This window comes from Ammospiza nelsoni, chromosome 5, assembly GCF_027579445.1.
Source record: "Ammospiza nelsoni isolate bAmmNel1 chromosome 5, bAmmNel1.pri, whole genome shotgun sequence".
NCBI classification, from domain to species: domain Eukaryota; kingdom Metazoa; phylum Chordata; class Aves; order Passeriformes; family Passerellidae; genus Ammospiza; species Ammospiza nelsoni.
Window position 1 is genome coordinate 63625816 of NC_080637.1, and position 128465 is coordinate 63754280.

The following is a 128465-nucleotide window of genomic DNA, read 5'->3' on the forward strand; positions in this document are numbered from 1 at the left end:
AACCCTTGGGGTTGGTTCACGCTTCTACTGGTATTGGCAGACATGGGATTACCTGATTTTTGGTAACTGAGGTAAAGGCAGTCAATATTTGTGACTAGGCTTTGAACACAATGGTGTTACTCAGGTAGATGTGACAGCCTGGATGTATCTTCTCTGGAAGCTTTCCCAGTGCCAGAGATGATCTAACTGGGAGCACAGACCACTGGCACAGCTGTGCCTGAACCCCTGCCACTGCAGACAATATTGCTGTGGGCATGTGGTCCAAGCAGCTTGCCAGGATTCCCTCATGCCTTTCTCCTTGCCACAATATGTGCCTTTGAGGCTCTAGTGCTTTAGAAAGAAGCACACAGCCTTTTCCTCATGCTTTATGTGGGGAGTTGTATTATGTTGCAAGACTCTTCCACCTTCTCAGGTCTTGTAACAGACAGTTTGGGTCCTGGAGAACTGAAAACAGAGCAATTGGAGTTTAGAGGCAGGGAAACAAACACCTTCAGCAGAGAGCAGAAATTAGTTTGAAATGCAGAACAGAGGTTTGCTGTCCTCACTGAATGCCTGCCTCATGCCAGGCCTGGTGTGAAAGGCATCTGCCAGCAGATGATGGTGTTGGGAAGCGTGGCTGGAGGGATTTGGGGCTGCTGCCCTGCAGAGGTGCATCTGCCTCGGGTGCAACGCCATTGGGCCAGCCTGGGGAACAATGGAGCTTTGTGCCTGGCAGATGTTCAGGCAGTGTTTGCTTTCTTTTCCTGAGGGCAGTTGAAACACAGTGACCTGATTTGCACAAGGCCTTCTGCAAGTCAGGTTACAAGCAATTTGGCCAAGGTCATGCAGCGAGTGAGGGATGCTGTCAGAGACAGATGGAAATCTCTGTGTTCCTGCTTTAGCTTGATGGTCCCAGCACAACACCTCCATCAGGGCATGACATGCTGGTGATTTATCCAAGCAGTACTTTGCTCAGTAGGTTTTATCTCAGTAGCAGTGGGAACAGTCTGTGTCTTGTACATCCAAAGAGCAGGAAGTGTACCTTTCTCAGAGCAAAATAAGGTCTTTGATCCAAGGATCTTGGCAGTGAACCATACAAAAGGTAATGGTTACATATGATCTTTCTCCTGACTTCATGGAGTGAGGAGGGACTGGAGCAAGCCCTCACCTGCTTGGCAGGAGAAGGTGCATCTCACAAGCTCAGTATAGAATTACAGGCAGAAGTGGAGGAAAATGGCAGGAATCACCAAAGATTTTTGCCATACTGTGCCACTGAACATGGGGAAAGAGCTCCAAAACCTCCAGAAACCAGGCCTGGCAAACCCCAGGACTTACCTAGGAGTGGTTTCTGTGTGAAGTCTGACCTCTGTGTGCCCTATCTGCCTGGGGGCTGCTGTCGCTTCTCCCCTCCAAGACTAAACCCTTGAGGAGGCTGATTCAGGATGGGGGGAGGTTTGAAAGGCCAGAGAGACCAGCCCTGAAGCAGAGCTGCCCACTCAGCAGAGGGATGAGCTGCATGCTGAGAAGCCTGGCTTGCAGCATGATGATGATGTGAATGAAAACAGACAACACAGTTCCATCCCTGCCTGTATTTTGGGATCTGTTTGCTGATGGTAAGCTGGATGCACTCAGGAGAGGCAGACAAGGCTGCAGATTTGTTTGTGAAGGAAGCAGTGGGAGCACAGAGCCAGCCCCAGGAAGGAGGGGGAAAGAAGGTGCAATAAACTATTGCATAATTTCAGTTGCCTCATGAAACCTCTCCCTCAAGGATCCTCTCAGAAAGCAGATAACAGTGGAATGCATCTATATGTGTTTGGAATGCAAGGCCATGTGTGTGACGAATGTACATAAAATTAATAAAATGCAATGGGCTACAATAGGGAATTAGAGATTTAAAACCTTCAAATTTTAAATCACTGGAGCTTCAGCGGTCCTGTGGCAGAGATTCTGGAAAATAATCATGTTTTACTTTATCTGTAAGTCTGCTGGATGAATAATAATTACACAATGTGGCAGACGAAAACCATGTGCTTTTATTTAAGCTTAATCTTCATAGATATGAGGCAGTTATAGAAGGTGAGCTGCTTGCTTTAATGGTATTACAATTTGATAAGATATTAGAATATGCCCCTGCAGTATCTGCTTTCTAAGCAACGATGGATTGGGCTGGAGGAAGTGTTCTTTGCTTTATGCCTTATGGTTTATTTGGGTTTAGACCCTAAGGCAGCCAACACTTCTCCCATGCTCTAAGCAGTCTTCCTGCATAAGCTCAGAGAATGAAAATTGCATTCTTTATGAACCTCTTTATAAAATCTTCTGCTGTTGTTTTTTTTTCCAACTTCTGCTATAGACTCTTCTGCACTTTGTGCCAGAATGACTTGGATTTCAGTCTTACAGTCCATCCTTAACCCATCCTTATCCCGTGACTATTCATATCCAGATCCTCATGAAGGAGTTGACAACACTGTTCCACTGAAAGTCAGCCAAGGGTTGGAATGTCCTGAGCCTTACCAACATTCATGTTGCATCTTAGTGGTTTTCCTTCCTTCCATCCTACAGGATCTCCTGACCCCTTAGATACTAGAGCAAAACAGGAGAGGCTTTCAATGGAAAATCAATGTGGCTTGGCAGCTTGTGAAAGATCTTAGAGAGGGAACTGTGGAGCTGTGTGGAGGAGTGAGCAATCCATCACAGCAGCATGATTTCCAATTCATGGAGGAATGATGAAGAAAATAGAAAGTGAAGCAAGAGTGTCACAGCAAGGGGAAGGGACGTAACCTTTAAATTGCAGGTTTTTCCACCTCTGTGAAGCATTGGGCATTGGCTTCTTGCAGAAGTAGGACAAAGAGCTTGATGGTCTGATCTTTTATGGCAGATCCTAGAGGCAGGGGGAGCTGACACGCTTGTTAGCATTTGACCCAGTTTAAACTAACGGGTTCTGAGGAACAAAGACTGACTGAGAGGTTACTGAGAGGGAAACTTGAACCAAATTGACATTGAGAGAAATATTCATGGCTAGAGATACAAGTACCTAAGGAAGAACAAATCTGCCGAGCCAAAAACCTTCCCTTGCTCTGTTGTACCAGTGACAATCCAGCTGGTGAAGGAACAAAGCTGCTGCCACAGGAGAACAGACCAAAATGAAAGGTCACAGGCAGACCTGGTCTATGCCAGTAAGTTTTTTGTGCCTGTCCTAGTCTGAAATCCTCAGTCCTACCTTATCCCTGTTCCTTGGAGCAACTCATAAGAAGTTCTGACACTGCTTTGTGCTCTGCTGTGCCAGGGACAAACCTCATCTCCCCGGGGTTATTGTTAATATGATTTGATTAGAGGACACCCATTCAAACCCCTTGTGGAACTTTAACACTTTTTGTTGGTGAAAGTAAAAAAAAATACTCATAATCCCAGCCAGTTATCTCAGATCATCCTAGATGTGTCTCATGGCACAATCCTATCAGGCACTGCTGCCTCCCAGGCTGTACAAATGTTTTCTCATGGCATTTGCCTGATTAGTTAGTATGTGCAGCACTTTGTGGTGCTTTTAGTCCTCATCTCTGTTTTTCTCTCACTCTTGCAAGAAGCTCCACAGCACCTTGGTGGACCTGCAGTGACTTCTGTAAAATTTAAGCACTCGGTGTTGCAAGTAGAGCAGAAGTATTGAAAGCAGGGCAGCCTTTTTAAGGAGGCACTGGTGATCACCACAGGGTGGTTTTGGATGGTGAAAGGACAACCAAAATGCCTAGGTTCTGCTAAAATATAATAAATTACAGATTCCTTGGGATGAGAGCCAGGATGGAGGTGGGAAAAAACCCATGAGAGTGCAGAAGAGATAACCAAAGGCAGCATGCAGTATCTAAGCTAGATCAGCTTGGGGGGAAATATTAGAACAACTTAGATGGAGGGGTTTAGGTGAGAAAATCCAGGCCTGGGGACATAACATGGCTTACCAGAGCCCAGGCAAGCTGGATCTGCTGGCACTGGTTGGCAAAAGATCTGAGTGGCCTCATTAGGATGACTTTTGTGCCCAGATCAGTTGTCTTAGGAGAACAAATCAGTGCCCCCACAAAATTCCCGCACAAAAAAGTGTCTGTGGCAGCTGCACGTATAGAAGTGGGGGGTCAGCCTCACAGCTAACCCAGGAAGGATGAGTTTATTAATTTTACACCTCCAATCCCATGTGTTGTGCTTTTCCTCTTGTTTAATGCTATATGCACTACTGATTTTATTGAGATTGAGGTGTCTGTGAACTGAACTTTATTAAAGAAAAAAATGCCCTGTACAGAAGACAGCTAAAGCAAAACAATTTAGAACCAGCTAGCAGCTGGTTTTTACTTAAGGTAAAAAGGTCAGAACTATTGTGTTAATTTTTGGGTTATTTTTAGAAGCATCCTTTAGAGGGGCTGATGAAGCCTCTGTCCTGGACTTCCTGGAGACATCCATGCCATTGGGCCTCAAAAAACAAACATACCTACAATATAAGCACTTGGTTTTGAATGAGAGTCAGAGACTGACTTGTCAAGCTCTTACCATCTGATCCAAAGCTGAATAAGCAAATACAAGTTAATAAACAAACCAAACTAAATAAAACAACCTAGCTCTGGTGCAAAGTCGAGAAATTTACCAGTCTCACAGAAAATTTCTCTGCAGCTCCAGAAAGGTTCAGGTTGCTACTGAGTGCTAAAACAACAAGAACTGGGGATTGTGAGAATTTGTCTTCTTTTTAATTTTTTAAATTTTTTTTTAAATTGGAGATTGAAGTTATTGGGAAGGGAAAAAATTAGTTTAGCTCCTGTCTGCTTTCATTAGAACACTAGAGGAAGCTGAGAAATAAAAGAGCATAAAATTTGTTAATTTGATGAGATAGAGAGAGAGAGATGCTGACCTAGGTGGCTTCGAGGTCAGACAGTTACCCCATGTACCTCCATAAAATGACACAAGGTGGATGAATTATCAGTTTCCTTGTAGGCATTTTCTTATCAAAGGCACTTGTTAAACAAGGACAAATATAAACCATAAAAAGAAAATACGTGATTCACACTGCTAAGAGGTAAAATAAAGGGGTCATAGGAGTCCACAGTAAGAAAATGAGAAGACTGTAATTATTACAGGTGGCATGGACCAAGACTAACAAACAGATGAAACACAAAAGAATAAAAGTGAGAATACTGACTAATATGATATCCAGAATGCTGGATAATACCGGAATACTAGAAAATACTGAATTATCTTTATGATATTCCGATGTCAGAATTATTGACATATGGGGGGGGGGGGAATCTTATCACTTTGGAGAAGAAAAAGTTAGAGCTTCAAAAGAATCATCTCTGCCACTTTAAAAGTAGGTGCCGCTCGCGGACAGAGTTGTCACTATTTTGGCATCGGGCGATCCTAACGAGAAGAATTCTAGCAGCGGGGGTAAAATAATGCTGATTTATTTCTGGACGCGGCACAATGGCTAGTAAATCTTAAATAAACTAGGAACGAAGCAACATTTTAGATTTTTGCTTTGAAACGGAGTGCGAGTAGCCCAGGAATAGCTCTCCCGTAACGTGGCACGGGTGCCATCCATCACGGCGCGGGGATGGAGAGCGCACAAAAGCCATCCCCGTGGGTGGTGGCTGCTGCTTGCACATTGGGCTGGGGAGGAGAAGCAGCCGCTTCCCCCGGCAGGATTCCCGCAGGAAGCGCTCAGCGCCGGGCGGGGCTCGGCGCGTTCCGGCAGCGGGGCTGCGGAGCTCCCTCCTGGGCCGGGGGGAAGAGACATTCCCGATAGGAAGCGGCACCGTCTCCTGCTTTATTTAAATAAAGCCAACCACTGCGGTTCACACGCGGGGGAGCTTTAGGCTTCCATCGCGGATACAGCGGGTGACAAAGGCGCCCGCGGCTCTCCCCACACGCCGGGAACGCGGGCCCGCGGCGCGGGGCGGGGGCGGCCGCGCAGGGTTTAAATGCCCCGCGGGGGCGGTCCGGCAGCGCGGCGTGTCCCGCCCGTCCCCGCCCCGCTCAGCTGACAGCAGCGGGGCCGCCCGCCCGTTCTGTGTTCGGTGCCGCCGCTCGGTGCCCGCCTGCGCGGCCCCGCCGGGGATGGGGGGCGGCGCGCCGTGACCGGCCCGAGCCGCGCTGCTGCCGCCGCCTCACGGAGCCGCCGCCGGCGGGATGAGCGGGAGCGGCAACCCCGGGCCCGGCGCGGCGCCCTGCCGCTTCGCCCACTACTTCGTGCTGTGCGGCATCGACGCGGAGAGCGGGCTGGAGCCCGACGAGCTGGCAGGTGAGCCTGGAGGCCTCGCCCGCGCCGCTGCGGCTCTCGGCGGGCGTGCGGGATGCGCTGCCTCAAAATGTCTGCTCCCCCCGAGGAGGGCAGGAGGAGGAGGGGTCGCCGCGCCGGCGGGAGCCGCTGGGAGGGAGCGACTCTGGAGGATAAAGCATCCCCCTCCGGAGGGGCTGGTGGAGCATCCCCTGAGGATGTGGGGAGCGTTCGGCCGCGGGATGCGCCGATCCCCGCAGGCCGGGCTGCGCTGACCCCGCTGGCCCCGGTCCCCGACGGTGGCGGGGACAGGCAGCCCCCGGCGGGTGCCACCGGCAGAGAAGGGAACCCAGGGTTACGGAATTGGAGGGAGCCGAATGACCGAGCTTTCTGCCGGGGCAGATGGGTTTTCTTCAGTCTCTGCGCTGGAAAGGAGGGGGAGGGATCTGGGGAGAACTGAATATATTAATGGAATCGCATCTTTCTTATGTTTATTCGCACCTTATGTCTACTCAGAAATAGTCTTCCCGCATTCTTCTTTCCTTCTCTACCCCAAAAACGTTACAGAAAAAAGGAACAAAACTATTGCTGCAGGCTCAAATACATTTTCTAAAATGTTTATTTTTGATGGGTTCATGACTGGATATGAGCTGATTATGTTGGCATAAGGCAGCAGTTCTTCCTCAATGTCACTTTTGTTTATGCAAGAGAAACTAAGTCAGGTTTTGACATATAAAATTTGATCAACTTCAGGCTTAATAACAGGGCTTAATTGCCTGGAAGCTGTTTCCTCATGGAGTTCCGAGTTTGGAAGTGTTTAAGTGCCTATGTTTGCCCATTCCCGTGCGTTCTCACTGCAGGCAAAGGAGCTGTGTGTGGCTGGAGTTGAAAGCAGCTGTGAGCCCCTCTGCCTGGCAGTGAGATCCTGAAGATGGGATCCTAATGAGGTCTCTGCAGCTATTGCATCAGGAAGTACCTTGCCTTCTGGTTGTGTAAGAGAAAGACACGATGATCTGTATCACTGGTCAATGTACACTGGTTGAAGTTCATGTTTTTGTCACCAGTGAAAGGGGTGGATGCACTTATGTTTCCAAGGAACAACTTTCCAGGGAGCCTTATCTTGAGGCAGGGTAACTAAGTCTCTACCCTTGGCAGGGAGCACACACTACTGTATGGAGGTGGCCCTGGGGACTCCAAGTTGAAGCGTTAGCTAAATGTACTTTCATCTCTTTGTTTTTTTGCGTGTACTTGTGACCACAGCTGTGTGTTTTCAGTTTTGCTGCTTTTAGTAGAAAACTCCTGACTCCCAGGAGCCTCCTCCCAGCTGATGGTGTGCAGGGTTTGATTTGCATGGTGTGACCTATTGGGGTTTCAGCTACCTAAACTTGGAGTCATCTATCTGAAAAGAAACTATTTTTAAAGCTGTGTTGGCTGGTAGGCTGTGCCTTCCCTGATGTACCCGGACTTTCCAAGTTGTCTTTTGCTGATTTTTGCACCATTTCCCAGGGAAGTGCACAGCTGTGTTCTTGGGGAGCACTGCTCAAGGACAGCCTGAGTGTGGTGGGTTTGTGCAAATGTAGTGCCTCGACTACAGGGCTCCTCTTCTGTGGTCATCCAGTAGGTTTGGATGGACTGCTCCAGCAACACTAAGCTGATTTCAAAGCTAAAGTAATCCCCCTCTTCATTTTTCAGTGAAAGAAAGTGATTTTGGCACATACAGGATAGACCCATTTAGAAAATACAGTGCAGCTGTGAATAATTTCAAAGAGAAATTAACAAAAGTAGTAATTTTTGAAGCAATGTCTTTGTAGCTGGTTTCAACTAGGCAAGGTCCAGCAATATGGTTTGGACATACAAACACTTTTGGTAATGCCAGTTCTGGAGGCATTCTTAATACCTTAGGAGGGTTGGGATGTGATAGAGGAAGAAGTGGAGTAACAGAAATATGATGGGACTTAACATTGCCACTGAGCAATGTTATATTTTTAGGGACTCGTGACATGAGCTTTCTGCTATCAGCTGGAAGCTCAGCAGTGGGAAATGCTGGGGAGGAACAGGGAGTGCTGTGAGCCACAAATACAATGCAGCCGTGGAAGAATTAACTCTGGTTTGAGATGTAGCTGAGAAAACATTTCTGTTAAAGCTTGGGGAGTACTGATGCTGCTGTAGGCAGGTGGTAGTGAGAGCCCATCTAGAAATCTGTGCTACAGATTTCAAAAACTAAGGTACTGCAATAGAATTCTCTGATGTAATAGGCGGGGAGAAAGATGCTAGAGGGAGCAGAAAGTCTGTTCTATCACAGGAAACCCACAAATGGCTATTCTTTCTCAAAGTGTTCTTAAAATTCTTTGTGGAAGTAAATGACCCTGTTCATTCAGTGTTATGTAGCTGTGGTCGCTACATCTTGCTGTCCTTGTGCTTGAAGAGCTTGTCGAGGTAAGTCACAAGGCATCAATGAAAAGTTGCTGTGACTTAAGCTGCTGCACAGATCATCCCCAGTTCAGCAAAAAAAAAAAAAGTAATCAATAACCTGCTTATCCCCAAACCCATGAATGCCTTGGCAGCCAGTGCTCACAAGGCCCCTGCTCACCCCAGCTCTGACTGATGGAGCTGCCTTGAGAGAAGGGACAAGAGGAGCTCTGCTGCTGCCTTGGAGGCCCCAGGGCCTCTCCTGTGAAGAGAGGAGCAGAAGTTAGAAAATCTCAGAGGATTTGAGGTGAACCCTGTGGTGATATTCAGGCAGCTCCCCGTGGTACATGGTGTGCTGAGGAGCTGCCTGTGAGTCAGCTCTGGCGTCACCTGGAGCTCCCTGACCTGTGCCCTGCCTTGCCTGGGGACAGCCTGGGACTCTCCCCACTGTGGAGGCTTTCCTTGCCTGAAGCCCAGAATATCTTTTGACAAAAACTCTCTTCAATTAAAACCAGCAAAAAGCACCAAAAAATCCTCATCTGCTGCATCAGGCAAGAAGTGAAATGTTTCAGTGTTACTTGTGAAAACAAAGAACTGCTTTTCTGATTCTTGTGGTGTTGATAGGTTTGTTCAGAAAATGAAATAAAATCAACATTTATGGTTGTATAGCATTTTTACATGCTTTTAGGGGAGAATATTTTGGTTTATAGTTCTTGTTCCACTGAATGGATGCTCATGCTTAAAATAAGCTTGGTAGATGAGAATTTTCCACCAAGCAAACAGTTCATTTTGCTTAGATTATTTTTTGTCTTTTGCATGTATGATGTTTTCTGGTACAGATTTTTTTTTTGTGAGTTGCTTTGCAGCTGGCTCTTCAGATGGCTGATTTGGGGTTTTTAAGTGAGCTAATTCTGAACAGCTAAAAGCTGTTTACCTATTACTCAACTTGGTAGTGTATCCAGGCACACAGCAAAATTGTGTGTAGATTATGATGTTGTCAAAACACTTGTGGCCCTTATCACAAAGCTCTCACTCAAGGATGGAGGGAAAAAAACCCTTTTTTTTTTTTCCCTGGGGATTCTTTTCCAGGCTCTTTCCAGGGACTGAAGGAGGAAAGGAAACTATCTAAGGATTTCTTGGTGTTTAATAGTTGGAGGGGTTATAAAAGAAAAGCAGGGTATTTGATGTGAAATATCTTGAAAAGCATGAAAATATCAGTATTGGTTTCAGTGCCCTGTAGAACTCCCCTAAAATAGGGTAAAGGGAGCTTTTCTGTCATATGCAGGGCTGATGGAAAATAAATTTCAGTTCCCTTTCCTCTTCATGCCTGCTTCTTTCAGGTGAAGCCATTTTGAGACTATCAGCCTTGGAATTGCATGTGCTCATATGAATTTGTTACAGTAAATATTTAACGTTGCATTTAACAAAAACACCTAATTGTACATTAAATTGTTTCTATCATATGTTTTTTCATACTATGTGAATTTCATGTTCATATATAGTGAGCTATATGTGCAGGGCACAAGGTTTTCTGGCTGTAGCAGCTTTTACCATTTGCTTGGGGAACATGTTAAATTTTGTAATATCTTGTTAGAGTGTCACAAACCACAATTTAGAAAAATCCATAGTGCACATGACTCAATTAAAAAGAACATGAAATATACTTAATTGGGGAAGTAATTTAATTTCCTCTGAAGGAAAGCAGGGAGAGAATTAGGGATGGGTGTTTTGTTCTGAAGTGGAAGGACTCAATTGAGGGTGCAGTTTGGAGGAAGAGAAGGTGCAGTAAGCCAGTGTGGGAATTGGGACTTGAAGGACCATGTTGGATGGTGCCTTCTCTGTCTTAGAATGTGAATATTGGTGGAGTTATGGCTGCCTGCCTGCTGCTTATAAGATTTTTATAGGGTTTTTCTCCACACATGAGCTGTAAATGTTACATTACACTGTCTAGTTTTGGCCATTTTGTAAAGATTCAATGTCTTACCATCCTATTCAGTGTATGCTTGAAAACTCTAGGGAGCTTCATTACCCTACTGTTAAGATCAAATTCTTTATTTTAATGGCCAGCAAAGCAGAGAGTGGATACTGGTCATGCTGACTGTAAATGCTGAATGTCTTGGGGAAAATGCACATTTCTTCTACCTTATGCTGTTTCCCTACAAAATATCCACATATTGGTAATTAATTTCCCTTCAATGAAATGGTAAAATCCAAACAGGGCATGCTGCAGTCTGGCTAACTGTGCTTCTTATCTAGTAGGCTCTTATTTTTAGAAAGCTAAAAGACTTTTTTGTCCTCGTGTGTGCTTGGCACCTGCGTGCTGACGCCCCGCGGAGCCTCCCCGCCGCCTGCGCCGTTCTCCTTCGCACTTCCTCCGTGCCAGGGCTGTGCGCTGCCAGAAAACTCGGTGGCATTACTACAGGCATACAACTTCTTGTGTGCGTGGCTTTTCTGAAAATAGGCAGTTGGATTTTTTCCTAGTTTGCTGGAAATAGACTAAGTTTCCCTCTGCCGAGGAATATCTGATCAGTTGCGATTCCTGTTCGTGACTTGCGCAACTGACGCAAATGGAAAGCAGGCCACAGAAGTTCTGCTTTTCACTTTTAAGTGTGGTCCAGATTTGCACAAAGCATTTTTGGAGGGATTGTCCAGAGTAAGTAACCTGGATGTGGATGAGAATGGTGCAAGTAGAGGCAGAGATGGTTTATGCTGTTCGAGTTAATAAAGCTTAACTTGCTCCTCAGAAGCAGTTGAGGTCGATTGCTTAGGATTTCTCATCTTTGCAGGGCTTGTGGGAGGAATGGAATTCAAGAGTTTCTCCAGCCCCCCTTAAGAAGTGATGCTCAAATGCAGCACTAAATCTTCTGACATTATAGCTAGGAAAAAACCAAGTCTCATGGATTAGGGATTGGATGGACTAGCCAGCTTATTGAAGTAAATGTCATTTTTTGTGAACTGTCGTAATAATAGGGAGATACTGTGTATTCATTTAGGAAACCTGTTTGATAAAAATCTAAGCTGGGTTAGTATTTTGTTCATGTGAAACCAAATCTTATTCTGCATACATAAAGTGTTGCTTTTCTAGTTAAAGGAGAATGGAGATAATCCCTGCTTTTGGAAAACCCAGATTGGATGCTGAAACAGAAATAATGTTTCTGCTCTCTTCTACATCTTCAAAGGTGGTGACATGGATAATTGCTGTAATGGTTCATTCTTCTTTTTTTGCTATTGGAGGAAACCCGAATTCCACTGTAATACCACAAAGGTTTTAATTTTATTTAAAAAAAAATTTGAATTATGCATTAAAGACTTAGTTCCTATAGGAGGATTTCTGCAGCCAAAGGAGTCAGTGCTTTTTATAAAGAACTGTCAATATTATTGATAAGTATGATCTCTATTTAATAAGGAGTAACTCTGTCTTGCTGGCTTGGATAACACACCAGTTTGTGGAATTGCTGATGGCTGTGATGTATTGCTGTGTTTCAGCAATAGCACTTTCATTCTCTATCTGCATATATGCCAGAGAAATGCAGGATTTAAATGCTCACCCAGCCCTGATGTGACTATTCTGTTATACATTTGCCTTCATCTAAGTTTTTTTTACTGTATTCCTTTGAAAATAAGGTACTGATGGGGTTGGAAAAACACCATTATTCCTATCAATAGCACTGACTCACTAATGCTAAACCAAAGAGAATTTCTTGTACTTTGCTTGCCAGATAAGCTGCTGTTTTGATTTCCACTTAGACAGACTAAAGCCTCTTGCACGCTCGGAGGCTGCTTGGCTGCCCGTGGCTGCTGCAGTGGCAGAGAAGCAGAAGGTGTGATAGTGTACGTGAGGGGCTTTTTCAGTGAGGATCCCAGAACTGCCCTGTGAATAGTGCAGGAGGCAGCCCTTTTCCTTCACACACTGTAATTGCAGCAGTGATCAAAGCAGTGCCAGGCAGAATGGCTGAGCTGCTGTCCTTTAGAAGAACGACCTAAATCCAGCCCTAATCTTGTTCCTGCGCAGCAGCCTGAAGTCACTGCTGGCCCCATCCTGGCGGCTTAGTGCTGCAGTGGCTGTGGAGAGACGGGGTCCCAGGCCCACAGCCTGTGCCACAGAGCCCTGGCAGACAGAGGTGGCACGCAGCCTGTGCCTGGGGCACAGAGCCCTGGGAGACAAAGGTGGCACAAACGTGGCACGTCCCGGGGAGCGCAGTGACAGTGCCGGATCGGGATCGGCACGGTCGTGTGTCGGTGGGGAGGGTATGGATGTGGTGGTGGTGTGAGCCTGACCTGCTGCCAGGAGAGAGACCCCTGTGTTGGTGTCCACCTCTGTCCTGTCCTCAGGGTGCTGGAGGATGGAGGCATCAGGGGTAAGGTGATGCTCACCGCCCTGCAAACGGAAGAGCGGTAACCACAAGTATGTCAGAATTGCTCAGGGCGGTGCGTGACTGTAATATTGATTTCTCTGCTCAGCTGTTTTCCTGTGTCCTCGCCAGAGCCTTTTCCCAGTGCTGCAGGAGCTGTGCCAGTGCCCTGACACCCTTCCCACAGCTTGCCCGTGCCAATGCAGAGCTCCATGCAGGAATAACTCCAAAATCAGCTGCTTCAGGAAAGCTGCACGTAAGCCAGCAGGGCAGGGGTGTCAGGGCTCTCTTGCCTGCCTTCTTTCACCTGCTTGTCATGGGCTAATCAATTTGTCCTTAATGCCAGCTCGTCCCTAAAACGTGCTGGCAAGTGTACAGCCCACAGAGGCTCTGCGTGGGCTGGCACTGGGTATGTGGCTGGCACACTGCTCCTGCTGCAGTTCTCGTCTGTTGCAGTGAGGGCTGGACTCAAGGAGAAATGTGAATGAAGGGGAAAAAACAAACAGTACAAGAACTTTGATGCAGTTAAAGCTGTGATCTTTGGCTGGTGCTGTTTGAGATCATGTAGGACCACTTACATATGTGGAAAGAGTTTCTTTTTGAGCCGTTTCTGGTGTGCATGGAGAGGAACTGTGTGGAATATGTGAATCTCTGTATAGCTCATGACTGAGCCTACAATTTTTGTCCTTCTCTTGTTTTTTTTTTTTTTTTCCATTATTTACCTCTTAACCAGTGAATAGCAAAAATATATACAGTAGGAAAAATTGCATTGAGGAAAACTAAATTTGGTCACGAAACAGCCTTCACTGTGGTTTTTTGATCACATTAGCCATATAGATAATCCCAGAAGTAATTAGGGAAGAAATGGTGATGGGTCATCATAGTAAAAGAAACATTCTGGGGGAATGACTAATGTGTGATAGACTGCTGAGGTGTCAGATATAGGCACGGCTGGAAGAAATTTCTGTTACATTACCAGTATGAAAATATAAACAATGCCATTTGTGCTTGTTGCTTGGAGTCAAAGATAATTTTTAATCATCTGCCTGATCAGCTGAAGATTCTCTCATTAGGGTGTCCTAGGCTTGGTGGAGGTGCCTGGCTGAAAACATGAAGCCATTCTCCTTTGAGGTCTGAAGTTTTGCTTCTACCTCCATGCCTACCCAAGCCATGAAAAATAACATCACAACATCCAAGCAGATGCTTGAACAGTGAAATGTGAAGAATATTCCATGGGAAAGAGGAATAGGAAGAGTACTTCTGTGGTTTGAAGTACTTTGCCCGATCTCAGTGACCTGCTTCAAGTGATAGTACAAAAATTAACTCTTACTAGAATATGATATTGGACAGAGGGGTCTGTTTTTGGTGGATCTGTAAAGAAATCTTGTTCTCTTCTCAGTTTCTTATAAACACGTCAGCTGTTCTTGGTTTGTGTTCAGAGGCAATGTTTAAATATGTCAGTCTTGTAGAGTAAGCACCCCCTCACCCTGGAGCATGAATTTGAGTTTGCTTTACAGTCATTTTAACCATCAAATTGCAATAATAATTCTGGGATCTAGTAGCACTTAAAAGAAAACCTAGTAAGCTTTATATCAAGCTTGATATGGAGTCAAATCATGCTTTGAAGCTGTGTGAGTGGCAAGTTGCACAGCATGAAAGCCAGAAGTATCCTCTGTCCGCCCCCTTCTCGGTATTCTCTTGTCATGTTAAAGACTAACATGTGGAAGGGTAAGGGGGCTTAATCTGAAATACCATTCTGTGTAAACAATGACAGGATTAAACAAAAAAAAAAAAAAAGAGCCAAGCTCAACCGCCATGGGTGTGTAGTGGCTGCTGCTTTTCACGGATGACTGCAATTATTTGTGTAAATTTGCATTTTCCCCTCAGCATCTCTATAAAGCCCTGCTCATTGCCATGCAGAGCTGTTGGCACTTAGAGGCGGGTTGGCATGCCGTGGCACGCGATGCCATGTCACCTGTGGGAGCAGGAGCTGCACTTACAAGGGAAAATCAAATATCACCATTTTTGTTTTGTTCCTTACATGTTTGCTCCTTACACGAGGCTGCCCAGGTGTCAGAGGTGCTTTGAGTCCCTTGTGACTGAAACACAAGAGGGCTGAGCTCTAAGTAATGAAATGATGAAACCCAGAACTCACTTATCTGGTAATTCCTCAATGAAATATTGATTAGATGGGCCAAGCAGCCTGCTTTGGACTGACCAGCATCTGGAATCAGCTGGAGCCTTCTGGAAGAGGATGCTGCTGTCATGGTCCAAATAGGTATTGCTTACACTGATTTCAGGTGTCTGAAAGGTTCTGGAGTCTGTGTTCTCGCTGGCCTGGTGCCTGCCTGGAGGGTCTAAATCATCTAAGAGCCCCCCTCTCCTGCTTTTTCTCCAGATTGCTGCTGAGATTAATCCAGTCAGATGATGTAAATACCTTCTGCTGAGCCCTCTGGTCTCCCCTGAGATGCCCAGGGAAGAAAATTGAGATTTGTTGTTTTAAATTCAAATTATGAAGTATTTGAGCAAAGAATGCAATATGCAATTGAATAAATATTTGGCTTTTCATTGTTGAGGGAGGGGATGATTTGCTGATGAGTTAGTTATTCACACAATACTATTTTTCTACCAGCATTCCCACTTGGTATTCTTGTTTGTTTTATGCTGTGCAATACTCTGACATGAATTTAAAATCAAGAACAATTTTATGCTTAAAAACAAAACACCAGTTCTGTTAACACAGACTTTCTCTAAGCTGTGATGCTGGCTGGTGTGGAAGAGATAAAGGGCTGCTGCACTGTTTCTAGAATGGGAGTTTTTTGTAATGTAGATTTTGTCCTTTCTCACTTTTATTCTTCCAGTATGGCTGTATGAAAATACACAGTACCAAGTATTTTGTTTGAAAAAAAAAAAAATACACAGTACCACTTTTTGTTTGAAAAAAAATCCCAAAACCAAGGAATCCAAACGAAACTAACAGAAACACTAAAAATACCCAACCCCCTAAAATTTTGTCAGGATCTGAAGATTAAATGTTGGTCATGACTCACATTGCTTGAAAACTGCCAGGTGCTTTATAAAAATGACTGATGGTAGATGTGTGTAAAATTGTGTGTGAAGGGTGTATTTTACTGTAGTGATGCCTTGTAAGCACTGCAGAAATATCAAGGCCAGGAAGAATGATATTAGTGTCTTTAATGCACCCCTTCTGGGGTTGTCAGCCTTTGTCTGTAACTACTATTGCTATGAATCTATTAAGAGAGAACATTTATCTCTGGAAATCAGGATAGCAGCTATTCAGCATGGATAGATTGGGTGTTTAGCCTTTTCCCAATATGATGCTGTTCAAGATGGGTTTTTCTTACGAAATATTTGCAAATATATTGACTCTTTCTGGCTTTAGTGAGTGTGACAGCAGATGTTGTTTGACTCTCTTAATTCAAGCAGGGATGTGTTGTCTAGTGTTTGTGTCTGAAATTTGGGGATGACTAAGAATTACAGAATCCTGGTGTAGGGAATGCTATTAAGTAATCATTTTTTTCCTGTATAAATATGAACATCTGCATGGGGTGAGGCAGCTGTAACCATGGTCTGCTATTGCACTCAGCCAAAGGGGAATGGTGGTGGGAGATGTTAACTTTCACAATAGCAGTTCTGGGTAATAACTTACTGTCATTTCCATGCCCATGTCTTTGTTTCTCTCTACTTGGAGCTGCCTACAGGGTGGTGAGTTGAGTGGGGAAAGAAAGAACCCTGTTGAAATTTGCTCAGTGTAACATACTGCTAAGAAAAAACAACCACCAAAACAAAAACAAAAACAAAAACAAAAAAAAAAAAAAAAAATCCCTTCAGCCTCATGTGTGCTGAATTTCCCATGAAAGCTGTGCCTTAATGAGCTCAGGCCCCTCAGCCCTGCTTTGTCCCTGTCAGCAGGTGAGAAAGGGCCGAGGTCCCTGGCGTGGGTGCCCTGGCTGTGACCCAGGAGCTCAGGGCCCCGATTAGTTCAGCTCTTGTGCTTTCAGTGGGAATAAGAATGACAAAACATTCGTCTGGGGGCCTGGTTGTATTCATACTCCTCCCTTCAGGTCCGTGCTAGCGCTGGCAGAACCATTTGTCCAGGAACCAGGGAGAAAAGGCACAGATTTAGGTCTGCCCCAGAGCTGAGAGTGCATCACTCAGAGCAGTCATTGCTGTGGTGTGTCCAAGATACAGATCATATATGATGGTGATAATGATCTGAAAGCTATCTGCAATTCAAAGTGGGTATTGGGTTTCAGTTATTGGTTCATATTTTGTCAGCACTTTGTGACAATGACTTGTGACCGTGTCCCAGTATTGCTTGTGATGCACTGAATAACTCAAAAGGGAAGCTGATGCTAACTAAGCAGGAGACCATCTGTGTTGTTAATAGTGCAGTGTTATCACACTCAAAACTCAGCTTGAGTGATTGATAACATGATCACACCAGGCTTGTTTCCTTTTTATTAAAAAAAAGTCAAAATACCAACCCTTCCCCCAACCAATCTTATCCTCCCCCCAGTCTTATCTACCAACTTCTGAGCACACATCAATTTAATTTTGTCAGAGATGGAATGGAAAACAAAGGATTTTTTCTTTGTTTTGTGAAGTCCCTGCAGCTAGAGCAGAGATCCTCATTAACCTTCCAATAGTGTAGGTACATGGTTTGTGGTAATTGGGAGTGGGGCTGTGGCTGAGCCTCATCCCCAATGGGCTACAGCTGTGCAGGACAGGTGAGCAGCATTGAGGGCAATGGGTGCCCAGGGGCACTGACCAATCACCAAGGGGAACAGAGGGCACACAGGTGTAAAGCATGTAGGATGATGGCTATAAAAGGTTGGAGAGCAAGAAGGGCAGATACTTTCAGCCTTGACAAGTGACGTGGTGGTGCTGTGTATGGGCAAGTGCTTAAAATCTGATGTGGTGCAGTGTTAACTCTGTACGTGATGTGGTATGGTGTTACTCTGTATGGGCAGGTACCTGATGTGCCCTGGTGTTACTCAGTTTGGGTAAGTGCTTAAAACCTTCTGAAATCGTCTGGTGATACTCTGTGTGTCTTGGCTGTCTCAGCTGTGACATATGCTGCAGCACAATAGCACAAAGGCTGCAGGAAAAGTAGCAGCAGTTCCTAAAGCAAGGGAGGCCCCTGCATGAGGGTGTCCTGGCAGTAATTGGCAGCCCCAGAGTGGGATCCGAGCAGAGCATGCACTGCCTCCTGCCCAAAGGTAGCCCCTGGTACTGAGGGGGAAGGAAGGAAGGAAGGAAGGAAGGAAGGAAGGACGGACTGTTGGAGCTAGCAGGCCTGTGTGAGCAAAAGGAGCTGCAGATGAGAGCACAGTGACTTCTGTCCTGCCATGCTGTTGCATAATTCCTGGTGCTATTCACCCCTACCTGTGAAAACCTACAGCTGTGCTAAAGCCATTGTCCTCAGTCTTTCTTGCTCAGTCTCAGCTCCTACAGTGTGATAACATGCAGTGGGAACAAAGCTGTGTTTGGTAATAAATAGCAGTTCTCAGATGGTTGTTTGCAGGGTCCAAGTCCTTCCTCAGCCTCAATGAAAGGATGTAGGAGCTTGAGTGTGTTGGTACTATTACATTCAGAGATGTGTCTATGGAAAAACACTTCTGTATTTCTTCAAAATACACTGAATGGGAGATTCTTCCCCAGCATATTCTGCTTATGTGAGTTCTTTAATATCTTTTTCTTTTCTTATCTTCCCTCTTTCTACATTCAAGAAAAAACAAGCTCATCCTCATGCTTTATTGTTCTAAAATGCTATTCTGACCTTTCTGATGATATTGTTCAGAATGACAATCTCTAGTCTGATATATTAAAGTGCTAATGATGCATTAGGAGTCATAAAACTGTATTTAGTGCATTAAATTTTGAGTAACTCCAGTAAAAGGCGCTGCAAGGGATGGCTAATCACTTGGCATTTATGAGTTGTCTTGGAAGTAAATGACAATATCCAGCTGAATCTGCCTGCTGGAATAGCCCAGAAGGAGATGGCATTGCCTTGCAGTGGAAGGTTGGCAATCTGAGCTTGATTAATCTGCTCACCCCAAAGTGGCATTGCTCCATGCTTCCAGCAAGCTTGTACCAGATGAATGCATTAATGAGCCCTTGGGTAAGTGAGATGACCCCCGGGGGCCGAGGGATGTGGGGAATGATAAACATTGCTGACTCAGTTTCTTGCTCTTATATTACATTTTTTTCCCCAAACTGTGCTTAAGTGATTCCATGTTAAAGTGCCTTTCTGCATAACTAACAGTAGCAGAGCTGTTTGTGTGGGTTTGACTGGCTGGGTTACTTAGGCCTTTTTATTTCCCTGATTTTTCTTTACTTGAAAAAACGTTGCTGTCTTCAGACGTGAAACGCTGACTCTTGTTTAGTTGCTGCTAGACCATGCTGAGTCTTTCTATGTTAGAGAGGCTGAGATCAAACCTCCCTTGGGGCCAGCCCAGTGATCCACTGAGCCATCATCATCATCTGTGTGTAGTCAATTAACTGGCTGGTAAAAGTGTGCAGAGGCCTCTGAGGGCTGATGGCAATATGTGGTCCAGAAAGTTTAGGAATTATTCTGGCTATAAGAGAAAACAGTTTCAGGAGGCTACTTAGCTTTTGCAGACTAGATTGTCTTTAATTGTCACCATCTGAACAGGTTTAATAAGAAAGGAATTGCAGTTAAATTTAAGCAGGCTTTTGCATTCGGGAATTAAATTTCTGTTGTTCTTTCTTGTAGTGGCTTACTAACAATTGTCTTGCTAATGCATTTAAATTCTGCTCCTTAAAAATGTATTAAGTGGTTTATTTGTAGGAGGTCATCAGTTTCACAATATTGTATAAAACTGAAACCAAATCCTCCTGTCTGCAGCTGCAGTGTTAAATAGAGCATCATTGTCATGTGGTGAGCATGGCTGTCAAAACACTTCGGTCAGAGTGGGTAACATGAACAGTTCTTCTACATTAAATATTTATAGAAGAAAATGCAAACTCAGAGGGCTGCCAGCAGACAGACATACTGCTTAAATACATTGTTGTGGTGGTGAGGGCACGGATCTTTGTGCTGCAGCTTTAGGAAAAAGACAGCAACCTGTTTCTCCTTGCTCGTGGGCTTTTCTGCGTATGTGTATGAAAAGGAACTGGAAATTTAAAACTTCCAAAGGAAAACAGTAGTTCAGCACAAGCGATTTGGCTGCCAGCATCCCCCAAAATGTCTGTTCTGCTACAGCAGCCACAGAAGAGTGCAGCACAAGCTTCTCTTGCCTGGCCCCAGGGGCAGCACGTCTTTATTTCAGGTCCTCTGGTGCAAACAGGTGGTGAACTACAAGTGGCGAGATGCTGAGGAGAAAACCATGTAATTAAATCTGGCGCTGTAGCATAATAAATCTCCCTTGTATTCTTTAGCTTCCTAGAGCCTTTCGAGCAGTACACAATGGCTGTGATTAATGACTGTTGTATTGTCTTAAATAATAAGCTTGAGCCTTTGGATAGGTGACATAATTTACCCTTAATGAGCGTCAGCTTCATGTGTTTGATCTCAATGCTTTGAATTTCAGTGTCGTTGTTGCCATGTCCTTGAGAGATTGTTTTATGCTGAAGCAAACCAGTAATGGAAGGGGGATGGGGAGCAATTTTTATCAGGGTGTGAAGAATCCAACCAAACTGTTGCTCTGATGATGCTTTCTTGTTGTTTCGTGTTTTTGATATGTGAGATGAAAGTGATTTGAATTGTTCATAAACTGGACCCACTGCTATTGAGAGAGATCTTTTCTTTGATAAAAGTGTTCCTTGTGGGAGGCGTCTGCTGAGAGCACCATTGATGGGTGTTTCCTTTTGTGTGTCAGGATGCACCAAATAGCCAGAGCAGGGAAAAGCCTTTTCGGTCCTTTCCACATCATTGCCTCGTCCATCACCACCTCAGTAGGCTTCTCTGTTGTTTTCTCCCTTGACTGAAGATAAGCAGCTCTTTGATATGAGCTCCTGTGTCTTCACATTGCCTGGATTCAGCTGGCAGACAAGAAAAAACATTATATTCTCTTCCCTGCAGTACCTGTGAAGAGCTTTCCCCATCTCCGTCTACTCAGCACTTCAGCAGAGCTGGAAAGGGAGGGCTGAGAAACTACAAAGCACATCAGACCTAATTATTCAGCCAGCATAAGGGCCTTTCTTTCCTGCTTGGGATATTCACTTTTGCTTGTGTGGGTAGTTTGACTGACAGAGCGTGCTGATCCCAAAGCCATTGCACTGTGCCCTATAAATGCTCCAGCCCCAAATCCATCCTCCTTGGGGCAGCCTGGCCCAAGGGGGCAGCTCTCATGGCAGGGCTCATCAGTGGAGGGTCAATGCAGGCTCTCCCCTTTGTCTTTATTTTTGCAGGGACGGTGGGGAAAGGGATTTAAAATCCCTCACCCTTTCTCAGTAAGTCTGACTCATTTTGTTTGGTTTAGCGTTGTGGTAGAAAGAAACATAATGGATTTGTTAGGGTCAGTGCTTCACAATGTGACGGTTGACTTTGATGGGCCATAGGGCCTAGTTTGCCACTCCAGACAAAGGATTTGTAGGTCCTGCAGGCTGCCATCTGTTCCTAAAAGCGAGTTTTGGTGGAGAAGTGATGCAGCGTGCATGCTGAAAACGTTGGGGTCTTTTTATTCAAAACTGCTGTGCCCTTATGTTTGAGCTTTAAATTTCAAAACTAAACACAGTTTATTAATAGCAGGACTCCCTTTTGCCCTCCCTCAGGCAAGCTGAACATCCAAATAACATTAGTGATGTGTTGGCGTCTTCTAAAATATTTGTGTTTTAGAATGTGTACGCTGATCCCCAGAGTGGGTTCTATTCTTTTCTTCAGCCCCCACCCAAACTCTGAAATGCAACATCTGGCTGCATTCAGGTTGTTTGCCTTTATTCTGCTACATCAGCACATAAGGCAAAGATTGGAGAAGAAATCATGTTCCGCTTTCATTTGATTTTTCTCTTGTGCTGAAGTTTTGTCTTATGCTCCCTTAAAAACAGCAGAAAAACAGTTGAACATTTCTGCCTCTATAATCCGGAGTGGAAATTCCTGCTTTCCTGCAGTGAGTCTGCTGCAGTCTCTTAAATAAAGTGACCAGCCGACCTGTAGGGCTCAGACATGCTGACAAATACAGTCTATTTATGTGCTGTGCCTTAACCTGTTAATGGATTGTTTCTATGTATAACTACTGGAGGAAGCACAGAGCTGCACAATCCAGGTCTGGAGGGCAGGAAGGCATCCTGCTGCAGGATTTAGCAAATGTAACTAGTAAAGTAAAGCTTTTGCAGTTTTCTTATTTACAGCTGGAGTTGAACAGGACCTCTGGCACTATGAAGAGATCCTGGATTCTGGTCCTGCCCATTGCTCTCCTGGTGTAGTCCTTCCTAACACTCTTACAGTGCATTTTTCTTTTTTATTAAGGGGAGTGGTTGGTGTGGCTGCTGTAGCTGTGCAGGTACACAGGAGCATCACTAGAAATGGGGCTTGAAGTGCTGTGTTGTGACAAGTGAGTTAATATGCTGCTGCTGAATGTCACAGTAAGATTGTGATGGCAGCCAAAGGAAACTGGCACCTTCCCTTTGCCCCCAAACACAGCACCCAAGGTGTGCCTCTGCAGACATCCTGGACATCTTGTCACCCTCCTGCACGCCAGTGTGTGCCAGCCACTGGCAGAGAGCTGGCAGGCTGCACTGGGACTCATGCTCCTGCTGCTCAAGTGCTGTGTTTCTGGCTGTTCCTGGATTAACCTGCTCTCCAGACTTGCTCCCAGCCCTGGCAAGTGGCTCAGTGCTGGGGGCTGGTGTGGGAGAAGGGGCTTGCTGGCTTCCCTGCCCTGCTGGCAGAAGGAAACACAGTCATCAGCTGGCAAACAGCACAAGCAGCTCTGCTTCCCTGCCCTGGCTCTCCTCACAGCGCTGTGCCTGAGCCAGTGCTGTGCAGGCAGCACTGAAAAGAGGATTTTTTTTTCTTTTTTTTTTTTTTTTGAGGGAATTAAAGGAGTAAATTACTGTCTTTGATGTGGTGGCCTGGTTCTGTACTGAGCTTTCTGCTGCAGGAGCTGATAGGCTGTCCCTCTGCCAAATTTTCCTCTGAAGGGTGGAAAACACTACTGACAAAGACCTGAGGCCCAGAAAAATGACATTCCTGGTCAATAGGATTAATTTAAGTGAGGGGGTACCCATTTCTTACATGAAGATGAGAGCTGATCCATAGTAGGCAGTCTGAACGCAGGCTGCTTCTACTGATTCAGGCTCCTATGTCATCTACCTGGCTGTTCTGTGGAATTTAAATAGCTTGCCAAGGAGGGGCTTGTTGTGCCTGGATATGTAATCTAGACAGCTTTGGATAGCTGATGCTCATGATTTTCTTTGGAGATGTGGTGATGGTTCAATGATGAAATGTATGTCCCAGGAATGAGCCCATCCAGCTACCTCTAAACTCCTCTCAAGCAGCAGAAAAACTTCTGTCTCCTTTTAGGTGCAGTAGTGCCATGGTGTCAAGTCCCAACACCTATATGGGACCCTTGGAAATATGCTTGAGGAAGCCTGTGATTTTCATGCAGTTAATTTTATATTTCCAAAGCTGACACTTTATTGACTTTCACTAAAATACAGGGTGACACAGAAGCTTCACAGAAGTGCAGTCATTAGCTTAAGAGGATCAGATAAAAATTGAAAGGGTTTTGTTTAAGAAAAATTTGCATCAAGGACTTCTAGGTAGCTGTCTTATGATTATATTTAAAATGAGTATTGAGTTTGAGAAGCCCACAAGTTCTTTATAGTCCATTTGTGGACTCCAGGTTTTTGGCAATGTGTATATACTGCAGCTTTGGAGCTATCAAATTTATTGAAGTGGTAGGTATAGGAGCCTCAGTATCTTTTTTGTGTAGTCTTTGTGTTTTCTACACCTTAAAAAAAATATAAAAAAGAGGGAGTTGCAGGGAATAAACTTCTGAAGAGTAAAGACAAAAATGGTGGGATTGTCATTTTGTAGAGGCAGCAGTTGATTTAGTCAGCTTAGCCAAAGAATCTTTGGCTCTATCAGAGAAGAACTTTTTCTGCTGTACTTAATTGAATTTGCCAAGCTGGAACAAGCCCTGGCATAGCAGTTTCAACCCCTGCCTTTGCTAGTCAGCAGCATGCAGAGCTGCAGAGAAGTGATGAAAAATGCTGAGCAAATGCTGTGTGAACTGGAAAGTCAGCACTGCAATGCCTTCTTGACCTGGTGGTGATGGTCATTTCCTCCTCCTGAGTCAGTTTGGGACATTTGGCAGGTGCCCAACACACAAAAATGAGTTGTGTTCCTCAGGGATTCTCTTCCCTGTAGAGGTCTGTGTGTGCACTCAGTGCCTGTGCAAGACAGGATGTGCTCTGGAGAAAGGATCTTATCTGATCAAGCCTCTGTGGAGGAGGAAAGCTCACATCAGTTGGGAGCTGCAGGAGTAAAGCAGGAGTTTTCACATACCACTGCAAAGGAGCATTACTTTTGTCTGGAAGCATAAGGGTTATAGTGGAGGAGCCTAAATCCTAAATTTCAAGTCCTGATGTGGATTGACTTTATGTTCTGCCATTCCTGCAGCCTACTGGAAAAAATGTGTTATTTGTACAGGCAATGAAAGCATTGGCTGTGGAAGCTGCAGTCATTTGCACACACAACTGGATGGTTCTGAACCAGTTCAGTGATGAGCAGTCCCAGCCTGCCCAGTGAGATAGTGGGGAGCTCACATCCTACCAAATTAGTTGTTACTTGAATTGGGAAGGAGGGGAGTGGTGTGCAAATGAATGCCTTCCATTTGACTTCATTTGGATGTAGGAGCTGCTGTTTTTGTTTGATAAACTTGATAAACCTTATCTGCTGTTACAGTAATTTCAATTGGAGGAAGATAAATTGAGGTGGAGAAGGAAATTGGAGGGCACAGGCTCAAGCCTGAGCAGGAAGATTGTTTTAATAGCCTTGTCAAATGCATGTTGCTCTGGTTCAGGGTAAATACCAATTCTTCAAAGTTCTTAAGGTAAAAAAGGCAGAGACTTCAGCTTTCAGGTATATTTGGATACATTTGAGTTGCCTTTGAAAAGCAAGCCCAGTTTCCACCATCTGAGCAAGACAGAAGATTGTGTCACTTCCTTGAGGAAACAGACAGACTCTCTGCTGGGTTTGTTTTCCCAGTCCTGCAATGAGAGCTTTCTGATTGTGCTGTCTGAAATGCTGATTTGTAAGATGTCCTGACAAAAAGGAGGAATTTAATGCAGCAAGAGGCAGAGTGATGTAGTTTATCTGTGGGTGTGCCCCTGTGGGTGTGTGAGATTCATGCCCTGGATTAAGGGCAATGGTGTGTGCTTCTGTTGGACACAGAGGAAATGACTTTCAAGTTAATTGGATAGTGTTGGGTGTGTGTGAAGAATAGAAGGCAATGAGCAGAAGTAATTTTCTAACTTAAGGTAAATTTCACTTTTATTTGATGCACTGCACAAAAATAGCTCAGATACAAAGCTTGAGGTTAAAATACACACTAAAGCTGGAATACAGACTCTGTTTGGAAAAGCTAAATTGCAGAAATTTATAGAGAATAAAAAGTCTGTAGCTTAAGACATAAGCAAAACCAGTAAGAGACCTGATAGCTTTGTTTAGGTTATAAGGCAAGAAAGATTATCAAACAGAAGTGATGAGTTAGGGCTGCTGGAAGTCGAAGCAAAGCTGCACAGTGCCTGGGAAGCTGAGAGTGATGGTGGCTGTTCTTTCTCCAGATCAGTGGGGAACTCTGTGTGTGTGTACACAGATGCATGTGCAGACCAAGTTACTCCTTCCCATCGCAGAAGAGCCCCACGTAACCTGGTTTGTTAGAAAAGGAAGTTCCTGCAGGCTCACAGCTCTCTGAGACCCTTTTCCACTCACTAATGGCAATTCACTGCTTGTTTCTGACTGTCCTAAATGAGGGACAATGACCTTGATGGCCAATAGGGACAGCTTCAAGAAGAATCCTGGAAGCCAGGTAGCTTATTGTGTGCATTTTTTCTGCACCAGATCAGAGAATTGTAGTAATCTTTTGCATAAAGTGTCCAATCAGTGATTGAGTGAAGGAGCTTGCTTCTTTTGGTGCCAGGGCTCTTGCACATGAAGAATATGCAGTGGTACTTATTTTTTTTTATGACAACCAATTCTAATGCTTGTTGAAGAGCGTCATTATTCCACAGATCCTAATGTTCCACCAGGAGTGATCTTCTAAATCTCTCCAAACTTTTCACTTATGCTAACAGGAGAGATTTTGGCATCTTTTTCCCTCATTCTGTCCCTTGGTCCACTAAGAGAAAGTTGTGGAAATGTGAAACAAGAAATCAGTATTTTTGTGGGTCTGTCTGTTTTTATGTATGTTCATGATAAGTCAAGATCATGTTCTTAACTTTCTTAAGGCTCTGAATATAAAATCCATACCTCAAAAATCTATAAGGTAAGATGTAAAAAGACATACATGGGAAGTGCTTTTGATAAATGTTTCGAAGAGGATTTGTTGAGCTAGATGACACATAGGGATTACCTCATAAATATATATATATGTATATTTGTACTGCAAGATGGACTAATGTTAAACCTTTGACAGACAAAATCACAGTATTTCGTAAATGGGTACAGCATTTACATTTTTCTTGTGATATGGCTCTGATGTGGAGTCATTTCCCCAAGCTTATTCAGAAAGCTGTGGAAGTATGAACTCAGTTACATCCAAGTTCTGTAAAGCATTCAGTGAAATTAGAAGCAACTCATGGCTGAGAGCGTTGCTTTTTCCTTTCTCTTTGAAGCTTCCAAGCAGGTTGAGTCTTTTCAGCTAAGATGGTGGTTTTCATCATCTTTGTCATTGCATTGCAGACACCACAGAGTTCTGCAGGGTGATGGATGGCTCCTGGAACAGGCTGCACAAGCTGCTGCTGGAGCAGTGAGGGGGGACTGAGTTGGCAGTGCTGGTGGTTACTGCAGCACTGTCATGCAGTTCTCTTGTTCCTGCAGCCAGTGCTTGTCAAATTCTAGGGAGATGTATGACTTGATTGTGACTGTCCTATCTGGGGACACTTAACTGCACAAAAAGACTTACTTAAACTAGCCTACTGAAAATCTCATGGGGAGCAGATTTTGACAATTTTCAAAATCTTTGTCCATTCACTGGTGTCTGAAATTCTTTCCTTCAAAAACAATTTTCAAAAGTTGTTTCCCCTTCCTCCAATCTCTTAACAAAAGTGTTAACAAAAAGGAGGTATTTATGTCAGGGTCTCTAAGCCTGTTTTGCAAGGAGAGATGTGATGGAAGAGGCTTCCAAGGGCTTGCTCTGACAGTAGATACCTTTCAGAAGAGAACTTCTGTGTGAAAATCATCTTCACAGTACTTAACCAAGAAGGGTCTTCCACTCTCTTTGCCTTCTCTTTTACCTTCCTACATCTCTGAAGAAAAGTAGTTTCCTTTTTGAAACATGCCAATTTAATGCAAGACAACTAATTGCAGTTGTGGCTATATGTTGTATCACTGGGTTAAATTCTTTTGGAAGGCTGAATTAAAAACTAAGATGTTGCATTCAGGCAGTCCCATGTGTTTATTAAGTAGCTGGAGCTACAGATGCTGTTCTGTGCTGCATCAATGTCTGTGTAGATTCCCAGAGTCAGCCTAATGCCAGAGATGGTTCAGAGTGCTGTCTGTCATCCCCTCATGGTGGTTAGCTCTTATATGGGAATTCCTGTCCTGCTCAGGTGCATTGTCCATCTTGTCTAAGAGCTGGTGTATGCTGTTGCTGTGGAGTGTGAGGGAACTTATCTTCATGGTAACCCTTTGGAGAGGTTGATTTCCATACTGAAATAGTAGGGAGCTTGTGTGTGCATGTGCATCCCTCTGCTGAGCTCAGTGTGCTGTGATGGCAGACATGGGCAATGGCTTCTCATTCTCCACTGTAATCAGTCAGGTTTTGTTTTGCTGTCCTCTGTGCACTTCCTGATCATCCCCAGCATGTGAAATTATTAATGTATAACTTTCTTCAGTTTGTTTGATGGAGGAGGTTTATCCCCATCACTGTATAACCTCTGTATTGCAATTTGTAGCCTTATTTTAGAAAGTGGTTTAGTCACTTTAAAGGTGGAGGAAAACAACAGAGCTGATGATATTTTTGGAAGTGAGAGAGAGGAGACTGTTGTTTGGATTTGCTTCCTTGAGGCTGCCAGATTAATTTTCTGAAGACTTCCATAGCAGGCAGATTTGGCATTTCTGAAGAAGATGCTTACTGCTCTTTTACACAATATTAGGAAAATTTTCCAGCTTGGGAAGATGCTGGACCTCTCCAGTAGTCTAATAAACTGTAGCAGCAGTGTGTGGATTGCCCCAAAAGGGATTGGTGTACCCTACCCTCTTGGAAACCTGTCTCAAGTGGTACAGCACTCCCTCAGTGCATGGTTACTCATGCTTAACAAGCCATGGCCCTTCAAACAGAGGCAAGAATATGAAGAAATAAAATATTAAGCAGGTAGAAGCTGAGTGCAATCATTGCATTAATCAAAGATGCCCTCCTCCACAAAACTGGCTGAAACAAAGTGGTGGAGTCATCAGTATGGATTTAATTGATTTCCAAATGAGTCCATCAATATGTTGATCTTTGATGCATTCATTTTACCCAGTTCATTTGTTATGCAGCTGTTCTCACCAGACAGTCTCAGTCTTACAGGAAGCAGCTTGGTATGGCAAAACTTAGTTTTTATCAGGTTTTTTTGCATGTCTGCCAATGAAATATACATGTGGTTGTTTATAGACCTCTAATTTGGGCTTGCCTATAGAAAATTCTGCATGGGGTCCTCAGAATCCTCTAGGAATAGCTAAAAGAGCCTCTAGGTCCCATTTTAATTGGTGGTTTTGTGTTGTGGTTGGCTGAGGGTTCAGCAGATCTTCACCTCCGAGCACCTGGGAAGAGTGGCACAGGCTGGCAGAGGTTTGGCAGGGCTTCCTCCAGAGCCCTGTTTGTTCCCAGGCTGTGTGCTCTTCCCTGCCCTTCCCTTCTGCTGCTTCTGCTTTCTAGGCAGCATTCCTGAGCTGGCCCTCTAGATAAATGCACTGCTTCCTTATCATAGTTGGTGTGCAGTATCTGTGGGACCAAGGAGGCACCAAGTCCTCTTGCCAAAACTCTGGTCACAAAGGGGATATGAAGTAATTTGGCTATTTTGGTAAAGTTTAAGGTCCCACAGTCTGTGATGGTTGCTTACAGCAAGTCTCTTGTGGAAGAAAAGAGGTGGGTGGGAAATCTCTGTGGAAGCTGTGTGAGCACATGGCATGGCTGGGTCTGGATGCTGTGTCTGATTTCTGAGTGGCAGCTCCTGGCCCAGTCATTGCTGATTAAAAGATTAAATATCCTTATGGTGTAAAACATAAAATGAGGTGTCTTTTCAATGTCATCCTGTAGTTTGTTTTCCAGGGCTTCAGTTTACAAGGACAAACCTTTGGTTGTGATGTAAGGCCACTAGTGCCTCTAAGGGGCTGTGTGAAGGAGTGCACTCTCCTAAGGCAGGAGAAAGGTCACTGCTTTGCTGAGTCTTGGAGAACTGCAGTATCTGGCTGAACAGAAGGCTTTTGCAAGTTGTATAAAGTATTTGGTAGGGCATGGCACAAGGTAATGCAGCATGTTGTGAAATATTAATGTAGAACTTAAAATCTTGCTTTAAGAACTTGTTAAACTTTAATTACAACAAACACGGCTGAGCCACCGCATAAAATGTTAGAATTTGATGTTCAGTGTGTGAGTTCAGGCAGGCAGAGATCATCCTGAAATATACATGTGAACAGGATTTCCCCTGCCCTTCCTCTTCAGAATAGTAGAGAGGAAGCACCAGAAAGTGAAGTGTGACATCAGCAGTGCCAGCTACAGCAACATGCATGGATTTAAGTCACTAGGTTTGTATCCAGAAAAGAGTTTGCCTCTAGGAAGAAAAAAGCAATTGTTCATAGCCTTCTTAGTGGGGCTCATAAATCTGTGTGATCTAAGGAAAGCTGCAGAGCTCGAGAGGAACTTTAATTCTGTTCAACATGAGTTTGAAGTCCTTGTCCACACTCCCGGGATTTGTCCCCATGATTTACCCAGCTGAGGATTGGGCCAGGTATTTCACCTGGCAATGCTGAGCTCAGCCCTGTGAGATGAGTGGTGTCACCAGGGAACTGTGGAGGTACAGCCACCTTACAGGTCTGTGTGACCATTTTACAGGCTTTCTGGCTTAGCCAGGCATGATGTTTTTCCTGTACTAAAGTGTTGTCAGTGGCATGGTACCATTTGAAGCACTCTTCAATCCTTTATGAAGGACTGTGAGTAGTGATTGTCTTGGCAATGCTTTGGAGCACCCTGTTTGCAGCTGGGTGATCCATATGGAGAACTCAAGCACTGCTCATACATCTCCAAGAGGGCCTTTTGTTCTTGGTTGCAGCAGTTATTTGACAATGAATTCATTTTTTAAAAAACAAGGTGATGTCCCTAGCTTGTCACAGGCTGTTCTAAAGCAGTGAAGAGCCTCAGGCTCTTCAGGTGCAGGTTTCTCTCACTGTAGTGGTTGCCTTGGTGTAAATTATAAAAGCAGTTATGTCCAACAACAGCATATGACTGGACTGCCTTTGCAGTGTGTGGGAGGGAGGGGCGAAATGAGCAGTATCCTCTGAAGAGGGAGTTGCTGGCTACACAATTCCTCATTCATAAGCCAGCTTTTGGTAAGGTAGCTATGGGAAGCTTTTTTCAAAAAGAGGTAATTAAGTATTTTTCATCATTCCACATTTCAGGTTGGTTTTCACTTATTTCATTCTTACCTTCCTTTCTTCTGTGTCCTAGCAGTTTTCTTCCACAAGTTTGGGGCCTCAAGTTCTAGAGAGCATAGGTGTCTTTTGTTTTTATATTTTGAACCAGTGCTCATGGAAATCCCTTTTCCTTAAAAAGGAAACCAGAGACTTTCCCTGAACTGTTTAAAGCTGGTGTTGTTTGCTTTATTTTCTTCATATCCTCCCCATCCTCCAGGTGTCTTTTTAACAGAAGAAGCTGAAAACACTTCCAAGGCATCACAGACTCCCATGGAGCTTGTGGAGATTTTTATATCATAATTAACATGCAGATGTTTAACATGAAAATTTTATCTGTGGATCTGAATATAGCATAATTTACCATGTGTAAATAAATCAGGCACAGGGCTTTGCAATAATAATGAGACTTGTTAATGAAAAAAAGAAGTGAAAACCAGGAACAGAGATGTCCAAGTTTCTGTGGCACTCATAACAAAGTGAATTGGCTCAGCTGCACAGGTGTTTAGAACAAGGACACAGGAAATAGAAAACTTTGATTTCTCTCTTAAAATAAAGCCGAAATTAACAAGCACGGTTGGTGGTACCTTTTTATAGCCCATACAAATGTTCTTGGTAGAACACCTGTAATCTCCTGACAGCAGTCCAGCCAGTAAAGGCTGCTAGCTCTGGGTTAGTTGTGAAAAGCTCCCAGTGACATGTGCATGTTTTATTCAGTTTCTCTAATGCTACAAAGGTCATAGTTCTGGAGCTCTGATTAGAGATGGCCAATATTATACAAGAGAACATAAAAGTACTGGAGGTTTTCCATGTTATTTACCATGTCAGCTGTACTTTTGCAGGGATCCATGTGATTCCAGACACTCCTGAAAATCTGATTACTGCAGGCAAAGCAGAGGGTGGCCTGTGGGAACAAAGTCTCAGCATTAGTTAAAAGTGAATGTGTGCAAGACAGACTGAAGAGTGTGTTTGAGCAGCAGCAATAGACAGAAAATTGTAAATAAGCCAGTGAAATGGTAATGAGTGGAGTTGGAAGAAAAAGTATCTGGATGTGTCTGATCCTTGCTAAAGACTTGACAAGAGATGCTAAGACAGCCCTGAGAACAGAATATTAATCTCTTCCTGCCTCTTCCTGAGCCAGAGCCCATGGAGCAGGAGCAGGGATAAGAAATTAAGCAGAAGATTGCAGCCACTTTAATGACAGCACATCCTGTTGCCTCAAATGAAGCTTCAGTACCATCTACATATGTTTTGTAACTGCTTCAAAAATGTCAATACTCTTTCTGAATTGAGGCAGTAAATTACACAGATAAGTACTTAAAGATTAGTTACTCTTTCTTTGAATTATGGGCATAATAATTTAAGGGTTTCAGTATTCACTAATCTATGAGAAATGGACATTGCTTTCCCATAATGTACAGGCCTGTCCCTTATAGTGAATACAGCATGAACACGTTCCCATCTGGTTTTTTGTTCAGTTGTTAATTGTGATACAGTGTTTTAAACAGTTGTTGCTGAATAATTGAAGGTGTCTGCAGCTCTGTTTTCAGCTGAGTCTCACTGCTAGTGTGTGAAAAGTAACAGATGCTTCAGGGTAGTGGCTATCTAAAGTTTGTTAGGAAAAAGGTGTGAGTGCATAGATACCAGGTCCCAAGGTAGACCTTTTTGGTTCCTAATTTATTTATTTTACCTATGTTCTCCTATTTGTGTTTCCTTTAACATCCCTATGTCCTTGGGCTGTGCATTTGGTTGGCTTGGTTCCTGTGGCTTTCTTCTAAGATAGGTGACTTGTGTTTTTTCATATTTCCCAAAGGAAAGATGATGTGCCAGAACTGTGTCATTTTTTACTTTGAACGATTAAGTAAAACTTAGAATATTTAATTTACATGTTGGGGTGAATGTTGCAGTGAAGTTCTCGTGTTGCTGAGAACTGTCATTGTTTATCCAGTTGTTTTGCTATGGTCTGTTACACAAAAAGGCAGCTACAGGAAACATATGGTGTCAGTTTTAGTGTGTTCATTCATGATTTGTATTCCTAACCTGTTTAGTGTGTTAATTCATGATTTGTATTCTTAACCTGTTTCTTGGGCCTGATTTTTAGTAACCTCTATCAGTAGGGTTGGTTTGTTCTATTTATTGGTGGGGCACTGTGTCTGTTTACAACACAGATGTCTCTCTCCTGCAATAGAAATTGAGCTTTTATTACAGGCATTTGAATGTTTTTAATATTCAAGCCCACTGCAGTCTCATAACTTAACCTACCAGCTGAAGTGAAGGCTTTCAAATGAGGCTCTTCACTGCTGTTCCTATGGTTACACTGGAACAGATACCTGCTAAGTAGGAGCCAGAAGGGCAGACAAAATCTAGTAGCAGTTGCTGTCATTATTGCAAGTTTATAATTTCCAATTTATTTAATTTTCTGTGCAGTATTTTATTTTATTTTTAAGTGGAAGTGTATCTTTCTGAGAATTAATGATTGGTGCTGTTGGAAAACAGTAGCCAGAAGATGATGGAGACACACCCCCTGGAAACAGGTTTTTGTTCTGCTTGCAGGGGGGTTTGTATTTTCCCCCTTTACCAGTTAACTTAAATTGCAGAGCACTCTTTGTGTGCAGTTCTAGAGACAGACCCTGTGTTATTGGTAGGTGACTTGCATGGGAACTGTGAGCCAGCATCAGTGTACCCCTTCCTATCAGATGCTGGGAGTAATAAGTGATATGTTAACTGCTATTGTGTGGAAACAATACATATTTAAAGCAAACAGCCACAGCTCCTTGAGTGCTGGGACAAATGGAGCCCAGGTCTCCTGTGGGTTTGCCTTGTGCATGATTGATTTTTGCCATCTGAGAATGAGCACAGGCATTTCCTCACAGCTGGGGCATTTTCTGGGGTTTCCCTTGAGTCCCATCTCCTGGGGGAAGGAACACATGGCACTGCAGGTGGGAACTGTGGTATCCTGCTCCCTGTCTCATTCCCATCCTACACTCACCTTTGGGCTGCAGCAGAGTGGTATCCCCAGTTTCACTTTCTGTTCAAGAGCTTTGCCCTTGTGAAAATAGCCCTAGCCTGTGGCATGAGTGCAGGCCAAGGCAGCTTTTGTATTGCAAAAAACTCAGGGTAAATAGACATTACTATAAATAGCAGTTTTAATAGCACACATTAAAACAGAACAATGTTTATTCCAGCTTATTTCTGGATGACTGAATTTGCCTTCCTTTTTACATCATTGTAAAGGGTGGGTAGAAGATCATTGCAAACAAGGAGCAAAAAAAAATCTGATTATAATGACATAATGCAAGCTTTCATGCTCTCTGTAATTCTGTTTGTGACACAGGCCATGTGTAAGTAAAGAAGTAAGGAGATTTTTTAGGAGGGACTGAAGGGAAAGCAGGAGGGACTACAAATTGGGAACTGGGGGTCTGCTTCCTCCTCTGAATAATTTCAAGTTGTGTCCAATGGTATGGTGCCTGCTGAGGCAATCCGTGCTTTTGTGTTGCTGGTGATGTGTCAGGGGCTGTGGGGTTAGGACAGCTGCTGGGATATGGGGACGGAATGCAGCAAAGCAACAGACTGTAGCAATACACACTTACCTGGAGTCAGGCTTTGTGATGCATTAATTGCTTTAGGTGTGGACTCTGCTCTCTGAGTCAGCTGCTGGCTCCAGCCTGTGCTATTACCTGGTACCAGGTTTGGGGTTCTGTAGCCACATTTCTCTTCACAGAGAAAAGCAAGGAACAACTTCCCAAGAATATTGCTGGGATTCACATTCTCTGAGCCTCAGAGAAAAGCAAGACACAATTCTTCCCATGAATATTTCTGGGATTCACATTCTCTGAACCTCAGAGAAAGAAAAAACAATTCCTATCTCATTTACTGCTCCTGTGTTGTTCACAAGTGGAATGCATTGTGCCAGATTGTTTACCTGAAGGGAACTGATAATTGGATTCTGGTGTGAGTGTTTTGATTCATTGGCCAAATGAATCCAGGTGTGTGTGTGTGTTGGGACTGTTGGCTCACAGTCACAAGTTGTTGTGCAGGGGAGTGCAGTTGAGTGCTTGGCAGATTCAGTTTAGATGTAATGTAGTATAGATGTAATATAATATAGAATAATATGGTATAATAAAGTAATTAATTAGCCTTCTGATAAGATGGAGTCCTCCTCATCATTCCTCCTGGACGTCAGGCAAAAATATCACTGATCGAGTTCTCTCACCCCCTGCCCTCTGTGTGCCCCCTGTGTCCTGCCTTGCAGCCTGGGGACAGCCACCTCAGGGCTGTGCTGGTTACTCCAAATACCCAGGGGACAGAGGGTTTCATACAGTGATGGTGCTCTGATGCTGTCATTTCTGGGATAGCCACACCAAAGAAAGACAATATCTTATGTCCAGTGCTTGACCTGAAACCTTTTCTAATGGGAAGCAGCTTGAGATCAGTATAGAAGATATTTTGTTTTAAATTTATTTTATTAAATAAATCATGAGGTTGAAATGCAGACAATACAGTTGCAAGGCTGAGAAAAACAGGGATGAAAGGAAAACTAGAGCTGAGTTCTGCTGGATGCCTTCTGCTTAGCCAAACAGCTGGCTATACCTGCCTGCTCTGGATATCCCTGTATCCCTCTAACCCATCTCCCCAAGAACCAGCCAGCTGGTTCTTGTACCTGGCTGGTCTGGTACCTGGCTAGCCCTTATGTCCCAAAGGGCTGATGGCAAATCACTGGAGTTTTCCATATCAAATCTTTTAAACCAGAGGTGTAAGCGTGATCAATGCACCTTGCATGCTTTGAGGTTTCACTCAAGACCAGCAGAGGCTCTGATCAGTCACTCCAGGTGATGTTCCATTTAGGGGTAACATCTTGGTCACAGGGAATACCAGCAGAGGCTCTGATCAGTCACTCCAGGTCCATTTAGAGGTAACTGGTACAGTTTGGTCACGGGGAATAGTGGAGCAAAGGGATTATTAGCACAGACTCACTGGGGTGCCTGTCCTCTGAGGGTCAGTGGAGGCACTGCTTGTCCTGTGCTGCATCTGAGACTTCTGCTAAGCTTCATCTGTAATAATGTTTTTAGCAGAAGTGAGTTCCCAGCACGGGTGCAGTAAATAACTCTGCCATGGTAAATTTACTGAACTGTTTATTGACGGTTGCTGACTGCTAAGAGACCTCTCTGCCCTGTCTGCTGCTTTCAGGGAAGTGAAACTACTGTTCCAGAAACTGGGGGTTTATTGGTGCTCATCTTCAGATGCTTAAAATCTTCTTCAGTCTTTGATACAGTTGTATTTATGCAGACACAGCAAGTCTTGGTGGTAAAATGGGGAACTTCAGGAAAACTGTTAACTGCACAAATAAATTCTGAATTTAAAATTAGTAACACTTCTGTCTTGTCAATATATAGATGTATAAAATTTCACTTTGTACCTCCCCTCCCCTTCTCTGTCCATTTCTGTCTTTTAAGAAAGTTTCCTTTTTTTTCTTTTCAAGTCATCAGTAAGACTGGCTTTTGCTTTTCCCTCTGTGTAAAAGCTATTGATCAACTGAGAAGGAAAGAAAGGTGTTTAGATTGTGACCTGAGGCTGCTTTCTGCATGACCAGGTCCTTCTGCACAGTTCCCCAAGTGGCTTTAAATGCAAAGTTCCTTTGGTTTACACCACTTTTGTTATTGTGTTGACATTTTTTTTCCTTTTTTTTAACAAAAGATGGCATATTGCTGTTTTGCAGTGTTGTAGGTGACATATGAAGTAAACCTAAAATGACTAATGTGTTTCTTTAGATGCCTTTAGTTGCTGGGATCTCCTTTGATGGCTAGACACACCACTTGAGAGATACCACACAGAGCCTTCTGTTAAATGAGGAGTGGTTAGGAGGATCCCAGTGCAGTGAAGCTAGGCAGGGAGCAGACTCCAAATATATTCATGGACTGACTGAAAATCCAGCTGGATAATGGCTGGGATTCTTCTTGCCTGTCTTCTTTCAGTGGTGCATTTCTTTTGTTGTGCAGTAAGCCATTTTTTGTTAATATCACCTCTTTTGGGAAGCAGGAGAGGGAAATTTAGATGCAGTCTCCCCTCACTCCAGCAAGCAGAAAATTGAACACATTTTTCATGCCTGAAGGCATGTGTTCTACTTCTTATTTGGTGTTAGAGCAGCCCCTTAGACAGAAGTTTGTCATGGTTTAGCCCCAGCCAGCAACTCAGCCTACACAGCTGCTTGCTCACTCTCCCCTGGTGGGATGGGGGAGAAAATTAGAAGAGTAAAAATGAGAAAATGAGGGTTGAGATAGACAGTTTAATGGGTAAACTAAAAACAGCCTGTGCAAGCAAAGCCAAAAAAAAGGGAATTCATTCACTGCCTCCCATGGGCAGGCAGGTGTTCAGCCATCCCCAGGACAGCAGGGCTCCAGCACGTGTGACGGTGACTTGGGAAGGCAAATCCAAGCCAAAGCTCACTACTGTGAGGAAAATTAACTCTACCCCAGCCAAAACCATCACAAAGCTGTAGCTGCATTTTGTGGGGATGCTTGTAAAACCCTCGAAGCTTATTTGCTTGCTGGATCAGGCTACGCAGGAACTGGAAACCAGGGAGAGTGGTGCCTCAGCTGTAGCTGACATGGGCAGGAGCCTTGTTTCTGGTGGCTGAGGGAGGAAATGTGATGGGAAGGAGTATCCTGCAGAGGTGCCCTGGTAAAAGGAGGAGTTATTTAACAAATCCATAAACCCCCAATCAGCAAGCAGCCAACCCTGCAAGTGACAAAAGGTTTTCTTAAATATAGAAAGAAAATCCTGTGGTGCTGTATCCAGTTTTGGATATGGATTTAAAGACTTTGTAAAGAGCAGAAAGCTCAGCAGTGTTACTTTTCCATTTTGTAAAAGCCTGAGTAATACCAGCCTTGCTGACAATAAGTTTGTGCAAGCAGTTCACATTCAGCTTTTGCTTCTGTGAATGTGCTGCCTCTGGGAAGATGCTGGATTCTGTAATTCATGTCAAGAGATCTGTATGTAGTCTGCAAACAGGTGATACCCCAGATCAAATCAATAGATCATTCCTGAGCAGGAAACCTTCCCAACAGGATACCCCTCTGCATTTTAGAAGCAAGGGCAGTGTGAGAATAGCAGAGCTTGTGAAGGCTGGAGGCTTTTCTCTTAGGGCTGGAGGAAAAAGGGGCGGGGAAAAATATGCTCCGAGAAAGCATGCACTGACTGTCTCTGAAAAAAATCTGGGGGCATTCTGCTTGTAATCTTACCCACAAAATACTTTCTTTTTTAAAGTGTAGCTCTTCCCTGGACTGGGGGTTTGCTGGACACTAAGCATACACTTTCCCTGTGGCTTCCTTGAGCCCAAGTGATGGGACATGACCAAGTTTCATCTCGCACCTTCAGAGCCAGGTTGGCATCACTGGCTTTTAGGATTTGCTCTGTCCTTCTGTCTCATGCTGGGCTAATTTAGCCTCATCTTGGTAAACAAGAAAAGGGTCCTTATTCAACAGATTTGAGCTGGAGTGACTGCAGCTGTCGTCTGGTCTGTGCGCAAACCAATTTTGTTCATTCCCTCGCCTGGCAGGAAGCCTGAACCAGAATTGTGTCGGGACTAATCAGCATTAAAGCAATGTCAGAGGGGCTGCAGCAGGCTGCTCTGTGGCAAGGCACAGCAACAGGGCTGTTTGGGAGGGATTAGCCTAAGTCCTGCTTGGGATGCAGCTGTGCTAGGAAAGGCACTGCAACTGTGCAGCGTGTTTTTTCTTGGGCTTTCACAACAAGCAGGGAACTGCCAAAAAAAGTGGATTCCCACTGAGAAATCAGCATGATTTACTGTATATGACCATAGTTAAAAAAGCCAGGAGAAGGTGCAGTGTCCACAGAGCTGCAATATCCAGGAGATATGAATGATGCCTTTGATGCAGGGCTTTCCTCTCCTGGAGAGGCAAGGCTGCAGACACTGAAATGAATTCAGTGTGTGGTCTCCAGCCAAGAGATGATGTTAGTGATGCTGCTGTTATGTTACCATAATAGATGTGTTAGTACTAAATAACATGAAGACTAGGAGGTGGAATTATGTTGAAGAGACGACCAGAGGCTTGGCAGGGGCTGACTCATAGCTCAAGTGGCTCACAGGCTCTGTTTTGCTGCCTGGCATTTACCTTGCAGGTTCACAAGTGCCTCCTGGTTTGCACTGCAAGCATTAAGTCAGAGAAGCTGCCTTACACTGTTTGCTCCAAAGATGCTGAAATATTGATGTCTTAGTTTGCTTGCCCCTCCTCACAGCTATTGAATTGTCTTTGCAGTTTTTCATCTCAAAAATTTTGTCTTGCTTCTGAGCACCATGATTTGGCGTTGAAATCATCCCTGCTTTAAACAGGGGCATGGACCAGATAACCTCTAGATCTGGTTCTAACCTTTCTGATCTGGTTATTCTGATCCCCCTACTTTTACAGGTACATATTTTGGATGATTCTGCAGCTGAAATTCTTCAGCTTCTTCTGTGACTCTGTCAGGGGTCTGTTTGTGTATGTGCTTAGTGTTAGTCATCCCTTCTCTGACTGCAGCTATGGGAGTTCCTTGGGAACAGCCTGAAATGGGCTCATGTGTTTTCCACAGCAGGCACAGCCATGCTTTGAATGCCTTCTAGGCTTCTGAACCTCTGCTAAATATGAGTCTGCCTAAATTTACCTGTCAGAACTGTTTTCTTGTACAAAGCTAAGCCCAAATGAACTTTTGAACCATATCCCTGCCACATGCTAAGCATGTTTTTGTTGTTTCAAAAGCTGATTTAGGGGGAGCAAGCAGACCTTCTGGTCTGGGGTGCCCCAATTAATTATAAGCTATGCAACATAAGAAGTCCTGCTTCTTAGGGAAAAATCTTCAGAGGCAAACCTGGCTGAGTGAACTGAGACGCAGGAACAGAGCAGCTTTCTGAATGCTTTCATCACTAGAAAACTCCTTCATGTCTTAGTGAAGAAAAAAGGACCAAAGGCCCAGCCTTGCCTTGTACTTACTGATATATGATATGATCTCCTCCAGCAGTGTCTGATGGCCTGGAACATTTATTTAGTGGGTGTGAGATTATTCATTAGACAGAAGAGTATTAGCTACCAGCAGTGCTTTCTGGAACACCAGTTTCCTTGAGGGAGGTGAAATGTTTGGGGCATACTCTTAAGTGGGAGTTTATAAAAAAACCCCAGCTAGACAAAAAGACTATCAATATTCTGAAAAGCTGCTGTCCAGCTGGATACTAACTGAGCTGGATGGGCTTTGGAAGGAGCCTCCAATAGTCATCTCAAATAGTCACTGAAATTGTTGGAAAATATGTATGAATGTCTCCAATTCAGGCAGCATTGTAACTGTTGTTATTATTACAGTTGTTATTATTGTTATGGTTATTGTTACTATTATTTTCTTCTTTTGAGGAACTGAGAACATCTTGGCTTGTATGAGGGCTGGGCTGTTTAAATGAGGTAGGGCCAGTAACAGAAAATAGATTTGCTGTAAGTCAAAGCCCTTTTTTTCTTCTGTCCTTCAAGACTGGTATTTTTGTTCCTAAACAACGTACCACTTTAAGTTTCAGAGTCTTTCTATTAGTGTGTGGATATTCAAAAATTGCTTTCCCCAGTGCAGCTGTTACACTTGGATTCTGCAGGGACCTATTTTTCATTCTCAGTTATGGGCAGTGGGCTCTGCTGATGGCCAACAGTGAAGTTGCCACCTCTTGCCATCTCTTATGCAAGAGGTGATATTTTTTTTAATTCAGGGCATTTGACAAGTTTGGGCCCCCTTGCTGTGGGAGCACAGATGGCAGCTAAAGGGATGCTGGAACGATTTCAGTCCTACCTTGGTGATGACAAACCAGGTTTCAGGAGAGAGTGGCAAGGCTCTGCAGATCTGTTTGAACATATCCTGTGTCTCTGACAAATGTGGAAGGGGTTTGATGCTCCCTGAGATGGCCAGTGCTGAGGTCAGAGGTCCCACTTGCTTACCTACACTCTCCTGATTGATTTTGGTGTCAAAAAACTGTCCAGATTTTGGTGTTGGATGCTCTGCCTCTTCTGCCTGAGGGCACCCTGTAAGAAGTGCAGAGCTGTTCTTCTTGTCAAGGAATTAATTCTTCATCTTCAAGTAGAAGAGCCCTTCAGGAAAACTCATAGAATGATAGAACAGTTTGGAAGGGGCCTTAAAGATTATCTAATTCCAGCCCTCTTGCCATGGGCAGGGACACCTTGCACTAGACCAGGTTGCTCAGAGCTCCTTCCAACCTGGCCTTGAACACTTCCAGGGATGGGGCAGCCACAGCTTCTCTGGGCAACCTGTGCCAGGGTCTCACCACCCTCACAGTGAATTTCAGCTGGTGCAGCTCCTTTCTCCATCTTAAATGCCACCTGTGTTTCAAGTTTTGTGTATGCCCAGCTTGCATACATAGCCCAGGGATTTGAAGAAAGGGACAGTTTGGACTTGAAATGTTTGGAGGTGCAGCAATTTCCAAGTTCATGATCTGACTTTGGGAGTTTTGTTTTCTGTTGAGGATCTTTGCTAAGCTTTGTGTTACTTTTTGTTTGGAATACACAATTTTGTAGTTTCCTTACTGAGCTATGATCTTAAAAGAGCATAATTTAAAAGAAAGGTTAGGGAAAGGAAAAAACTGACCTTGGGTCAGAACAGTAGTCAGTGCTTTTGTTTCTACATGTTAACACATGGTTGCAATTGAATCCCTTTTCAATGCAGAAAATAAAGACTTAGGAAACATGAGTTATTTTAGACAATACTGATTTCATGGCTTCTTTGACATGCCCTGACAGTTCAGGGGAGTGCAGCAGTGTTGATGTTTGTCTAAGAAAGTGCAAACCTCTCAGATTCCACGTGGATGACTATTGCAGGGTCATGTGAGTGTGTGTGTTATCATGTGGGTAAGGCAATTGCCCTTTGATCTAACCTGGAGAGGAGCTGTGCCTGTGTGGGGCTCAGGTTTTGCTGCCATCATCTCACCTGCTCAAGATCTCCTCCTGTGGGCTGCATCAAAACCCATCAGCTCTTGAGGCAGGGAGAAAGCAGTGGAGAGATGGGAAGGTGACATGGATTAATGCCTTTAGTGCAGGATTGGTACATCTTCCCCTTCATTGTAAAATCAAAGTGTTCCTGACCTGAATGAAACCGGGCTCACTGCTTAACCTGCAGCCTAAAGCAGCTTTGTTGGGAAGCTCCAGTGCAAGAAAGGAAGCAGGAAGGGTGAGGAAGATCTCTGGATGAACACACCAAATAGTTGAGATCTCCAGGATGGGTGGCAGAAAGATGTTTCTATAGGGAGGCAATAATTTGGGAAGGGGTTAACCAGGAGCACCACCAGAACGCTCAGTTCCTCAGGCTGTTTATAAATGTATACTCTGATGCTGCAAAATACAGATTCAGGTTGAAGTTTGATATTTCTGCATTAAAATAAGTCACATTCAGGCTGTCATATCAGTACAAACAGAGAATCAACCTTGCTGAATTCAAAGCTTGGGGTGAAGTCCTACTTTAGCAAGCAGCCTTTTCCAGAGGCAAAAGAAGCATGTTTTGGAAGCTTTATTGTTTTGCCCCATAAATAAGTTTAGCCAGAAGTTCAGTGTTTTGAAATTCTTTCATGACCCTTGAATTTGCAGCTGTAGGATGTATGTGAGTGCTCAGATTCCTTTAATCTCATACATACATAGTGGTTTTAATTTCAAAGGGGAATTCTGTTCCCCACATGCACTGCCTGTTCTTGTGACAACTTGGAGACCAGCCCCATTGGACTGATTGCCTGTCTACATGTGAAACCCTTGAAATATTCATTATAAACTGTGATAATCTGATATTAGTGAATCATCTTATAGTCCTTAACAAGAAATTTTTTTTTTTTTTTTCATTCTGATAGTAAAACTACAGAGTTTATTTTAGTAAACATCCAGTAATACTTGTGCTCAGGTATCCCCTTATTAGATGTTAGCTTATTGCTAACATCTGTGTGACTGCTGAAATCTGTATCATTTGTTGTCACAAATATTTTTAGTTTGGGTCTTTGTTCTTGTGTGTGCTTCCCATTTAAATATGAAAAAAAATGCTTCTTTAATGTAAATATTTAATGTAATGCACACAGACCTGTTAACCTTTGCATGGAGAGGCATCCATCAGGGATGCTCCTGGTGTGTATGCTGCAGGTTACAGAATAAATCACCACCAAGCTGTCAAACCCTGAAGAGGTATGCAAATGCCTGCGTCTCTTTAATCTGACATGTGTGGATGCTGCTCGATTTGAGATGGGAATTTTAATCCCACAGGAGCTCCTGATGCTACTGCATTGCTGTGAGGAGGTAGGAGCCAGCTGGTGTCCAGGTTTGGGGACCGTGTCTATTGTTGCTCAGGCCATTTTGTGAAAGACCCCAGGTGCTTTTATCCTGGAGCATTGTTCCTGCTTTTCCCCTTTCTTTGTGGGGAAGGGAGTGTGCACGTGCGTGGTTGTGAATACACTGCATGCTGCTCTTTCTTACACAGAGTAATGATCTTGAGTTGGTGGGCTTATGTTTTATAGGGAATGTTGAGTGGGGACTATTGAAACCCATCCTCAAGCACCCAAAATTATTCTCTTCCCTGATTTGAAGAAATAACTTTTCCAAAGCAAAATGAACCATAAAAACAAAATTCTTGGGTTTTTTTGCAACAGGATGTTCAGATTTAGCTGTCCTACATTGTCACACCAAGACACCACTACTTTCAGTTGTGTTGCTACACCCATACATTGTGTTAATTCTGTCTCCTTTTGTGTGTACTTCCGTGCATTTTTTATTTAGACCTTCCAGACTTTGTACAGTCACAGAAACCATAGGTACTAAAGTGTGTTCAGCTGTGGTCCGTGGCTAATCCAGCCTTGATCTGCTCACTGTGAAATGCTCCGTTTCTAATGTGTAATTTTGTAACAGCTACTGAGGCTCCAAAACAGCATGGCGTGGTTTGCCTCATTAGGTGAAGCATTTTATTTAACTCCATAAAATTCTACTTTATGCCAAAGGAAGGTGTAAAATACTATAACTTATGTTGTGCAGAAATAACAGGAATTGTTTGCAGTGGCCAGGAGGATTCTGGTGTCTGAGGTAGCTCTAAAAGCCTTGGTTTCAAGTAGATCTGGAGTTGGTGACAGTTCATGCTTACGTAAAAAATTAGAGCAGCAGTTACATGCCTTCTATGCCTTCTACCTGTGTATTTTTAGCATGCCAATCAACCTGGATCCAGGCACCAAAAGATTAGTGGATTAGTGGTGAAGAGGAAACATTTGCTTAAATGCCAAGTCGTTTTAGGTTTGTTTAGATCTCTCCTCTCTGCTGCTTTCATCTCTACTAAGAGGGCAGTGAATAATAGGTAAGACATGCACTTTGGTTGAGAGTGCGCTTCAATTTCTTACTCTCCTTTCTGTGTATTCTCTTTGTCCTGCTGCTCTCTTCAACCCAGTTTTAGACCAGGAGTTGCTCCCTGTTCCCTTTTGTGGCTCTCATGAGCCTTTTTAGCTTTAGGGTCTAAAACCATTCCTGAAATGTATGCCATTCTTAAGTGACTATCTATTGATAGAGGGTTTTTCACTGGAGTGGCTGTAGAAATGTGAGGAGAGAAAGGATCAAACACTGGTTTTTATTACTGGGCTTTGGCAACAGTGGTACTTGTAAGACAGAGCCTTTTGCACTTTTCTGTGTTCTTTAAGAGATCTTGTTGATGGCAGTGGAAGGTATATCCTGGGGTTTAAAGCTGGATTGTTGGGAGAGCAAGCAACCCCAAAATACACCTGAGAAAAAAATCTACCAGTAACCTTGAAATCAGTGTTTTTGAGGCACAAGCGTCAGGGCTGCACTTGCAGAATTGCCTTCATTTCCAGATGTCTGTGGGGACAAGTGGGACCAGGGAAGAAAGGATTTGAGGCACATGGGCATTTGTGAGCTGTACCCAGAGACAATTACTTTTCTGGCCTTTTCAAGTGAGATCCTTCTTTCCACACATGCTTTGGCACCTCATACTCCCCAATGCTTTAAGGGAAGCCAAAGGATTTTGGTTCTGGCAGCCTTGGTAGGGATCTGAACTAAATCTAGAGACACGGTAGAAATGATGCTGTGCTTTGAGTTTTCCACCTGGAATCTAGTTTGGATCCAGAAATTAATGTTTGTCCAAGCCTTTGGATTTGAATCCTGAAACTTTACAGTGACCTGGTGATTGGGTCCTGGTGTCAGCTTTCTCTATTTTCAGTAAATTTGGAAACTGGCCACGAGATTGGCAGGAGTGATAAAGCTTCAATCTGGGGGGTTGTGCTTTGTGTGAAATAGAGCTCTGCAGCAATTAATAAAACCTAAAGCTGTATCTAAGTAGTAATAATTTACTTAAGGTTTACACAAGCATAAAGAATATTCTTCACGTGGCCTACATGCACAATTACTGTGCACTGATGCACTTAATGATCCCTTCTGTAAACTCACTGGCATTCTTCAGATTGTAAATTAGGCTGGTGTTGTCTAATACCTGAAGAGATGTTTGTGGAGTAGTTACAACTGATCTTCTTTCAAGATGATGTGTTTTTTTCCTTTTAACAATGTTCTAACACTTCTAGTTAACAAAATTCCATTTTCCCTCCCGAAGTTAATAACTGCATCATCCAGCATGGTGTGTAATGCCTTGGTCCTTTGGTGACAGCTTTGCCCACTTTCAAAGCATTTGCAGCAATATGCTGATCTCCAGTTACTGTGGTCCAGCTGGGTTGAAGCAGCTGAGAGCAGTCTGCAAACTGAGATGGTTTTCAGGTAGCTCTTAAATGTAAGTATCTGCTTTTAGAGATGAATATGGCTGTGTGGGCAGCATATCCTTGTCTCTCTGCAGCTCCATTCCTGCTCGCCACCCTTCTCCATCAGGAAGCTCTGGTAATTTCAAGCCTTGCCTGAGGGTTCTTGTGACTTTTTGGTGTGCAGAAGGTTTTTGTCTTCTGAAAGGCTTCCTTTGTTGAAAACTGGTAGAAGACTGGCTCTTGGAGACTGTCATAAGGCCAATTCCTTATTGGCAGCAACTTTTACAGCCGTTGCTCAAAACTCCCTAAATAAAGTTTGTGCTACACAAAGGAGTGCTTCTACTTTATGCCAATGAAAGACCTTTGTTGGCTGCAAGCAGCAAAGTTCCTTCTTTGCCTGACTCTTTTCTCACCAAGACCACATATTAACTAAGTTTTCATGAAGCTAGCAGCTGCACTTTGGCAGGTGACAGCTGCCTTCTTGTAACCCTGTGCTTGTAAAGGGTGTGCAAAAGAAGTAACTCACTGCAGTGGGGAGCCACTTCTGGGCCCAACCTTTCTAAGTCTTCCTTTTGCCCCACTAAGAAAACCATCTATGTAAACCTCACAGGTGTGTGCCTGCTCTTCAAAGGGCTGCAGTGAGGCTGTCCCTTCTCAGCGTGTTTTAAGTGTCCATCTTGTGTGCCAGTTTTGGGCTGTGGAATGTGCTGTTGGAAGAAGAATCTTACTCAAAAACTGTGGATAGCTTCCTTCTGGTGCATGCCCATGTGAGCAGTGCTGAGTAAAAACCAGCCACGGTCCCTTGCATCCTCAGTGTGGCTCAGCACATCAGGGGATGTTCCACATGGCAACATCATCAAGGAAGGGCTTCCTTTAATCTGGGGAAATCCCAGGGGAAGGTTGCTGAGTCCAGAGAACTGAGGCCTCAAGCTTGTGTAAAGTGGATAAAAACAGGGATTAACCCCTGGGTATTCCAGCTGCAGTGTGGACATCTTCATGCTCTGTTGATGTCAAAGTCATTTAGTGCTGAAAATAGTCCAGGTCACATTAAACTTCTTTCTTTTCTTGTACAGATTTGCAAGCTGAGCTTAATTCGGGTGGCAGGAGATGTTCTACAAATGCATTTTTGGTGAAATTGCTTCTGACTTCAAGTAACAAAACACCTGGAACTTGCCATTCTGATGAGTGGAGACTAATATGGGTGCATGATGTATGTGCATTGCAGAGTGGCTTAAAAAACCCCTAATTTAACAGCGCAGATTAAAATGGACTGGAATTATAAAAATAAAACTGTTTGTCCCTGCCTTAAAAAAGCCCCAAAGCAAAATTTACTGAAAAACTCCTCTTTCTTTCCTGCATTGTTGCACACAAACCTCAACAGTAGTAGTATAGGGATTTTCAGGATGACAGGTTCTACTTGTTTGTGAGGTTTGGTAGGTTTTTTCCTTATCTTTTCTCCAGAAAGGCCAACTGTAACAAAGCAGATATTGAGACAAGGCTCTGGTACTACCTCTGTAGTGTACCTCTACAGTGGAGTAGAGAACAAAACCTATTTTAAGATTTGAGTCAGAAATTATATTGGTGAGACTATTTTCAAAACCAGTCTAACACAGAAATTAGATGGATTTGGACTTGACCCTGTCCCTGTGAGTAGAAAGCACAAGCATGAGGGATGTGCTGTGCCAAAGGCCTGACTGGGCACCTGGTCCTGTGTCCTGTCTGTGAAGGGAGGTGAACACATGGAACAAGGAGAGGGAAACTGGCATTGCAGTGGGTAGGAAGCTGTTCAAGCTTTGCAGGAATGTGATGGCTTCTAAAATACCTTCATTTTCTTCATGGTTCAGCCCAAGACTGCAGTAGTCAGGTGCCTGTTGCTCCAAAGCCAAGGATCCCCTTGCTGGACAGGCTTTGGCATCCTGCTGTGTTTAATAAGACACTGAGCCAGTGTCTTATTCCTGCTTGAACATTTGTCACTCTGCTATCATTAATGTGCTTTTGGAACTGAGAGCTGCATTTCAAACTCTTCAGTTTCATGTAGTTATATACCTTGCTTGTGTCCCGTGTAACTAAACAAAGACTTAGCAAGCAGTTTAAGAATTATGATATATACAACTTCACTTTAAATGAACTTTTAATTGTTGCTTGGATCATTTTTTCTATTAGTAGAAATGCTCATTCATTCTATATCAAGTGTTCAAAAGATACAGCAGGTTTGAATATAAACATGTGGCAGAAAAGAAAATATGCCACTGGTATGTGAACAGGATAGGCCTAGGATCTCTGGCATGTTTTCCCAAGATTGGGAGCCCATACTTGTAAAGGCAACATGAAAAGTATAGTGAATTCCACACCTTGATTTCTAGAGAAAATGAAGTCCCAAAGTACAAATAATTATTACTTATAAGTACAGGTCTGGTTTTATACCTGCTCCACTTGTTGCCTTCAGCCTTTGCAGACAGACTCCAAGGTAATCGTGTAGGAGCACCATGCCTTGGGCACCTCTTTATTAAGCTCCACCTGCTCCACTGCAAAAAATCACCCAAACTGACCTAATTGGATTTTTTTTTTTATTTGACAAGATTATAATGCAATTTTGCTGTAAAAGGGATGGGGTAATTCATACTTACTCACTAATGTAGAGACATGTCTGTGATCTCTTGGCAGCTGGGACTTGGGGCTATTTTAAGACTGACAGTGTTGATGCTGTATGGTGTTATTCAGTAGGCAAATAGTTTAGTATTTTAATGAAGGACAGAAGGAAGAGATTATGGCAAACTAAATTTCTCATTTTAAAAATTTCTCATTTTAAAAGGCTTTTCCTCTTTATATAGACATACAATGACATGTTTATGTGAACAAATCTCCTTTTTAATAGAGTTTTTTAAATACTGCACCTTTTCCAAGTGTAAATAATTTGTGGCCCTAATAGTGTTTCATTACATTGGGTTTGTGTAAAGAATTAGGTGGTACAACGCAGGAGAGTGTCCATAGCTCTGTGTTTTTATCCTTGCTGGCAATTTGACTTCCTGTGCAGGAGTTTTTACATCACTTCTGTGGGTGCTTAGCCATGTGATTGATGATAATAAATGGTCAGAGTACTGAAATGGGCATCAAACCAGAGCCTGTCCTGGAGCATCTGGTTGTACATTGTTTCATGGTTGCTCTTTTTCACTCTTTCTATTGCAGAGGTGCTGGCTGCCTCTGCGGAAGCTCAGTGCCGAATTCCCTTTGAATTAAAATCTTTAGGGGAGAGCTGGTAGGACAACCTGGCAGAAAGACTTGTAAAGGTAGTGTGGATATGGGCCATTTAGCAAGAGTCATCTCTCTAGTTTTGACAATTTCATTTCATTTAATACTTATGCAACTTTTAGTTCAAACAGCTCAAAGTTATAATGAAATTACTTCAGGCATATGGGGTGGAGAAACATCATCCTGAAGATTTGAATGTGGGCTATCTTCAGGTGCCTCCTAAAGAAAGTGGAAAATTATCCTATAATACATATTCACATCTGAAAATCTCTGTTGAAAGAACTGTTGTGCCCTCTGCTGAGTGTTGCCTTCCCAAAAAATCTGGCCTTGGCAGAACTCTGTGTGTCCTCTGCACTGGTGTCTGGATTGACACTCAAGTAGGAGGTTGTAGCAGAACCACTCTGAATTTACAGCTAGAGAGTGAATCACCAGAGAGGCCACTGGTCCTGCCGCTTTAACATAGGTGCCAGCTCTGTAAAAAGATTGAACTTGAGGAGGATTGTGTGACGCCTTTGTGTGGATGTGACCTTTTTTTGACACAGAAGTGCCAAGGCATCTGTGGAGACATTTTTGTTTGTCTGCAGGAGATGAGCAAGCCAGTTAGAAGAAGCCTCAGTTAGACATGCTAGCAGGAAGCTTTTCCTTTAGAGATGGTAGCTGTTGCTGGAACACATTAAAATTGTTCATCCAAGTTCTAAACATAGCTTATTTATTCAAGTCTTAGTCTAAAAACACCCAGTTATGAGACAGAAATGATGAATAGAGCTATTAGGTAACTTCAGTAAGTCCTGAAAATGCAGTGGAGGATTGAAGGTGTAACAACAGAGCTAACAGTATTATACTATATAATACTCCTTGGGTTTAGTTGCACACTAGCTGAAGGACTGATGTGTTTTTTCCCTTGATTTTCTCAGGCTCTAGAAGGGCTCAATATGTGAACAAAGATGTCTTTCACAATAGGGAAGCTGTAAAGCAGTGTGTTGTTTGAAGTACTGAGAATTTAATCTTGTTACTAATTTTGACAAGTATTTCTGCCATGTCTGTCATTGCATTCAACACCTCTACAGTAATCCAGTCCTGGAAGGTTTTATTTGTCTTGTGGATTTACCCTTTGCCAGTAGTGGGGGGAAGTGAGATTGTGAGGGGGAATATTTAATGTCTGATTCATGTTTTTTCCCCTTCCCCAGTACATTGTATATCTGTTCATTTTGTTCATACTTGCTTTTTTTATTTCTGTTTGTTATGTTGTGTAGTCTTGTACCAATATCTACAAGCAGATCTCCATGGCAAGAGCTCAGACACTGCAGACAAAACCTCAGGTAAAGAGGGGTTAAGGATAAAGCAATGATCAGGACCTCTCTATTTCTTTATTTTCAGTCTTCTAACTCCTCTTGAATCAAATTGAAAATCACAGATCCAAATCAAAATCAAACCTCTTGGATTTTTTAATTCTTTTACTTAATTTAAATCAGTATTTGGAAAATTTTGTTCTATTTCTTGAAGCTCTCTTGGCAGATGTGGTTCTCCAGCAAAATCCCACTAGTGATGTCAGTATATTGTCACTATATTAGTGGAGAGGAGACTGTGCTGGGTCTCTGTGCATTATAGACTGAACAATGTCTTGCATGAGGCCATTTTTACAGGGTACTTACCCAGAAATCTAACAAGGCTTAGTTGTGTGGATTTGTGAATATGGGGAACTGGAAGGCTCAGCTCCACCAAATTCTGCTACAGACACACAAAGTTTCCTGACACCTCAGGGAAGCTTCTTTTGCAGTCTAGATTTAAACAGAAATACTGGTGAGGTTCACATAGACACATACCCCCAAAAATTCCAAATAATTTAGATGTATTGATAGGGTACACATCCCCCCCCATAGTTTCCTGCTTAAATATGATCCATTAATTCCTTTACATATTGGCATATAAAAGGAAAGTTAGACCCTGCCCTCCGCTGTGATGGTGTTCACACCGGCCCCAGGATGAGGGAAGAGATGAGAATCTTGACTCCATGTTTCAGAAGGTTGATTTATTATTTTATGATATGTATTATATTAAAAGAAAATTATGTATTAAAACTATACTAAAGAAAGAGAAAAGATTTCATCAGACGGCTAGCAAAGGAAAGGAATAAAAAGGGATGATGATAAAATCTTGTGACTGACCAGAGAGTCTGAGCCAGCTGGGCTGTGATTGGCCATTAATTAAAAACAACCATATGAGACAATCACAGATCCACCTGTTGCATTCCACAGCAGCAGATAATTATTGTTTTTCTTTTCCTCTGAGGCTTCTCAGCTACTCAGGACAAAAAATCCTAACAAAAGGATTTTTCAGAAAATATGTCCATGACACTCCTCCTCAGTCCCCCAAAATCCACTACTGTCTTACAGACAACTCGGATTTTAAACCTTTGGAATGAAAACTGTTTTGTCTGCCTTGTCCCAGTCCTCCCTTTTTTATCATCTCCATCCTCTGCTATGAGGTTGTGAGAATGTGAAGTCAGAAATAAGAGCTTTGAGTTACAATGTCCTTGAACTCTGCTCAGCCACCTTGGCATCCTGGGGAGGCACGGGGGAAAAGCAGCAGAGCAGTTCTGCACCACTTAAACTAACCAGATCCTGAGCCTGACAATTAACAGCTTGCTTGCTCCCCAGCCAAGCACTGTTATTCCTGTGCCCACACTGTTTTCTCACTCACACATTGTGTATTATTTGCTTCTTGTGCAGGGTCATCCTGTTATTAAATGAGCTTAACAAAATTCCATCTGCAGGGAGAGGCCGTAGCTGGGTGTGCTGAGCACTTTTAACTAGAGGAGGCTGTCACAGATGTGGTCACCATGAGCACTGTGCATAGCTGTGTTCCTCTAAAGGAATAAAAGATATTTTTGTTTCTGCAGTCACAGGCATTCCTGTCTGTGTTCCAGAGCCTGGAAGGAGTGACAGATAGCTGGCATTCCCTGGACCAGAGGGTGGAAGATGCCTCTGCCTATTTGGTACAAAGCTTTGTGTGCCTCTGTCACTGTGACAATAATTGAAACAGATCTGTTTAAACTTGAAGATCACGAAATTTTGATGTAGGATCACACTTATGAAAGTCATCATGATTAACAGCTTCATGACTGTAGCTGCATTTCCCTAGTAATTCTGTCTTTCATTCAAAACACAGATCAGGCTTGTCTTCTAATTTTGAGCAATCTTTTTGTTTTGAAATTAAATTAGCACAGTTTTTTCTTGATCTAGCATCCATTGCTTCACTATTTGCTTTTAATTTGAATCTAAATGTCCCTTTAAAAGCCAGCTCCTTAAAGGAAGGCACAAGTTGTTTAAGAGTATCATTAACAGGATGGAGTATCCAAATGCAATGGAAGCTGAATCTGACATGTTTTACACAATATTTTTAAGTACTTCAATTTTTTTAAAGTATCTTGAAAGCAAAAGGATTGACTTCAAACCAAATTTTTTAATTTGCATCTGGGAGTTGTGCTGTTTACATGGGCAACAGGCATCAAATACAATGTTCCTGTCCACATAGTGTTATCTGGCCATTGGTATTTTAATAATTGGATTCAATTATCATTTAATACTTGGTTCACTTTAAATGTGCCTTGCTAATCCTGTTTGGAAAGTTAGCAAAGAAGCACTTAGAAGCGTGTGGGAGGTTTAATGAAAATTCACTGTTCATTTAGAGTGCCAGCTAAGTGAATTCTCTGTGCCAGGTGTGACTCAGCAGTTCAGAGCTACCAAGGCTGCGAGGATCAGGAACCTTTTAGTCCAGATCCCTTCCCTCATGTTTGCCAAGAAGGTTCTGCTCCCTGTGGTTCTCTTCCAGCTGCCTGTCAGTGTGGAGCTGGCTGTTGTGCTCCATGCTTTTCATCTGGTTTTGCTGAGACTTGGGCTGTTTCCTGCTAGTTTGGGCAAATGATGGCATTTCACCCTCACACACAGGCTGCTCCTTCACATCCTTGTATTGGTTTTTTTCCTAATTTATGTGTCTCCTCTTAAAGCTTGCCCTCCTTGTCTTTCTGTGAGGCAGCTTTGTATGGTGGGTGCAATGTCATGTCCTCTCAAACTAATGACAGGTTGATTTTACTCCAGTGTGGTGTCTTGGCTCTTTGCTTTTCCCTCATGATCACTGATTGAGAGAATAGCATTTTCTCTATGTGTGTTTTACCTAAAGTTTGTGTTTTTCTTAAACTACTGGAATGGTAAAATGCAAACACTGCTGAGACTCTACAAAGGTAAGTTGTTTGTGCCATTTATTTTCCTGGATAAAATGAATCCAAGTTGTCAGCCTACAGGGACATTGTAATTGCTGGGTTTGGGCAGATGGATTTCTTAAAGTAATACTTATACTTGATAACCAAAATTTTTTTTCTATTTTTTTGTCATGAGAAAGGAAACCATTAAAGAAATTTAAACTTCAGCAGTCACTTACTGCTAGCAGTAGAGAACTTCATTAAGTCATCCAGATATTCTCTTCTAACTTTTAGTAGAAGCAACCAAATAAATTTAGTATTAAATACCTGCCTTTCTGCCAAGTCACAGTTGTAAGGTAAACTCTGTCAGATGTGAGAATGATTGAAGACCTAATTGGGAAATAACCTCGTGCATATTTGTTTGATTATGCAAGCATGTTAATTACCGTTTGATTCTAAGAACTAAAAATGTTGCTGAGTATGTCTAGGTACATACCTGGAGAGAAAATTTTTGCTGGCTTTGCTTGGTAGGATCTTTATTTTGTGACATTTTGGGAAATGGTGGATGACACTGTGTCTTTAATGGCACTGCAAAGAACTTTTGGACCAAAATGAGAGGTTATTCTACTGCCATGTTCTGAAAGAGAGAAATGGTCGCTGTTTTTGGTGTATTTGGTCTGAACTTGTAACTGAGCTTGAGGAGGATCTTGATAGATACTCAAATCCTACCATTAAACCTGGCACTGCCTTTTTGCTACTAAAACATATCCGTAAATGCCACATCCACGTGTTTTTGAACACTTCCAAGGGTGATGATTCCACTACTGTGATGCTGCAATGTGTCTAAGTCCTGTGTTCAAAATAAGTGTTGGATAAAAATAACAATATCATTAAAATCTCAGAGATTACCTGGGAAGGAAAATATTTAAAACCCTTTCTCAGAATGCACTTGCATATTAGTGCTGTTGGAAGAGATGGCTTTGTGTGATAGTGTAATAGATGGTCATTAAATTAATAAATTTTAAGAACTCCTTGGTTTGATTACTGTTTTGCATGCTGTAGACAATCCAGTGGGGAGAACTCCAATAATAACATCACTGTGAAATGCAGTATTTGTATGCTGATAACTGGATGCATTTCTGCCTGAAGTCTGATTTCAGTCTTCCTCTTTGCACTTGCTGGATTCTTTGTGTGGAGGAAGTATGTCCTTGAAATTTGATGTAGAAAAAATAAATGTTTAATTTTCACATGATGTAAAAAATATCATCTATAATGAAGGCTTGCATAATTTATTATAGCCAAGAAGTGCTCATATTTTTTGTTGACCTCAAAGACAGCTTCTGACAAACTTAAGGGAAAGTGCTCTTTAACTGACTAAGTAAAGCTGTCTCTAGATACTCAAGCTGTTGGAGAAGGTCAAGAATCCAGTTGATTGCAAGGTGCTTTTCTGTAAAATTTCAGCAGTGATTTTTTTCTCCTGACAGTATATTTCCATTCTGTAAGTACTAAAGTGGAAGCTGTGTTGCAACTGCAGTAAGATTTTGTGGGAATGAGGGTAAAGTCAGACTGAATGGGAATCTTTTCTGTTTCTCTTTTAAGAGTAGTACCTCTGAGAGTTAAAATGTCCATCAGATTTGATTAAAAAAAATAAAACCCAAGTCACCTTTCTCTGAAGCCTCACTGCTGTTTCAAGTCATTATTTCTTCATTTGTTGCAGGAGAGAATTTTGACCAGAGTCCCCTAAGAAGAACCTTCAAGTCCAAAGTTTTGGCTCATTATCCTCAGAACATTGAGTGGAACCCCTTTGACCAGGATGCTGTCAACATGGTAGGTAGAGAAGAGCTCTCTTCTCAAATGGTTACTGACATTGTCAGCTCTGGAGAGGTCCCTGGGTTGTTTCCAGCCAGCCCTTGTGATGCTCTTGTGGCTCTGGTGCTTCTGCTGGGACCAAGGGCACTCACTGGGCATGCTGCATGGAAGGCTGCAGAGGAAGAGGTGTTGTGAGGACACAGAATACTTCCAGGCACAACCAAAGCAGAGTGCTGTGTTCCCTCGTTCGTTCTGAGTGTGCTGTGTGATAAAACAAGTCCCAGCAGCATCCCAGGGACTGGCTGAGAAGGGGTTGGGTCCCCTAGGATACCTATCCCCAGGTAGGAAAGGGGGCAAACCAAGGAATTTTTAAGATCCTGAGGTTTTGGAGTAAAAACACCTGGATTCTGCAGAGAAGGGCAAGAGCAATCTTTGTGCAGAAGCTGGAACTTAGCTAAAGCACAGCTTTTGCTGGTCATCACTTTTGATGGCACCTCTGCACCTGTACATCTCCTGTACATCTCTTTCCTCTCAGTTATATTTGATGTGAGCATTTGTGTGGCTGAGCCCCATGGACTGGGAAAGGAGGGGGAAAACAGTTCCTGGAGTGGAGGCAGTGACAGCTGAAAGACTGATAATCCACTGGGAATTTTTCTAAAGAACTGGTAATTAAAGGATGATTCCAAAATCACCAAAGCACTTATTAAGAACATAACCTGACAAAGACAATAGATATTTGAGCTTCCCAGTACAGAAAATGCCATATGCTTCTTAATTTAAGAGTAATCAATTGTTGTGACAGTAACACTGAACAATATTGTAGCTGTTTTCAAAAATGTGAGTTGTGTCTAAGTCGACATTGGAAAATTAGGGAGGGCCTTCCCCCAGTCTAGGTTAGATGAGCTTTGCATTTGAGGAAGACAGGACAGTACATCACCTGCTTCAAAACAGAGTGACCTCATTGTGTGGTGCAAGTGAGAAGTCAGGAGAATTTCCTGGCCTTCACCCAGCAAATGGAGAGGTGGGGAATACATAAAACCCACATTAAGTTGGCTTTTGCAAATGCAAAAAATGCATTTGGAACTTCCCTGCAGTCATGAAGATGTAGAAATCTGGAGTTCATCTCAATTTCCACCGAATTTTATTTTTAGCTTTCTGACAGATATTTACAGGAAAGCACAGGAGCTGGAAGCAGCAGTGACACAGAGAGCTGGTACTGTGGCACTGCTCTTGCCCAGAAGGGCAGAAATGAGCCTGGCCTCTCCCTCTGCCTGCTGACAGCTGGGGACTTCTGTCTCCTGCTTCCAAATGTGCTCTGCTGATTTCTGTCTCCTGCTTCCAAATGTGCTCTGCTGGAGTTGGGGTGGTATTTGGGCTGGTCTCCCCATCAATGTGGTGATAGAAAAGGCATGAAGGATTCAGAGCAATGCTTTGTCAGCAGTTAAGATGGTAATAGCTCAACTGCCAAGGTTATTTATGCCTTTTAGTTCTGTCTGTGTTGGGGGAGTTCCAGTATGAAGTAATGAGGGGTGTGCAGCAGGAATCAAGCAGCTGGAATTGCTGGGTTATTTGTCTCTCATGTTACAGTGGAGAATGTCTAATATTCATGAAGTGTGATCACAGTATTGGACAAAAATGGAATGCTAAAACCAGCAAGAGACCTATTAGAATAATTGAACTGAACCGCCTTGAACACATCTTTCATTTGCAATGTGTCTTGGAGAAAAAGAAAGCATTTACTAACAGCAGCAGTATTTAATGATCTTTTAAATTATCTTTTGGAAAACTTCTTTATTGTTTTGATCTGAAACATCATTTTAAGTAATACCCACCTCCACAGAATCTCTTGAGGCAATTATTGGCCTTTCTGATCTTGCCTTGCTGTATTAGTTCTGCCTATGTGTTTGCTTTATGTGAGCTTCCAGAAGCAATTTTCCTCAGAGAAGAAAATGCATAAATCCTTGAAGGGTAACTTGTGAGAACTCTGTTTGCTGGATGCCTAAGGAATTTCAATTGCCTTCTGGAACCATCCTGTTGTTTTAAAAATAGTCCCCTGAAGTTCCAAGCAATCAAGCTGCAAAGGAGTCATGTTTTCTCTCTGTTTCAAAGTATATGTCAAAGTACAGAGTTCCCTTTAATAGGAAATTGTCTCTCCCCCTGCTGCTTTTTGTGATTTTCCCTGCCTACCCTCACCACGTTCTGTGGCCATTCTGCAAGTAAATGTTGTACCAAACTAAAGTTCTCAGTAAAGAGATACAGAAATTTTTAGAATATGAGTTTCCTATTTTAGCCCTCTGGTTCACCAAGGTATATAAATCTTTGCTGTATTTCTGAAACTCGAGGAAGCATTATCTGTTTAATGTCTCATGTACTGAAATAAAAGAACTAGAGGTTCCCTGGTGGAATTTGAAGGAGCAGGCTTTAACACAAACAAAAGCAAAGCATCTTTCTCTCCACCCCCTCGCCCACAGTGCGGTTTGGGTATGGAGCTGGCTGCCACAGAATGTTGTGAACATGAGAAATATGTAGAGGTTTAAAAAGTGAAATGAAGGATTTAGTAGAGAAGAGGTGAACTGGTGCTGGTGGGCAGTGGTCCAGAGGGGACCTTTGGATCAGAAATACCTGCAAATGATGATGGCTGGGAGAAGGAGGGAGGGATTATGGGGGGTGTGTGTCCTGCCTCTGTACTTGGGGAAAGGGTATCTTCTGCTCAGGACTTCCAAGACTGATTATGGATTAGGTGATAGCTCTTTATCTATCCTGGTGCAGCTTCCTTTTGTTTTTACAAACCACCTTGGTTATAAGCCTTATTGCAAATCTGGTGTAATTCCACGGTGTTCTGCTGATGTATCGATACCTTTAAATACAAATAATTAAGTGAAACCAAAATCCTGTCCTTTGATCAGTAATCTTGGATAGTTTCAGTGTTTAGACAAAGATGCAATGCAGGTGACTGACTGTGTTCTCAGCATTAGTGAGCCAGATTCATACCAGCAGGCTAAAATTTCACCCCCCTTAGCACATCCCAAGCTTCTCTCCAACACTCTCCTGTGGCATGCGTGACACAGATGAGATGGGAAGTGATTGATGTCCGAGGCACTAAGATGAAAGTTTTCATGCATTAACCACAAATTCAAAGCTTTCTGTATTGCTGGAAAATGATTACAGGCTTTTGATCTTAGCTTCTTAAGTGACTCCTGGTCATTCCTCCTGTCTCAGTTCTTCCCATCTTTTATTTTTTTCTTCTGCTTTTTCCTGTGTCCTTTTATAGGTCTAACAACAGCAGGAGTCTCTGGGCCAAGGTTTGCAGCCAGGGTGTTAAAAGGTCAATATTCTGCATATGTCAAGTTGTGGCTGAAACTTAATGGATGGGCATCCCTTTGTGTGTGCTTACCCACTACGTAAAGGACGAGGGAATAATGATTAAGACTTGGAGGAAATTTATTTAAACAGCCTTCTGAAACAGTCTCAGCTGATCTGAATTTCCCTGATGCTTATCTGTGCCTGATTGTATTATTGTATCTAATTTGCTTGTCCAGGTATTTTTCTGTAAGTGAAGAAAATTTAATCTCTGATAGCATTGAGATTTAAGCCTATGATTTCAGCCTGGTTGGCTTTGATAAGGCTTACAGCCATCATTGAAAGCCCACATTCTAGAAATAAATTTTTATTAAGCTAGCCTGCCAAAAAGTGAGGTTAAGAGAGATATTTATTGTGGAGAATAAATTTAAATAAAGTGTGAAACAAGAATTTTTTACTACTTTATTGGAGAAGCCTTAACCATGGCACTGCTGTTAATGCCTCAATAAAAAAGCTCTTGAATAAAAATGTGACTGCTCTTCAGAAATAGTTCAAGCTGCAATTTCATGGTTTGTGTCAGCAAAGCCCATCAATTGAATTAAATTCTTCTGCCAACTCCAGGCTACTTATTTCCTTACACATTACCTTTTTGAGCAATACATAAGAGCTGTCCTAGATAATTTAGGGGCCTGATAGCCTGTTGTGGAGTCTGGACCACTTGCCTAATTCCCAGCTTTACCAGGCTCTTGAATGGTCTCTGCAGGGTGCACTGCTGAAGTTCAGGGTAGGATGTGCCTGAATATATCTAGTTATTTCTTCCAGCCTCTTCCAGCACCAGAAGAATTTATTCCTGCTCAAGGTGAGACATTAGGGGATGCACTCAGTTGTGCCTGCGTTCACGTACAGTGGTAAAGTTGGCTTCTACTGTTGCCTTTTTTGAAAAGGAACACTTTGAAGGTTCTCTTTCTCTTCTTTCCTTTTATTTCTTCAGATGGTACAAATAAAACTATAGTCCTCTGTTTATAAATATACTTATTTAACTAGAGCATGAGCAGTTTCCTGCTGATGCACAATTCAAACGAGTTTTGCTGGATGTTTGTTATTTTGTGTTAGATGGTTGATAGCATTCCCAAAGAATGTCTGGAAAAATGCGTTGATTTATCACTAGGGCCATGCTTCAGAGAAACACCCAGTGTAGCAGAATCACTGCAAGGGATTTTGCTGAGTGGTAAATCAAAAATGAGGCTTTCATAGATTTGGGGTGTTTCCCTCCCTGCCCCTCCTTTTACCCAGTCTAAGCTATTTAGCACTTAGAGAAGAAAGTAAATGTAATAGCTGCCAGTCAGCTGGGGTTTGGTTTGTTTGTTGTTTTCTTCCCCCAGAAAATTAGGGAAGATCAAAGAATTCCAAGAAGTCTATGTAATTTAAATCCAGTGGTATAAGATGCTTCCTTCAACTCTCTGATTGTAGAGTACTGTGGGCATATATATGCAAACGAGAGCAGAGCTGGATGTTTTTATGATGCTTAAATAAATGGCACAAAGACCATTCAGTAGTGAAAACAGTTTCAGCAAGTAATGAAAATGAGTTGTAATGACTTAATGGATGGATTATTTTGGAGGGTGCTTTCCTTTCTTCAGTCATGTCTCCCTCTTAAGTAGCATCAGTGATTTTGTTCTTGGATACTTTTTTTTTTTAAAGCTAAGTGGCTTGTTGTGATGCAGGGGATGAAAGAATGTGCCTGCACAGCAAAAATAGCAAATCAAAATTGTGTCTTGGGTAACTCTGTCTATTTCTTTTCTCCTCTCTTAGCTGTGTATGCCCAAGGGGCTGTCGTTCAGGACGCAGGCAGACAACAGGGACCCGCAGCTGCACTCGTTCATCATCACCAGGGAGGACGGCTCCCGCACGTACGGCTTTGTGCTCACCTTCTACGAGGAGGTCACGAGCAAGCAGATCTGCACAGCCATGCAGACGCTGTACCAGATGCACAATGCAGAGCAGTACAGCAGCGTCTGCGCCTCCTCCTCCTGCAGCATGGACTCCCTGGCCAGCAGCATCGACGACGCCGACGCCACGTCCCTCGCCAAGCTCCAGCGCTACAACTCCTACGACATCAGCAGGGACACGCTCTACGTCTCCAAGTGCATCTGCCTCATCACCCCTCTGCCCTTCATGCAAGCCTGCAAGAAGTTCCTGATCCAGCTCTACAAGGCAGTGACCTCCCAGCAGCCTCCACCTCTGCCCCTGGAGAGCTACATCCACAACATCCTCTACGAGGTGCCGCTGCCGCCCCCGGGCAGGTCGCTCAAGTTTTATGGGGTTTATGAGCCCATCATCTGCCAGAGACCTGGCCCCAACGAGCTGCCCCTCTCTGACTACCCTCTGAGGGAGGTCTTCGAGCTGCTGGGCCTGGAGAACCTGGTCCAGGTCTTCACCTGTGTTCTTCTGGAGATGCAGATCCTTCTGTACTCGCAAGGTGGGCACTCATCCAGCAATGTCTGTTTCCAGCAGGCAGTTCCTGGGCAGCTGCAGCCACAGGAGCTTGTAGCATTTCATGTTATATGGAGCTAAGGTTGATTTTTTGAAATGTGAGAATGCATTGAAAAAATGAGAGAAATGAGTGTGTCCTAATGAAAGCATTAAATAATTGTTTCCTCCAGGCAGTCTAGGTGCTGCTTGTTTAATTATGCATTGTATTTATCACTTGTGGCAGCTAGCAATAGAATACATTTGATTATTATCCTTACACTGCCCTTGATCATTCAAGGCAGCATGAAATTAATCCTGTCTTCTTCAGAAATACCAGCAGAAAATAATACATCTTGCAGAAGACACTCTTGCTGCTACTTTGTTTTTCAAATTTCAGCAGCATATTGAAGTCTAGTGTAATTTCCTGCCTCCCGTACGATTGATATGTTCTTGTTAAAATATGGTTTTAGCACTTGGAGGCTAAATATTTAATGGGTTTTGAAACTGAGTGGAACTACTGGTCATTCCTTTTTTAGTCCCTGGTATTTGGGAATGTTGCTGACAGAAATGCAGTTGGTCAAACATTGGCAAAAGTTGCTTGCACGGAGCCTGTCCATGTTGAAGTGTGCCAGCAAGCTTTGGAAAATCTGATTTTGAAAATGTTTTCTCTTATGATTGTGTCTTTCTGTAATAGTGCAACACTCTGCTGCAGGTTTGGGGAATCCTGACTTAGCACCGGGCATGCTTTGGGATTTTACACTCCTATTACTGTTTCCTCTAGGATGTTGGTTCCTGTCAGTGTGGCCCTGGTGCTTTTGGATGCCCAACATGTCAAGGTCTAGTTTTCCTGCTGACTTTCAAGGGGACATTCAGACTTTTTGGGTGTTCCTCTAAGTCTCATGGGAAGCCTGTCCATGTAATTTGGGTTCCCAAATGGCATCTGTGATTCTGACCCTAAATTAGGATAATGTGCGTCAGGGAAAAATTTTGGGGGGTGGGGGGAGTGGTTTCATCACAGGAGAATGAAAAACCTGGAGCCAGGATGCCTTTTAGTGAAAAGAGGAAAAGATGCTGAATACCTAGGCTTGTCAAGAGAAGTGGTTTGAGCAGCAGACAGCTTGAAATGAAGCAGGGAGAGAGGATGGGAAGTGGTCTAAAATGGGTTTGGATAATAAACCTTCAGGTTCCAGAAGGGATCACTTGGGTTTGTCATATAAAAGAAAAGGTCAGGAAGTGTGTCATAGTAATGCTAATAGCTAAATGACTGAGAATGGGGAAGAATGTTCAGGGAGGTGGAAAAAGGGTAGTTCTTCTGCAAATGACTGAATTCAAAGGGTTGATAGTTCTTTGCAGAGCTCTTCTCCACATGGATTCCAGGGGTTTGCTTTCAAGAACTGAAAATGAAAGGTTTTATCTTCTCTGTTTGAAGTGTAAGCAGAAATCCTGCTGTTAGTTTTGATTAGGCTGCTTTTCCCCTCCCTCCTGCTTCTCTGTGTGTGTGTGTGCAGTTATCCCCTTTCTTCCTCAGTTTGAATCACGCTGCCTTTGCCACTTTGCACTGGGGTTTGATATTAAACAGCAGCACCACTGAAATGCCTCTCACCCATCCCTGCTCATCAGTACCACCCTGGTCCCTGCTTATAGACTCACTGAGAACAGTTTTGTTCTTTTTTCTTTCTCACTGAAAGATAGCAGCATTAGGAAAAATGTGCTTGTCAGGTTACATTTTGGCAATATTTTGTGCATGTGGAAAGCAGCCTCTATATGCCTTACTTTTGTAATAGTCATTGAGACAGATAGAAAGTATGTGCTAAATAATTTTGACTCAGCCTTCATGTGCACCGGAAGTTTGATAAAGTTGTTCTTCCAATTACTGCTGAAGATTTAAAGGTTTACTTGGATTTGTTGGTTTCATTGTGTGTTTTTTTTTTTTTTTTTTTAAGAAAAGTGAGATAGTGAGAAGTAATCCTTTCCACCCTTCAAATTTCACAATTTTTTCTTCCCCCTCTCTTATTTTCTATTTGTGAATCTAGGGATGTCCTTGACATGACTTTTACTTGCCTATCTAATATGGACACAATCTGATGGTGCATGGGGGAAAGTATATAGCTGTGTTAGGGAAATTCTGTGATTATGTAAATAGCAGTGTAATGCTGGTTCCCAGAGGTGAGGAATGTGGAGTGGAGGGCACGTGCAAAGCCTCAGTTTTGGCATACCCTGATAGCTGAGTGCTTGCCTAATTGTGCACTGAGGCTTCTTTTAAATGTCAGTCTTTCAATTCCTGAAAAAGAAAACAGCAGCCATTTTCCACTTTGAAGTACAACCAGCCTAGAATGTACCACAATCTGCTTTCTTCAGCTTTGGGATTGTGATGTTTTCGGGGTCCCCCATGGCTGGAAGGAAATGATGAATCTGACTCCATATTCTTAGAAGGCTAATTTAGTATTTTATGATGTTATAATTAAGAATGCTATACTAAAACTATACTAAAGAAGAGAGAAAGGATACATACAGAAGGCCCAACAAGATTCTAATTAAAACTTGTGACCCTCTCCAGAGATCTGACACAGCTGGATGTGATTGGTCATTAAGTTAAAACAATTCACATGAAACCAATCAAACAATGACCAGTTGGTAAACAATCTCCAACCTCAATCCAAAGCAGCAAAACACAGGAGAAGCAAATCAGGTAATTGTTTTCATTTTTCTCTGAGGGTTCTCAGCTTCCCAGGAGAAGAAATCCTGGTGAAGGGGTTTTTCAGAAAATGTGATGCTGACATGAGATCCAGCAGGGAGAAAAACTTTTTAAACTCCCTACTTCTTTCAAGGCAAAAGATGAAAAGGTTTCGGCTGACATATCTCTTGTTCCAAAATAACAAATGAGAGAGGCATTTTGCAAGTTCACCCTTCTTTGCTTTTCTGCTTTAAAGAGAGGTGGACTCATTGGACTCTGTTTCCAGAGGCCTGGCCTCTCTGCAACCCTCTCCAACTCAACAAGAGATTAGTAGAAGATCGTCTGGTTGAAATTTCAAGCAAGACAGCATTATTTACACGAAATCACAATTTACTGACATCATCATGTAATACTCAAGAAATCAGAGCTGGAGCAAAACCTACTTCAGTTCACTAAACTATTTCGGTGAGAGCTGCTGTTAACACATATGGGAAATGTAAGCTGACTTTTTTGTGGTTCTCCTAGACCTGTTGGAAGGAAGTTTTTTATTTAAGCTTGTCAAAAATTTAGTTCTTCTATAGAATAAAGGCTTCTTTTGGAAAGTGGAGTGAAAATATAAATTGTTGCACAACCCCAACCATACGAAGAAGCCCAGCTGATAATAACAGTAGTGAAAAGCTGGCACAAAGGTTGCACAGAGAGTGTACTGGCTTTTCTGAAGTGTTTTTTCTCAAGGGAACTAGGAGTTGAGGATGAAAAAGTTTATTTTTAACCCTGGGGCATAATGCTTCCAGCAGCCTGAACAAAGGCATCTAAGTCAATGAAGAGGTGAGAGTGTTGGGTGACTTTATCCAGCTTGCCCTGGATGTGTTCCCAGCGTGATACAAGAGTGTCTGGCACAGCTCTGCCTTGGGGACGGGAGCACTGAGTGGCTGATTGCACCATGGCTGCTACAAGTCCTCTTTGGGTTTCCAGTTGCACTGATGATGGTGTGTTATGGGTGACTGGTGCCCCATCACTTGGGAAAATGCAGGAATTGCAGTGGATTGTAACTTCACTTTACAGCTGTGGTGGTCGAGCAGAGGGCTGAAGAGAGACTGGCAGCAAAGAATGATGAGCTCATTTTTGAAGGTGCTTTGTTCCCTTGTATTTTGGACTGCATGGCTGAGTAACTGGCAGAGACCTGTGCTTGCACCAAGTCTGAAAAGATGAGCACTTACTGCTGCTGGAGACTGTGTGGACTTCCAGGGAGTTAATCACAACAGCTGCTGGTGGGAAGTGCCAACTTTGGTCTGCAAAGGTGGTGTGGAAACCTGTACCTAAATCACCTTCACTGTACATTAATTCCTGCAGCTTCAGGTTCTGTGTATAGAGAATATTTTTATTCCTTCCTTCTGCATAAAGGTTAAATAGGGCAAGTTTTCAATATTTGAGCTTTGAAAACCAAGGGGAGGGATTAGATATGCTTTCTCTGCAATTCTTCAGGGTGCAGTCTTTGCAGTGCTCTTGTAAGTGCCCTTTATTCAGAGCACAGCTCTCCCGTGCAACTGTGCAGATGGAAGGTCTTGCTCATGTCCACTCTTCAATAGCTACTACAATTTCCAAAGGATAAGTAACAAAACATCACTGGTGTGGGATTCCTGCTGGAGAGAGATGAATTAAACTGTGAGCTCTGTGGAAACCTCAGCAATCCATTTTGTATGTCTGCCTTTCAAGGGATTTAAGCATGAGAGGGAATGTGTGGATGAGACAGAGATAAACTTCTTAGAGCTTAGGCTGTTTCTACTCATTATAATTTTGAGCGTTTTCCAAGTTGTTTTTTCTAGGGTTTGAGTAATTGTTCCTCCAAGATTGAAATATTCTTTACATTAATTTTTTTTATCTTAGAAATTGCAATACAAATGACTATCCATATATAAAGTCATTGCCTAGAAAGTGTAGTGTCTGAAATACCTTTCTTATGAGGTCTGTTTTGGGGTAGATTTTTAAAAACTAATACATGCATAATGTGTTTGCCTTTTAAAGTGTTTTTACATCAAATAGTTACATGGAAAACCTTTGCTCTTCTACTCATTATTTAAACAGCTACCCTCCACACTAATATTCATCGAAATCAATGGAAAGCTATTGCAGAGAGCAAATTATATGGGGACAAAATCTGTGTGCTGTGGAAGAGACCTGGGTTTATGGCCTCAGTAGACCTACACTCAAAGTCTGCAGTGTATGTTTCCCTGGGAAAAGGACAAGTAATTGGGTAGAAAAATCAGAGAATGACATATAGTCTTCTTTCTTAATTTAGGTGAAATAGCAAGATTGTTTTTTAAGTAGAAGTTGCTCCTTTTTGTTGGCTGTCAGTATGACCTGAAAAGTGAAGCTTTTAAAGCATTTTGAAAAAAGGAGAAGGATCTGATTCAGGTCTGTGCCACAGCCCCACTCCTGTTTGTGTTCACAGTGAGCTGTAAAGGAGGTAGGGCCACCGTTTTAACTGCACACACACCACAAACTCTCCACTTTATTTTGTTTTTAACTTGGATCTTATTCTTTTCCACAATGTGACATCTTTACCTTTTCAGAATGAGGGGAAGAAAGTTAAATTAGACCTTTACATGGCAGTTATGGCAAATGCCAGATAAATAACATGGCAGTCTAAAGTGATCATGACCAAAGTTGTTCCCTGGTGGACTCGTGTGTCCTCCCCATCATCTTGCTGCTGCTTAGGGAGCCTGTTCTGCCCCAGCGCCATGGGAGCGAGCTAGGGGCTCCCTGTGTGCTCAGGAGCACCTTCATGTGTCCTGCTGGCACAGACCTGTCAGCCTTGGCACAGACTTTTGCACTCTTCTCAGAGATTTAACCATGCTGGTCATGGGAGCTAATTCTTGGGATGACTCTTAATCATAAATTAATTCATGCTGAGCCACTGATGGCAGGCTGGGACATAGTTAAATTATACAAATGGAAATGTATTGAAGCAGAAGCTTTTTAAATTAAGCATTGGCCAAAAAGGAAAAAGGGTAGGAACTGGCCTTGGTGAATATTAGCCCTGGGATGTTTCCCTTGGGGCAGAGCTGAGCCCCAGTTTGAGAGGCTAATTCTCCAGGCAATTACATGCAGGCTTGTCTTCACCCTTCTGTGTAAGAAAATATGTATTTTCATATTTGCATGAAATGTCCTCTGCTTTTGTCATATAACTGATGTGCTGCATCACTCCCTGGTGAATGCACCTTTCCTTTGGGGTGCCAGGGGTCATTGCCTCAGGACAGGCTGCTGGTCACAGCCCCAGGTTATGGCACCTGCCCAGGTTCCCTGAATGCAGCACTGCTGCAAGGTGATTTCTGCAGTGAATAAACATTTCTTGCACCATTTTTGTGTGTTTTGTCTGAACATCTCTTGAAAGTCGCCAGGACTGGCTTGTCAGTTGTCACAGCTGCCAGCAGGCAAATCAGATGAAAGGTGGAAGCTTCCAGGGCACTTTGATGTCTGTAGCCCTTGTGTGTGCTGCTTCTGTGGAGCTGTTGAGATCTGATTTGAAAACCTTTGCTTTCATAAACAATTTTTGTCTCTGATGTGAATTTCAGATTTAGTTTTTCATCTGCACTGTGCTTTATATAAACATTACAGATCTGAAGGTACCCAGACCCAAGACAGGTCTGGTTTGGAGCTGTTCTTGTCTCATACACAGAGCTCAAAGGAAAAGAAAATACTTTTATTTTCCAGTTTTTCCTATGTACCTGACTCATCTAACTCATGTCTTGTTACCAAAAAAATAAGGCAGTTGCATAAGAATTACTTATAATACTTGGACTTAAGAGGCAGCATGTGGAAAAACTATTGGTCACAAGAATGCTTTAAAGCCTGTTCAGGTGTTTCCCTTTAAAGAATTAGCTTTATTCATTCAGGTTCATTGATGTTTTTCTTTTCTCTGTTGTTGGTTTGCTTTATTTTGTTTAAAGACAATTGTTTTGTGCATATTGATAAGGTGCTATTTGAGAATACCATCTGATTATTATCTTCCAGGATGCATTTTTAAATATGTGGCTTTGCAAAGCTGCAATTATCCTTTATGTGTATTCTGAAAGCAGTAGAGCAAAGGAAGTGGTGTCCAGGTAGCTCATCTCTTCAAATGCTTTCAAAGAGCTTTCAAAATGTATGTAAAGTGAGACTTGGAAAGGAAAATAAAGAAGCAGTCTATTTTTAAAGCCTTGGGCTGGATTTAGAGGATCCAGGCTGTGACTCCAGCTCTGTGGTAAGCTTTCTGCCCTACCTTTGGTAGGTTACTGGAACAGAGAGTTGGAAAATGGCCAAGTTGTGCTTTCATTGCGAAGGCTGGAGGTGTTGAAACTGGAGTAACAGTGCCCTGTTCCCAGCAGGAACACCATTTCTGGGGAGAATGAGTGTGTGTGCCCTTACACATGCCTTATGCACAGAGTTCCTGTGATTGGGAATTTGCTGAGAAGGTCCCAGGTGAAATCCTCTTCCGTTTGACTATGATAAAGATTTGAATCTGTTTTGGAGGTAGAATCTATATGTGGTCTTAGCTCTTTGGAGCAGGGGTAACACTGATGCCTTTTTGCCTTCTCAAAAGATTTTGGTTTTGTTCTGCTGCAGCATGGGAAGGATTTTGAGGTATTAGACTTTTGTGGCAGGAAAAGTAATTTTTATGCTGAGCTTTGTGAATTGCTTAACCTCTCAAAGATTCTTTCCCCAGTATGTATAATGAAGAGAAGATTACTTTGTTTCTTCAGTCACTGCTTGTGTTTTAACTTTAAGGTCTTTGGGATAGATACTTCTTACTGATTATTGTCCTGTTATTGTGTTATGGAGAATCAACACCAAGACAAAAAATTGTCAAGCTTTGTCCTCTCTCAGAAAAACATTTGTAGGGAACTGATGTTCAAGTGCTGGAACCATTTCCATCTCCAGCAGAAAACAGTGATTGGGAATTCTACAGGAATATCTCAGGGTGTGCATTTTAAGCACTATATCTTTGAGCCACATGCATGTTACCAGAGCTGGGTAAGGCACGGCTGAAGATGGTGCTGGAGCAGCAGAGCCGCCAGCCTGCAGTGGAGCAGGTCCCTGCAGCCCTGGCATGTCCTGCACAGGGAATTGAGGTGCTTGGCCAGGTTCCCCTGGAGGACGGTGCTGGAAAAGGGAGGTGGATCCAGAGCCTTTGAGCTTGACTCTGCTGCTCTCTCCTTCTCTTGGTGAAAAGGCTGTGTGAGAGACAATAAACACTGCCCCACATCCTATTGTAAATGCTTTCTCACCAATGAGGGGAGAGAATGATGCATGACTCCATATTCTCAGAAGGCTCATTTATTACTTTATTATACTATATTATATTAAAGAATACTATACTATACTAAACTAAAGAATACAGAAAGGATACTTACTGAATGCTAAAAAGATAATAATGAAAACTTGTGACTCTTTCCAGAGTCCTGACACAGCTTGGCCCTGATTGGCCAATGAGTGAAAACAACTCACAGCAGAATCCAAGCAGGCAATCACTTTTTGGTAAAAATTTTCCAAACACATTCCACATGAGCACAACACAGGAGAAGCAAATGAGATAAGAATTGTTGTCCTTTTCTCTGAGGCCTCTCTTGCTGCCTTTCAGCTTCCCAGGAGAAAAACCCTGGGCAAAGGGATTTTTTCAGAGAATGTGAATGCTACAACATCAAGCTAAGATATTTGGAGGCGATGGTTGCAGTAGAAGCCCCAGGGACCACTTTGCCCCGGGGTTCTCCTCCTTGAGCAGTTTCTCTTGGAAAACATTCTGTGAACAAATTAGAAATGGAGCTTTGAACATGAAGAGTCTTAGAATAATTTTGGTTGGAAAAGACCTTGAAGGTCAGCTCCAGCTGTGAACCTCACACTGCCAAACCCACCACTCAATCATGTCTCTAATTGCCATATTTACATGTCTTTTAGATGCCTCCAGGGATGGCAACTCAACCCCTTCCCTGGACAGCAGTTGCAATGCTCAGCAACCTTTTCAGTGGAGAAATTTTTTCTAATATCCAATCTAAACCTCCCCAGGCACAACTTGAGGCCATTTCCTCAATCTACTATTTCCAGGTTGTCCTCAGTAGCCATATAAGTTTCCCTCAAATGATGATAGGTACAAGAATCTCTTCATCAAAAATTTTTTCAGGCTTTATATGATAGGTGTCTAACCTTGTGCAGCTTGAAAGTATGTAAAAAGTAATTAGAGTTTGGCTTCTTTAAACAGATGACAAAAAAGTATTTACAGATTTTTGTATATTATTTTTCTGGAGGAAACTGGCACTTCCTTCTCTTCAGTGAAAACTGCTGGGTACACAAACATTTTTTTATCTGCTAATCACTGACAAGCATTGCTAGATGATAACAACCTAATCATATAGTCATCAATAGTTTTTGGTATTTTTTTTAAAACAGCTTTTCTCATAGTAATTTGGTTACAAAATTTGTGCTAGTGACCATGTAAAATATTATCAGTAGCACTAGAGAAAAGTCAGCATGGAGTTTCACAACTGAATGCTCTTATCCAAAATGATCCTTGCAACTTTTCTGCCAAGACCTGCTTCTTCATGTGGATCAGGAGAGACTTTGAAGGTGTTTCACAGACTAGGACGTGCTGCTTTTTCTATTTGATGTTTTTGATCTTTAAAGCTTTCAGAGTTATGAAACGTTACAAGACTGCTGAGCCTCTCCAAGTAGGGATTATAACTTGAGTTTGTATGGGTGCTCTTCAGCAATACTGGGAATGCACATGTGTAGTTGTGGATCATTGCATGGTGAGGGATTCATAAGTGACTGATCTGAGCTGGGAGTGTTTTGGAGGTGTAACCTTGAGACTGACTTGTGTGCATGACAATAATTTTGCAGACTGACTGAATAGCTGTTAGTAAGACGAGGAAAAATGGTTTTGCCCTGCCTCCTGACCTTCTGCACATAGTGGCTGGTTTTCCACAGAGAGCTGCTAGCAAGGAGAATGGGTGATGCAATTTGTTGTTGTAATTTGCATTTTTATTCAAGAACATCTTCCCAGTGACCTCCTAATGGCTGAGCAGTGTCAGATGACAGCGCTTTTGCTGCTGTTGGTGTCTGCCAAGGTCTCGGGCTGGGATGTTCAGGAAATGGGAAGGGTAAAGCTGGACTCCTCTCCAGGCAAAAGCAGTCAAAGGGACTGTAGGAAAAAGCCTTCTCACCTGACTCAGAACCAGGGGTTCATACAGGTATCTTTCATCTCCTGGAGTGGGGCAGAGAGATGGGCAGCAACCCAAGTGTTACCCAGGATCTGGGTCTGGCCTCTGTGAGAGGGAATATCTTCTGGTTGTTCAAGCCAGAGCTTGTGAGACTTGCCTGGCACTGATGGGGCTTGGGTTTGGACACTGCCATGCAGCTCACAAACCCAGGGGTCTTCACCTTTTCCAGATGGATGGTCTGCAGTTTGAGATTTGCTGTAAGGATGACCATCTCTATAAGACCAGTATGTGATTTATTTATTTACATTACAAATTTGTGCTTAATTTATCATTTATATTAATAAATATTTATATTAATAAATATCTTGTGGTATTGCATCATGCCAGCTGGATATTTGATAAATAATTTGCTGTTACCCAAATTCTGAAAAATTCAGCTCAGCTGGACCAAAAGAAATTTTAATTTAAAAATAATGCACTATGTGCTTACTAAAATCAAAATATTTCAAAGCAATTAGCTTGTGGGTTAAAGACAAATTTGGGAAAGTAACATAATATAAATACACTAGCTGTGCAGAATATATTTGAGAACTAAATTTATATTGGGCTTCTGCTTGGATTTAACTTAAAAGCACTGCTTTTATATACTTAGGGACTGTAAACTAATGCTGTTATGTGGCCAAGATAAGTCTTCTGGAAAGTACACTCAGCTTTGGAAATAGAAGGCAAGTGGACCAGAAGCAGGCAGGCAGGAGCAAGCAAGAAACCACAGTGTTTCCTTGAAATCCACTTCTTTCTCCTCTTCTTCCCATGTAAAAATATATGCTTATTATGGAATTAGAGTATTATTATCCTGTACCAGAGACAGAACTTTTGGTATCTTTTTAATAAACTAATTTAATGACAGAATAGGTCTAGATAAGGTATGAATATCTGTGCTCAGCTGTTTCTTTATGGGAGGAATGAGTTTTAACAGATTTAAATAATGTTTAAGGTTTTAAATTTCTCTATTATTTTACAAACAACATCTTGCCATATAAACACGATTTCTGTCTTGTGAATTAGGATATTATTATCCTGTACCAGAGACAGAACTTTTGGTATCTTTTTAATAAACTAATTTAATGACAGAATAGATCTAGATAAGGTATGAATGTCTATGCTCAGCTGTTTCTTTATGGGAGGAATGAGTTTTAACGGATTCAAATAATGTTTAAGGTTTTTAAATTCTGTCTTTATTTTCCAAACAACATCTTATCATATAAACATGGTTTCTGTCTTGTTTTGTCACAGATGTCCTTGCCAAACACATCTCAAAAGCAGAACACAGGGAGATGATTCAATATCTGCCTTTCTCTCCCATGTCTAGATTATCAGCGGCTGATGACGGTGGCAGAGGGAATCACAACGCTGCTCTTCCCGTTCCAGTGGCAGCACGTCTATGTCCCCATCCTTCCTGCCTCTCTCCTGCATTTCCTGGATGCTCCTGTTCCCTACCTGATGGGGCTGCAGTCCAAGGAGGGAACCGACCGCTCCAAGCTGGAGCTGCCTCAGGAGGTCAGTGTCCACCTTGGGGGGCTGTCCTGAAATGTCTGACCAATAGATGTGTGAATTACTGCTGGGAAACAATGCCTGCTGTTGGGAGGCTTCTCTGGCACTGTGGGTACTGATTGCCAGCAGCAGTGACCTAGTAGGGAGGTCTCCACTGCCCTTCTTGCTCCATTGCTGAATTTAGTGAGCACTACTTACTGTTTTGATTTCTAAATGCTTCTCTTTCTCCTGTTTGTGGTGACAAAACTGAATTTTTGTCGATTTTTCCCTACATCATGCACTCCACCAGGTTTTGTTACTCCATCAGTGTCACAGCCCTACTGACAGAGGGCTAAAGAGCATTTTTCTGGGGGAGGATTTCAGTGGGTCTGGATCTCAGGCGCAGTTGCTAGATGGTGTAAACCTGTCCCCTTGCTGGTGAGGAGCTTCCCATGTCCTGCCAGGCCCATCCCATCCGTGTCTGAGCCCGGGTGTTGCTGTCTCTTACTAGACCAGAGTCCTGGCCTCCAGCAAGCCAGGCTTGCATTAATACTGTGCCTATGAACCACTTAGAGAGAAAAAAAAGGAAGGAGAGGTCATCCTCTTAATCTCAGACTGAAATGGAGGTGGTGGAGAGTGAAATGGAGATTTTTCTCCTCAAAATTTGATGAAGGTGATTAAAACTGCTTAACATTTTAAGCTGGCCATACAGCAGAGTCTTTGGGATATGGCTCACCTGTCTGCATTCCAGAGGGTGACCGGAACCAGAGCATGCCATGTGCTTTTAAACTTAGGTTTCTTCTTAAAATCAGTGGCAACCCCAAAAGTACCTGTTCATACAGCATTTACATCTCCTGCCAGTGGCTGTGCTGAGGGGACGTTCCTGGGGACAGAGTCCTTAAGGATTCCAAATACCTGCTCTGACTGAGAAGGCAGATGGGAACAGCAGCAGAGGAGAATATACAGGAGTGGGAGTTTTTGTGTGGAAATGGAGAGATAAACACGGGGCAGGGGAAATAGAATTTTTAATAAAAGTCTGTTTTACACACTGCATGAAGGTGGCTGAGTCAGCCTTGGTGTCATGGAATTGCAAATCAAGTTTTACCTCCTGGATACAGTGACTGAAGCACATGAAATCTGCACTGGTGTGGAAGCAAGGCTACTATCTAGCTACGCTCCTCAGTAAAACCATGCTAATATTACATAATTGCTGTGATTTTTTAAATTATTAGTCACACGTTTTTGGTTAGCAGATTAAGCTGTCATTTTCCTTAAATTAAAATTTTAATGTGACAGTATTTAGTATTGCAGTATCGTTGGAATAACAAATATCACCAGGGAGAGAAGATTAAGAGTGGGGTGGAATCTGCCCCCTCCATGATGTTTAACAAATGAGTGAAAAATATCAGCGTTTATGAATACCACAGGTCCAGCAACTGTGAGAGAGGGAAAGAAAGAAGACACATTGAACAGGAAAGATCTTGAATCTCAAATTCCTCTAGACAATAAAAAATAAAAAACCCCTCGGCATGCGAGCAGTGATGAAGTGCTGATCACATCAGCATTCCTTTATTGTTCAGGCCAGGGGCTAGCTTTTCAAGCTCTTGCTCTAAATATAAACCATTTGTTTGTTAGAGATAAAAATTCCAACAACTGGCCATCATGCTGTCTTAAGGTTACTAATCTCCCTGCATTAACTTTAATCGTCAGATGTTTTTGAAGAGAGAAGTGAGACCAATTCCCCAAGGGTTTTCTGAGTCTAAATCTCATTTTTCAAATTTTGTAAATGATATGCAGAGCTGAAATTAAAAAGCCTTTGAAATGAAATATTGATAGATAAGAAGGCAGTCCCTGAGCTAAAGAACTGTACTGATGCATACCGCAGCTGTGTAATAGCTATGTAGTTTAATCAAATTGTTTTGTATGAAGAAATGCATTTGTTTGTACAGACTAAATTTAATACAAAACAGCTGAAGGGACACTTCTCCTTTATCAGGTGAATCCTAATATGCTTTAAAGTATCTGTGTGAAATATGATTAATGTTAATAAACACATCCCTGAAATATCCAATATATTATAAACATATTTGCTGTGGAATGTGTTGTCTGGCTGAAAATTAACCTCTCAAAAATGAAGGAAAACAAATAATTTGTCTTCACATAACCTGAAGATTAGTCTAGGGTGTTTGGTAAGAAGTAAGGAACACTGAAAGTGCCTCAAAGAAGGCAGAGGATCTGTGCTAATGGCCAAATCAAGCTAACAAAGACCTGCTGCTGCCCTTTGGGTTTTCTGCATCTCTTGTTCTGCAGTTTTGTGCCAGGATAAAACACATCAGAACTCAGCACCTTGGGAATCTGACCTGGTTTAAGATTTTACTCAGCACAGTGCACTCAGACAGCAAATTTTAGATGTAAGCCACCATTCAGAAGATCAATTACTGTTTTTCATTCTGCTGTTATTCCTGAGGGTGCATTTGCAATGTAATTAATTTTTATGTGGGGTTCTTCTATCCCTCCATTGACACTTACCTAGTAAAAGTATCTGCTCTGCTAGATTAATGTCTTCACTTAACTTTAATCTTACAGGCTGAGATCCATCTCCATTCATAGCAAAGCTAAGAGCACTCTCTTTTAAATCTCAGGCAGAGGAATTGCCACTATTAAAAGCCTCCATGGAAACAGGGGGTCAGGGGAGTGGGGAGACAAGACAGCTTCTAGCAGACAAGATGTACTCATAGTCCCAAAGGATTTCTGTGGGACCCTCTTTTGTAGTTTTGCTTGAAGCAGCATCATCTTTCTCACTGAACATCTCATTTCCTGGTAGCTCAGCTGCAGAGGCTTCTTGCAGTTGGGTCCTGGTAAAATAAATGTGCCTGTGAGATGCAGTAATTCACACAAAGGGTATTTGCATGGGCTGATAAGTGGTGGTGCACTTCCTGCTTGGTGGTGTGTCCTTGGCTGCTCTGGGAGGGTATATGAAATCTTTGTAGTGGAGAGTTTGGGGTCTGCATGTCCTAGGGAAACAAGAGAATGCAGGAGCCTTTATTTGTCATCCAGCTGACCCTCAGCTTTAGTGAAGTCAAGAAATTTCACAGGCTAGACAGCACAGCTAAAGTGTCCTGCATATGTGTGCAGGACACACATGCATCTTCCTTCTGTCTGGGAGAAAGGGCTACATTGCAGGGGAACCTGTTCAGTGCTGAGTGTCCATTTTGAAACTTTTGTTTGTATTTCAGGCAAACTTGTGCTTTGTAGACATCGATAACCATTTTATCGAACTGCCAGAGGAATTCCCGCAGTTCCCCAACAAGCTGGAGTTTATCCAGGAAATCTCTGAGGTTCTCCTGCAGTTTGGGATCCCTCCAGAAGGCAACCTGCATTGCAGTGACAGCGCCACCAAACTCAAGAACTTGGTGCTTAGCGACCTGGTGAATGACAAGAAGAACGGGAACATCCCCAGCAATGCCCTCAACATGTACGAGCTGCTGAAAGGCAATGAGACCATCGCCCGCCTGCAGGCCCTGGCCAAGAGAACAGGCGTGACCATGGAGAAAATGACCATCAGCACCCCCCTCACAGAGGAGAAGGATGGGAAGCTGTCCTGTGAGGAGCTGGAGCTGAGGGACTACAAACTGAACGTGCAGCTCCGCGAGGTTTTCGCCAACCGCTTCACGCAGCTGTTTGCAGACTACGAGGCTTTCGTCATCCAGGCTGCCCCTGACATGGAGTCGTGGCTGACAAACAGGGAACAAATGCAAAACTTTGACAAAGTAAAGATAGCCATGTCTCCATCTAAAAGGGGGAGGGAGGATAGCTGTGTTTGTGTAAATATAGTCCAGGCTCTCTTTGGTCTGCCATTCCTCATCTGCCTCACTGCGAGATTTGTCCGTTTCCATTACACAGGGCCAGATCTCCTGCCAGAGTGAATCGGAGCGCATCCACTGAGCTGTTCAGAGCCATCCTGGCTTGTACAAACCAAGCTGGCAGGCTTCTGCCCAGCTCGTGGGGCTGCTCCTGTGGGCTTGGTGGATGGGTAGCAAAGCAAAGTGACTTCTTTTTCTGTCTTTCTTTTTTTTGGGAGGAGAGGTGCATGCTTGAGATAAAGAACCAAATCTAGTCTTTAATTTTTCCTATCCTCATGGTAGAGGTTTGGGTAATGTTGTTCTGAAGAAGGTTGTCACTTAAAAAGTGTTGTTATGACTCTATTGTTGTGTATGCAAAAGAGGGATAAGGAATCTCTTGAGGTTAGAAATAGGGATATAAATAGATGGGAGGATAGCAAAAAGAATGGGAAATGTTGGGAAGCTTGCACAGCTGCTGAGTGACCCTACAAAGCAGATAGTATTCTTAGCCATCTTTTTTAGGTCCAAGTCCTTCTCTAAGGAAAAGGAACACTGTTAAGAGGCTGAACAGTGAGGAACTGACTAAATACTGATCTGAGTCAGTTTTTGATTTACAAAAATTGCTGCCATGCCTTTTATTGGTTTGTTTGTTTTTGGCCATTAAACAGTGTAGCATTCAAAAGGATGGGGTTGTTTAGGCAATCTCTGTTAGTGTTTCTGCAATAAAATGGGCTGTTAAGTTTAGGGTTTTCAAAGCTCAGTTAGAGATTTAGACACACAGTCAATTTTAATTGGAAATTCATGATTAATTGCCCTGTGTAACATCACTAAGGAGCATCAGCTGAAGAGCACTGTGCACCCCTTTATACATGTGACACCTTAAGTGATATGGTCCCAAGAAATGATGCTCAGACCAGAGGTCCCATGGGGGCACATGTGATGGTCTGCCATGCATTTCACAGGGTTTATTCCACGGGGTGAGAGCTGCTAGGTTCTTTTAAAAAGCAGGCAGCATGAGCGCTACTTTAGTAACTCGATATCCCTTTGTTCCAGCTGTCACAAAGCCTCCCTGACTGCTTATTTCTTACAGTTGTGAACCAAACCCCTTTGCAGATGGGTTCATAGCTTTCTGAGAGGTGTTTCTGTGGTGGGGGAAGCCTTGTCCAAGCCTTCCTGCTGGCTGCTGGAGCAGTTCTCTGCTGAAGGATGGCTGGGCACATCAGTGCTGGGCATGAATGTGGCACTAATGAGCTGTTGTGTATTTCAGGCTTCCTTCCTTTCGGACCAACCCGAGCCTTACCTCCCATTCCTTTCACACTTCATCGAAACGCAGATGTTTGCAACCTTCATAGACAATAAGATAATGTCCCAGTGGGAGGAGAAGGACCCTTTTCTGCGAGTTTTCGACTCTAGAATTGAGAAAATAAGGCTGTATAACGTCAGGGCCCCTGCGCTGCGGACATCCAACTACCAGAAATGCAGCACTCTGAAGGAGGCAGGTATGTTCAAATGGGCTGGTAAAATATTCACAAGTACAATGTCAGCCACCAAGAAATATAGGTCCTCAGTCATCTGAGTGTTGCAGTTGATGAAGTCCTAGAGCTACCTGAGGAGGACTCAGCAGTGTCCTTATCTCATCTCAGCAGCAACTTTAGCATGCTGTTAAACACCAGAAATGGCAGGAGCCTTTACCTTCTCTTTGAGCTCTCCTGGGCTGGTGCTTTTGATAAAATCAAGCCAAACCCAAATGGAACTGGCTCACAGTTTCTCATTTCAGGCAGCTCCTGTTCCTTTTCCAGGAGAGCTTTCCTTCACCCTGGTGGTGGGACCAGTGCCAGCCACACAGAGGAGTCGAGCCCTGGTGTCTGCTCCACTGGCCTTGTCTCTCCCTTCCATAAAAAGACATTGTTTTGCCTTACACTATTTGGTTAGAGCAGCAAGGGATGATGGGTGGGGATGTAATCCTGTGTGGCATATTTAGTACCTCCAGCAATAGATGTTCAGTGTTAATGAACAATTCACTGTACTGAAGGATTGGAATTTTTTTTCTGTTACTGTCACAGGATGCCTTTCCAAATTATATTTTAATTTCTTACCTAATGCTTCTTCAAGTATTTATTTAATTTTTAAGTAATACAGAGAAATTATACTCCTAAATTTGTTGGGACACGTATTAGTAAGATAGGGCAAACATCTTTCTCATGTTTCGTGTTTTTTGTTTTTTTTTTTTTTTTAACTCCTTCAGTGTTTTACTTGCTGTAAACATGTCAGAAATAGAAATTTGTGTCTGTTTAAATTTTTCTGTCTATACTCAATTCTAATTTGCAGGTCAGCTGTCTATTCAGCGTCTAGTTTTGGCAGATATTGTGGCACCAGAACCTCATATTCTGTCTTGTGAAAAGCAGCAAACTGATAGTAATATCAATTTTCCTTTATATTTATCATTCACAGTATATGTGACCCTAGCACTGATCCAGCACCTGTTTGTTTAACTATTTTTGGAACCCTTCAAATCCTCTGACCCCACACCACCCACTCCTTTTCTCCAAAATGGAACAATACGAAGTGATTTTTTTTTTTTAGTGGGGAAAAGTACTTGCTGAGTTTCTAATGATAATGTATGTAAATCTTGTGACAGCTTCTTTCCTATCACAGTTTTATAAAGCAGAAAATGAGTTATATGTTGTTCTTAACAAATGGAAAACAGATTTAGCTTCCCCATTTTGCATATGTATTCTGTAGCTGTGATACGCTGAAGGAACAGGCCTGTCCGTTAATAGATGGGCTGGAAAGAGTTGAATATTACAGTTGCTAATTAAATGCTGAATTCACCCATACACCTCCTTTCCCAAGTTCTTCACAAGTTAAGAGGGTGACAGGTTTAATTTTCATTCTGTTTGAGATTGACACCCTCAAATCCCTGAAGCAAAGGATTGAACTGCTTTAGTTTCAGTGGAGCTGAGATTCCTGGGGAGCCCTCTCCCATCTTACCATAGCCTTCCCTGTTTCCAAGAATCTGCTCATCCTCCTGATGCTACTCAGGTCTTACTACAGTTAGCTATGCTTTTTGAAGGCCTATCATCCAGTTAAGGCAGATCTAAATTCAAGAGGAGGATAATTATAGTCCCAGATGTTTGCAAAACTCAGGTGTCCCCCCGCAAGCATCTGCCCAGGGAACGTGTCTGGGGCTAAGCAAGGTGCCCAGTCCCACAGGGGTTGCAGCTGGCCTTGGAGGTCTCTGCTCTGCTGAAGAAGCCTTAAAATCAAACAAGGAATTTCAGGGAAAGATTGCATTGCTGTTATCAGTTCCTAATGCATCTCGTAGGCTCCTGTAAATACCTGCTTGCTTAACAGCTAACTTGCTTGCACGAGTGCTTGTTGTGTTGGGTAAAGAAACTAAAAGCAGAATTAAAAACCCTACAGCACAAGTGTCTCCTCACCTCTATGAGTGGCAGAATTGTATTTAAGGTCACCATTTAACTCTCTAGTGGGTTTCCAGGGGTCTGAGTGTGACACAATTACTCACCTGTGACTGTCACCTGCAGCCCAGTCCATCGAGCAGCGCCTGATGAAGATTGACCACACGGCTATCCACCCCCACCTGCTCGACATGAAGATTGGCCAAGGGAAGTATGAGCAAGGATTTTTCCCAAAGCTGCAGTCAGATGTCTTGGCAACAGGACCCACCAATAACAAGTAAGCGCAGCTTTTATTTTCTGGATTTAAAAACAGGTTTCTCATACAAATGCTTCACATCATTGGACAGAAGTCCTAATTTTGGGTGGCATATAGCCAGTCTAATGAATGGAAAGCTAACAGCTGTTTCCATTTCAGGTTTTTTTCAGCCCATTTCATGGGCTGTGACTTTTGAAAATATGACCACAGTTTGGGCTATGTCAGGAGGTGTTAGCTGTTTTGGGCAAGATTCCTCACTGCAGTTTTCTATTGAATAGTAACTACTCTGTCTTCTCATACATAGTTTTTGTTTTCTAATTGGTTTTTTGAGTTTCAAATGAATTGTTTGACTGTTTTGCACTAAATAAGTAATTTGGGAACTCAAGCCAAAATTCAGATTCTGAAAGAAATTTTGGGGTTAAAACCTTCACACCATCATGTGGAATGAAATTAGTGTCCACTGCATTCCTTTCTTTTCTTTAGCTGTTATTACACAACCCAGAGATTTTTGTAGCTCTCTTTCAGTTGCCACATTGAAATACCCTGGAAGGATAACTTGGTGAGGGTGGAAAGTATGTGAGACTGTACCTGGGTTTCTTTTTTGAGTCTGATAAGGTTCTGTGGTGTACTTTGATAAGAGGGTAGTGTTACCTACAGCTGTGGAATTGAGCATGCCATTACATGCTTCATTTACCTAATGCAAAATGGGAACCTGGAGCACTGATACACTTTACAGTTACAATGCAAAGTAAGTGCTGTGCGTTCCTTTATTTTTAATCTTTCTTCCTGCAAAACCTATGAATGAGGGGTTTCTCCCTCTTTAAAAGTGAAGTACTTGTACATCACTGATTACAAACTTATTAAATTATCAGCTGAAGCCCTCAATTTCAGTTTCTGGTAGTCAAAATGTGGGAGCACAGGTAAATCCAAAAGCTTCAAAGGCTACAGTTATCCAGATGTTAAAGCTACCTCTTGTTTTAGACATGTGCATGCACACACACTGCTCTGAGCTTCTGCATGAGGTGCCCACTCAGTTCTATTTAAACACCTTTTGTGCATACCAGTGCTAGCTAAGCCCTTTTGAATAACCTGCTAGGAATAAAAATTGCAAATGGTAATGTAAGAGATCCTTAAGCACTGAAGGTTTAAAGAAATGGAGTTCTTTAAAAGAAATTTTAAAAACCCCAGAACCAACCACAGAGGATGAATTAATATTTCAAAGTTCCTTTGGTTTCAGGCTTCCTGCAAATGGAGACAGAATTGTATGGGTAATGGTCCTTTGAGGAATGGAGGATTTCTTCATCTTGTGAGATGCTGTATTTAGCAGTCTGGCTCTTATCCTTATGGGTGGGTTTCAATTTCACAGTGTCAGCAACAGTGAGAGTGTGCCCAGCCTGCTTCAAGTTTCTTAAATCTTCTGTGTCTATTGCAAAATCATAGTGAATCTATGAATAAGCATCACTTAAAAATAGTTTTCCTTATGCTCTTTGAGATTTGCTTCCATTAGATTGGTACCTGTTCTAAATTGACTTTAACTCCTTGAGTGGTGATTTTGATTTAGATCACAGCATGTTTCAGAATTTCTAAGTTCCAAAATCCCATTGCTTACCACAAAGCAATGTCAAAGTGACAAATGTTTGGAATTCCTCCAGTTGTATGTTGCCAAAAAGGCTTGTAATTGGAAAATCTCAAGACCATCTGTTTATATCTTTCTTCTGCCTAGTTTTCATGTGAGCAGCTGAGAAGACTCTTTCTCTGCCATTTAGGACATGTAATTCTGCTGATTTTACACCCATGTATAGAACAGCTTTTCCTTGCCTTCTGCCAAAGCAGTGTGACTCTTCTGACTACAAAATCAGCTGAAGTATAGCCTTCCATTAATTTGAATTTCCCAGTGTAAGATTCTTGGAGATAGATAAGTTTTACTTACAGGACTGGAGCTTTGCCTATGAGCATGGGCTAAGAGAACATTCCAGCTACATTTCTAGACTCTTCAGGTGTAGCTATTGTGTGTTTATAATATAAAATTAATGCAAAGGATGTTGCTGTGTGGATGAGAATTATTTTTGCAGGCTTCAGTTTTACTTAGCAAATTTTGTCCTGAATTTTGTATGGAAGTGTATTTGTGGGAAATGGGGAATAATTCCCATGTTGCAGTCAATTGTTGCTGGACAGCAGCAAATAAACCAATTCAAAGCTGTTTTAATGAAAAGATGTCCTTAGTGGCCAGCAATCAGGGATTTATTGCTTCCCTTTCTGAGCTGATAAACTAACAAATACATAACCAGAGCTCATAATGTTATCTAGCTGTTCCCTTCCTGTGAGCAGGAGGAGCACTGGAAATTCCTCAGTTACTGGGCTGTTACATGTGTAATATATCTAAATCACAAATATAATGCAGCAACAAACACTTCTAGTTTCAGTTCTAGATCCTATATGTGATTTAAATAATTTAGACTAAACCCAGTTTTGTCCTCCTTCCCATCAGGCAGCAGTGTCCCACTTGGACTCCCTCTGTGCTGCTTGCCTTTGATACATCTCCCACATCATGGGAAAACCTTCTGAACCTACAGGGAGCAGCTGCAGCTTCCTCTGGGTACAAAAGCATCCCCTCCACGCTGCTTTAAGTGTGTAAAGCAGTGGCTTGTGCAAAGGTCTCCTAGAAAGCATCCCAGGAGCAAACAGGCTGCAGTCCCTCAGGGTTATTTCTCTGTTATTCTGGAAAAGAGCTGTGGTTTCCAGAGCCCTCATTTCCTTTCTCAAACCCCAGCACCGCTCTGTGGTTTCTATGTGTTCCCTTCTTCCCTCTGTGCATTTTCTGCCAGGCTTTAAAATTGTAGCTGGAGCTCCACTGGCTGAGGCATTTGCAGGAGTGGAATTTGAATGACAAAAAGCCAAGCTACATAAACACTTCATGGTTTTTGATTAGCTAATTGTTAAATTAGGGGGAATATGCTTACAGTGCAAAATTAAAACAATGAAACAAGCTGTGTTTTCAATCTAATTGATTACCTTGTAACTTAATTTGTACTAAGAAGCTTGATAAATGAGATTAACTATTGCAGAGGAAAACAGTGATTCCCAAGCATGAGAATATATTTGCTTTCTGGCAGTTTGTATTGAATACCTTCAAAGAACAACTGACTGCATTTTTTCTTGCTTCTTTTGGTTTTCAAATGAAGGGTTTGCTTTGTTACACGTTTACAAAATGGCTTTAATTACTCTTCTTTTGCCTTCTATCTGTTTAGGCCTGCTTTCCCTCCCATTTCTTTATTGGAGCCCTGCTTTCCTGACCAGCTTGTTTCCTCTTTCCTGCCCTGGCCATTTCCATTTGTTCCTGAGCTGTGTTTTGCTGATCTGACCACTGTGTCAGTATTTATTTACAAAATCCATGCAGCAGGAGTGTATGCAATTGGTTCATTTTTGTGCTCTGTTTTATGGCATGACTTGGTGGGCGCTGTCCTGTGACCTTCATTTTCTGCCCCTTCCTTCAAGGTGAGAACTGGGCAGGGTTTATCTGCCTGGGACTATGGTCCTCCTCATTTTTAAACAGGGCTCTTTTTTGCTTGTTGCTGGCATTTAACATCAGGTAATGATTTTAAAAGGAAATATGATGTATATATAACACAAAGAAGTTGATGTGTCTCTGTGTGATGACAGAATTTGTTCTGGTTTTAACTAAATTATTTTTTGTATGCCAAATGGTCTTTTTCTTTTAATGAGTGCTTCATATTATATGGCCTTTTACTGCCCCCCTGTCTGTTGGGTACTGTTTTAAGGCTGTGTTAAATGAAGATATAATCTTTTTTAATCAAGCCAAGCAATTGCAAGTAATATAGAGTGGCATCTCTGCAGCACATCTAGGAGAGCATGAAATGAGTCAGCAATGAGCCATCCACAAACAGCGCTGAGGTTATTTACTCTCTGTGAGTAGTAAAAGTTCACCTTTTACATAAGAAGATCTGAAACAAGGTAACCTCATGTAGCAAACCACTGATGGGTGCAATGAAAATACGAACCACTTGTACTCCTATACATTATTTTCAGGAATAAAAAGGGACTGACAATCTGTGCTTAAAGATGGTTTCTGAGATAGGAAATACCCATTGTGGTGGCTTGGAACCTGCTGGGGGGGGGGTTCCTCCTGAGCTACTGATCCTCTGCTCAACTGGTGCAAGGCAGGAAGAGTGCAATTAACTTCTTTGAGTTAATATGTCATTTAAACATAGCTGTGCAGAATTAAAGCTGACAGGGAAAAATGGGCAATGACATTCTTGCATCCACTATTCCATTTGCTCTCCTCTGAATAGTACTCCTCTCCAAAGGGACTTGCAAATTAAATACCTCACAGGACAGTGGTTCCTCAGGGCAGGTGATGCTGCCAATTCACTACAGTTCTTCCTTACAGAGGATGACAACTGTGTGTGCCACCCTTTAAAATCACTTCTTTTCATGTGAACTGCTGAAAGAGCCTGTCAGTGCAGGGCCACTCTCTTTAAGGCATTTTACTAATTTTTGTCCATCCAGTGAGCAGTTTCAGAGCTTTCCTACTTCACCCTATGGCAGAATTGAAAAAGTCTCTACCTAAGCCTTCATTCTCCTTACCATGGAGCAGTGTTTGTGGAGCAGATTCACACTGTGGATCCCCATCCATGATCAGGTGGAGCTCACTTTCAATGTTCTGACATGTGTTTGGCTTGGAATCTCTGTGTACAGTCCCACACATGTGAGCCCTACCAGGAGTTGCATGTGCAGGCTGTGTGTGTTTGATGTGTGCATGTTTTAGGGGGCTTGCTGGGGCTGTGCTACAGCTGTGTGCTAATTTGTAAATCTGAAACTCAGATAACTCCTTTGATGGATCTGTATAGGTAGAATGGGTATTGTCATGATTTGCAGGCCTAAATAGCAGCCTGCCTCATGAGATGGTGTATATGAGGAGATTCAGGTGCTGTCCCATAGACAAGTGCATTTCTCTCTTTCCTTCTCTCTGTGATCACTGTAAATGGACTGTAAATTACAGTAGTGATTTTCATGGTGATGGTAATATTGGTTAAATCCATCTGAGAAGTTCTCTAGCAGCATGTTCATGTTTTGCAGTATGAATCTTGCCTGCTGCACCCATGTCTGATTTGGGAAGACATAATATCTTCATTTCTCCAGAGAGCTTTAAAAAGGGAGGGCAGGGAGAAGGTATGGGAAGAAAGAGTCTCGTACACATGGTCACAGTACAGCATGGCCAGTCCCTGGTGTGAGGTGCTGTCCTGCTAGATGATTTCTGACAGTGCAACTTTGCTGCTGGCTGCCTTACCTCTTTTCTTATAGAAATGTAAAAGATGATACTTAACGTGGGGTGTTTCAAATGTCACCATTACATTCCCTCCAACCTCTGCAAGCCTATTCCTATGCTTGTTGGGTCTAATTTGATACTAAATGATGCTGACTTGACTGTTTTCATATCACAAAGGTCTTAGTTGGAGGTGCCTTACTTCATTTCCATATGTTGAACAGAGCACAGTGTTCCCTGGTCCGTGCTCTAAAATATCACTGCTTTTCTGCAGTCCCTGGAGGTGAGGAGCATTCATCTGTGGATATGGGAGTTAGATACAGACAGACACACTGAAATGAGCCTTTCCTCCATTGCATGGAGGCAACTTGTCCCTGGGCTCCCTGCAGCACCCGAGCTGCGTCTGCTCCATCCCCAGAGACCGAGCTGGTGCTTGTAGCAATGCCTCCACTGTGAGGAATAAATGAAACCTGCCAGTAGTCCATGCTCATGGCCCTGCCAGCAAAAAGCTAAAAGGGAGAAGGTATTTTTGGGGTTGGGGAGTCCGTGGGCAGCATCCAGGCTGAGCAGCAGGAGGCCTTCATCTCCTCAGGACAGGGAGAGGAGGGACACAGGCAGCAGGGGTTATCTGAAAAGCCCAAGTCTAAGGGAGATGGAGGGAGAATAGCTTTCCTTGCTGCTTTGGCAGCACCTGGGCTGAGGTGTGGTTAGAGCAGCAGCTGATGACAGGGCCAGCAGAGGCACCCACACAGGATTTCAGCAGTCATGGAGAGCTGGTGCTCTCCACTGGGCCTTTAATCCCCGTTAAAATCACTTCAAGTGGTTGCAGGGAGAGGAAGAGCAATTTGAAATGCAGTCACTGCTGAGGAGAGGGAATGGTTATTGTAATACTGAAGCATTGTTTTGGGAAAAAGAAAATTCTATGTGACCCAGTAAAGAAAAGGCTTTAAAAGATTTAGCTGCTTAATCCTGTTTATCTGCTGTTAGATCTTCACAAAACCTCCCAGAGAGATTCAGAGCAGCGTCTGAATGTACAGACCTCACCCAGTGACTCAACAGCTCCTCTTCCTCAACTTAAGGTTTGGAAAAGAGGGGACATGCAGCTCACTGTGTGTAATTGCTCCAGCTAATGAGCAGCAGTCTTTTTTTTTTTTTTTCATAAACATTCAACAATCTTCACTTTTGTATGATTAAAACGTTCAAATAGTTCTGGTTAATAACCTGGAAAATGGTCTGTGCTGTCTCCCAGGTGAAGTACAGCTCTGGAATGAACTGAAAATGCTTTAATAGTGGTGTGTTATTTTGTAATTATTCTGTGGCTTTCGTTCTGTTTTCACCTTTGGTGAGGTGTTTTCCCTCAAAGGACACTTAAAGTAATTCGTTCATCTTCAAGTAAATGCAGAAATGCAGATGGAGGAGGATCCAAGCTCTGTCTAGAATTCAGAAAATAACCATATAAATTGGAGCAGAAAACAATGATATGGGGTAATAATTAATCTAGAACTTAAATTTCCAATGTGTAACTGGCATTCTGTTGTGTGTAGCATAAACAGGGTCCTGGCTTGCAATAAATGGAAGGTCTCCAGAGCCAAGTGGCTAAAGTCCCATTAATATCTGCTATCTCTGTTCAACAGAGTTTTTCTGTGACATTTCTGGTTGTTGAGATTACTAAAATGTAAGGGTTTATTTTCCCCCTCTTTGTCATCTAATGAGGCTTTGGCTGTTTCTTCTGAAAAAAAAAAAATTAAATGATGACTTATTAAACTCGGGCTGTACATTTTTAAGATGTCTGTGGAGGTGCAAAGACACTTATGTCAGTGATTTCAGTGTTCCTCTGAAAAGGTACCAGCATTTACTGTGCAGACACCTGTTGGGCTGTTTCATTTTGTTAGCAGAGACTTGAGGCCACAAAAAAAATTGCTTTAAAAAATAAGTGTGTTGTCATGTGGGATACTGAGGTGATGAACCATAATTACATGCAGACCCAGATTTCTTCCTTTGTACTTGTTTTCTTGATGTTATTTGTGAGGTACAGTAGGACTTCAGTTTGACTTTTCAAACAACAGTTCCTGTGGCTTGTTTTCCCTTTGTATCTGTGTGGTGAGCCAAAATTCAGTCTTTTGCTGACTCTCTTGAAGGAACTGATGAAGATATTTATGTACACGTTTGCAAAGTCCTTCTTTCTGGAAACAGAGGCTTTTTTTTTGGTCACCAGGGGCCACATCCCTGCACTACTCTTGGGTCAGATTCCTCTCCCTGCACATCCCCTGTGTTTGCCCGACTTGTCAGAACCCAAGTCCAGCTCTGTGCAAGAGTTTCCTCCCCAGGCATTCATCTGCTGAAACTCCTTGCCCAAACTCTTAGATCCCAAATTTTATTTGTATATACTTTTGTTTGGAATGCACACAGAAATATGTGGGTTTGGGATCTGGAGACTGCTGTCCTCACCAATGCCACATGTGTGGAGAGAGGATAAGTTCAACTGGGTGTACATGAACAGGTGGAAAAAACACCCCAGGCTTTCTGTGGTACTTGGGAACTAAATGCAAACAAAAAGTTAAGGTGAAAATAGCAACATGACTAATCCTAGGAACATCAGCATTGTTTATAACCTTTAGACATAGGTTCACCCAATAACAGTTGTTAAAATTGCAAAGAGAAGTTTGTCTCAAATAATTCCTGGAAATACCATAGAAAGTGGAGAAAGGAGAAGTAGCACTTCTCACAGAAAAACAAAATCATAGAAATGACTACTCAAAATAAATAATTGTGTTTTGTTTTTTGCTAAAGGGGCTGTTTTTGTCAAACCTCATCAAATGCAGCAGTGGTGTTGGGTAACTAAGCACAGTGACTTGCCTAGAGATGGCATCAATGCTGTGGCATAACCTGCATTTCAGGTACCAGGAGCTGTCACTGGAGACCCTGACAGGCAGCTGGGCATGTTTCCATTGGGATTTTTGTCCCTTGGGTGGGTGCTGGTCTGTCACCTCTAGGTGGTTTCCCATGGGGAGACCACACACCAGCTCACACCCCTGTTTACTGCAAGGTCCAAGCTTGGGCTTTCCCTTCTTCTGCTGCAGACCCACGGGACGTCCTTCAGCTCCTGAGGCAGCCTTTCCCCCCTGCTTTCCTCTCACTCGTGTCTCCCCTGTGTTTTGCAGCCGCTGGGCCAGCCGCAGCGCCAGCACGCAGCGCAGGAAGGACCGCCTGCGGCAGCACTCGGAGCACATCGCGCTGGACAACGACATGAGGGAGGTGGGTGGCCTCCTCTGGGGGCAGCACCAGCTGGGATCCAGGAGCTGGAGGCTTGGACAGCAATGTGCCCATTCCTTGGGGCTGCTTTGTGGCTCCTCTGTGGTTTGGTTGGGTCTCTGTAGCCGCTTGGATGCTGCTCCGCTTGTCACCAATGCTGTACAACTTCAAATCACACAACATAAATAAAGTGCTTTTATCATTTTGGGACAAGACAGCCCCATTTTCACCAGGGAAATGATTTGCTGATTTAGACCCTAGCTGTGTTACTGCACACAGACAGCAGAGCCTGGCACTGCAGCTGCCAAACTCTGGCCAGGGTGGAAGTCTCTGGAATAGTCAAGTTCTTGAGTAAATGTCAGCCATGTAGAAGTGAATGAGGCAGGATTCTTCCTTTTTTTCTTAAAGGAACTTTTTTCCCTTTCTTTTATGTAGATTTCTAACCTTTTACATATTTGAAAGGTTAAGACTTTGGGGCCTTTTTATGCCTAAAGCTTGGAAACTCCCATGCATCTTGTAAATGTCAGTCACACACATGTGTTTCTTTCCCATCTTTTCAGTTCTTCATCCTTCCATTAAATATTTTTCTGCCACGTTTTTTCCATTGATGTCCATATGCTTCTATTGTATGTCACTAGCAAAAATATAACACTCATGCTGTTTTGTGGTAAAACTCACTCAGTAATGATAGTCAGTGTTGGAGTTTGCTCTCCAAAAGAACCTGAGTGGATGAGAAGAGTCTTCAACCATAGTTTTGAATGATGTTTCATGGAAACACAGCAAAACAGCACTTGTACCTGTTTGTTGCTATTTTTGCTAACATGGCTTTGCAAGTATATTTTAAGCAGTGCCTCGTGCGTGTACACGGCAGCAGAGCCTTCTCAGTACTTTGTCATGTATTTACTTTCTTCTTTTTTTTTTTGGCTGTGGATCATATGCATGCTTCTTTTGCTTTGTCTCTTCTTTCTGTTCTGCCATTGGGGCATCTGCCTCCTCTTAGCCCTCGGAGGAGCTTTTGCTTCGTCAGAACTCAATGGCCTTCTGGGAGTGGGATCAGGGACCACCCCCTCCTGCACGGCCTCCTAAAAAATCCTTCTCTGAATGCTGCCTGGTATGTTTTAGTTCTTCTTGTTGAAAGCTGCTTTTGAGATGTTGTTAGCATGAGGAACCTCTGTCTTTGCTGCCTCTCAAACCTGCCCCTTTCTTGTAGAGTATGAGCACGTCCCTGTAGCGCTTGGAAGTGTGGTTATAGTCAGAAAAGTAGCTGGAAAGGAGCTTCCACACCAGCTCCCTGGAAAACACGGTGGCTCCAAGGCTAAAAGACAAGAATTTTGTTTTGCTTTGGGGTTTTTTTTCCCCCTATGTTGCTCACCTGGTAATTCAGTTTAGGGTGTCGCATCCCAAGAGCATTGCTATATGGATGCTGGACCATTGCATCCCAGTGGGCAAGAATGCGGTGGTGCATGGATGCTGGAACAGGCAAAAGGCAATCAGCTGATTCTGTCAGCCCACCCTTAGTCTTCTCTGGAACCTCAGAGTTTGTTGGTTTTTTTTTTTTTTTTTTTTTTTTAATATAATAAGAAGCTATACAATGAATAAAGTTATCTGTGTTTTGTACTCTTCAGACTATAACCACACTTTTTATCCCTTCACATTTAGAAAGAAATATTAATTTTTCTAGTTATGTGTTCCCTGTATTACTTTTTGCTGATTTTGCTGTTAATTTTTGCACTGAGATGGAAGTCACTTGTGAGGTTGCTTGCTGAACAACATACTTTCATTGTCTGTAGCTTTTTTTCTTTTATTCCCACCTATAGTTTTTGAACTATTATAAAATCCTTACAATATTTTTGGAACTGTAGTTACCTAACTGAGAATTTTAGTGGAATACAGCTTTTTAATGGCAGAACCCTATATTCTTGTCTGGCCTGTTAGGGTGGTGCTAAGTGGTTCTTGTTCAGATTTCTGTGTTCAGAAAATCCAATTGCATCAGAAAAACTCTTCCTATTTAAATTTAAAAAAAAAAAAAGGTGGGGGGAAGCCATTTGCTATTTCAAAGTGTTAAGATTTTGGTTTTGCTTTTCCTAATCTCCTGGAAGGTGTCCATGCCCATGGCAGGAAATTTGGACCTATGTGATCTTTAAGGTCCCTTCCAACCCAAACCATTCTGTGTTTCTATGGAATAAATTTTCTGCCCAGGCAGGAAGCTCCAAGGATGCAGCAGCCATAGTGACCTCTCAGTTCCCCAGAAAACCCAGCCAGCAGCAGCAAGGATTCCCTGGAGGGATGTGACCTGCTCCTTCCAGGAAAGACTGGTCATTGTCACATACCATCCCCGAGAGAGGCATCCTTAACAGGACACAAACCCACTGTGGAAACAGAGCATTCCCACACCAGGCTATGAGCTCTTTTTCTCAAGACTTTTATTTGGCAATATTCTTTTATCTTGCTCTTTTTAAGACAAAATTATGAATAATGCTCAAACAACATTTTGATAGTTGGGGCCAACTTCTCAGCCTTGCTCAGCATGTAGCTCTGTCACTGATGCTGGGGTCAGAAGTCATGTGCTGATTGGTTTGTGGATTTTGGCTTAAAACAAAAAAAAAAACAAACACCCCCAAAAAACTAGACCAAAGCAAAAAATACCCTACCCTGAAGACAATGCAGTGGAACAGGAAAGTTTGAAAGTCTTCAATTATAGCAATTATAGCTTGGATCTTTTTTTAAAGAGTGTGCTGATTTTTTTGTCCATACTTTACAATTAGCATAGTAAGAACATGAATGATTCCGAGTGTCAATTCTGTTTAAAATGAGCTTCATTTGTAATCAAAAAGTTAATTGAGAATAAGATCAAGTCTCATTTTTCCTTCATAAACCATCTAGATGAAAAGTAATGGATGAAATCTTTCTCATTCACTAAGTGTATTTCTGCTTCTTATAATTTATTTTTAGGGGGTTTTTTTCTATTCATATATAGTCTGGTCACAAATTAGACAAATTTTTTTTTAAATGAGAAATAACAGTGGAAAGAAACTTTCTTGGTGTTTTGGCTTTATTGCTGAATGAAGGTATTACACTTTATGCACTTGTAACTAACCTCATGCTAGTGACTAACAGCACAGTTCACTGGCTAATATTGGCTGATTCTGTGCCAATCCAGGGCAATATCTTGCTTTTTCTCTTGTCAGAGGGGATCATTTCACTTCTCTAGTGACACCTAAACATCAGGAAAATCAAGATTGTGTTTCTAGATTAACACTAGTTCATTTATTTTCATCACCTTGCTTGCCTAGGATGAGGAGAGTCACTCTGACCTGCAATATCTAAAATTATTCTCTTTATTTTTAGAAATACATGCAGGAGGCAAGGAGTTTAGGTAAAAATTTAAGGCAGCCCAAACTGTCAGACCTCTCTCCAGCTGTGATTGCACAGACCAACTGGAAATTTGTGGAAGGGTTGCTGAAGGAATGTCGCATGAAGGTAGGTCCATACCCTGGGTGCTCTCTCCTGGATTGCAGTGAGCTCAAAGAGCACGTGCAGATGTTCTCCTGGTTCACAGCTGGAATTACATGGTTCTTTTGGAATGCATGGTTATTGCAGGATGGATGGCCCTATAGTTTTTTTCAACAGCTGGAAGAGAAGGGAACGTGTTTTGAAAGGAACGTTGTTTTCATTTCTCTTCTGTTTATGCAGTTGAAGTTGATGGAAGTAGAAAGGACAGGAAGGAGAAATCAGCATGATCAGACATCTTCTGGAGGATTTCCTTTAATTTTTCATATTTACATGTAGCCTAAAAGAATGGCCTGGAGACCTGTGGTCAAAAGGGAAGAATTCAGCATGAGTGGCTTGTGCATGTTGTTTATGCATAGCAAATGAAATATAACAGTTCCTGGTGTTAAAGAAGATTTCATAGCCATGGACATAAAACTTCTTTGTGTCTGTTGCAGTTGGTAGTATACTCCTTTACCTGAGTGTTAAACTTTATTAGCTGTGACAAGAATTGAAATGGAAGCTAAGTAAGACTGAGCATGTGTTCTGGTCTCTGCTTGGTAATAAATCACCAGCAATGAAATAAGACAATTAATAAAGGATATAGAAGTAGGACAGCTGGAACAGGCTCCCCAGGGAAGTGGTCACAGCACCAAGTCTGCCAGAAGTCAAGAGGTGTTTGGACAATGCTCTCAGACACATGGTGTGACTCTTGGGGCTGTCCTGTGCAGGCACAGGAACTGGACATGGTTTTTCTGGGTCCCTCCCAACTCAGGGTATTCTGTGATTCAAAGTAATTAAGCAAAACTTTTTAATATAATTATTTCCGTTAATTTACAGTCTCTGCAAATAGATTTGAAGTTTTTCTCTGTTAGCCATGGTCTCTAGATTAAGAATGTGTAAACTCATCTGTAAATTCTGTTCCTTGTTGGATAACATTCTTAGAAACTGTTGCGATCTTTTTTTTTTGATAGACTAAACGCATGTTGGTAGAGAAAATGGGCCATGAAGCAGTTGAGCTGGGACATGGAGAAGCCAACATAACAGGTCTGGAGGAAAACACACTGATTGCCAGTCTCTGTGATCTGCTAGAAAGAATCTGGAGCCATGGTCTGCAGGTCAAGCAGGTTGGTAAATACTGAATGTCATCTCTGCATTCTACGCTGCTACTCAATGGTATAACCCCAAAATAAAGCAGGAGATGTCTTTGGGATCAGTGTCCCTGGTTCATATTTTGCAAAGATTTTATATGTTTGGGTTTTTTGAGGGGGGATTGTTTTGGGGTTTTCCCCTCTGGACATTGCAGTAATGTTGTCAAGTACATGTTTGGTTTGTTCCCTTTCAACCTTCACAAAGGAAACCCAGAGGGAGAACAAAGAAACAAGGTGGGTGGTGTGACTGCTGAATCAGTGGGGTGGTTCTCTCTTCCTGAGGTTTCATGGCCCAAGAGAGAAGGATTGGCTTCCATTACTGAACATTTTGCCCATTCAAATGCTGTTCCTTATTCTGCCATGTTTATTGGCCATTACTGGTTATTTTTTTGCCTATTTTTTTTTTTTTTTTTCAGGGGAAATCTGCATTGTGGTCCCATTTGCTTCAGTACCAGGAGAGAGAAGAGAAGCAAGAGCACAGTGCAGAGTCCCCAGGTGAGTACTTGGCAGGTGACTCCATGAGGAGTCCATCACAGCAAATGAACTCGGCCATAGGAGGAACAGAGCAACCACATGAAACCTGTGCAGGATTTTCAGTGTATTTGCTTTGTAATACCACATTTACCTTTTGAGACTTCTTATAGTCATTGTGGGGGTGTCTTGATGTCTGGACAAAATGGATTGAAATCACTGGAGGCCAAGGCACATATTTCTTATCCTTGTCTGGAAAATCACTTAATGCATGTGCACTACCTTCATTCCCTTTTAATGAGCATTGAGTGAGGTTTGAGAAGCATTGTCTCCATGAGAAATAATTCCTGAAGAAGCTGAAAGTGTGGAACTGGGAATAAGAGAGCTGACATTTTTCTTTCAGTGAGCATAATCTGTCTCTCAAATCCCAATATGAATAACTCTATGTTCAGTAAATCTTTTTACTGGTGGGTGGTACTTCAGAAATTGTGAAATTGATCTCTCTCCATCAGTCTAGGTGCTCCATTTATGCTTTGGCTTGGCCCCTTACAATTAGTAAATTACTTCTGTGTTTAAAGAGAGGTTTTCTAAAAACTTTGAGATGGGGTATTGTAGTAAAAGTCTCTGAACTTCAGTGGGTCATCTTGCAAGGACTCTCCAATTCAGATCCTGCAGATGGAAACTTTTATGATCAGTCCTCAAAGAGGCATTTATGGACAAACTAGTCTCTCTCATGAAAGAACTTTTTAATAAGCTTCAGTGAGTAATGCACTAAACAATCTGGCTGGCAGGCACAAATTCCTGAGAGCAAAATGTGTCACCACAAAGTGGTTTGATCAGAGCAGAGAACTGAAATGCACAGCATTCTTTGCATTGAATATGTTACTGTAGCTTAATTTTATTTGAGTTGTTCTCAGTTGTGAGCTTTCCATAGAAACTTCTCACTAATAAAACTCACTGCTGTACAGATTTAACCTAAGGTATTTCACACACAAAAAAAAAGAAGCTAGATCTCCCAAGTTCAGTGCTGAGTTAAGGAAGAAATAGGTAATATATTCAGAATTTTCATTTTGTCTGCTTCTACATTTCCAGGATAGAGTTAATGATAATGCACAGAAACAGTGCCGTAACCAGCCAGTGAAGATTGTTTTTGTATTGCAGACTATTACTGTAGTGTTGTGTTAACTGTGTGTATTTTCTCCACTGTAGTTGGTGGTGGAACAGAAAGACGAAAGTCTGATACAGGAATTACTCTGCCTACATTGAGGGTGTCCCTGATACAAGACATGAGGTATGCAATTTGGTTCCTAAAGCATGAATTGTGGGTTTAATTGTGTAGGATAAGGTAAACATCCTCACTGGGTTCGAGTCTACAAAGGCTAAGGAGAATTAAACCTTCTCTTCAGCCCACATTGAAATCTACAATGTGTTGCCTTTCTGTTTTGAAAAACTTTTTTGTGTGTTCACTTGATCTTTTTTAGTGAACAGAGAATGAAAACCACACATATGTTACTGCAATTTCTGTTTTCCCAGGGGGGTTCTTCCAGTAACAAAGCCAGCTTCTACAAATAACAGCAAATAAGTTCAATTCCTTGGTATTTTCAGTTTGTTTGTTTCAGTTCATTTTTTAATTACTGACCCAGCAAGTACAGTTGATAGGCAAAGCAAAGGGACATAAAGCCTGCTCACAATGCCTGAGCAATATTCTTTCTTTTCAACTAGCATTTCATGGCAGAAAGTAATAAATGTACAAGCTTAGAAGTTTCATCAGACCTAGAAGTTGGGTGAGTTTAAAGCTGGGATGTGAAGTTAGGACAGTTTCTCTGAAGTGGACCACAGCCTGGCTCTGGAGACCTTTTCAAGCAGTGTTTATTTGGAAGCAGAAGGATTAGAGGGTCAGAAGAGGTGGAGACTGGTGTGACACCAGCAGGCAGAAGTTCTTCAGGGCATCTCCTTGATTAAGCCACTGCCAGGTCAGGCCACTATTTTCATACTTGTCTTGCCAGGGCTAAGGATTGCAGTGGGATAAACATGTCATGAAAATGGAGGAGGAGTAATGCAATAATGCTCATCTGTAAAGAGCTGAGAGCAATTAAACATGTAAGACAACATGAGTACTGCTTCTTACATTCTTCTCACACCTAAAAATATGGCAAAAGAACCTTAGGGTAAAAAATAAGATTTATTGTAGTTAGTTCAGAGAACCCTGATTACAGTGATGTGATTTTACTATGTGGGTTGATAGATTAGTCAGATTTTTCTGGGGAAAAAAAATCACTGTACTCCCCACCTGCAGTGTGCAACCTTTTAGTTTGATGCTTTGTAGTTTGAGTCTTTTGTTCTGATTTCAAAGAGCATGACATGCCATGTACTGCTAAAACAACATGTAAAAGAGGGAGAGAGAGAGAGAATGCATAGAATGTAGTGCCAAGAGGTCATTCTGAACATGTGTCTGCCATTTTAGCATCCCTCTCATGGGATGTGGCAGCTCTCTCCTTAATTCAGTCCTGGGAGACTGACAGGCATGCAGAGGGTCAGTGTGGGGGAAGGATGAGGGAGGATCTGGAGCGGAAACTCCTGTGCTGGGGGGGTGGCTGACAGAGGGGGCTGTGTGTGCTCACTGCTGCATGCATGGGTCTGTCTTCCACTGGAGTAATGAAAGCCCAGCATGGATCTGAGCTCTCTTGTTTGAATCACAAAAGTCTTTCTTACTGCCCTTCAGAGAAGTACAGAAGCAGAACGTTACCTTTTGTAATATCTTGGGTATTTGTGATTGTCCATGAATATGTTTGGTCATAGGAAAATGCTGGGCAGATGGTGAGTTGAATTTGTCATCTGTAATCTCGAGGCATACTTTCTCCTGCTTGGAAGGAATGCTGCCTAATATTTGTTTGCACACCAGGCTGAAGTTGAAGGATGGGTAATTGTTAAATTGCAGGGCTTGTGGTGCTGACTGAACTAATGGCTGGAGGATTAAGCATTGCCTTAAGCAGGGCTTGTTTCTGATGGCTCATGCAAGGCTATGTAAACAACTTAAAAGCAGGGCTGAGTCACAGTCATGCTCTGAGTGTGCCATGTGCCACAGGTACTGTGGTGTGTCCTCTACCTCCCCTCTGAAAGCCAGGCATCTCAAATGTGGTCAGGAAGATGCTCAGGGTGTTTATTTTTGTTCTGTGCATGGAATCCCAGTGGCACAAGCCAGCCTGGGGATTCTCCCTCCAGCTTTTCCCCTGGCACAATCTGCCCCATCTCTCTAGCCCCCCTTCCAGCTACAGCCTGCTTCCAGCATGGCATTGCTGAGCATCCAATCAAGCCAGTCAACATCAGGGCCTCCCCAAAACCTTTGGTCCAGCTGGATTCAAGTTTCTGATCCTTCCCCTTTGGGCAAGCTCTTCCTTGCTATCAGCACTTGCTTCATGCCCATGTCGTGCCTCCCTCCTCAGGGAGCTTGCATTGGAGGATGTGAGCTGGCCCCTGGGCCCACAGCAGTGATGCTTAACCTGCTGTGCTCAAAAAGAAGGCTGAGCAAAGCCCTGCTGCCTGCCTGGGGTGAGCTATAGGCTCCTTCCTGACTGTGCTGCCACGGGAGCAGGCACAGCATCCCCAGGGCACGGCGGTGCTGCGCAGCTGCAACCTCTGCTGTCAGCACAGCTGTTTGCACAGGGTTTGTTCACCAGACCCCAGGCTTACATTTGACAGGGCAAATAGATTTTTCTTTATTACTAATGGGATTAAAAGCAAGTCCAAACCAGGGGAGTTGCATCGAAATGGCTGCTCAGTGCTATGACAAGAAGAATTTGCTGTGCGGTGCTGAGCATACGGTGCTTACACTTAGGTCACTGATAAAAATAGAGCTGTTCTGACTCTCACAACTGACAGTGAAATAAATTTGGGTTCCTGCATGCTCTGTTCTGTTACACTCTGCTTTTGCTGACACCAAGACTGATTACTGAATCTTCTTAATATCTCTGGCAAGCTGCATGCTTGCAGATATTTATTTTTTTTCCCAAATGCACAATTAAGGCTTATCTAGTCTGAACCAGACACAGGTAATGAAGAGGCACAGAGAGCGTGCGTGGAATAAGGTTGAGTCCATCTGCACTTGAATCTTCTCCCAGTGAAATAACATATTCTGCTCAGTGTTTCATATTAGATGTAATTCAAGCTGAGCACTCAGGGGAAGGGGAGGGAGATGATAGTGTGTGCTTTGATCTTCCCATCTCAAAAGGCTTGAAATGTCTGAGGAGAGTGTCTCAACACGATGTAGTTGATTGTAGCATGCATCCTGTTTCTCAAGGACTGCAGGGGTCACGTGTCCAGCGCTCTGCTGGAAAGTCTAATGCTGGCTGCCATGCTCTGAGCCAGGAAGGGCTTTCCCCTGCCAGGAGCAAGGCTTCAGCCTGCAGGTCAGCCTGGCACAGAGCAGGGCTCCTGGGCTCTGCGTGCTCTTCATTTGTGCAGAGAAAACTCCTATTTCTGGACAGCTCCAAGTTGTTCTTTGCAAATTTGCCCTAAAGGTCCTGGGCTTGCTCTGTTAGAGGCTCTATAAACAAGAGAGTAGTTTGCTCAAATAATGCAGGGACTAAATATAACACAAAGCACACACTTGGGTGTAACAGATGGGGGAAAGCACGAGACTATAGTAGTCAATGTAAAAAGCATCAGTCACAGCATGACTTTGTTGGATTTCCTTTGGAGTAAATATTGCCACATTCCACAACACTCAGCAATGCGTGGAGGGCTGTCAAGGAAGTTGCAGGAGTTGGACAGTAAATTGCAGCTGGGATTAGCTCAGATTTCAGCTGATGGTACTTGGAGCCTGCCATGGAGATTTGGAGGGCTGAACTGCCTGTGCACTTAACATGCAGATTTTATGAAAATTAAGAAACTTGAGCCTTTTCTTTCCTCTGCTGAAAACTGTTACTCACTTTTCTTGTTTTTTATTTAACCAAGTGGGGAGTTTTTGGAAGCAGCTTTGTCCTGCCGTGGCAGTTCTCTTCCTCTTCTAAAACTCCTGTGCTCTAAAGCTAGAGTTCTCCAAACTGAAATGTTGGAAGGTTAAAAAGAAAAACACATAACTGTAGAAGAAATCCCCTATGGAACAGTTCTGCTTTCCTATAGATAAGACATATGGAGGGCTGTTCAAATTATCACTTACAGGAAGGCTTCTTCTATCCCTAAAAATGTGATTCTGCTTGCAGCTTCCTGCTGCTGTTTTTGCCTCAGCAGTCCTCCTTTTCTCAGCTGTGCCATTGCTGCTGCTCTCAAGGGGCTTTGTTAGAGCCTTCAGAGCCACTGTGGCTTGGAGAAACCCTCAGGACTTCGTCTTCTGCCCTCCCAGACACACCTCAGGTCAGCAGCTTGAGGTGTAACTGAGATTTAACTGGGTCTCACAAGGTGCCACTTGTTTTTAAACAACCCATTGCTGTTTTTAAGTCCTAGCAGTGTCCATTAAAGCACCTACCTTGGGCAATGAAGGGGTAAGCAGATTTACCCCTCCTCACATTGGCCAGGCAGCCACAGAGCAGCTCCTATGGGCTGCCATGCCCAGGAAAAGCTGCCCCATGTCCTGGTGCCAGCCTGGGATCTCATTGCCCCACTGCAGGGTTCTGGGGGCCCTGCTGGGGATCTCTCCAGAAATCATGTCAGAAGACATTTTCCAGTTCACTTGCTGCATCATCACACTGCATGTTGCCATTTGAAGCATGCAGAATTTTTATGATTCATCTATTTATTTTCTTCCCCACACATTTCAGGCACGTTCAGAACATGAGTGAGATAAAGACGGATGTGGGGCGAGCCCGAGCCTGGATTAGACTTTCTCTGGAGAAGAAGCTTTTGTCTCAGCACCTGAAGCAGCTGCTTTCCAACCAGGCACTTGCAAAGTAAGCCAGCTCTTTCCTTCAAACCTTCATTTCATGTTGTGAAGGTGGTGCTGCTTGGGGTACAGCCAGGCACCCTGTTTGGGTACTGTGGTTTCCAGTAGAAGTGATTGAAGGGCAGGGGGGAGCTGGGAGAGGTGGTGCTGCCCACCCAGCAGGGCAAAAGTCTGCTCCTCTGCATGGAAAGCACATCACAGATTTCAGGAAGGAGGCATTAGTTCATGGTCAGATCCCTGCACTGATCCAAGCCACACTGCAGCCCTACAGATCTTGAGCTGACAGGGTGGTGGGAGGGCCCCAGCTGCTGCTTGGTGCATCCTGCTGAGTTTGCTGTCACAGTGGGGAGCAGAAGGAAGATGTGGTTGTTAGAGGAGACCATTCCACAGTGGGAAGGCGTGGGGAAGAAATGGGGTTGCTGTGTGTTGGTTCAGATCTGCTGCTGTGAGTAGTGTTAGTTTTTACCTGTGCTTTCAGCAAACCCCAAACTGAGATAACTCAGCAGCCTTGCTGTGGGAGTGCTCTGTAAAACATCTGTAGCACATTTACATGTCCTCTGTGGGTTTCTAGCAGCTTCTGGTTTTGGGGGGTCATACGTCTCATTAAGAGCCACTCTTCATTTGGTGTTTTGAGATTCAAACACCTTTTAAGACACTTGGTGCTCTTTCAACAGCAACAACTCAAATGCCATGTGCTTGTTTCTCCCAGGAAGCTTTACAAGCGTTACGCTTTCCTGCGCTGTGAGGAAGAACGGGAACAGTTTCTGTATCACCTGCTGTCGCTCAATGCTGTGGATTATTTCTGCTTCACAAGTGTCTTCACTACGATCAGTGAGTTGGAGAATCAATTTTTTTCCCCCTGACTAAAAATTAGTTGCTGTCATGGTTTGTAAGAGATGATGTTGGTGGTGCCTGAGTAGCTGAGCCCTTATCTGTGAGCCTTGGTTGTTGCTGCAGGGCTCCTGGGTGCTGGGTGTTGCTCTGGGAAACCAGCTGGAGAGCCAAGGCTGTGTGGGAGTGCTCTGGATAAGAGCACTGCACAAAGGAGAGCAATCAGCAGGGAGTGCTGCTCTCTATGTAGTTTCTTTCAGTTTCCCTCCCAGACAAGTCCTCTACCTCCTAATGCTTCTTTCTGGCCTTCATTAAGTGCGCACAGCAGTCTGCTCTCCGCAGACTGAGGAGGAGATGCAAGATTAGAGGATGAAATACTTTGTGCTGCTCTTTGTATCTTAAATCTCTTTTTGTCTCTTCTTAAATGCCAGAAAGATTCCCTTTCTCACTCTCTCATGTAAGGAGAAGAGCAGAGATTGGATTGCTATCTGGAAATTAATCTTCATCTCGCCAGTACAGGACAATGCAGAAAAAGCAAGATCCCATTAGGTGACCTAATTATTTGGATTCACCTGGGCAGCCATTATTTTTAATTTTCCTGCCTGTTCAGAGTGAACTGAAGCAAGTTTTACATGGCTGTCAAAACAGGCACTCATTCTACTTTTTCCCCTCTAAAAGCAATAAATCCCCCAGAACTACCGCAGCACAAAGAGATTTATTCATCCTTGATTACCTTATTTCTGTGGGGCATCCAGCCTAACAGCTTTCTTCTGCAGGACAAGTGCTTGGAATCTGAGGGTATTTTTTGAGTGCAGTATGATTGGCTGGCACACGAAAATAAAAGAGGCTGGCTTGGCTTCCCCAGTCCAAAAGGCAGCTTGTGAAGCATATGGGGAGAGTGGATCTTGTGCTGGAGGTGCAGTGTCAGAGCCAAATCCAAATTGGGGTGGGTGGCAGTCCTTGTCTTCAGCATGTATGGGTGGCACAGGTTGAAAAGCAGAAGAGTAAGGGATTAAGAGCAGGAATAAGAATAAAGTGGGGGATGTACACAGAGACACAGCAGACCTGAGAGTCTGGCTGTGGTGTCAGCACTACTTGAAGGGGGCCTATACCAAAGATGGGAACAAACATTTTATCATTTACCTGTTGCAGGAGGACAAGAGGTGATGTTTTTAAACTAAATGGGGGGGGGGGGGGGTCAGTTTAGGTTAGATATAAGGAAGAAGTTTTTATCACGTTTTGTGTAGTGAGACCTTGGCATAGGGGATGGGATGGGATGGGATGCCCCATCCCTGGGAGTGCTCAAGGTCAGCTTGGACGGGGCTGCGAGCAGTCTGCTCCCTGCAGGGGGCTGGACTAGATGGCTTCTAGAGGTCCCTTCCCAGCCAGGCTGTTGGAGGGCTGTGACATGCCCTCCTTCCCTGCCCCATCCTCCGGCGGCGGCTCCGTCCCGCCCGTGCGGTGCCGGCTCCGCCGCGGGGCTGCAGCTCCACCGTGCGGCACCGCCGCCCTTCACGGGAGGGGTCCCCTCCGCCTCCGAGACCGGCAACCAGAGCTTGCCTTCAAGGGAAAGGCGTGGTTTGCCCCAGAAATTGCGATTACTGTAAGGAAAAAAAAAAATAAAAGAAGGCTAACGTGCTTCCCACTCTGCCTGTTCGCAGTGATCCCTTACAGGTCAGTGATAATTCCCATCAAAAAACTAAGCAATGCAATAACCACATCAAACCCGTGGATATGTGTGTCAGGAGAGCTGGGAGATAGTGGTGTCATGCAGATTCCCAAAAACCACCTAGAAATGACGTTTGAGGTGAGTACGTGCTCTTCACATTTTCCTTACAATTTTAAACGTGCTTCCAAATAAATATGAATTTGTTGAAGGGTTTTTAAGAGCACAGCATTTCAGATTCTGTCCTGATTTTCAGCATCACTGTAGGTTCAAATATGTACAGGAAAATAGCATGGTCTTCTTGTGTGAGATGAAGGTTTCCTGTGAGAACACACCACTTTTAACCACAGGCCTTGCTGCTGTCCCTGTCCAGCCCAGAATTCCTCACCTTGCCTATCTATTTCTACATCTCATTCCCTTCCACACCTCCTTGCCTAATTGTCCCTTTTAGTGCTTATTTCCACCTCCTCATCTCCCTTCCAAGTTTCCCTTCTTTCACTCTCTCTTTCCACTAAACACCACCCAGGTCCCTTTTGACCTCTGGCCAGTCCCAAATTTCTTCTGGGCCAGTTGTCTGGCATTGCTCTTCAACATCCCAGCCTCAGGTGCTGTCTGTGGCACACCAGGAGCTGCCATCCCCAATGGGCTCTCTCCCCTGGGCTTGCTGGGGCTTTTTCTCTTTGCTTTCCCCTCTGCTTTCCCACCCAGCAATTTCAGGCTGGCTCAGTGCCATGCCAAAGCAGCTGGTAGCAGGAATTGCAGGGAAAGCCCCATCAAGCTTCTCTAGCTCCAGGCTGTACCGTATCCATTAAGGAGTCATTTTGTAGGAAAATCTGCTACTGAAATTGAGGTTGCATCCACTGAGCATATGCAGACTGATCTTCAACAACAATAGCAAAAAAAGCCTCTTGCCAAATACAGGTTGATTTTGACAAAGAAAGGATATTTTTGAGATAAATGCCCACGTATCATTCAGATATTACTGTTTTGTAAAAAAGATCTCCAGGCTTCTAACAGGCAAAATGACATACTTAGATATCTCTAAGGACCATATTGATTCTGTTCTGGATTATTCCTTTGGCTGAAGCTTTCCTAAAATATCAACTTGGGTAGCCACCCACTTGTAGAAATGTCAGCACAAGCTGCTTTTTTTGGCAGCATCAGAAGCAGTGAAAACCAAGGTATTTCAAGGGAAGTGTTTAGGTGACATTAACAGATGTTGTTGCCAGCCCCACCTACAATTACATCTTGCTCTGGAATTCACAGTGCCTTGTTTTCCTTCTTCTGTGTCTTTGTGATGCTGAGTCTCATGTTAGTGGTTTTTGTTTGGGCCAACAATAAGAAAATCAATCTTAGAAAATAATAAAGGATCTAGGGACTGCTGCATAGTGTGGAGTGAGTCAGCTGAAGGTCAGTATGCCCCAAATGGATTTTTGAAAAGCTGTTTGTATTAAAGGTCTATTTCTTCTGCAAAAGCACACCTTTTTATCACCTTACTCAGAAATGTGTAATTAATACGTCTCAGAAATATTCGGAGTGAGTGATCCCAACAAAGAATATAATCTCACCACAAGCTTTTAAGAGTTTTATTTCTTTTTCTCTTGTCTTAAAATAATTATGCTGCTTTTGCAAATACTCTGCATATTTGGTCGAAAACACTTGTTCTATAAACTACAGAGAGCTAGAAAACTGAATAAAAGCCTATATTTGACCATATGCCTGCATGTGGTGGGGGTGTGTGTTGTCTGTTCTTTTTGAAATGAAGCAAAAACTGTTACTCATTTCAGTGCCAGAACTTGGGGAAGCTGACGACCGTTCAGATTGGTCATGACAACTCAGGGCTGCTGGCCAAGTGGCTGGTTGATTGTGTCATGGTCAGGAATGAAATAACAGGACACACGTACAAGTAAGCAACAAGTTGTCATTTTTCTTGTCTGAAATTATTTATTTAGAGAAAGCAAGGAGGCATTCACCTTCTCTTTAACTTTGATTGCAGCTGGTTTGAGTCCCTGATAGGGTTGGGTTGGTTTCCTCCACCCCCCTGGTTCTGTCATTTCAGTAGCCCTAGTTGAAGTCTGATAAATATTTAATGAGATTTGAATGCAGGATTTTCTTTGCATCTTTCTGAGACAGAACAGACGTATGGATACTTTTGAAGTGATTGGTATGATTGTGTCTAGTAATTAGATCTCTTGATTTAAAGTAGTGGGGTAAAGTTGGGCACAAATTGACTCTTGAAAGTCCAAGAGCTGAAATGATGGTCTGGGTGAAATACTAAGAAAATAAAAAGTTTTGATGATTTCTTAATCTTACATTGAGCACATACCTCTGTGTCAATATGGTCTCCTAATTCATCATTGGTTTTACAAAATGTGGCTAAGCAGAGACAGGTTTTTTAAAAAATGTGAACTTGGAAAACTGCAATTCAGAGAGGTGAGCTCCAGATCTCAGAGTCGACTTCAATGTTATATGGGAAAGTAGGAGAACATGGGATAAAATGACTGGGTATGGACATGTGCATGGATTTCATTAGGGTTGTGTATGGGGTCCAAAGGTACAGCAGTAAAATGCAAGGTCTGAGTATGAAGAGATGTCACAGCCTCAGCTGGGTGGAAATTCTGTGGGGATTTGGTTGTTAATCATCACAATGCTCTTCAAGGCTGCATGTCATTTGTGGGTGCAAGTGCAGAATAACTCAGCAGAAAACAAGATGCAAACCATAAAATATGTGTAACACAAGCTTTGCATATTTCCCTGTTTCTAAGGACCATCAGTTGTGGTGCAGGGGCTGCTCCTGCAGAGCTGTGCTTGGTGAGAATTTTCTGGGAGCAAAGATGGTTCTTCATCCCTGTTAGCAGTGTTGTTGGCTGCCAGCTGTCCCCAGCTCTGAGACCAGGCTGCTCTGTGTGTGTGGCTGACCTGTGCTTGTCCTGGGCCTGTGCAGGTTCCCCTGTGGGCGGTGGCTGGGAAAAGGCGTGGATGATGGCAGTCTGGAGAGAATCCTCATTGGGGAGCTGGTGTCCTCCACGTCCGACGAGGAGCTGGGCAAGCAGTGCCGCACCCCGCCCCAGCAGAAATCTCCCACTGTGACTCGGCGCCTGAGCATCACCTCCCTCACAGGGAGGAACACCAGTGAGTCCTTGCCTTCCTCCCCAGGCTTGTAGGGAAGGGAACAGCTGCCAGCTGCTGGGGAAAAAAAGCTTCTCTGTGGGGGTACCAGTCATTGGTTTTTCTGGGTCTGGGTTGAAGGGACTTGACAGAGTAATTTGTGTTCGGACTCAGGTGTTGATTATTTCTTATCAGTAAAACAGTCTCACTACTGTGAGTTGGGCAGCTTTTCATTCGAAGGCACAAAATGGCCAACAATCTCTTGTTACAAGGTCTTTTAAGACTAAACTATCCAATTCAGAACTGACACCTAGGTTATTTTCCCTTTTAACCCAATAACTGATCCCACAGAACCCACAATGCAGACTTTTCTGCCCAATTACAAAATGCCCCCAAACCCATGAAGAAGAAGGAAAATAAAACCCAGGACAACACCCTGTGCCCTCCATATTGCTTCCGTCCACAACATACTAAAAATCCCAAATCCTAAATTTCTCACCAAGTGGTACACCTACCGTACTCTCTAGAATCTATTCCACACTTTTGTGGATTCCAGTCTATCTTGAAGTCTGGGAAACTTTCTCCATGAATGAGGGTCAAAGTCAGTGCTCCCCTGGGGGTAAGGGCACCCCAGAGCAGACAGAGAAATATTCCCAGTGCGCTGGGTTTCCACACTTCTGTGAACAGGAAGGTTCATCCTGAAGCAAGGCTTGGTGCAGAGCAGCAGCTGCAAGCCAATGAGCTTTTCCTGCCTTCCCTGGTTGGTGTTTGCTCTGTGACGTACATGTTGCCTCTTCAATGTCCCCTTTTGACTGTTGAGAGATAATAATCTCTTTCTTTGGAGCATGGAGATATCAGATGAGGGAGGAGGCAGCAGAATTTGCAGTAGCTGATGCTGCTCAGCCTCCCAGCTCACTTTGCAGTCTGAGGGCAGCTCAGAGCTTGATGTGGCTGCTGGGAGCTGCCTTCTGGCAAAGCTTGTCTCTGCAGGGACCCTAGGGCACATTGACCTCACATCCCTAAAATTAGCTTTTATGAGTAACTGCACTTGGCTGCAACAGGACACGGGACTGTGAGGGTCACACAAGGCATTCTCTGCTAAAGCACAGAGGTGGGACAGTGTGGATCCTGTTCATACATCTGTCCAGCTCCTGTAAAACTAGAGGACATGAGTGCTGAAATGTCAAGCAAGCTAAGATTAACCTTCAGCTGGTCTGCTCTCCATCATTTCACAGAGCCTAATGCGGGGCAGATCCAAGAGGGAATCGGGGAAGCTGTGAACAACATTGTGAAACACTTCCACAAGCCAGAGAAAGAGGTAATTCCTGCTTTTCATTACTTGCCTGCAAATTTTTATAAACAGAAATGGCACTAAAGTACCAGTAGATGTACTACCTTTAGATAAGAAGTTTCTGGCATCCAGACAAGGCAAGTTGTACTAACCTGCTCTCCCTTTTCCACAGAGAGGGAGCCTTACCATTCTGTTGTGTGGGGAAAATGGTCTGGTTGCAGCCCTGGAGCAGGTCTTCCACCATGGCTTCAAATCAGCTCGCATTTTTCACAAGAATGTTTTCATCTGGGATTTCATAGGTAAGCTGTATGTGGTTTGGAGGAGAAGGTTTAGGGCAAAATTACTCCTCAAACACAGACCTTGGATCCTCATCAGCTAGGGGGCCATTTCTCCTGCCAAACACCTGCTCCAGGTTGCTTAAAGTCAGTAAGAAACCTGATGGCAGATGAGAAGTACTAAACTCTGTGTAAGAGAAGAGTGTGAGCCTGCACATAAATTTTATGAGTTCCTAGTTCAAACAAGGCAAGCTGGAGGTTGGAGTAGAGGAGCAATAAGGAGGAGAGCTAGGAAAGGGCAGGGAGTGAAATGTTTGGATTCCTGCTTTATGAGAACTCTCCTAATCATTGCACTGGTGATCCTTACCTGCAGGCCTGTGTAGGGGTAATTTAAGATGTACCTCCTCCCTTAGAACAGGCTTGCAGGCAGAGATGCTTAGCCTGAGGGTGTTTACTCAGAAAAAGTGAAAAATCACTGCTGGTGGTATCACTTAGAGTGAAACCACTGAGGGGTGCTCTGGTGCTGCTCCTTGGTGTTAGCTGTGTTAGTCAGACTGACCAGTGCCATGCCATGGCAAAGGTGGAGGTGACCACCTACCTGTGGTCTTTAGAGTCAGGAATTCATAGATAAACTGTGCAATATCTCTCAGCAGGTTGGTTTTTAAGGATTCATTCCCTTGTGTGATCCTGTGTCACAATGAAGTGCTGCTTTTCACTGGATTCTGATCTTTTCCCTACCACAGAGAAAGCTGTTGCTTACTTTGAAACCAGTGATCAGATTGGAGACAATGAGGAGGCCCTTCTGCTTCAGAGATCTTCATGCAAAACCTTCTGTCATTATGTCAATGCCATCAATACAGCTCCAAGGAACATTGGAAAGGATGGCAAATTCCAGATCCTGGTTTGCCTGGGGACAAGGTACCCAACTGTTCTTCATTATGTGTGTCCTCTGGCATTAGAGTAGAAGAATATTTCTCCACCATTGTTTTTGCCTTTAGTTTTCCATTTTGACATCTCACACCTATCTATTATCCAGTGCCTATTTTAGGCAGCTTTAGTACTACGTCAAAAATTGGAGCAAAGAGGCCCTAGTAATATATGGCTAGTGTCTAAACTGCTAAAAATGTTTTGAGCTTTTTTTATAGCTGTTAGCTTGACAGTCATGTGTATGAAATCCATTGAAATGCTATTTTTGATGAAGTACTGACTTTGGGAATGCAGAGTTCCTTTTCAGGAGCTAGTGAATATCTAAATCCTCATTCAAATGCTTGTGAAAATGGGATGCCTGCTATAATTTTGACAGAACTGTTCTTGATGAACGTTTCTTTCCTAATAGGGTGGTTTCTGTCTTGGGGAAGGGTGGGACTTAGTTGTATTTTGGAGGGTAGAAGTTGGTATATCTAGAAATAAGTACCATTTTTGTCTTATCTGTCTGGATACTTGGAAAACCGGTTGGCAAACAGTCTCTCAGCTTTTCCTTGAGTTTTACTTTCCCTATTCCTGATTGGAAAATGTTCTGGAATTCTTACAAATGTCCAATTCTGCTAATACTTTTCAATTTTCATTTCTACAGTGGGTAGTATTTTACTAACCAAATCAAGGGTTGCGATTACGCGGCAAACTCGTACGTGCAAACAACACCCACCGCTCGCCAAAAGGGGCTGCATGTTTTTGGGTTGTGCTCTTCTTGGAGCAGAATTCCAGTGTGATATCTGTTGGTGCTAAAGCAATTCCTGTGCTGCCCTTTTCAGGGACCACCTGCTGTCCCAGTGGATCCCGCTGCTGGCGGAGTGCCCGCCCATCACCAGGATGTACGAGGAGAACGCTCTCCTCCGGGACCGCATGACTGTCAACTCCCTCATCCGGGTCCTACAGACATTGCAGGATTTCAACATCATCCTAGAAGGGTCGCTCATTAAAGGAGTGGATGTCTAGCATGGCTTTGCTGAGAACTTCATTACTCCTTTCCCAAACAAGCAAACCACAATTGGAGACCTGTCAGGACTTGAATGCCATGGTAGTGCACCACTGTAAGGCAGAGCTGCTGGTGGAAGCAGGATTGGGAAGCCCAGTTTGTGCCCGATGGGGACTGGCCTCTAAAGCTGCAGAAAGCTAAGATGCAGTATTGTAGTTTATTTGAAACAGAAATTTAGTACAAAAAAAATAGAGTATTTTCATGTGTTAGATGTGTGTAAATATGCTATCTTTCTTTAAGAAATTATATTACTCTAAGAAATTTTTCTTAGAGTGAATGTTCTTGTTCTGACTATGAGTAGCTTAAACCCAGGGGAAGGACTTGGGGGAGGGAGGGAAGGACCAAGGTGGGAAGGGATGCCGCTACTTGCTTGCGAGGAAGAAGCCAATCAACGTGTAAATACAGTGCAAACTCAGCAGGGCTTTTTTCAGGTATTGCAAATTAATACAGCAAATATCCTTCTGTAGCCATTGTGATCGTGTCACTCTTGGAAATGCTGTAAGCATATGCTGGTTTACCCTACTGTACATGGTCTCTCTTAGTTTGTTGTTTGTTCAAGGACTCGCCTTCCATGCATGGAAGCAGTGAGTTGCTGGGTTTTTTTTCTGTAAGGTCTTTTGTGTCACTCCTGTTGATCTCTAAAAGGGGAAACAAGTGTTGGAATGCTTAAACACTGGAGAGAAGGACTGCTGTCAGCCTCAGAGCCTGAGAGGATGAGACACCCCTGGAAGCCTTGCTGCTGCAGCCTGCGATGGGGAGTGCTGGCTTGCTTGACTCGCTCAGTATGTCCCTTCCCTGTCTGGATGTTCTCATGAGTCACCCTCACCCTCAGCCAGTTTGTGTTGTGGATGACCTTTTTATTTTTCTCATGATGAGGAGTTTGGTTTATGCCAAATTCTTGCTGTACTTGAGAAGAATCATTGCTGTAGAGCAACAAACGATGCTGTTGCTGTGCTACCAAACTGTATCAGCTGGCTTTGAAATGCTGACAGGTGATGAACCTTCCTTTATCCTGCAGAATGAGTGTTCCTAGGGGAGTACAGGATACAGGATGACTTTTTTTTCTCAATTATCCAGCTACAAAATGAAAAGGAATTAAGCAAAAGGAGGGGAAAAAAATCTCATGTTGGTATTTTGAGGCTTCTCTCCTACACTCTTTCTTTGTATGCACTAATACAGTGTATATATGGAGATACAGCTCTTGATGAGGAGCTGGGAACAACTGTATGATACAAATTGAACAAGAGATTATATCAAAATCACCTTGTGAACACCATGCAGCAAATACAGAGTGTATTTTCCATTCTTGTGGATGGGAGTTGGAAGGGTCTGATGACACAGTTAGCTTCACCTGGTTTTAATTTTTGGAAGTTAGTTTAAATACAGGTTTTTGCTTTCACTTGTTTATTCCCTATAATCTTGGGCCTTTCTTTGGAGGTCTCACAGTCAGCTGAGGCTTGGGAGAGCTCCTGACTGGTTCTGTGGGTGTGCTGCTTTGCCCTATGCTCTCAAGTGGCTTCAGGAGGGGCTTGGCAATGGTGGGCAGTGGCAGGTCTTGGCATAGTGTGCACATGGTGGAAAGAGAGATGGGAGATAAGGAAACAGAAAGAGGATGAAAATTAAGGGTTGCTTTCTCACCTGCCTTTTGTCAAGCTTCTCTACTTTCCTGTGGTCTCTTTGCTGCTGCATTCTTAGAACAGCACTCACTTCAGTGTCAAAGTTTGATGTCAGACTCCCAGCCAGAAGAAATCTCTTCATGTAACTTGGTTTCATTGGAGAGTTTTACGTTATAGAAGTCTTTTTGTTTCTAAGAAAGAAGTAAAATAACACTGTCAAGGAGCCTTCCACTTTAATGAGGGTTCCAGCTTTCAATAACCAATCTTTCCTCCTGAGCTTGTGCTTCCTTAAACTGACTGAACTCATCCCAAATACTGCAGGCAGCACTGCCATGGCACTGCTGTGGGTGTGAGTAACTAATGTAAAGGCTGTGAATGTTGTCTGGAGTTAGTAGCCAGAGCCCACAGCTGTGTGACATCTCTTACATTTCCAGAAATGTGAAATTTGGGGTGTTAGGATTTTCTGTGTAGCCAGGCATGTCTGCTTAAAGTCAGCAGGCAAAGCATGACAACCCTTCAGCAGCAATTGAAAATGTGTCCCTGTACTTAACTCTATCAATGAATTATACATTTAGCACCAGAAACCATGTGGCAGCATTATTTGGTAATGACTGCTTAGGATGTTTTGATTTCTATTACAACTCAGGCCTTTCATGTCTAATGACTGCTGCACAGGATTTTTTCACGCCCAGCCCAGTCTAAGTGACGTTCATTTTACTGAAATAACCACCTCTTTAGTGCTTGGATTTCTTCACAGCATCATCTGCATTTGCAGGCTGGAAGCTTCCCAAAGTACATTGCTGCAGACTTCTCGAAAGGCTGTGTATGACTGGAGCAGTTGTAACACTCATCTGACATGGCAAGGGTTAAGTGCAGGCAGGATAAAGGAGAAATGTAGGCACCTCTACAGGTCATTCATTTAAATGAATAAACCACATACAGAGAAAAAAGGCAATAACTACATTAAGTCTCTCTTAAGTTAAAAGAAGTCCAGACCTGAGAATTTTTAAAATTCAGATCAGGGCCTTTCCCTATTTCAGACTACATTAAGAAACCTTTAGCACTTAACACAACTTCACTTCAGCTTTTTCAGCAAGTGTTGACTTGTTTGGTTTTGTCAGGTTTCACATCATATTAATAATAATACAATAAAAATGATGTATGTCTCATGTTTCCTTGCAGGCAATAAACCACCCCAAGATATGTGGAAAGGGGCACAGCTGAGTGCCTCAGATTCCTGGAGTAGCTATTGGACAGTCTTGGGAGAATGGTTCTTCATAGTGAATTTTTATTCTACTGTGTATAATTTTTTTTTTTTTTGGTGGACTACTTTTGTTGATTAGAAACTGTGAGGGTTTTTTTCTGTAAGGTTTACAGAAATCATTCTACCCACTAGAATGGTGAGAAACCCATCAGGATTCTTCTAAGCTAACACAGCTTTTGCTTCAGTGTTAAAGCACCTTCTTTGGTTGAGAAAGGGAATCTTGGAAAAGACCAAAGCTCTCTGATATCTGCTTTGTAAAAAAACAAAAAAAATTCCTATCCAATGCCCATCTGCAGTTGTCTGAGTTTGCATAGTCCAGTTGTACTAACAGCCAGCATGGTAACGTGAGGGAGTCAGAGAATCTAATGCCTCACTATGTACAAAATGTGTATTTATAATTCTCTGAAATAAATGAAGTTGTACTGTTTAGTGAAAAATCTGCTCATGTTTATTCCAAGTTGGTTTGTGTAATTAGCTATCATTGTTCAAAGATGTGTTTTTAGGGTAGTTGCAGCGTGTTTGAGGGAATTCCTCCTTTCAATCAAACGAAGGTGCACATCGTGAGGGGAAATGTTGTGTGTTACACTTGAAATGTACAAATGTGCCCTGTATAGCTTAAAACGATCCCTAAGTGTCTCCATTGAGTATATTTTGTCTTTACATTATTACTAACTGAATAAGAACTGGATTATTTTCAAGACAACATGAGTAAAATATTGTTATATCAAGCACTTTAACATACACACCACGAACTGACATGGGTTTTTCAGGTTTTGAAGTACATTGAAATACAGCTTTTCATGCTATGTCCTTTACAAATAAAACTGTGACAATAATGGTTGGTGTCACTTTCTCCTTGCAGAGGAACCAAGAGATTTGGGTCTCAAGCTGAGGAGCTGCTCTGAGCCTGGAGGGAGCAAACCAAACAGAATGATCCAGCTGCTGGTGACTCTGGTACTGGGAATTTGCTGGAGCAAGGATGGGGAGAAGGGGTATGAGGGACTGTTCCCAAAACCAGCCCTTCTGCCTCCCCAACACAAAGGGGAGGCAGAGACCATGCTGAGCCCAAGCAGCTCTTTATTCCAAGGCTTGTGTGGGAAATGTGGCTGATTACAGGGAAGAAATGGGATCCCAGTGAAGCTGAGCTCTTACCAGGGTGAGGTTTGCTCAGCAGCATGATTGCTTTGCCCTTGGTATCTGGAGGAGGAGGATGGGATTAACTTGTAGCAAAGGGTCTCTTTCCTCTCTTAGAATGAGTTGCTCTGGTATTTGAACTCAGGGTTAGAATGCTGGGATGAAGCTTGTGCTCTCCAGTCTGTCAGGCAGCATGTTGTGGGAGGAGGAGGGTGGATGGACAAGAGATGGATGCTTACAACAAAAAAGGTGCAAAGAAAAAGAAAAGGTAGTGAAATGCCCTCTATTCTGAGTTGGACTAGATTTTCAGAAATTTCCCCCATGTCCCTCCCAGCTTCAAATATGCTGGAATTGGCAAAGATAGGAGAATTTTTGGAAACTTTGACAGTTTGAAATGCAGAGCCCTGCATGAGTGTGTGCATGGCACGTGTGAGGTGCAGCGTGTCTGTTCACTTACTTTAACCCTCTGTTTAGAAGAGGCAGAGAATCTCAGGAGAGAACTGAAAGTCTCAGAGCTTGGGACCATATATGTGGGAATCCTGAAATATATTGTGTGATGATACTGGTGCTTATCAACATTATAGATGTGAATAAAATCTATAGAGCTGCTTATTGTCAAATGTCAGTGGGTGGGGTGGCCATACCTTTACACCTCCTGAATAAATGTGTGTAAATCAGATGTGTGTAAATTAAATGTGTGTAAATTAGAGATCTGACATCTTAAAGGCAATCAGTACTGGATGTAGGGCAAAACTAAGCTTGTCCAGGTGAGCAAGTGCAAATAATTTCCTCTCCACTGTGCTGTCATTGATGCAGTCTGGGAGCACTGCAGTGTTTTCTGCAAAGGAGGAATAGAAGAAAACTGACATGAGTAGGAGTTGAAGTAGCTCATCAATCTGGTTTGTTCCTTTCCAGCATTTCAGGTGAGGTTGTTCAATAAAAAAAATGTGTTCAGTGAAATGGTGAGTGAAGCTGCTTCTCTGTCTGTGACCCCATCAGCTCAGAGGCTGCTGTGGCTGCAGTCAGGGAGCATTTCATTGCTGACATTCCTGATTTCTCCCCTGCTGTTCTCTCAGTCATGTATCATGAGCTGCTGTGAGCCCAGCACAGGCTGTGAGGGGAATGGGAAATTCCTGTCTGGGTCTGCTATCTGGTGGCTGGTTGTGGTAAACTCTCTGCTGAAGCCACTGCAGAGCTGATTTATCAGTGGAGCTGCAGGAGGGCTTTGCACTGCACAGGGCCCATCTGCATCCCTGCACACCTCACAGGGCATCTCAGAGCCTCTCAATGAACTTTTTCTGTCAGAATATGACCAGGACAATTATTTTTGCCTTGAACCAAGCCCAGCTTTGTCCTGAGGGGAGAGGGTGGTAAAAGCCTTAGGAGGAAACACAGCAAAGCCCCCAGATTGTTACCCACAGCGTATTTTTCATGCTGAAAAGGAGCTCACTGCTAGGTGATCTAATGACTGCCTTGTTACCATTCAGTAATGGATTCAGTGAGATCCATAAATGTAAAATAATTGTGGTTTGCCTAAGAGAGACTCAGGTGTTCACACCAGTCACTGAGTAGCAGAATTATCTGTAAGAGATGTCCCCATCTTCACCCAGGACATTCAGGGGCAGATTTTCCTCTGCTCCCATGGTCAGAGGGAAAATTATACAAATCTAAACTAAAATTAAACTCAATAGCAGCCAGATGTTGCATTCTCCTGCTTTCAAAGAAGTTTCCACAAAAGCTGGTGCTAGCCTAGGAAAGCCATTTCCCTGCCCCTGCAGCCAGTGGGAAGAGCTGGGCTCCTTCAATAGGCCTTGCAAAGCCTCACTTAGCTGCTTTTAATTATGCCTAAAGAAGCCCAACAGAGGCAGCTTGCCCTTGGAGGCTGTGCAGGCATTAATCTTTGTGAATATTCCCACCAGCACTGTCCTCCCATAGAGTGTTCATTCCTCCAAAGGCACGCACGTGATCCATTGTGATACATTTACACATGAAAAAAAATAAACTGTTTACAAGAGTAAAATCTAAATGTGATGGACTCAGGCAGGTTTTTTATTTTTTACAATATATTGATAATTTAGATATCAATTTTAAAAGACAAATTCCTTATTTTTCTTACAGACACACACAGTAGAGACCAGGAAATGTGGCTTCAATTTGTAAGTCTCTCTGACTTGCCCCAATTTGCTTGTGTCATATTCCATCTTGCAGGTAGGGAGCTGATGTACAGAGTGGGGGGACTTTGCTGCAGCCAGTTCTGCCTCACCAAGGAAGATTGTCCATCCTTGGGGTCAGCAGCTGCCCCTGCAGCACCCACTGGTGTGTGGCTGAGAGCTGCTTCTCAGTGCTGCTGTGACTGAAGTGCCCTGAGGTCTCATCTGTGTTAAATCCAGTTTAAAGGCATTGGTGAAACCTGTTGATTTGTGGTGTTCTGGGCTTGCAAGCTGTGTTTGGTTGGAGAGTTTTGTAATTGTCCAAACAGAAGAGCAAGCTTTCTTCCTACTTAGCTACAAGACAGGAATTATGGTTGGTATCAGCAATGTTGTTAAGCACTGCAAAAATGCATAAAAATCCTTGCTTGGCTGTTGTGTGGGGATGGCAGTGATTCCCTACCAAAGGGGAGGAAACATATTTTGTAAAAGCACCTTTCCATGGCTTTTCATCTTGAGTCCATAGCTCTTGTAGGAGGTACAGACATTAATGAACATTGAGTTAATCTTGTCCTTTCTCTGCCCCACAGTCATTGCAAGCCCAAATAGATCACACCAGATCCACCACATCCATACCAGAAAATGCATGCTGGAAGACCTGTGAGGTGCTGGGGAGAGATTTCCAATGGTAATCAGAAGTGGTCAGTACACTGAGAACCATCTTTGGTGCTGGTGTTTGGTTGTGGGGTTTTTTTAAAGGCATGGATTCAATTTCAAAAGAACTGGGAAGTCATTTAAAGACTCTTCAAATAACTCTTCTTCTGTACTTGAGCTAGTGCGAGCTCTTCCATGGAGTCTCCTTAGCCTGTTTCTTGTGCTCAGTGCTCTCACCTGAGTTCATCTCTTGCACACATGCAGTTTTTGAGCTGTCATTGCCCCATGGGATAAACAGAATGTGCTCTAAGCTGGACCATGCAATGTGAGCCCTGCAGCTCAGAATCAGTGTGGCTACTGGCTTGCCTGAGATCTGAACTCCTCACAGATGGTTTGTGGTTCCTGACTGTATAAATAGTGTGAGGCTGGCTAGAAGTGGGTGTGGTGCACAGGATATTCTCCCCCAGCCCATAAAATGGCTTAAAGAAAAACTGCATTCAGGGAATGGAAGTGGAAACATCGCCCTATGGCTCTGCCCAGCTTTCATGTTCCTAAAGCTGTGGAAAAAGTTTCCATTCGTGGTGACAGGAATACAGGAGAACTAGGAAAAACTTGCAGGCCAGAGAAGCTATTCATTCATCCTAGGGATGGACTTTGTTAGGAGAGAATTTCAGATGTCAGCAGGAATTTGTGCTAGACAGGGCTGTGTTCAGTGAGAAATAGGATAGCTGCTCTGGGCTTAGTCATTTCTGTTTAACTGGCACAATGCTAAAAAGTGAGGAATGAGCTAGCTGATCTTCAATTCAAATGTGTGACCGTGTTCACAGGGGTCTTAGGGTGAGGGAAGAGAGGAGGATTTGACTCCATGTTTCAGAAGGCTGATTTATTATTTTATTATATATATTACATTAAAACTATACTAAGAATAGAAGAAAGGATTTCATCAGAAGGCTAGCTAAGAATAGAATAGGAAGGAATGATAACAAAGGCTTGTGACTTGGACTCTCTGTCCGAGCCAGCTGACTGTGATTGGCCATTAATTAGAAACAACCAACATGAGCCAATCACAGATGCACCTGTTGCATTCCACAGCAGCAGATAATCATTGCTTACATTTTGTTCCTGAGGCCTCCCAGCTTCTCAGGAGGAAAAAGCCTAAGGAAAGGATTTTCCATAAAATATGTCTACGACACAAATGTGTGTCCTGGAAGTGCAAACACAAGTTGATCCACCATGGCTTGCTGAAGCCAGTGAAAGTTCCTAAAACTGATGAGTTTAGACAGGGATTCATGAACAATGTAGTCTGCAAAAACTATTAGTTTGTGCACAGAAAAGAAGCAACCCTCTTTTGGGAAAATCTTAAAATGACTGTTGTTGCTGCTGCTTTCACCACACAATGTTTATTAGGACAGCCCAAGTTTCCACATAAGAGTTGGCTTCTGGATGATCTCAGCATTTTAACTACAAATAGTTATCTCTGTGAGGGGGCAGAATTGTGCTAGGGAAGATACTGGACAGCCTGGTGTTACTCTGTTCAGCCCAGATAGCCTGGGAGAGAGCAGTGGCAGGACACAGGATGGGACAGCAGGACACTGGTGGTGAAGAATGCTGGTGTAGACTCTGGGTAGAGCTGTGAACAGCAGGGTTTGCCTTATCACAAAGTGCAGGGTGCTCTAGATAGATCCCCCTCAGCAAGTGGGGGCAAATCTGAGCCCCCATTTCATTCCCCAGGGCAGAGCAGGACCTGGGCACAGAGGACAGCCATGTCCCTTTTGTCCCCTCTCGTTATCAGAGGCATTTTTCAGCAGGATGCACACATCCATCTTTCACTTGCACTTAGCCTGTAACCAAATTAAGTTTTCCTTTGACATTGAAGTTCAGTCTGTTTGCAATGGATTGAACACTTTGGATGCTCCTAGGAGCAAACGGATCTGTTTGCTCCTGGGAGCATCCAAAGTGTTGGGAAGCTTTCATCAAAAATTGGTGCAGGGCTACCAAAATGCAATGCATACAGTGCATTGTAAGCCTCATGCCTTGTCTGGTTCATCCCCCAAGCTGGCCATGTTCCTGGAGATATCACAAGCTGAGCTGCTGAGCAAGGTCCTCCACACAGAGCTCCCTTGTCACAGACACATTTTATGAAAAATCGTTTCCTTAGGATTTTTCCTCCTGAGAAGCTGGGAGGCCTCAGGAACAAAATGTAAACATTGGTTATCTGCTGCTGTGGAATGCAACAGGTGCATCTGTGATTGGTCTCACGTGGTTGTTTCTAATTAATGGCCAATCACAGTCAGCTGGCTCAGACTCTCTGTCCGAGACACAAGCCTTTGTTATCATTCTTGCTTTTTCTATTCTTTGCTAGCCTTCTGATGAAATCCTTTCTTCTATTCTTTTAGTTTTAATGTAATATATATCACAAAATAATAAATCAGCCTTCTGAAACATGGAGCAGATCTTTGTCTCTTCCCTCATCCTGGTACCCCTGAGAACACCACCACACTCCCTGGATGTCCCTCTGTCCCTTGCACCTTGCTCCTTCCAAATGTCACAAGCAGGGGGATTCTGAGAGGCTTTTGTGCTGAGGATCAGGGTTGGGAAGGAGGAGGAAGGAGCAGGAGGGAGTCCATCATTCATTTGAAGTGGTTCTCAGCAGGCAGTGTTCCCATGCAACCCCTCTGGCCTCCCCCAGCAAGGCACTGCTTGGGGGAGCTGGCAGGAGGGTTTGCACTCCCTTTGCTCCTCCCAAATGTTGAAGTGAATTTCTACCCCTGGCTTAGGCAATTAATCAGGTAAGGAAAAACTACTGAGAACTCCAGGCACAACACACACTGTAACATCTTAATCAATTTCCCCTTCCTCTCTTTCAAAGAAATACTTGCCTGCAAGGGGCTGAACTATTTTTTCCTTTGTTGGCACAGGAGCCATGGGTAAGGAGATGATGGTAGCAGCTCTTTTTGTGTCTGCATAACAACTCATGACTCTCTTACTCAGCTAATTAAAACCAAAACCCCTCTAGCTAGCCTGAAAAATGTAAATAACATTTATTAAAACATTGTTCTGTGGTATAACCAGCACCCAAGTTACAGAAAGGCTGTTATGAAACAGGACTTTGCTTGTGAAGAAGTGGATGACTGCAAATCAAGTGAATACCAGGCTTTCTTCATGAAAGCATTAAGTTGGAGACAGACAGAAGTGTGTACAATTAAAAATGCATGAAATTCAGAGGGCAAACAGTTGGCAGGAGCCAAAGCACTCTGAGCACCTTTGCATTGTGCTTTGCCCTTCTCTGGAGTTAGCACAGATATGCAGGGTGTGGAATATGCAGTGAAACAAGATTTCTCCAAGGGCATTGTGTTCTTAGCACAAGTAGCAAGGTAACAAGAAGACAAAACACATCAAAGCAGGAGAAAAAGTTTTGATGAGACAAGAGAGTGTTCTTGAATCTCTGTCTGAATGCACAATGCCTGTTCAACAGCAGATCTGCTGTTATGTAAAATAAAGGGAAAAAACATGAATGTGAAGCCAGGAATAAAGTCAAGTCCAATTTTAGGACACAGCTCCTGTGCATTCACATTTATATCAAAATCCAAGCGTGCTTCATTCACAGAATGAACCAGAATGAACCTTGGTGCAGAAGTGAGTGAGTGGAACTCCTTACTTGTTCCTTGCACCTGATAAAGATGCTATGGAACAGGCCTGGTTTAATTCTTCAGCTGTGGCAATGCCAGACTAGCTTAAAAAATTTGATCCAATTTTTAAGCACTCTAATCTGAATATATAAAACCTCTAAAGGTAACTAAACTAAGAACTCTGGGATAACAAGAGCACGTAAAGCCACGTGCATATTGTAGCCTTGCAAAGCAGAGAGCAGGAGCCATCCTAAATACCTGTTTCTTGAAATATGGAACATCTGGGGAAGTGCTTCTGCCTTAATGCAGAAACAAAGCATTTCCCATTCACTAAAAGGGAAATGTTATAATACAGTGAGCAGGGCTTTTGAAACAGTTCATAAATGTTTTGTGAAAGTTCCAGATGAGAATAGATGTTTGAAAATGCTTTTTCTTTGCATTGTGCAGGAGTTAATCACATTCTATAATCTCAGTTTAAGTTACTTGTCCCCAAGAATCAGATCCAGAGGCACAATTACCCCCCTAAGTCAATGTTTGCCATCTCGCAAGCAGACTAGGATCAAAAATATCATTGTATGCCTTGGTCAAACCAAAAATCACAGTTCTTCTCTTTTTTTAGTTTTAGTTTTGGGAGAAGATTTTATCTCTGTGTCTAGTGAAAAACTTTCTTCCAAGAGGTTGCTTTATGCCAGATCCAGCCTTGTTTAGCACCCAGAGTTTGCACAGCTAACCTGGGTGCATACAGAGTAAGCTGCTCTTGGGCTTACAAACTGCACAGTCTGGAAGAAATTACCAGGTAGTAGTTACCAGTTTGATTTATTCTTTCTATCACTCTCACTTTCTGTCTCACGCCGTGCATCCTGTGTTGGTGAACAGCATGAGACATGAAAGCTGACAGGTTTTTTATGACCTTCTTACTAAGGTTCACCTGATACAATCTAGATCAGGTGGTTTTTATCCACTCAGAGCAGCCTCCAATTCCTGAACAGAGAATAACTGGAGTGTGCTTGGCTGGCTCTGCACCAGAACCAGTCTGCACATCCAGGTACTGCTTCCTTCTGCCTTCCCAAAGATAATCCCTGCTGCCTTTAGCCCCCTGGATGTGCTCATGCTGGTCAGAGACACTCACAACCTGAGAACAAGGCATGGTCTCTGTGCCAGCCCCAGCTTCCTGGTAAGAGATAGGTTAATTTCTTAGCTGGCCACAATGATGCAGTTTATTAATTTCTTAGCTGGTCAAAATGGTGCAGTTTATTTTCCCTGGACAGAAATGCAAAATCCACTCTGCTTCACACACCATGTGTGGCCAGCCCTGTGTCTCTTTTGGGACAGCTGTGTGGAATGGATGCTGTCCTTGATGAGCACTTTGGAGGGTCCTTTGCTGTAAGATCATTTTGTGGTACAGGTACTTGGGAACTGGTTGATGCTGAGTGCTATTTTAATTACCTGTGGCTGGTGTTCTGGGCTTATTGATCCTACTTGAGAGAAACACAAGTTTTCTAGCAACAGGTTATTGACTACCTCAAAGAAATTATTTACTCTCATTTCCATTTTAAGGAGAGGGAAGTGCCAGGAGCACACATAGAACAGGTGAGTTTTATAAGCCCTGAGTGCCAGCAGAGAGCTAGCAGTGAAAGGAACATGTCATGCTTCCTCAGGAAGTTTTTGGATGTTTTCAAATCTGTCAACCCCCACCACATCAGACTGATTCCTTAGCAGGGAATTCCTTCCCCCATTGATGCACTCCAGCAACTCAGCCTAAATTTCTCTGAGAAATGCAGTTAAGATGCTACAGCCAGCTACTCTCAGTGTTTTTGCAAAGGCTGTATGTGAATTTCACACAGGCAGATTGTCTACCAACCATTACAGTCCTGGTGAATGGAAAATGAGTAACTGCTATCACAACTGCTGCCTCTGGGCTGTTTAAAGGATGACTTGCCTGAAGCATGACTGCAGCTACCTCTTGGAGGGGAGTCTGAGTCTTCTTCTGCATTGAAAGAATTCAAACCAGTGGAGCAGGAAGCAGTGGTGATGGTAGATTACACAAACCTGGCAGGGAGGGGTGCCGTTGCAGAGCAGAAGCTGGCAGCATGAAGATGCACCAAGATACTTGGGAGGAAACAGTTGTGCGGGCATCAGTGAGTCCCCAGGAGGTGGGATGGATGTAGAAACCAGCCAGGAGCATCCCAGCCTTGAGGCAAGGAGTGTTGGGAGCCTGGGACCGTGGCCATGGAGGGGACTGTCACAGCACAGAGCCTGCAAACCCACACTGTGTTCAGCAGAGCTCTGGGGTCTGTGGCTATGGACAGGGGCACTGTGCAGGGGGTTTTTAAGGAAAGGGGACTGTGGCACTGAGCTGTTCCAGTCATTCCCAAAGAAACTGAGTCAGCCTGCACCAGGTTCACATCCTGACATTTTAATCAGTAGAGGGGTAGATAAATGGGTGCCACTGGTTTGAAGTTGACTCCTGAGTGCAGCCATTGGTGTCTCTCTCCCAGGACACCCTAGGAATGCTGTTTCCAGTGCCCCAGTCAGCATCCACAAGCTGACTCAGTGTAAGGAGCATGCTGGGAGCCCATTTACCGCAGCTTATAAAAGAGGCTTTAAAGGGCTGCTGCTGCCTTAAAGAATGGCACAAACAAAACTCCTCCTGTTTTGCAGACCTGCTGTGAATGGCTGCTTATTCTAATTTACCACAGGATGGGTTTTATAAGAGGGTGAGTTTGGCCTGAGTGTGTGAGAAGCATTTGAACACTTACACATGAGTGGGAAAGACCTGGACATTCCCACCTCACACACATCTGCTGGATGGGCACTCTTGCTCCTGAGGGTGGCAGCTGAGTCCCTCCTTGCCTTTTTTGTGTGGCTGAACTGTCACTTCTCTCTGGTTTGGAACAGCTTGAGGGTCTAGAAGTAGAGGGAACACCTTGCTGGACAGATCTGCACTCTGGGATCTGTCTGGGACTATGGCTGGTACAAGATGGCACAGAGGAGATTACCTGGAACCTCAAACTCTTTTGTTCCCCATGAAGCAGTTGGTCCAAGCAGGAGGGATTTAACCCCTGTTCAAACTTTTTCTTTGGTTCTTTTTTTTTTTTTTTTTTTTACTCCATTATGTGAATGGGATGTTTGTGATTCCCCAATCCACTCTGAGTGGAGCACTGAGCCCTGACATATGCAGGGCAAAGAAGGATCAGCACAAGAGGTCACTTCCAGAGCTATCCTGTTTTCCCACTTTCCTCCTACAGATAATGCAAATCAATCAGTGAATATTGCTCTTGCTTTTGAAGCCTTGAGTTAGGACTGGTTCAATCACTGCTAAGGGTAGTCATCCTGACAGGAGGAGTCAGTCAGTTCAGCTATGGATAGAGATTTGTTTTGACAGCATGTTGAAAATAGCATCTCAGAAACCACACTGCTAGGTGGTTTTAGAGAGGCCAGTTTTTGAAATGTTTCTGACCAGCCAGCGTGTTACTCTGTAAATAGCAATCACTTTGTTTAGCTGCTTTTCAGAAATGCCTGGAGGACAATGCCAGCCCAGGGCAGCTCCTCACAGCCTGCTCATCCCTGCAGGCTGCTCCTTCCAGCCATTCCTGGGGATGCCTTGACTCAAGGAGCCTCCCTCCCTGCTTCAGGCACTGCTTCCCCCTGCCTGCCCAGGTGAGCTCTGCCCAAGCTGGAATGTTTCCTCTCCTAATCAGCCCAATCCTCACACACAAACCCAGTCACATCCTACTCATCCCTCAGGTTTTAGTTTTTATGTTTTTCAGATTCTGTGCTGCTTTGGTGTGTAGTTCTGAGCCTCCTATTGGGGGATGGTGAGCTCTCTTCACAGAGTAGGGAAACAAAACTATTCCTTCTCTAGCTGGGGACCAAGGACAGGTGATCCAAATTTCAGGCCCAAGAACATAAACAATGTGAACTGAAGAGAGGGAAAAAAAAAAAAAGGATGGGACTTCATAAGATGAAGCTTAAGGAGTAATTAGAAAATTAACTCCAATACGCAAATGGACCTGAACTTATAAAAGTGTGAGACCCTGTGACTGGTCATCCATTTTCTGTGACCATTTTGGGTTCATCTTGGGTGTAGCCCTGGCTGGGCTCTTGTGCTGCCCAAGGTGGATCCATTGAGGCCTTCTAATAAATCCCTGCTTTATTGTTTAGCTCTGCCTAGCCTCTGTTCTAGGTCAGCCTTCACAAGGCATCACTACTGACTGAGAAAGAGACAGAAAACTCCAGCTGTGGCTTTAACCAAAAAAACTTATTTGGGAGGCAAAAGGTATGTAGTATAGAAGTCCCAAACCCTCCTGATTCAAAACCTACCCTCTCCTTTCTGAGAGGCTTCTTACATTTTTCCTGGAGGTGCAAATAAGTTGCAAAATACTCTGAGCCTGCAGGGCAGTGCCCTCCTGCATCCCTTCTCTCCTACATGCAGATGGAGCAGGTCCTGGTGTCCCTGGTGATCCCTGCAGCCTGGGGACAGTGAGCACAGAGGAACTGTGTCCCTGGGGATCCCTGCAGCTTGGGGACAGTGCAGACAGAGGAACTGTGTCCCTGGGGATCCCTGCAGCCTGGGGACAGTGCAGACGGAGGAACTGTGTCCCTGTGATCCCTGCAACTTGGGGACAATGAGCACAGAGGAACTGTGTCCCTGGGGATCCCTGCAGCTTGGGGACAGTGAGGACAGAGGAACTGTGTCCCTGTGATCTCTGCAGCTTGGGGACAGTGAGGGCAGAGGAACTGTGTCCCTGGGGATCCCTGCAGCTTGGGGACAGTGAGCACAAAGGAACTGTGTCCCTGTGATCTCTGCAGCTTGGGGACAGTGAGCACAGAGGAACTGTGTCCCTGGGGATCCCTGCAGCTTGGGGACAGTGAGCACAGAGGAACTGTGTCCCTGGTGATCCCTGCAGCCTGGGGACAGTGAGGACAGAGGAACTGTGTCCTTGGGGATCCCTGCAGCTTCGGGACAGTGAGCACAGAGGAACTGTGTCCCTGGTGATCCCTGCAGCATGGGGACAGTGAGCACAGAGGAACTTTCCCGCTGGCCCTGAGGTGTCTGTCAGATCACTCTGTGCCTCTGGAGCACTGGGATCATGCTGCACAGGGCTCTGTGGCTCTGGCTCTGCCACCTCTGCCCTGGAGGCAACATCTGGGTTCCCTTGCCTTCTCTGCATGCTGTAATTTGCAATCTGAACAGGCTGTCGGACCTGAGGAATGTCACTGAGGTCACATGTGTGTCTCCTGCTTTGGGTTTATTTCTATCTCATCACCCTGTAGAGTTCACCCCTGACTATGAACATCCATTATGAGACCCAACTTGTTTTTGGAGATCCCCATGATCAAATTTTGCTCAAATTTTGCCTGAAGCTTGCTCATGCTGCTTCTGCCCTCCCCTTATCTCCATAGCTTTGTGAGTGAATACTTCCTCCTGGAAATCTTCTCACCTTTTCTTATCTTCTTTTCACTTTCAGAATGGGATGCCTCTGCCGTGAAGAAGGGGGATGTATCCTGCTGCATTCTCCCTGCCTGCTCTTTCCCTCCACCTGCCCTTGGCTTGTTTCTCAGAGGATGTTGAGTGTCAGATTTGGTTGATTTGTTGCAGCCCAATTAACTGTTTCAGTCCAATTAAGCTATCTGAAGTTATCTCTGTAATGTGGTGGCTTTGTTAGTCAGCTCCATTCCCTCCTACCCTTGCAAAAATTTTTGCCTCCAGCTCCTCCCTCCAGATTTTGGCGGTAGATTCCCGCCTGGTTCTTGGCTGCTCGATCAAAGCTTGTGATCCAGCCTGCAGATCCTGCAGGTTTCCTGCAAGGACCAGCTCCTCCAGCTGCCTCCTTTCCTTGGCTAGCCAAGTCTGCCCACAGCTCTTGCTCCTCACCAGAACACTCACAATCACTGTGTCTGGCAGCTTGGCAAGGTGGTCAGCAAGGCTTTATCTCTCCTCATGAGGCTTCTCACTTGTACCTGAGCCTGGAGAGACATCACCATCCTCTACCTTGCTCTGGCTCACTAAAAACTTCCCACAGAGACACAGGTTTTCCATAGTTTCTTTGGCTTTCTGCAGTCAAAGTCTGAATCTGGAATTCTGTCACCTCTCAAAGTGCCTTTGTTCCTTTCATTCTGCCTGCTGGTGCAGTGGATTAAGCAGTGTCACAGAGGACAAACCTTTCTGGAAAAGAATGGGTGATGCTTTAACCTGGAAAGAACTGCCTCGGGTTCCTTGGTTGTATTTAGCAGAGTACCTTACACCTGTAAGAAAACCCTTCCTGGCAGGTCCTGCTGCCCCCCATGCTGGCTGCTCCCAGCAGAGCATTTCAGGCATCAGATATTTCAGAAAATCAGAAAAAAACCAATCTGCTTCCCTAGGAGTCTCCATTGCCAAGCATTCCTATTCATCTCCTTGATTCCTGTTGAGAAAGAGGTCAAGGTGAAAATCCTGTCACACTTGGCTTTGCTTCCTGGGCACCATGGATGCTCTCCCAGCCACCCAGCCTTGCTTTTCATTTTCCCTCAGCCAGCCCTGTCTGTGTTCAGGCCATGTGGTAGAAGATAGGATTGAGGAGATGGATGTACCTGGTCAGGAGTCTTTGGTTCAGTAAGAAACTTCAAAGAGCAAATTCTGTCCCTAAGTGATCCCACCTGAGACCTACACTCTTGGGGTTTCTAGTTGGTCAGAGTGACCCCAAGAAAAATTAGCAAGTCTCTTTTCCCAGCCTGGTGCTCGAAGAAGGAGTCAGAACTCTTCATTTCTCGGTCTCAAGGTTGTTTATTGTATCTTATCTATAAAATTCTTTCTCCTGTCCAGCCGAGGCCCGCTCAGCAGGACAGTCCAGGGCACTCCGCCTGCCCCCGGGGCAGTGTTATGTCTTTATACTAAAAGCTACATGTACAATATTTACAATTATTTTCCAATACCTATCACCTATGTTAGACAGTGAGCTTCTACTCTAAACCAATCTAAAAGTGCCACCATCACAGCAGAGGATGGAGGCCAAGAAGAAGAAGGAGAAAGACAGAACATGCGCAGATTCCTCCATCTTGCTTCCCCGAATCCCCATTCTAAAAACCCCAAAAATCTATTTTTCACCCTGTGATAAATTCACTATCATTCTACTTAAACTTTCATGGCCTGTAATTCTTCATACAAGGTTGGTAATTGTTTTTTCCAAGGGCTAAATCAAAGGCACAGGGGTCTTGTGCTCTGTGCCAAGGTCTCTGAGACCCCTGGGCAGGGGCTCGAGGCCTCCAGGGCAGCCAGAGGAATTCCCTGGGTTCCCACACTACACAGCACTCTCCAAAGGAGTTATCAACTCCCTCTTCCCTAAAGATTTCTATGAAATCATCAGTATAAAATCTGGAACTGCTCCCCACTTTTCCTGTTGAGAAATATGGGGGTCTCTGTTCAGAGGAGAAATCTCTTTTGTGTTTCCAAACAAGGTCTCTGTTTTCAAAACTGCCCTAAATGCCAGGATGAGGGGGGATGACTTTATTGACAGGAAACAGCCTGGCAGGCAGAGAGGGCTGATCTTCTTAATGGTGTCTTCAAATCTCCTTAATATAAATCCCCATAGAATAGTCTTACTGGCTTTAATGGGTATGAATGCAATAGTGCTGCAAAGAAACCAGCAGTGCTTGAGAAGCTGCATTAAAGGTGTTTAACCAGTAATAAAAAATGTTCATTTTGCTATGGAATTTGAGGAATCCTTAAGAATTTAAGAGAATTATCTTCCTCTTAAGGAATTTGAAATGTCAATTAAAAATGCTTCAGAAAGGTTATTATTCTCTGTTAAGCCCTGATGGATTTCTTAGGCTGGGCTATAAATGATCTGCCTTGCTCCTAGGAGTAAGCCAGTCCAGGGTTCTGTCTCTCTGAGCCTCATAGCTTGACTACTTCATTCTGAAAGCATGAATATCATAATATCAATTTTCATCATCATCAAGCTTTGCTGTCAGTTTTTGTAGCCATCTGTTATTTGGCCTAAAACAGAAAATGGTGAAAATCCCATTTCTTTATTGACCTGCTTGCTCACAACTATCAGTTTTCAGAGCATTTGCACCTTTGAAAAAATTAACATGCTGCTACTCACATGGGCAACTGGTGAAAGCAGAACTAAAGAACTCATTTGTTGATGGCATCTTGCTCTGAAATTGTATTCCTTAGCAAAACCTAATTTACAACTCTCTGTCAATCAGCACTTTTTTTTCCCCTTAAAGAATTCCTGATAAATATTTTCAAAATCTTTTGGTCAATCATTAAGCCAAGAAAGTAAATTTTTAAATTTTAAATTTAATTTTACTCAAGTTACAAAAAAGCATTTTACAGTTTGGGGAGCATTGAGCAGTTCCTTAAAGCAGGAACAGCTGTCTGGGCTTTGTCTTGACAGCTGCTCTTCACCTAAGAATGAGTAGCCTATTTGTGTTTACTTATTCATTAATATTGAAAAATAACACAACAGGATCAGATGTCTTGGCTGGCAAATGCTCTCCTTTTTCTCCATGTTAGCAGCTCTGCCTCAGCATTGATGACACATGCAGGTTTTAAGTTTTAAAAACCCTCATGGCTCACTTTATTATTACACCATTGACATAATTTAGCTTTCCAGATAAAATAATTAAGAGTCCAGGCAGAGAAGGTGCCAGTTTAAATGGAGCACAGCAACAGTCCAAAACAATTGGTTTTCCACATGCATTCTTAAAGTAAATGTTTTTCAGAAGTGATCTGGATGAGGATAAATCCTCTGGTGTAAAGCTCATATTCAAGGTCACCTGGGATCCCTGTGAAATCCCATATTCCTGCTTTATAGCAAGCTCTGAGTGGAAAGCAAGATGCTTAATTTTTTAAAACAGAACCTCGTGAAATGAGGCTTCACCTGTAGTGTGAAGATGCATGCATTGTTTCACATATCTGCATTTTTAAATTAAACTCTCCAAGTTTGTCCCAAGTTGGGGCTATTTCCATCACCCTTTCCCAGCAGTGAGGCCAGACAAGGTGTCCCTCTGATGCTGTGGAGAGCACACATGCCTTGCTCAGGGGGAAGGGGCTGGGGGAACCTCGGTGAAAGCTCATCGGGTGTTTGAGTGCCTTTCATTTATTTGCAAGCTGGCTATCAGCCAAAAATGAAATCTCAAACCACTGTGGAGTCACAGCAGAGCCCTGAAATGTCATCAGCAAACACCTCAGGGCAACCAGAGATGCTTCAGAAACGAAGGGTGGACCATGCTTTTCGTTTCTGTGTTGCCATTTGGAATTCTGTGGGTAGAAGGGGTTTTATTTCCTCTGAGAGGACAGGGATGATGGAGCTGTTCACAGCACTGAATTTGGAAACTCAAATCCTCCCCAGGTTACAGCAACACCTGTGCTCATGAGATTGGGAGCGGAAGGGCACAGAGCTGTGAAATAAATACCAGAGGAGTTGTCCTGACCCTGGTTTGTTTGCCATCAAAGCCCACCCTGAGATGTTCTGTGAACATTCAGCATGGTGGTGACAAGGGCAGCAGTTGATGGGCACTGAGAGATCCATTTTGTTCTGTTGGGTTCTGCTTGGTGTCTTAGGGAATTCTCCTTGGAAATGTCATTTCATTGTCACTTGGGGGTTTAAATGCCAAACTAGGTGGTGCTGGACTAAAAGGAATGTCACCAAGGGGGCTTGAGAAGAATAATATAAAGAAATGGGGAAATGGAATAAATAGTGTGCTAGAATAAAGAAGTGGGGAAATATAATAAATAATGTGCTAGAATAAAGAAATGGGGAAATAGAATAAATAATGTGTTAGAATAAAGAAATGGGGAAATGGAATAAATAGTGTGCTAGAACAAAGAAATGGGGAAATACTAGGAGAAAATC

At 43.3% G+C, this 128465-nt stretch overlaps 1 protein-coding gene across 2 annotated transcripts; it reads left to right on the top strand.

The window, feature by feature from the left end:
- The first annotated feature begins 6007 nt into the window (after positions 1-6007).
- Positions 6008-111892, top strand: DENND5B (DENN domain containing 5B). Of its 2 annotated transcripts, XM_059472182.1 has the most exons (22): positions 6008-6247; positions 54728-54837; positions 59932-60598; positions 71828-72015; positions 75225-75758; positions 77098-77329; positions 78159-78245; positions 79376-79526; positions 87951-88044; positions 91390-91521; positions 92505-92657; positions 93098-93176; positions 94362-94443; positions 98909-99037; positions 99740-99861; positions 101523-101668; positions 103315-103433; positions 104472-104659; positions 105871-105953; positions 106099-106225; positions 106945-107119; positions 107953-111892. In XM_059472182.1, exons 1-22 carry the CDS (start codon positions 6136-6138, stop codon positions 108134-108136), a joined length of 3894 nt encoding a protein of 1297 aa, XP_059328165.1. In that variant the 5' UTR covers positions 6008-6135; the 3' UTR covers positions 108137-111892. The 2 variants fall into 2 exon arrangements, with proteins under 2 accessions (XP_059328165.1, XP_059328166.1); XM_059472183.1 differs by lacking the exon at positions 78159-78245.
- The last annotated feature ends 16573 nt before the right edge of the window (positions 111893-128465 follow it).

Coding starts and splice junctions, on each gene's coding strand:
- DENND5B (XM_059472182.1), top strand. CDS start 6,136: ATGAGCGGGAGCGGCAACCCCGGGCCCGGCGCGGCGCCCTGCCGCTTC. Junction 6,248..54,727: donor GGAGCCCGACGAGCTGGCAG/GTGAGCCTGGAG, acceptor CATTTGTTGCAG/GAGAGAATTTTGACCAGAGT. Junction 60,599..71,827: donor GATCCTTCTGTACTCGCAAG/GTGGGCACTCAT, acceptor TCCCATGTCTAG/ATTATCAGCGGCTGATGACG.